Source organism: Paralichthys olivaceus, chromosome 21 (genome assembly GCF_024713975.1).
Source record: "Paralichthys olivaceus isolate ysfri-2021 chromosome 21, ASM2471397v2, whole genome shotgun sequence".
NCBI classification, from domain to species: Eukaryota; Metazoa; Chordata; class Actinopteri; order Pleuronectiformes; family Paralichthyidae; genus Paralichthys; species Paralichthys olivaceus.
The window spans coordinates 13958683-14102861 of NC_091113.1; the positions used below are offsets into that span (position 1 = coordinate 13958683).

Consider the following 144179-nt stretch of genomic DNA (forward strand, 5'->3'; position numbering starts at 1 on the left):
AGTTTTTAAGTTGAAGGTGAAGGATTTATTTGATTTGCGGTAAATCCTATCAACCACTAGATGGTGACATATAACTATTGCTTATTCTGCAAACTGCAGCTGCAGGTTTTTAGTTTTGGGCTTACATGTGACAAAATGAGAACAAACAGAAAATGTGAACATTTTAAATGAAGCATGGTATCATCACAAAGTCTGAGTCCAATCAGTCCAATTGATTTCATTTCCATTCCAGGCTCACAATCCAGACAAATGCAAATATCAAGAAATAAATGAACAGCAACAGGGAGTTTAGACATCAAACTTCATATACATATTTTTACTGTGTTTATATTTCAGGCTTATATAACCACCATGTTTGATGTGTACTAACTACTATGGACCATGTTGTAATTCTATGATGTGCAAATTAACTATGAATTAATCAACAATTAGCTTAATCTTATATAGAGACTTACAAAAGAAAAAACACTCCTTGTTGTTTTCAGTTTCTGTTTATTTACAGATTTAACAAACAGGATATGCATTAACGAGGGAGCCTGAGGCATTGAAGTAAAACTATATCATGAACTCAAATAACTGCTCTTTGCACAAGATAATGACTCTGTTTAATGAGACTGAAAATGATGAAAGAAGTTGTTATGGGCTTTCAGAATCACCAGATTCCAACTCAAATATGTACCTTACTTTCTATTAACACTAAATGAGGTAAACATTTTTGGAGGCGCAGAGTTATGGAGTAAAATCTTACTTCGACACTTGGATGTGTTGTGCTGTATTTCTTAAATGACTCTATGCAGATGGTCATTACAGAGGAAGCATGTGCTCCGATATTTTCCTGTTCGTAAACGGTCGAAAGCTGTTCACTTGTTCCATATTCCAGAAGGTGGCGCTCATCAGTCACTGTAAGCAGAGACCAAAGACTGTAGAGTCTCACAGTAGGAGTGGACTGATGGCCTACTGGTGTAAATGTCACCTGATGATCTCGCCACTCTTACATAACTTCTGCATATGCTTGCTCCGGCACTTTATGGAATTATGGGTCCATCAATGTTTCTTCTGTCTGGCTGTTGTGTTGTCGTTGGCAACCAGGTTGTCATGGTAAACTTACAGGACAGCGAGCCACTGAGCTGCAGCAGCCAGGGTGAGCTGGCACAGGAAGCCTTAAAATAGTGGGTGGGACTGCAGCTCACCCGCCACCATATTTGTCCAGAAGGTAAAGGTCAGTGAAGCGTAAGCACATGCAGCAAACAAAAATAATGGTGAAACTGCTGCTTTACTACACAGTATTTGTCCTAAATCTTGTAATAATAACCCTGATTAAATTATCGCTTCTTTTTAAAATTCAAATCATTTGTTTTTATGAGTTATGCAGGGCTTGTTCTTTTTAACCCATTAGGCTTAAAGGCACATTAATAAAATAGGACATGATCAATAAGTTCAAGTGTTCACAGTGCCTCTGGAAAACCAGGTCCAGCTGCCCTGTCCATCAGGCTCCACAGGCAATAATCCAACCAGAGCCAGGACTGTGAAATTAGCTAACGTCCTCCCAGGAAACCCAGCAGGAGCAGCTGCTGGACTGGAAACAAACTGAAAATAAAGTAGCAGTTGGGGACAGGTCGGCAGTGAGAGCAAGAAGTCCTGCCAGGGGAAAAAAGTACCACAGTGATATCGGATTCTTGCGTCTTCCTGTTGCTGTGACTTTGGCCCTCACATTCTGTTATTTGGACCCTGCCCATAGTGTCACCTAAATGTGTGAGACTGACAAATTACACTGTAAAATCACTGTGGTAGTTTTACCATGCTAAATAAATGACATTTAAAGGCATTTTCCCACAGAGGTAAGAAAGCACTACATCACATAACTGCAAGACGATTAACTTCTTAAAGGGGTGTGCACAGTTTTTGATTTATCTTAGAGAGCAATCAAATTCATGCAAGTGAGTGCAGTTCAATTTAATATTTCGGCATTTTGGAACATTTCTTGTTGAGCTTCATAACAAAAACCAATATCACTCTCAAATTTGTTTGCTTCCAGCAGGGGTGGCTCCAGAGGCAGGGCCAGGGTGGCCACTTGCCCCAACATAAAACAGTTTAGCCCCTGTCCTGTCACTTGACTTTTTGTTTTAAATATAATAGTCACATTCTCAATATACTTCGAATAAATATGACAATTTGTTATAATTTTAATTTTCTTTTTTGAAGAACACAATGTGCTTGAACAGTTTTCAAAATATACTCAGTGATGTGTGGCTTTGCTCAAAGCTTCACATGGATCTTGGACATATGGTTGTTTCCTGTGTGTAAATAGTGGACCCTGTTTTATTAAAATCCTAGATCTGCCACTGGTTAACAGCCAGAAAGTGATGAAGTACAAAGACTGGAACCTGCTACCATGGCACTGTCCAAACAAAGCAACTGTCCAATAAATATATTGTACCATGAATCGTAAATATGGACAAAAGCATACTAGCTATTTGTTTGCCTCTGCTTTAAATATTTATGCTCATCTTAGCTAGCAGCTGCCTGCTTATTGTAGCCATATATTGAGCATGCAGGCAAGAGAATGGTGTTTATGATATCATATAACTCTCAGTAAGACTTGTTATTTCCCCCAAATCTCATACTATTTCTTCAAGTAACACAGTTTCTCTTATCAGGCTGATGGTAGACATTTTAGTGCCTGTTTCAGTTGGGGACAATTTTTCCTTTATAGTCTACATTAAGAAGACAGGAGACATAATCTGTCCCTGAAGTTCAATAGCTTTCTTGGTGACCAAAGAATCCATCCATAGCGAACACTGTGGAACGCTCACACACCATATAAAAAGAAAAACCTTTCAATCAAAATGTAAGTCACTCGTTTCTAAATCCCACCAATATGAAGCTGAAGGTGAGGAAACTGTTCCACTCAGCAAGATTAAGTGTGGAAAAAATGCTATTAAATCTCCGACACCCTGCCTCTATAATGAGCGGCTCACAAATGAAAAGTGAGTAAAATGAATAGTGTGGAGCTTTAATGGAACATTTCAGTCTACCGTGATGGTTTAATTTCACAGAACGTTTTACTTAACAATAACAATGAAAAACTGTTTTTCTTATGATTCTTTTTCCCGAGAAAATTAAAAAATCTAATTTAATGAGCCATTCAGCTAATAGAAAGCCCTCTGAGATATCTCTTCAGGAGGTCAAAATGTTAACTAATCTCTGAAAACACCTTCACAGTTAACACACTGTGTACTTTTTGTCTATACGACCTATTTTATTGTATCCTTGTCTTCAAGGCCTGGTAAGTGTTGTGTAGATCGGTTGTTCCCAGCCAGAGGGAGGACTGTGCGGAGATGGAGCCAAGGCCAGGCTGTTGATAAGCGGTGTGGCGTAGGGACTTCTGGAGGAGTGGAAGTAGGGGTACTGATACAGATTGGCAGGGTACCCAGAGAAGGCGCTGTAGAGACTGGAGCTCTGAAGGTCAGTGTAGTCAAACTGGCTGGCGGAAGACGTGGAGGTGGTGGAGGAAGGGCAGGCGCCTGAGCTGAGGGAGGTGCACTCCGGTTGTGGCGGCGGAGGAGTGGAGGAGGAGGAGCTGCTGTAGTGACCTGGGCTCATCTGCTCTGTTTTGATCTGAGGTTTGTGGTTAGCGTCCTCACGGGGCTCATGTGTGTCACTGCTAGAAGAAGATGGTGGTATTCCAGTGGAAGTTCCACGAGAAGTTTTGGGAGTCCAGATGGGGCTGCTGTGGGAGTGAGAGTGGATGCTGGGTAGGATGAACGCTCCCGGGGGGTTGTTATGTGAATGGCTGGCGTCCATGCCTGGTAGAACAATAGAGCCGTGGCTGTTAGGAGGCAAGTACTGGTCAAACTCATGGACGTCAAATCCTTCGATGGTGCTGATGACGTCAGTGCTGAGCTCTGAGATGTCCACATTGCTGAAGTCAATGTTCTGACGGCTGGATGGAGGAGCAGAGCTGCCGCTGCCCTCCACAAGTCGATGAGCGTCGTGTTTGCTCCCCATGTGAAGGTCTGTTTTAGGGGTAGTGGGAGGAGTTGGAGGTCCATGGGACTGACCTGGTAAAAGGATCAAAAAGATAAATTGCAATACATCGCCAAATGAAACATATAAACATATCTGGATCAGATCAGTCTCTCACCTGTCCTGTCTAGATGGTAATGATGATGTGTGTCCCCTGTCCCATCCAGTCTGGCCACCCCCGGCTCTGTCTTAAACACGTCCTGCTGCTCCTGATGCTGCAGGAGCAGACCTACTCTACAGTCCCCTAGACCCGGCTTGGTGCTTTTGCGTCTGCGAGGCTGGTACTTGTAGTCCGGGTAGTCCTTCTTGTGCTGCAGCCTGAGCCTCTCTGCCTCCAAGATAAAAGGACGCTTCTCCTTTTCGGAGAGAAGCCTGAAGAGGAGAGGGGTCAGTCACTGAATTAGTAAAGTTCATTCAAATATACCTGCAAGTAATTTTTATTACTTCACTGAATAATATCACTGTGAGGATATTGTTCTCCCTCCACTAAAGAGGTTATATGTTTACCCCTATCCATTTGTTTATTGGTTTATTTGTGAACAATATTGCACAAAAAGAACTGAAATCCTTTCCCCAAAACTTGGGGTAAGGATGGTGTATGAGTCAGGCAAGAACCCATTCAATTCTGGTTTGGATCCAGCTCAGGCGGACAGAACCAGGATTGGTTTTTAGTTTCTTTAAGATTGTGATGATTGCATTATAATTGTCCAAATGGATGTTGATGAAAACAATCAGGGATATTAACAGAACTGTTATAACAGAACTTAAAGGCTTGGAAACACTCTGGGTGTCTCTTTAAACCATGCACCAACTTGAACTCATCCTGGGCTTAAGCTGAGCCTCTGGTTGAGTTCCAGTAAACTCACCGCCACAGTTTACCCAGCGTCTTACTGAGCTCCGCGTTGTGCAGGTGAGGATACTGATCCGCCAGCTTCCTCCGCGCCGCCTGCGCCCAAACCATGAACGCGTTCATCGGCCGTTTTACGTGAGGTTTGCCCTTGAGCCCTCTCTCCGCTTGGCTGGGCACCGGCACCAGAGACCAGTCGTAACCTTTCAGCACCTGCGAGACCGCGTCGCGAATACATGCGGGGAAGCGCTCGTCCTCCGCGCGGCTGCCGCTGCAGCTCTCCGGCTTGTGCGTAATTCCTGACGGAGTCCCTCGCTTGTCCTGCCCCGCAGAAGAAGCCAAAGACTCAGAGTCCGAACCATGCGGGGTCGTGGAGCTGTCACTGTCCGCCGGGCTGAATGAATGCTCCAAAGACTTGTTCTCTTCTGTCATGTTTGCCCAGCAAAAAAGTTTATCTACAAGAATTCGTCAATTAAGTTCCCGCAGCCTTCTCCGTGCGTAAAGACGCGCTGTAGGAACACCTTCTCACGTAAAGTAAAATTGCTTTTTGTCTTGAACTTTCCATTCCATTGCACACGACAAGAGCAGAGTTTGACGAACACCTATTTTCAGCATTTTTGCTCTATAACACTGTTTGGTACTTGCAGCTCTCCACCCCTGCTGTCCTATTGGCTTTTGTGAAGTTGTAGAGTTCCTCCCAGTTTGGACAGAAGCAGGAGGAGGCCGAGAAATATAAGTTATCAATACTGTGTTTAGAAAAATTACTATAAGAGTCTTTTCAGAGTCTGTTTGATGGTGCAACACCTGCATTTGAATTGTTCAAGTTCAGAGGCACGAAGTTATTGAACTTACAGAAAGATTTCAAATACACAAAGACACATTTATTTTTCACTACATTTAACTGTATCTATGTACTCACGAAATCTCTCTCTCTATATATAACATATACACACACAATAACCTAAATATACTGTGTATATACATACAACTGCCCACATATATAAGTGCTGACACATTAATAATTCATAAATGTATGCTGGTATTTATTATTGATAACTACATTTGACTATAACTATGTGCCCACAAAGTATATACGCCTAAGTATAAATACAATACAATAACATATATATAAAAACATATACATACAAGTGTCCACTTATATAAATAAGTGCTTGTTGTAAAAGTAAAATATTTAACTACATGCTTGAATAATAGACCATGTATTATTATAATTGCACACCTTTGACCGGAATCCAATGCTTTTATATGCAATTTTTTTATTATTTTAAGCAATTTTTTAAACAAAAATGTTTAATGCAGCAACCTCCTTTGTATTTATTTCGCTGTTTATACTCCTAACCCATCATTTACTCGGTTTATGTAAAAAAAGCTATAAATTATAATACAAACACAAGAATATTTCTATTATTATAATTCAATACGACTACTATGATAATAGTGAATAATAAAAAACAACAACAACATTATTATTTTATGTATTTATTTTATTAATTATCATTTCATACTTTCATTAATAACAGATAATACCGGTATAATAATTCACTTCCGCATCTGTTTGGTCACATGACCGTGATCTCGGGGAACATGGCGGCCAGCAGTGAGGAGAGCAGTGTGAGGAGAAGACGGGTGGACAGCCGGAGACAGAAGGAGACACAGACCGGGGACAGCGGAGGAGAACATGCGGCAGACAGCGGCTCAGACTCGGACACGGACCACACACCGGGCTCGTTACAGACCGGAACTTACTGGCTCAGCCGCATCGTGCTGCTGCGCGCAGTCAGCTTTATTTACTGTGAGTGAAGAAGAACCTTGCACCACAGAGACACAACACACGTGGAGGGACTCATGTTGTTATATATTGTCCTTTAATCAAGTGATCAAGAGGTAGAACAATCCAGTGGAGGAGCTCTCTGATCTGACAACCAAAACACACACACACACACACACACACACACACACACACACACACACACACACACACACAGCAGGACTATTGAAGTTATTTCATACTTTGTTAAAATTCTCCTAACTTGTGAAACCCTGGAAATACTCTGTAATTACTCCTGTGTTTACCGACTATTTCATGTCCAAGTAGCTGCTGTGAAAAAGGTCAATTGTGATTGCATACAAAACATTTTACTGTCGTTTTGACTCTTTGTCCGTAGTGGTGGCGTTCAGCGTTGCTTTCAATCAGAACAAGCAGCTGATAGGTGAGCACGGTCTGATGCCCTGCAAGGACTACCTCAACAGCGTCAAGCGCTACGTGGGGGGCAAGATAGGCATGGCCGCCCTCGCCTACACGCCGTCCATCCTCTGGTTCTTGGACTGGAGCCATATGGATGCCAACCTGGATGGCATTGCCCTGGTGGGAATGGCTCTGTCGGCGTTCGTGCTGGTGACAGGAATGGCCAACATGGTGATCATGGTGACACTGTGGACGCTTTACCACTCGCTGGTCAACGTGGGACAGCTGTGGTGAGTCTCGGATAATAGACTCATATACAGCTTGGATCATATGTAAATGACTAACTGTTTTAGTTTTAAATACTATTCTTAAATTGCTGAAAATGACTTCATCATAGTCTCCATTTAACATGTGTTGGGAACAGTATCATACAGAATTATCACCTGACCATTAGCTCTGTGGAGCATTTAACAGCTAAAAAGCCATTTTTCTTAGAAATACATGGAGATCCAAAAACAGAGCAACAAAGAGAGTGAATACTAGAGTCACATCGAACAGAAACACAACTAGAAGTGAATGTTAGTGATCCAATCTGCTGGATGGCCAAAAAAGCCTGTTCCAGCTGAGAACAAGATTGTCTCTCAGTTCTTAAAAGTCTGGAGGCATGCACTCTCCTCAGTTTTGGTTTGACCTGGAGTCAGAGTCTTCTTCTCATGTATTTACACATTAAAGCCATAATTGTATGAAACGTTGCTTTTACTGCCATAAATGAATTAGGGACTTTTGTAAGAGGACTGATCCAACAACAACCTTTTGCAAACCAGGATGAATTTTTGGGGCCCGATGAATATTGGGAAGTAAAAAAATTCTGACACTGATATTTTGGCCAATATTAATAAAAGAACTGGCTAAGTTTCCTGTTATAAACCCTTATTACTAAGACATGTAATTGAAGCTTGATGTTTTACAGTGTAACACTTCATCTTCTTTTCTTCATTGTTTATTCTAATAAGCACACATTTTCACACTGTGAAATATCGGCTAATTTACATTTGCCAACTGCAAGGGTGCCCCCGGCTCAAGACATTATACGTTCCCTGGTTCTCAGAGGAGATGTTCCTTAACTCATCAAACAGTTTTTTCATCGTAAAGTATATTTTGGGGCATTGTCTTGAACGCTATTTTTCACTGCTTTTTGACATTCCATACTCAAAACTGTTTTGAGTTTGTCATTGCTTTGACACTTTGAATATAATAGGAATATTGCTAAAAAATATATATCTTCACTTTCATTTTTTTCTATTTATCTCATGATACTTAAGAATGCATCTTTTTCTCTTTCTAGGTACTCCTTCGGTAAGTCAACTTCATGATCCACACCAAGTGACTCACACAGTTTTCCTCCTAAAAAGAGAAGTGGACTTGGTAAGGCCCCTTAAACTAAGGTCTCGTTTACACTGAGCTCTTCTAACACGTCTGATACAAGCGCCTACAAACTTCACACTGAAGTTTTTAGATTAGAAGTTTTTAAAGGCGACATGTCTTATAAAGTCCTATCATTTAATCCAAGAAGGGTTGAAATGCGCAGTCACGAAGATACTATTGGGAACTGATCCTAAACATAGGCTGTATGTAAAGATGGACGACATTACAGCTCCCCAGAAGTTAACCCAAACCCTTTTAATCGCTCCGCTGGTGGCTGGTTGCAGTATAGGACGTAAACCCTGCCTACTCCATGTTAGTGGAGCAGACTAAAAAAATCTAAATACATGTACATTTTTCTCAAAGGAAGTACATGACTCATATGCAAGTGGGATCATATGTAAAATGACTAAATTTACATTTATTTTAAATGATATAAATCACTAAATCATAGTCAGTGAGGGTTTTTAAGTTGCTCTTTTTTTTTTATTAATATTTTATACATTAACATGTGTTGTCTCCATTAGCCCTGTGGAGCATTAGCTGCTGAACCAGAGCTAAAAAGAGGGTCGATACCACGACTCCGATCCACGATCACTGCACAGACCCTGGCTCCAGTTGATCATTGATTTGATTGTCAGTGGCAGAAGACAGCCGTGTTTGTGTCTGATATATTTTGGCTTCATTTCTGGATACTTGGAGGAAGTCGAGACGTTGTCCATCTTTATGCAGATGATCACAAACAAAATAAAAATCATGTATGGTTTTTTCCTCGGTGTGCAGGCAGTTGTAGAGTCATGGATATAAATGAACCTTAATGCTCCTGCTTCTAAATCGAAATCTCACCACCAGCTCTCTTATGATTGTTTACAGTCAGCTATTGAGTTAAAACCTTATATACAGTCTATGGTTAAAACCCACTGTCACTGACGGAATTAAGTTTCAGTGATGTACAGTACATTACCTCCCAACTTGTTGAACCCAGTAAACTGTCGTGAATATAACAGTCAGGAGGGGGGACAGAGAGAGAAGGAAATAAGAAAGTATAAATACGAGGTTAGGGCTCTGGCCCAGATGAGCGGCGAGGTCAGTGGCAGCTCTCTGACTGGTTAATGAGACTTTGTAGTCAGAGACGCCAGGCCGATGTCTGTGGTCAGGATCTGTGGCTCCAATTTCTCTTTCTTAAAAAAACATTTTTTTTTGTTTTCCTCCCTCACTCTACTTTACATATGGACCTATTATCACAATATGGCTGACAGCACAGCTTCACGTCTGCAGACTAAGCTTCTGCAATTGTTCCCGAGTCTAGACTACAAACCAGAGACTGATGGGGGGGGTTGTTTTTGGGGCATTAGTGGCAAATGCTGTTCACTTACTTGAACCACTTTTTTTTTTTAAATGTACATGCAATATTGCATTTATGAAGGTAACTTGAATATTATCAAATTAAGTTGGGTTTTGTGTTTAGTCATGCTGCAACATGTTTCTAGGAGTTATTGAAATGCTGGTCTGTGTGTCAATCAGTCCACCACGTTGGTCCACACTAAAACATCTCAACAGCTATTGGAAGGATTCAGTTGAAAGTTGAAAGGCTCACTTCTTGGTGATCCTCTGAAATTATCACAATGCAAATGCTGTTTTAGATATCACTGAGTAGAGCGTGTACATCTACCAAAGGCCCAACTGTCCTCTGCTGTGTGCATTCATGCACCATGTGATATCGTCTTTGTGTCGTAAGCGCCATAATCCTCGTGTACAGAGCTGTGATCTTAGCTATTGTTTTGCTGCACACAGAATACAGCAAAAAAGTCCAAGCCCCATAAATGCCATTACGCAACATAAATCAAGGATGCATCTGGAGGAGCCTCCATTGCCCAGGGCTGGAAGGACACATTTAGAGAAGCCTTCGCATTGGGACAGTCTAGTCTCACTGCTGTGATGCAATCGGTCTTGAATGCAGCCTTGGAAGGATGCGGCCCCTGAATTGAGACACAGCTACTGCATAACCAAAGAGCAGTGAGTTGACAGAAAGTTGTAGTCAGTCAAGCACCAAACGCTATATCGATATTCTGCTGATTTGTGTAGGTTGGGAGAGCCAGCTGTTGGAGACGGGCTTTCTGGCCATTTTCTTGTGTCCGGTCTGGACTCTGTCCCAGGTCCCTCGCCGCTGTCCCCCCTCGCTCATCTGCATCTGGACCTTCAGATGGCTCATTGTCCGCATCATGTTAGGAGCTGTGAGTACAACATCACATCATATAAAAAGTATCCTGCGATTCCAGAGAGCTTAAAAATTGCCTTGACATTATTTTGGTCTTGCCAAAAATGATCTCATCACTCATATTTTTTTTTTTCAAACAATACAGTATTTTCTTTTGACAATATAGAAATACGACTGAATGCATCATGGCTTCTGTTATCAAGTGTCATGAAATATTTTTCATATTCAATAATCTCTTTCTGCACGATTTTGCAAACAAATCACCTTCTGCTGCCTGCTTTGCTGCATTAAACTTCTTATTGCGGTTATTAAACTTGTCAAACATTATTAAAAACAAATGAAATGGAATTTGCTAAAACCCCTGTCCTGCCAGCAGCACCTTGACTAACATGTTCCCTGTGGAGAGACCCTGCACTGACATGGAGGAAGCAGATATTGTAAATTCAAGCAAACAAAGATGTGTTTGACACACACACACACACACAGAGACACACACACACACACAGTGAGTGTGAAGAAATGAAACAATTTCTCAACAGCATTATTCCCCAGGATATTCTAGTGTTTGTCCTCCTGATTTTAGACCATTACTCTTGGAGCTGAGCTGTGCTATAAAACCCTGCCAGTATTTGGAAATCCAACCCAAATATATGGTCGGCTAAACAACATGTCTGGTTGTTTGACAGTTTCCATGGTGAATGTCAGACCACCGACTGGGTTTTATCTGCCAATCACTGCAGCCACCCCAAACCCAGTGAGGTTTTTCCTATTAAGACCATGAAGAGAGCTGCAACACAGGGGTGGCACCTCAGCTGACATGATACAGTGAGACTTTTACTGGAAATGCATCTGCATTCCCTGTTATGAATATAGAAGTGCAGAAGTAAATAAAAGCCATTTGTTTATAAAAGTTTTAATTTAATTTGATTTGATGTGTTTTGACTTTATATAAAAACACTAAAATACACATCCAGATTCAGGTCACCTTTACTTACGGCACAAGGTAATCTCAATGAGCTGTTGCAAGGATGTTGTGATTTAATGATAAATCAGCTTTTTAATTTTTTGATTGTTAATAATTATTTTAGTATGCACATTAATGCACATTCCTTCTGTTTGTGTAGTTACGAATTCAACAAACATGAAAAACTAGTAGAAACACTTTGGTTATATCTGTACTTGCTCTACAACATTAATCCTTTAACTGATTCATCTGAAGTCAATTTTCATGCAAAGAATATATGATGGTCCCAGATTCAAATGTTCATGTCTTCGGTAGCAGTAAATAGAAAAATGTTTTTGCAGGGAAAAGCATATTTTCATGCGCGTGACTGTTCAGGGATCAGGGACATCAAGGGATCTGGTCATATTACTTAATAAAAAGAAGAAGTGCGTTCCACTACTTGGCTCAGGCGCTGAAACTACCACAGCTGCTTCAGGACATATTTCAGGATGACAGTAATAAGAAGTGCTTCAACAGCTGGCACCAAGATAAGGTCTCCGAGAACAGTCAGTGTTTTTAGCATAACATTCAACATAGGAGAAGAAATCCAAATATCCGTTGTATGTGTAAAGGTCTTCCACACTAGTTTGATGATAAGTTGCCAACCAACAGCGGATATCAGGGATCACCAGCAGATGTGAGAGAAAGATCATCAGTTATGTACCTTAGCCTCATCGGGTGTTTCGATCTTTCAATCACAAGACGCCCTCCAGGACGGACCCACCACATGCTGAATATCTTGGTGCCCAGTTGGGATCGTTTCTCCTGATCCAGAGCCATTGGCTGCAGAGTTGGATGTTTATTTTATGGTCTGGTCCAGGGCTTGTCCATGGATTCCCCGATCTTTCAACAATCTGATGTTGCAATAAACACCCACCATCCACTAGCATGTTATTGTTATTGGATGGTGATATTGTGTCTTTACATGTGCGTTGTCCTGTCCAACTGCGTTCAAACTGTTTCAACCAGACCTGACTAATATCAGTGCAGTGGGTTTAACTGATTTGACTTTGGCTATAATCCAGACTGAGGATTTTCTAAATGAGATTTACATTTTTTGGTTGTTTATAACAATGCTGCATTCAGGCACTGGCAAGAATGTCAGACATCCAGAACTTTAAAGTTAAAGATCCAAATACTATTCACATGCTTTTCTGTCAGGAAATCACATCCAGATGCAGAACAATAAACAAAAGGAAACTGTCATTTAGGCTTTGACTGCTTTCATTTAAGAGTTAATGAATTGCCTCAGTTTTTGGCTCTTTTTTAATTGGAAGGTTCATTGAACAGAGATTACATGAGATTATGATGGCGGAGCTCTTGTTGTTTGAAAGGGCAGTCAGTGTTTGAGCAGAGATAAGACTCCACCCTGCTGACTGTGCAGCATCTTTGTAGTGTTAAGCAAAGTAACACCCCTTGCACGGTCCCTCAGTGTTTAAGTTGCCCTGGTCACAGCCTTTGCAGTCTGTCTGACTGCCTGTGGTTCACCATGACTCTGTGGCTTTGACTGTGAACACAACACAGCTTGGCGCACAGTTCAAAGCACTCTTCAGTCAGTCAGTAAATGAGGTGATGAGGGGGAGCTGCAGATTCCAGCAATCATGTTTCTTGACTGTTTTGTTGCAGCGCTACGAAGGAATGTTCCCAGTTCTCACACTGGTTACTGTCTACATGGTGGAACCCATGATGTAGAGGTGGCATCTGTTATGAAACTAGGTTTTAGTAAGGAAAAGTAATCCACACATTGATATTGAAAGTTTATATTAATCACTTGGTATGATTTGATAACGACAGCTAAGAGATTAAACATGAAAGTTTTGTCACGATATTAAATTATCTAATTTATCAGTATTATTGAGGTAATATGAGGCTGAATATGTTCAAAAAATCCTGATACAAACATATCCAAGTTTTATATTTAGACAGTATTTATGATCACTAATGATAATAGAGCCCCACATAACATCATATGAAATGGACAGCATTCACATTGAAGAAAGAAAAAGGCTTCAGCTTGGAAACTTTTTGTTTTACAATGAAAACTTCTGGTAATTAAGTTTTAAATTAAACTATATATAGGTAAATGTAATGTTCATGGTCAAAGTATTGTGCAGACGGACCATCATATTTTATTTGTTTCATAATGAACCGGATGATTTGACATGCAATGCAATTGACTTTCGCACGTGAGAACTTAACTCTCACTCTCAATTCTGTGTAGATGTCACTCGACATCTGTTGCGCGAGAGTGACCTTTGTACCTGTGCAGCTAATTAAACAAATCTCATGTCAGATATGTAAAATAACACAAAAGGCGAGAGAATGGCAACTTGTAACATTGAGTGCAGTAGCAGCTCTTCTACTGTTACAGTATCAACCAAATTACCATGATAATACCTGTTTATGCTTCACTAGCTGTTTTTATAGTTGATTGTAAAGCTCCTTACTTTAGTGGCCATTGACGGCAGAACATCTGCTCAGACAGATAAAGCACCATATGGTATGTGAAGTTATGGGCTCTGTAAAACAATCTGCTACACACACACACACACACACACACACACACACACACACACACACACACACACACACACACACACACACACACACACACACACACACACACACGAGAGAGAAATGGCCCAGCAGGTTGTCCAACATATAGCCTCAAAAATAAAATAAATGTCAAATGACCATCTGTTTTGCTAATCAGGAGTGTTGACATATGGATATCTGCTAAGTAACAGTGTCGCCATTAGCATAGCTGGGTATGCTTAATATATCATGCACATTGTGCTGGGACATAGAGGCCCTTTTAATTTGTGCTGCAGCCGCCTGTTTTCATCAGCAGCTGACTGAAGGTAATCAGGTGATATACTACATCTAATTTGAAAAACATGAAATACTCTGAAATACAGTTGTTCATGTTCACGGATTGTTACTCTGACAAATCAATTGTAATGGTGTCACTGAAGATCCAGTTAGATCACAGCTCTGTAAGGGTTAATACTCTGGACTCTCCGTTTGATAATTTTGTTCGAGTGATACATTTTCAGATTATTTGTTCACATGTGTCTCAGCTTTTCGTCTTTCGTCGTTTTGTCTGTAAAACTGCTAGATTGGGAATATTTCAACATTCTTGATTTCTCTGGGAATTGGCTTTTAAGTGTGACGTTGTGGATGGAGTAAAGTCCATACCTGGATCTCTCCAAACCTTCGTGTCTTTTTTAATAAAGCATCCATAATAAATGTATGTGTTCACAACACCTCAACATCTCTTTCCAATATTTGCATAACAAAGAGCAAAAGAAGAGTCGATGTTACAGACATAAGCATATAGATCATTTCAAAAGTAGGCACCTTATCATAAAAACGGCTGTCTCGGTGAAAAAGTGGGGTGTCAGGTCCTTGTGAGAGATGGACATGCTGTTTGCATGGGACAAAGGTGTAACATCTGACAAGTTCGCATTAAAAGCTACTATTTGAAGCTGATTGTGAAATTTTTTTAAATTGCTTTGAAAGTGATGACCTCAGCAACTCGGCCCACTTGTGTACCAATATTTTTTTTGACTCTCCGAGATGTTTCCAACTTGATGTGGCGTTCCCTACCTTATTTGTTTAATTACTGAATTCAAAACTACGTATATAAATAATGCCCTGGTGCTGCTGCTACCATGGTTCCTGTTTTCAAAATTGTAAATACCTATTTTTATTGCTGGGATCCAGGGTAAACCTTTTGCTGGCCAATCCCTCACATTTAAAATGACGGAGTTTACCTCACGTCGCATGCATTTCTCGTCAAAGATTCAGTCTACCTGAGAGACGGGACTTGTGGTCTCTACCTCACTTGTTTATATAGAACTTTAAAAACCTTTTAGTAACACATGCCAAATTGTCTTGATTTTTTTTGGTGATGGAATCGATGGGGAAATCGCCGGTTTTCCAGTTTATTTTATTTCAACGAGTAGAAAACTGTCCACAAATTACAACTTACTTTTATTACATACAAGTTTTTCAAGTTTTTTTAAGTTTTGAGAGAATTATATTTGTTTAGAAACTGTATCTGTAGAAACTGTCAGTTTAATCTTGGTGGTTTTCCTTGAGGAAGCCTGTTGAATCATTTCCCCAGGGCCGACTGCTCTGTTTATGTCAGAGCTCTGAATATCAGGTTGGATTTGATGACATTTCAGGATCTCATGATTCAGTTGGATTATCAGCAACATCTTCTGACGCAGCAGCTGCAGCCGAGCTCGTAATCCAACTGAATGTCCTGGTTTTTCTAAATCTGGTTTGAGGGGTCAGCGGTTAATTTATTCCACATTCCATGACAACCACATGGTCTGAAGTGTCAGTATTGACAGTCTCGCGGCATGGATGTGTTGAAAAACAGGCGCAGGGATGAAGATATGTTTCTCTGGAATTCTTGTACTGCTTGTGTTTTATTTTCTGTTTTATGGAAGGAACATGCACACAGACATATTGTGACATATTTCGGTTTAATTTACTTTAACTTCTTGTGCATTAACTTTCAATAACCTGCCTCATACACTAGAATATGAAGAAAGTGGAATAAATACCATCACCAGCTGTCACTATCAACTTTCTGCCAACAGAAACTGTTCCATCTATAGCTCTTTTCTGTTTTTCTATTGAATCGTTTTATTTTTAGGGTGGTAGCTCCTGTCCAGTTAGAAATCCAGCTATACAATCTGTACCTAAGTGCTAATTTCCAGAGCCACACATCTGTGAGCGGTTAGAGCGCTGAAGGTCGTGAAAGCTAATGATGTGTTCAGACAGCAGGCAAATTAGATTTGTTCTTTCAGATTTGATCCTGAAGTGTGACTCTCCACGTTGTAATGTGCTGCGTAACATGCTAATCACAGCACAACTGGGCCTAAGTGCCATCTTACAGAGCTGCAAGCACGGCTGGAGGCTCTTAAGGGACCAGTGTACTACACACACACTCACACAACATTTATTAGATTCGTTTTTTTCCTTTTCTTTCTATAAGGAAAAAAAGCATCGGCACATTAACATATCTTTTTGAATTGTAAGCTTTCACTCAGGGACCTCATGGGCATTAGAGTGACGACATTTCGGTGTTTAAAGGTCAAGGTGACCATGTTCTCACAAGGCCTTGTGAACACGATATATCTGTAGTGCCTCAAAGGAATCCTTTCACATTTGGCACAAACATTGTACTTGGACTCAGTGATCAACTGATTTGATTTTGGTGGTCGAAAGTCACTGGGCAACGTGACGGTGGCCTCACAAAACATGTCTTTGGCCTCTTGAATGTAATATCTCCAGTCCATCTTCACATTTTATCGGTTGTCAAATAGACTCAAATATTAACTGAAGACATTTGAGTGACAGGTTAAGGTCATGGTAACCTTTAATGGTTTCTTATTTTACCTGATTCATAACACAAGTGGTTGCTGTTGTAACAGTTGTAAATATGTCAATCCATTTTTTTTCTGTCTTTTCCAGGGTCTCATTAAAATCAGAGGGGACAAATGCTGGAGAGACCTCACCTGCATGGACTACCACTACGAGGTGTGTGTGTTACGTTGGTGTATTTTAAGTACGTGTGTATCCGTGTCGTTCTTCTTGGGAAAAACCTTCAGGTGCACAAGAAAGCACGGTTTTGACATTTCCAGATGCAACAGCGAAGGAGGAGGCTGGCAATCATGAGCAGTCACAAAGAAAATTAGAGAAACTCAGATTGTTCTCATCACTATAACCTAAAGCTGTTTGCTGAACTCTGGGAAGTGCAGCAACGCCACATCAATAAACCCTGAGAACCAAACATTTCACCAAAACTATCAAATTGCAAGTTCAGATGACACTTGTTACAGAGCCGTATTATTTTAAATCAATCTTGTGGCTGATTCTCTAAACATCTTGTTTTTTGAGTTTGCCAAAGGTCTGCTTTCCTTGACATTCTGATCGTCTTAGCACTGATCCAGATCTACAAAACATTGCTTTGTCTGCTGACTGATGACAAGACGGCTGGAACCAAACCGTGACAGCGCATTACAGTAATCAGATCATTAGTCTCTTACACGGAGCATGAGGTTCTACAAATCCAGTGTTTGTTTTTCCCCTGTGGGATGCTCGACTGCTCGGACCTGCACTGCTCTGTGTGAGGAGGCTGCAGAGGGCCGCCTTCTCCAGTTAACATAGACTGGAATCCACTGGTTATTATGGACCTATGGCGTGTGTGTGATTGATGTATGATAGCGTAGTGCTACGTAGATACATTGAATGGTAAAACCTTTGAATTGTCAACAAGGGTAGAAAACCGCTGTGTACTGTAGATAAAGAGCATTTACCATGCCGGGAGCTGACAGTCCCACTGACACTGTCAAAGATGTAATGGGAATGCCTTACATGCTGAAATACTCTGGCTCCTGTGGGGCTGGATGGCGAATTCAGTTTATGAATATAATGGGTGTGACATATGGAAGTAAATTAGAAATAATATACCTCAAATATGAATTACAGTTCTCGGGTTTACTTCCTTTTTATTCAGACTGGGGAAAAAACTTTTCACATGTGCAACAGTTCAACATGTAGAGAGCTGCTGATGAGTGTTAAGAGCCTGGAAATAGATTAGATTAACCTTTAAACAAAATGACTGTGTGGTTTCACAATAAAAGGCATCATCATAGAGGCCAATACGTGCAGGCTAATGTTAGTACTTTATTTTTGTGTGACATTGCAGTTTAAAATTGTTCTCTACTTGTGCAACTGATACTTGATGATTCAACATGCGGCCACAGTGGCTAACAGGAGCTTTCTTTAAAGCTATATTATAAACCCCCTAGTGGCCAGAGGTGTAATGTTTTCAGTCTATTCCATTCCTGTAAACACAATATCAATATAACTTTCTTCAAATTTGGTAGACATATTCAGTTGGTCTCACAGATGAACTTGGTGGTCAAAGGTCAAGGTCACTGTGACCTTACAACACGTTTTTAATCTTGTGAACTCTCACGAACATCTTGAGAGGATTTCTTCAGATTTTAAACTTATTAGATCTTGGTGGTTAAAGGTCAGCGGTCAAGGTTTTTCACCTCTTGAACATGATAATCTGCCTTAAGGAAATCTCGTTTTTGTTAAAAAAAAAACCCATATCTCATATCCAACATATCTCAATAAGGAGAGGTGCAGTCAAAAGTGTCTTTGCCCCAGACTTGATCAGCCTATGAGCAGTGCAAAGATAATCCCTTGTAAAGTTATTAGAGTTGTCACTGGGCTGTGGGTATACTCCCCTCCCATAAGGCTTCAAGCCAGTGTTAGGATCTGGAAAATGTCTTTATGCTTAAAAGGCTCGCCACCTCCACGAGCCTCACAGAGCAGGGAGAGTGAGTGGTCAGAGGAGAGGAGTGGTTCGCTGTGGATTCTCAGGCTAGCAACAGCTTGGTCTTTAGAATTGGCATATTTGTGATTTTAAATGAGCTTTTATTTAAACTCTGAAATGGCAGAAATACACGGTGACAGGTATTTTGTGCTGTTAAAAATGTAATTAAATCGAGTGCAGTAGAAAATGTACTGTCACCTGACAAATCATACTTAATGGTTCATTTTATATGTGTATCCTGCTCCCATCTCAACTGTCATCGGCCATGCTGGCAATGGACACACACACACACACGCAGAAACCCACTGGCGCCAGGTGAAGCCTTATTAACCCCCTCTGACACACTGCTCCCTTTCAGCCCTGACAGAAACTGCAGGTCTCCTGACTCCCAGGGGGCTGCGGATGTGTGTTTCGGCCGTTGCCGTTTTGTTTGCTTTGGTTTGTTTGTTGTTACGCAGCTACTTTGCAGGTCTGGTGGGGTTGTTTGGTTGTCTGAGGTTGCAGGCTCTTTGCCCTTGGATTTCCAGAGGTGTTTTGGTTTGCTATAGGTTAAATAACAACCCCCTCGATTTTTTTCTCTTCCATTCCATAAAAACAATGAGGGTATAGACTAGCGTGCCAACAATCTTTTCCGTTTTCTTTATAACCCACCTATTTCTGTGCTATGTTTATTTTTCACCACCTCACCTGACACTGTTGTTCAGCCATTACACGGTTTGCGTGCAACCACCTAACGCACACACACACTTAATCATACGTACACAAACACTGCGCAGCTCTGTATGAAACCTCTGAGTGTTTTTTGTGTGTAGGTGGGGTTTCCTTTATTTAAATAAAGTTCCATCTTTATTTAGAACATGTGGCATCAGAAAATTGCTGCCTAACCTGGGCTGAGACAAGAGATTAGTGCCAAAGTAAATCAGAGGAAATGTTTGGTGGCAAATACTGAAACAGATCAGACACTAGTCTTCAATCACATTTCATAATGATTTTTTTTTTTTTTTTAAACCTACTAATTCCACAAACGTCTGTATGTCTGTCTGTGGAACATATATTGTGGGAGCCCTTCATTTTATCAGCTTAGCGATTGACAGGTTTTCTTCATGGCAGAAGGAAATGCATTGAATTAATTTTGTGGAATTTGCACACAACGTCCAGCACACAAACATTTAAATAGTGACAGTATATTGTAGAACAGTTTGAGGAGGACTCACTAATGACAAGAAATAATTCTGAAGTAGCTCCAGAGCACTAGGAAAGGCCAAGTGAACAGCCCACTCCAAACAGGCAGGTTGAGAACAGGCACTGCACTAGTTGATTCAAATTCTTGATTAAGTGGTCAAACACTCTCCTGAAAAATTTCTGCAACATCAAACTTCCCCTGTTCTCCTCCTTTCCTTTTCTTTCCAGACCCAGCCAGTTCCCAACCCTATGTCCTACTACATGCACCGCTCCCCGTGGTGGTTCCATCGCTTCGAGACGCTGTCCAACCACTTCGTCGAGCTTGTTGTGCCGCTCTTCACCTTCCTGGGCAGGCGGATGTGCATGGTCAATGGAGCGATCCAGATCCTTTTCCAGGTGATGCAGTTCACCAACAGGGTTTAATATTCTAAAGGTGAAGCCGAAGTGTCTTGATTGGCACCTGGTGGCTGGCGGAGGTTTAGGTCATTAAACCCACCTCCTTGTTTTCAATTGGTTGTATGATGCTGTGCTATTTATATTCACAAAGGTTTTATTATTATTGTAGGACGGCTTCATAGCTTAGCATCCTGCCATTTATTTAAGTACCTACGTTCATTCAAGGAAATACAGTGATCATATCGCAAACCTCACGTAGCAGCTCTGTAGCAGACACTCCTTGTGTGAACAGAGATACCACCGGGGGGCGATCAAGATTATTTGGGTTCACTTTAAAGGAGCTGTCATGTCATCCATCTTTATATACAGGCTAGGATCAATACTCGCTTGTCCTCTGGATTCTTTGTCATACAAAAGTGAAGCGCTACTTTTTTCAATGGCAATTCTCCCGACTCACTGTGCTAGCTTTGTGTCTTTTCTCTTTGCTTTGTCTTCTGCGCTGTAGGCGGTTCTGATCGTGAGCGGGAACCTTAGTTTCCTAAACTGGCTCACCATTGTTCCCAGTCTTGCTTGTTTCGATGACAAATCCCTTGGCTTCATGTTTCGCTCCGGAGGCGGAGCCAAAGAGGCGGTGCTGGCGATACAGAACGACGATGCAGCTGGACGCACCCACAAACCCACCAAAGGTATTTCTCTTTGGGATATAACGCTGGTATTACCAATGGTTTAAGTGGAGGATCTAGTCATGTTGGAGAGGGAATTATGGGAAGAAAAGGGATTAACACTTAGATAGCTGAGTAGCTGGGAAACGTATGACATATAGTTTACTGGAATTGAATGTGATGTCGCCTACATTTTTACAGCACACACTGTTTAAAATGTCGTAAAAGAGTGAGAGTGGCCTCTCAGTAATTGGTCTCATTGGACCCATTAGTGACTAATTTATTGGAGGATGCTGAATAAAAAATAGGTTCATACCTTTTAGTGTGAGCAAGTTTTAATCATTTGAACAGACGCAGAAAGTCTGTTTTAGCGTAAAAAGTTTGAGGTGGATTATGTTGATGTCTTTACCATGCACGGGATAAGCAGGCAGACACAGGTAGGACGGAACTGATGGAGACTCAGCCAACGTTCGTCAATACCAGCCGCCCTATGATCTAACTGGCCAAAGCTTTTCCACAAGTGTTATAGTGGTCACACACAGGGCTCTATTTTAACGATGTAAGAGCACGGTCTAAAGTGCATTTAGATCAAATCTACCTTTGTGAGTTGAACAGCGGAGAAAAAGGTCACCGTGGAAGGCGCATGGTTCAAAAGGGTTGTGATTAGTCTGGAAATGAATCATTCGGGCGTTTAGGGATCAGCATGTAGGAAAACCATCGGAACTGTCTACCATTCCCTTTAAAAGCGAGATGCACTTGCACCTTGATGGATTGCGATGTTAGAATGTCAGAATTGTCCGGTGGTAAAGAAAGGAGACTTCTCAACCGACGAGACGGATCTGCTCATGCTCAAAGTGAAATGTCACGAGCAGGGGTGGATCCAGGGGGGGGCCAGGGAGACACAGGTCAAGACTTGTATTTAAGTCGTTTAACCTTATTTTACTGTTTGTCGTTGTGTTGTTGGGTGTTTGTTTGATGTGTTTACATATCTCCCATATTTTAGCGAAATAGCACTTTGCTAAACTTTTGTTTTTTAAGTTTTGATGGAGCATATTTCCCTAGCTGTTTCTCATGTTGTTCCATTCTTTGTTATGTGTGTGTGCGTGTGCGTGTTTGTATGTGCGTGTTAGGCATGTTGATACGCCGGGTGGTGAACATTTCTCTGGGCATTCTGATTGGCTGCCTGAGTGTCCCTGTGGTGATGAACCTGTTGAGCTCCAGGCAGGTGATGAACACCTCCTTTGACCCGCTGCGCATCGTCAACACCTACGGGGCCTTTGGCAGGTACGGTTAGGGGTCGTTGGGCTCAGAGGTCACAGGGTGGGGCGTGGCTTTAAAACGCCTGAAAAAATACAGAACTAACACTGATTTTGAAAGACAATTTAAAAATGAATTAAGTTGTTGGGCACAAGTGCGTCATGTCACATTTTGTAAACATACTTACACACAGTGATGGGCTTTCTGTGCTGCAGGTCTATTTCTGTGGCGTTAGTAAGCCGCCTCCGTACTACGTCACTCAGCATGAGGAAGTCTCACCTTCTACCTTTTATTTCATGTTTGTTTCTGGTGCAGAGTAGTTTCCTCCACCTTGCTTTTAAAAGGGAAAGGGGGATTACACTCTGATTGGTCTCTTTTCTTATACATGTTTTGAGTCCTACATGTGTAGAAATCCACTCTGACCTTCTGTCTTGCAGCTTTAATTCTTATTTACTCCTGTTTTGTTTGCCCCCCCCCAGCATCACCAAGGAGCGTACGGAAGTGATTTTCCAGGGCACTCTGAGTCCTGATTCTAAGGACCCAGAGGCAGTTTGGGAGGAGTACCAGTTCCTGTGTAAACCAGGGGACATCTACCGGAGACCGTGCCTCATATCACCATACCATTACCGGCTGGACTGGCTCATGTGGTTTGCTGCCTTCCAGGTTTGCACGCCTTGATTTTTATGTTTCTTTTAAGACCAAATCTGCTTTGTGTAGACACTAGGGGGCAATACTTCCTTGTGCTTACTCCAACTTATTCTTAGTACAGGGTATAATTTGAGCCTTCATCTGTTCATCAGCTATCCCTCTTTCTTTCCCACCTAATCTCACTCTGTGCAGACGTATGAGCAGAGTGAGTGGGTGATCCACATCGCCGGACGTCTGCTCTCCAACGACAGCACCGTCCTCTCCCTGCTGGACCACAACCCCTTCCATGGCAGAGACCCCCCCAGGTAAGAGCGAGCGCAGCACAGTTCAGAGCACTGCATCTTTCCACTGTGCGATCTTTATCCTCCGCTGTGATTCAGGGCATTTTTTGTCACTGCTTCGCTTCCTGCTCTCATCCTAAAGAAAATCCTCAACTTTTTTATTCAGCTGTTTTTTCCTGTCATATTTTTCGATCACTGCTCTGTCTGTTCGCCACGGATCAATCGAACGACAGCTTCTCTCGTATAGCTCCCTCAGGTGAAGCAGAGAAACATAACATCTTTTACTTGAAAACATTAGCAGACATGACTTTTTCCAAATATTGTCCAGCATTGTGATTTACCTTTACAGATACAGTTTTTTTGCAAACCTATCGTCTCGGTGTGCCAAAAAATGATGGTTTACTGGTTTTCATTCATCCCCCCGAAAAAATCAAAATTAGTTACATAGAGCAAGAACAGACGTTCAGGGTGGGGAGTGGTGATTTAAGAGGAAACATTCTCCCTATTCCTGTTACATACTCTGACCCCTGCTGGTTGAGATGCCACATAAACTTTTAACTCAAGGTGTTAATTTTTGCATCTGTGGTGTGATGTCATGTCATTGACATGGGATCTCCTGCTGTGCTCTCACATAGGCTCCTTCAGACATTCTGCACACTTTATACTCGGGGCTGGTGGGGGAAAGTCTCTTTGTGTTCACACATCCAGCCCAAAGGCTCCTCACAAAGAGGTAGAGAAGCTAGAGAGGAGCAGCAAAAATCTAAATTTATTACAAAAGAGAAATCAGCAACCAACTTTTACAAAGATAAAGAAAGGGCTGATGGGCCGGCCAAAATGAACAAAAGAAGGAGAAGCCCACAGACCAACCCACAAAGGGTTGTAGGATCTGGGGATCTTCCTCTAACCTAAACCAACATCAGAACTGAACCTGACAGAAAGAATGCTGCAAAAACTGGACTACTAGACCCATCAGAGAAAGAAAACAAAAGAAACAACACAACATGCTGAACAGGCTGCAGCAGACAGAGACTCACTTCCTGCTCCTCCTCTTATAGTTTCCTCTTTATCAGCTAAACACAGTTCACCTGAGGAGGTGAGAAAAAACAGGACACCATGAGTACAAATGTAATGTGGCATCTCAACCAACAGGGGGCATAGGATGCAAAGGTACCATCAAACTAATTTTCAAGCTGAAAAAGTTGTGGAGTTGCTTTATGTCTCATCGGACCTCACTCTCTCCTGTGCCCTCGTCCCTCTCAGGTGGGTGCGAGGGGAACATTTCAGATATAAGTTCAGCCGGCCGGGCAGTGCCAGCGCAGCGGAGGGGAAGTGGTGGCTGAGGAAACGTATCGGAGCTTACTTCCCTCCACTGGACCTGCAGGGACTCAGGGGCTACTTCCAGTCCAGGAAGTGGCCCCACCCACATATAACATCAAGGAAGACGTAAAGATAATCAGCACATTAAGGGAAACAGAGGACGACACAAGCTGATGTGTGACTGAGGTCAGTTTCAGGACTACGCTGCTGGAGCCAAATAAATGTTACAAGGAGGGAATCAAAGAACTCGTCAGGTTTTTCAGTTTTGTCATGGAGACCTGCTTAATAAAACAATTTCTCAAATCAAACATCCTGACATTTATTCCCTAATAATGTGATGACTCTTCAAGATTTTATCTGGGGATGTTATAATGTACTGAAACATATCTACCCGTCAGTGTCTCCACACACTGATCAGTGTTTGAGTATTCTGCAGAGGCTGAACATTTTAGGGCAAACATCTGGTTAGCACAAATAAAAACAAAAATAAGATTTCTCACAGAATGATTGCATACAATCCTTTTTTCCTGTTATTTACTCTTGTATTCATTTACTGACCTCTCTTAAATAAATGCCACTAGTAAAGATATCTACATGTATCTACAACATGTTGAGTCTGCAAATTAACAAGTCAACATGAGAGTAGTAGTTTGACAAATCTAGATTTTTTTATTCACACGCTGCACAGTATCAACAATATATTCAGAGTAAACAAAGTCTAAACAGTTACATAATATATATTGAATGAAAAGGTTAAGGCAGAAGCAAATGCTTATGTAAACAAGTGTACTCATAATATTACACCAAAAATTGAGGCTACCCTTGAGAAGTTCATGTAAATAAAATCATTCACTGTCAAAACATAGTTCTGCAAATCTTTCTTTTAAAAAGCGAGTTCATATTGGTCTTGTTCCACAATTTCACCCCAACAGTGAAACACATGTTTTGGCTTTTTGTACAAGAAACACCTCTCAGATCACATTTTATTGTATTGTATTGAAAACATAAAACTTTTGTACATAGCCGGGAGTGATTTAGATATTTGCTCTGAACATTATTTGAATTTACAGACACTTAGAATATGAAATAAAAATAGTAATTTTCCAAATCAAAAGATCACATATCCAAAATGTCGGATGTTACTCTTGGAGCAGCTCTGCAGGTTTTGGGTTGTCTCTTTGGAACTGACATCTCCACATTGATACTGGCTTGTGTTCCTTGAGTTTAGCACGAGTTGTAATAACACAGATATGTCACTAGATGGAGCTGCCATCTGGAATTTTACTTACTTTTTTCTTTACTCTCCCAAATTCCTTCCTCTAACTGAACCCTGTTTTTTGACTGACTGTTTTTTGACAGACTGACTGACATGCCTTGTGTGTATTCAGCCAATAATGTCGTCTCATTCTTTCTTGTTATAGTGACTTCAATGTTTTCTTTTTCCTCAGTCCTGTGGCTGCTAAATGAATTATTTTTGACTCCTGTTTTGCTGCATAATTAATCAAAATCGTCTCTGACTTCTGTGCGTCTTTGAATTTGATTGACTGAGCCTTTTCTACGCGTTTGCATACATCTGAAGACATTTGTCAAAGAGCTGCCTGAGACGCTCACTGGTTCAGTACGTGCAGCGCGTCTCAAATGTAAATGATTCCAGTTGGTTCCCTGTTCTGTGAATGGCTCTGGTGCCACACATCATGGTCTGCAAAGAGAGTGAGAGGCATTTATGAAGCCGTTTGAGTGAGATTGTGATATACTGAAGATCCAGGAGCGGCCACGTGAGCGTTCACCACAACAAAGCATCTGTCTGTGTTGATAAAAAAGAACAGTACAGTGATTTGTTTCTGTTAGTGTAACACAGTGGGTCTGTATTTGTTAAGACACACTGTAGCTGACTCAGTTGCTTCTTAGATAAATATTGTCTCCCTGTGGTTAAAGATGCTCCGATATCATTGATCCCTTCTCAATGCAGTTTCCGATACCAGGACTCAGCCGATGCCGAGAACCGATCGGATATCATTAATTCTTAAATTGTTTAAAACTACTTATATAATGTACTTTGACAGCTTCGTGTTTCTTGTTGTGTGACCTGGCTCATGTTAAACCTCTTAAAAATCAAATACATCCAGAGAGACCCACAAGTTGGCAGAATTGGTTTCTTAGGTTTCACAAACCCTGACCATTTTTTTCAGATTGGCATTTGTTTGTCACACATGAATGCAGGCCAGTGTTGCAGGTACACAGATGTTGAACTCCACGCAAAGCCACCATTGTTTTATTCGCTCCCTCGCTCACACAGATTGGAAGTGAACGGGCGGCAAAGTTTAGCCACTGCAACATTTGGGTATGTGTGACCGTGGAAATACTCAGCCATGGCATTGACATCATGGATCTAAATGAAAAAATCAGGCATATTCAGGGGACTGGGGACCCTGAGTGTGTGCATTGTTGATTGTGAGCTTGATTGAATTTGAGGGAACTATTGGGCTTTGGCAGATGTATGTGCTCTCCTGAATGATATTTTATTTTACTATCCATTCCTTTACCATAAATCGAATGTGCTGCAGCACAAAGCCTGCAGAGCAAAAGCTTTCCCAATATTTACGGCCTGGACTGTATGTAGAAGATAATGCGCCTGTCCCATCGGTGTGTCTGTAGATGTGTAGGAACTCTATTATTACAGTGCTGATGGATGGTGTCTGTGCTCCTACTGTTGTTCAGCTCATTGGTTTTGACAGTGCACCACTTGCACAGCATGGCTGTTTTTAATAGTCTCACCATCAAACGCATCTGCATCCTGTTTGCTGTGTTCACCGCTTTTGGACAGACGGATAAATCTCAGAGCAGAGTCGGTTCTCGCAGCCGTGTTATGCGACTTTAATTGTGAACCTGCAGATTACACCACAGGTCTATTTTGTGCTCTGATTGTATAACAAGACAGCAGAGACATGTGTCTGTCTCCAGTTTGGCTCCTGGCATCCTCCCAGTCGCTCCGTGATATAATATTGAAGTGGGGGCGGCGGTGAGGCTCAAAGACTTGTGACCAAAAAGATGTGGGTTGTTGGTACAAATCCCTGCTGAGAAAGTCTGGGCAGAAAAAAGTGAGTGAATCACGTCAGAGATGCATGGATGGAAATGTGACTTTTAAGTAGAGATGCCGGGCACCTACTGGTTGAACTGTTCAGGTTTGAAAATCTCTATTTAAAGGACGTTATAGATTAAAATAGACGGAAAAAGCTTCTGTGGGACATAAGGTGTACATCACAGCAAGTGAGTAACCAGTGCAGAGGACAGATCATCCTTTCTTCGTCATGACATCAGATTATTTAGAGTCTGTATCATCATAGTGGAGGAAGTGAAATAACCGTCATTACCTCCGCCAACTGCTGGACTTTCATGTTTCTTGGTATAAACATGGCACATGGATGATAGAGAACCCATTCCATTTTGGTGTGGATCCAGGAATTTCATTGTTTTTTGTTTTTTTTTGTGCATTTTCCAAGGAGTAATGATTATATGTATGAGTGTGTGCAATTTGGTTCAGATCCAAATAAAAATCTGGATCTAAGGGATTTGAAAGTGGCTCCATGAGGGTTCCCACTCTTCCCAAATCATTTCCAGGAGTTTTCCCTGATGATTGTGGACAGTAATGGATCAAAAATGCTCAGATAATAATAATAAACGTCCTTCTTTTTAAAGACGCAGGGTTCATGATTAGTGGCTACATCCACTAAACTCTGTTTGTTACTCGTGAACATGTTTTTGTGACTTGAATTACTTGAAAACTTACCTGAAATGCTTGAAACTCTGGCGTATATGAACTTGAACCTTGGACAAAACTACGATGCGATAACAATTTCAAAACAAAGGAGATCCCACTATGAGGTACACAGTGAGCTGTGAGTTATTATCAAATCTTTGTTTTAATGGGTTTTCACAGTTACAGGGGGGGTGCATGCCTGTCATTCTGCACAGCTTCTTCCAAACACACACTGTAGGCGATCGATGAATGGAGCTGAAATACAATTTCAAAAAGTCCCAGGACAATGAAGTTTAGTCCGAGAATATTATCATTTTTATCATCTCCAGGTTGTTTTCATGCCTGGAAGTATACTTTCTAAATCCCCAGGTTGTCCAGGGTGTATTGGAAGCCTCGGGGGCTGGTGGGTGTTTGTGGTGGTAATGTGCACTGACACATTGTCGTTAAAATAATGATTTATAATGATTTATGCATAAAATATATATTGAGGCCGTGTTCTTTTGCTGACAGCTCCCCTTTTCCCCTCTTTGCTTCCATCCTGGTTTCAAAACTTGACGCCCTCTGTTCCACCTTAAGTTATCTCTCCCACAAAATTCCTGTAGCAATTTCTCGAACACCGACGTTTCCCTCAGCCAACGAGAGTGTTTTTGCTTTCGAGCTGCTCTGAATAAAGAAAAAAAGCTGTATGTAAATCATGTCATGCTGAAGTCCCACATTTTACAGCCTGTCTGCTGCAGCTCTGTCCCATACCAGAGGAAGGTGTGTGATAATATTGTCTGACATAGTGAAGCCAGCCTTGAATGTGAAAGTGTCTGTGGAGAAAATGTAAAGCTTCCTGTCACACACATACATGCGAGAGATTGTATTGTGTGTGATTCCACTGGCCTTGTGTGTATTACTGACTCGAGGGCGCCCTCTCTTAGGCTCTGTACACACCTGGTACTAACATGTGTGGACAGCTCTGAGTGTGTGTGTATATATGCCAATAAACACGTACATAATTTCTGTTTGCAAAGATGCCATGCAGCAAGGAGAAGAAGAAGAAATTAAAGGCAGAGCAAATGCTTCTGTTGTTGCTGTTGCCTGCTTCTACACTTTAAACGACGTCTCTGGTGCCGATATGTGTCTACGTATATTTCGCTTAAGCCAGGACCACATTGACGATCATACTGCTAAAAGAACACGACACACCAGACCGCCTCCTACTGTGGTCTATAGCGTGATCGGAACGCTATCTGATCTGAGTGCGTTTACACCTGTACAGCTGTCCACTGACGTTTGAAGAAGTGATCACCATTTACTTTAATTGTATTGTATTTGGCTGCAATGCTGTTTACTCCTGAAGCTCCAAAAGTGTCTTGTGGACTCAAACACTTCACCCACCCCTCCACCAGCATAGTGGTGAGAAGATAATGAGTGCATTTTCATTTTTGGGTGAACTATCCATTTGAAATGGTTTATTCAGATTATTTAATCTGGTGGAATAAAAGTGTCCATGTAAAGGTATAGGCACTGACTCCTAGTATAATGTTATTTCTGCTTTAGGGTGGAGTTTCTTTATGGACGCACAGTAAAGACCATGGCTCTGTGCGCTCCCATCATTACAATACGAGGGAGGGAGGAGAGAAGCTGTTTACATAGTGAACCAGACCCCACATTCATCCAGCTGCTGCACCGGGACCACAGCTGGCTCAGTCCAACAGTCTCTTCACTGTGTCCGTGACAGATTTGCGCTTTACTCACAGTCATGCTTTTGACGCACAGGTGAACTTCTAATCGCCTCGACGCGCCTTCGATCACAGCAAGGAAAAGTAACAGCAGACTGAGCAGATCCACTGCCTCTTCCACTTCTCCTCCTCGCTTTTTCTTTCTCTTCTCACCGGGGGTTGAACAGGTCATCGGGGCCATGTCCAGGAAGAAGGCGGTGAAAGGCAAAGGGAGCTCCAAGAGCCCCAAGGCGTCGCCGAGCAGCAGCGGCAGAGACGGCGGGAGGACGGGGAAAGGTCTGGCCGCCGCAGCCGCTCCGTCCTCCGGACTGGTTTACCCCAGCAGACCGTCCATCAGCAACAGCGGAGAGTTTTACGACATCGCCTTCAAGGTGAGCCGAGAGATTGTGGGAACATGTTTGCAAAACATGTCACAGGTGCGATCCCTGCTGCTGCGAGGTCCGAACATTTCAACACATTTAAAACCACAGAAACACCTTCTGTCACCTGAGTTTGAATCCTCGTTTGCAGAGTTGCAAGTCCCCCCCCCAACCAGAAAACGAGGGTTCGATGCTAGAGGCTGAATATTAAGAGAAAGACTGAAGCCAGTATAGTTTTAACTATTGAGTTTACAAAGTTAAGAAGCATTGTGTCATGGTTGAACGTGCTACAGGACTGTATGGAAGCCCATTCCTGCCAAATAGAGGAAGAGATTTCATCAATATGACACAAGTTTGACTTTATTATCTCACAATTGATCATTTAACTAATTTTTTTATTTAGTAGCATTTGATTTATCAAGTAAAAAAACGTGATTTATATAATTCTCTTTGACTTATTTTATAAATTGGGTTTTAACTGGAATGCTGGATGTCAGTCAGAGTTGGGGGTGCCAACCTTTTCTGAGGATGTCTAGAGAATCTGGGCTCCCCTCCGGATTTTGCCTTTCACACATGCACAGCGCAGCAGATTCTCTACTCAGACGTGTTGTCTCCAGATTATTCAGGCGAGTGGCGGTGCAGCAGGCAGGATATAATGTATACATTCTGCTGCGGAGATCAGGTGTTTCTGTTTACAGCACATCGACACCGGATTTAGCTCTTATTACCTGAAGCTCTCAACACCTTGGTTGGTGTCTCATAAGGGTATGACACTGTTTTTGACGTGTAAGAAGCCCTCACGGTGAAATTGGGGGCTGGCTGCAGAAAGTCCAGAGGCTCTCACTCACACATTTGCTTTTTCATGTACGGCCCCTCTGTAGAATGTCTGGAGGATCTCTGGAGTTTAGTGCATGTCTGAAAACAGCTTGAGTAAGATTGTGTCCATCTAATATCACATTAAATATTAGAGGAAAAAAAGGTTGATATTAAAACCTGCGACTATGCTACATTCAAAATGTCACAGTAGAAAATCAAATGAAACTTTCTTTAATTGATTTAAGAAAACTTGTTCGCCTTGCAGTTGCTGTCCCTCACCAGTAAGGCATGCTGCAGCCCCCTCATTTCCAGCATCCTTGATAATTTTTATGTGTGTTTGTTGATAAAGAAAGTTAAAATGTATTAAATATACTAAATTACCTTGGATGTGTAAATTAAGATTTGATTGAATTTTCTAGTATTGTATGGCACGCAAAGTAAACATTTTATTTAGCATTTTATTTAACTTTCAAAATTCATTAAGTTAAATTTGAACTCCGGAGGTCAAGTTTGACTCACCCTAAGAACTTTTTTATTTCCATTATGCATAGCTTCTTTTCATGTCTTGGCAGAAATGGGCTGCCATAGAGGTGCCTGTGCAGAAGCTGTACACTGTCATATGGTGGATAAGTATTGGAAGTACTGCAGTTTGCTGGAAAACATTAATCCAACTATTATTTCCCTCAGGGGGGCATAGTCAATAACATTCTCAAACATTTGTTTGTCTGGTGTCTGTAATTTCATTATGTTAAATAAACTTGGCTGGCAGCTGGTAATAATTCTTGCCCCCCAACAGTGCCAGGGATTAAAGGTCGCTGTCGCTACTTTGGATATCCGACAATTATAATTCAGATTACAATTCAGATTATAATGTGACCTTAACTTCACAGAACAAAACCCAAATTTAATCATTGCACGTAATTATTATTCTCTGTTGCTTACATCGCCTCATATCAAGTCATGCCCTTGTTGAGTCAGTGGGTGGCGGTAATTAGCTGCAAATTCAATCGAGCCTGGAGTTAAATGGAAGCGAGGAGTTTTTGGTAAAAACATTACTGCTGGAAATATTACGACCTACGACGTTCACCCACTGATCTTTAGAACTTTTTCCAGGAGAGTAAGAATAAAACATTTCTTAAATTGAGCTAAACATAGAGAGAAACATCGTAGAAATTTAAGGTTGAATGATGAGCTTTTTAACGGGGCTGTCTATGTACTGGATTTTTCCCAAGATAGCCAGCAGGCCTTTGACAGATAGATTTGTACTTGCTGTTTGTCAGTGAATTCAATAATTCATTTGTACAGATAAAGTGTTTCAGTGTAAAGGGATTAAAGTGTCATATCAGCTTGTGGTCTGCTGATAAATCACATTCTGTTCTTTTAATTGTGCATAGATAAACTCCTCCATTCCTTCCAGTGATCCACTCTGGTGGGTGCTTCTACTAATTTATGTTTGTGCAGAATGTCTTTTCATACAAGCCAACACTTGAGTGTAGAACTGGGCATGAGTAATAGCAAGTGGACTTGTAAAAGAGGGATGAATAATGCAGTGCTAGAAAGTGTGTGTGCACTGCACATAGAGCCAGACTGTCCACAAGACCGCACAAGAGCGTGCACGAGGACCAAGGGGAATAATAAGTGGGGTAACGCATCTCGATGGGTAAACAGAATTCAACAGCGGGCCTGGGCTCACTGGCTAATCACAACCAAATTAGTAAATGTGCGTTAACTAATGCACTGCAGTCTTGACCCCCCCCATCCTTTCTGGTTTTATTATTCTACTCTATTCCCTGCAGCCCTGCCAAAAACACTGCTCTTGTTTAATGCACTAAGATCAGTGTCTCAAATATCACATCTGATACACACCCAACACAGTGACCTTTCATATTAGCATGTATTGCTGCCAGAATCTTTAAATATCAGATTAGAGGAGCATTAGTGCATACAGTGCTTGAGTCAGTAGTAGGGCACACAAACATTATCAGATGATACAATAGTGAACTGAGTGAATTTGAGTTTGTTGTCTGATGAGAAAGAAAGAGAAAGGAAGAAGCTCTGGGTTCAACTCTCCCGTCTGGAGTGAGTAGAAAGATGAAATTTATAATTGTAATCATTTCTCCTGGGGCAGCTGAGAAGTGTGTGTTCCTGTGTATTTGTGTACAAGATTTCACCCGAAGCCTTTCTTCCTCTACCTGTGTGTGTCTCAGGTGATGTTGGTGGGGGATTCCGGTGTGGGGAAGACCTGTCTGCTGGTTCGTTTCAAAGATGGAGCCTTTCTAGCCGGGAGCTTCATCTCTACTGTGGGCATCGACTTCAGAGTAAGTGTGTTATATTCACCATTTACGACATGAGCCACTTTAGGTTCACGTCCTGATTACACCTTGCAGAGAGCAAAACATGTTTGCCCGAAAATGTCCACATTTGTTTTAGGATAGTTGGGCCACATTTGATATTTTACAAGTGGGCTCACATCAATTTTGTTCAGGCCACAGGAAATCCAGAACTGCCTATCCACATACTATTTGAGTTCTCACAACTTAGGCTGAGCAATACTTCCTCTGATGAGTTATTGGACCTGTATGTGTAAACCCACTGAAAGTTTGAACACTGCCTCTGAGTGGAAAATGGACCATTAGGGAAACCTGAAATTCATTGAAGCAAAAAGGACATTTCAGTATTTTAGACTTTGATTAAAAAGAGAATTGTTTCAACAAAAACCATCCAACTTTAACAATCAAGCTTTAATAGTCAATATTCTGGTCCTGTTGTTTCCTTTCTATATGAGGATGTTACTTGAAATGTGTTTACACCCTTTCAATCCCTATGGGACACATTTAAACTCAATTAAGCTAAATTAAAAAAGTTAATTTAAAGTGAGGTTCTTTATTGATGGCTTAATGCTTATTTATACTGCTAATGGCAAACCCATTTTCTGCTCATGTGCCCGCGGGAGGAAATTGCAAACAAGGGTTGGAGTGCCAGTAAAGAGCAGCCACACTTTATGTGCTGCAGACCAGAAGCAATGACCTGTTTCAGTCTTTTACCCTCTTGCCGCTCCCCCAAGCAAGATCCCTAAAACTGCAGAATCTGACACAGCTCTTCGGCAAGAACCTTCCCCAAGGACGTATTCTCAGGCTCGATGCTGTCATCCAGAGAAACTTACAGAGCTCGTGTAACAGGAGAAAGAAGAGCGCTGAGCTGAAACACACATTGTTGATGCAGCATGCAGCAGGGTGTCGTAGGATGTGTTAATTGATACTCCTGGCACAAATGGAGCCGGTTACACACTGCGTATCATGCAGTCAACATAATTGTGTGTTTTGCAATTAGGTGACTGTTATCTATTCTTCACCTGGATTGCCATTCTCTTAACAGGCATGTCAATCAGCAGAAGGAGCAATAGTACAATAACCAAACAAGCAAACAGCTTTGGAACAAGTGCTGCTTTACTGGAGCAAAACCCCTGAAAAATAGGACAGTGGTGTGAAATACAGCATCACACAGCACAACGGTTTTTGGGGTGAAAGAAAACGGAGCAGTATTTTCACAGAGGTAAAAATAGATGATCTTCTTTTGTTAGTATTCATAAAAGAAAGCTTTTGCAGCTGGAAAAACGAACAGAGAAAACAGAGCAGAGAAGGTTCACATCCAAAAACTTCAACAGCTCCAGGATCTGAACTCGTCATTGTTTGATTGACATGTGAGCGACTGGAATCTGTGTCACTTCATTAAATCTACTGCATGTGACAGATGCTTTGTCTGCCCTCATTATCACTTGTGTACAATATGAGCGTTCCTGGTACTGGAGGGTGACAGAGTGAGCAGATAATTACCAATGATTTGGAGGTTATTTAAGGATGTCACCCTTGAAATGATAGATAGACTATTTTTGTAGACTATATCATTTTCTTTACCTTTTGAAGCCAGGCTAACTGTTCCCCTGTTTATCTATGCTTGCCCTAAACTGATGTTTGCCTCGACTAAATCTTAACATTTGTTTATCCTCATTTTTTTTTAAAGCGAGGGCTAGCTAACTGTCCGTGTGTTTTTTCATGGTCTGCAATGCAAAAACCAAATCATCTCTTAATTTACTGAGATCAGGTTAAGTTAAGTTCACCAGAGCTAATTGCTATTCATTTGTTGCTTAGAACCATTGGGGAGTTACTTTTTTGGTTTGCAAAGTTATGTTGCTAAGTTACTTGTCTGGCAAATTTTATTCACCGTTCCTGACTGCTGTGAGCACTGCAAGAAGCTAAATCATATCAGCAGTGAAGCAAAACAAGCTTGTTATCTGTTCACACATCGGCCAATTTACCCTGGAGTTCAGCTCTGTGGGAAATAATCACATATCTGTGTTGGTTTGATGTTTGTTGTATTGTGAATATGGGGCTGTATTGTGCTCCTGCCTTTTGTGTCGGGTCTTACGTAAACATAGCAGCACCGAGAACATTGGGATTGGAATGTTGTGAATAAAAAAACGCTGCTCTTCGGTTAAAGTTGAAAAGAATTTACAGCAATGTTGGGTTTGTGCAACAATGTGAAGGAAAAAGAGAAGTCAGAGTCCCCCCAAAAAATGTGTGTATCCTAATTTCTTCCTGACATTTTCATCTATTTGTATTTCTTTTAGGCCGGATGAAGTGATTACTGAGTCAGAAATCAAACTTCAAACACTGTCTCATCTCTTTTAGTCTTTGCCTGGGAGAAATGGAAAAGATGTGCCGGTGAGATGTATCTGTTTCTATTTTAGATGACGAGCAGGGTGTGTCTCATCCTGCTTCTTTCCTTAATGAGTGGATGTGTGTGTGTGTTATCAATCATATCCATTGTTTGGCTTCTTTCTCCCTTCACCACCTATTCACTCAGCTTGACACGATGCAGCAGAGCATCTGACCGGTTAATCATTGATCTGCTGCACCGCGTGGACTGACGTACATGGTTTCCTATGTGTGTGTGTTCCGGAAGGAGCAGCAGCCTGCCAGAGCTTGACAGGAGGACGATGTTGACCACACTCATGCCCTTTAGAGCTATGTCATGTGACATGGTTTGTTATTGTGTACATATGACTCCCAGCAACTGGCTCAGGGAGGAACAGATGCAGGAGGAAGCTGGTCTGTGCCACATTAAGCAACATCTTTACTGAGAATTTAAATTTTTGCACAGACTGACAAGATGGCAGCGTTCATATCCTGAATATTTCGGCTTCATTTCTGGATGTTAGGAGGAAGTAGAGATGCATCTATGGGCTGATGACAGTGGCAGGTGTAGCAATGCCCTCTTTCTTCCTTCTCCTAACTACGCACTTTCAGAGATTATTTTCTAAATAGTCAGAGCAGGTTTAATTCCAAGTACTCTTTCTTTGCCTCAGATAATTCATGGTGATAGATGCTGGATGGAGTGAAATAACACTGGAGAAATCAATTCCAATATCTTTGTTCTCCCCATTACAATGACATAAATGAAGAGAAAATCAACATGTGGCAGTTAATGGCGATCTTTTGGAGAGCTGCCACAAATTAATAAATGTATGGGAAACATTAGCTGTTCATTAAAGATGAAGAGAAAACAACATCAGGCTTGTTAAACTCTAGACAATAGAAAAATCTGCCCGTGAACTTCCTTTTACTTTGCGAGCCATGGTTTGAGTTGGAGAAAAGTCTAACTTGACCTTGGCACACACCTGAAAACCTGGTGGAAACAGTGAAAGGATAATAGAGACATCCCTCTCAGCATCATCATCCTCCTCGGGGGAAGACGAAGGATGTTTTTGACAGGCTGCTCTGGAAGTAATCAGGTTATACTTTTCCAAAAGTTTCACATTGAAGATTTTTTTTTATCTCTGCAAGGAGGTTTTGTTTTTTGTTATTATGGATTTTTTAGAAATTTTGTGGAGTGGTGTTTCATGATGCTTTTAATCTTAAAAATGCTCATTGACGCACACGAGACACAAGACTATCCGTCATCCTAGGCTAAAATCTCAAGGCACTGACAACGCCGCGCTTAATTTAAAGTTTAAAGAGTTTAGTTCATTAGTTTATCTAGAGATTGATGAGGTTTAAGAGGCAGGGAGTTCACTTTACATCTTTTTTTCTTATTCTTCTTGGATTAGTCTGGCTGCTGGCCTCAGCTTATTGGAATTCAAGACTGAAATGTAGCAATGAGTGTCAGGCTTGTAATTCACACTCACTTTATAAGAGTGGGAAGAAACTGTTCATGGGAATTGTGGTAATTTTAGAGTTGGCCGTACTATCGGTGTGAGATAGAATCTACTACTCACGTCCACTGTCTCAGTAATTAAATCAGTTCATTTCATTTTTACAATCCCGATCTTTATCATGTGAATTCTTGCTCTGTACCTGTAATTGTATGAATTTTAGGACAGGCACATGCATTAAGCCTTCTCTATCACGCTGTGCCACAATCCTGATGGACGGACTGTAATCAGTCAGCCGAAGACTGATGATGATTGCGGTCCCTCGGTGGCTCTTCAGGCTCCCAGACGTCGTCCATCGATCCTGAGATGTTTTTTTTTTTCTTCGTTGCAGTGAATCTTAATGAGACTGCAGCTATCTTCAGGCTGCAGGCAAATCTGATGATTTAAAAAAAAATCTCATCTTTATTCTTGACTGTCTGCTTTGAAATACTACCACTGGACGCTGGGCACACTGGACAGAAATGGTTGTCATAGTAACGGTGTACAGGTACACCAGGGGCGATTTTCTGGCCACAATATGGGAAAGGGTTAAAGGTGCATGCACAGTGGAAGAAACTGATCCCCACACATTCACACACCTCATCACTGCATTTTGTCTTGGATGAATGAATCAATAGGGCTTCGCTTTACATCCTTGTTTCTTTATGTGCATATATAACTTGTATACGTCTGTAACCAGCATCTACTCACATCAACCTTGACATAATGACTTTGTCAGTTTACGTGACACAGTGTAGCCTTGCATCAGTTCTGGTAGACGGCTGTGGGTGAGACACTCCACCTGAACATTATTTAAAGGGTGCGTAACATTTTAAATATCAACTTGAATGGCACCCAGTGGAGCGCTGAGGCCCAACAGCCCCCTTATGAAACCACATTTACTAGATCCAGATTTTTATATAGATCTCTCTGTCACTGGGGATGACACAGTGTGGACATTTTCCCACTATGTAGAAGATTAGTGACAAAACTGGGTGTACAGATTACACCGGACATTTATCAAAAAAAATGTCTCATGAAATCTTCAGTAGTAAACATAAGCACCTCGGTAATTGGTAAAACTTATAGGCGTAAAAGAAAGTTGACAAATAGTTGATAATAAAGTGCGAAAAACCTCGAACTATAATAAAGCACAAGATCAGATAAGTCCAGCTTCATTGATAGATAAGGGAACATGTTAATTAATAATAAGAGAACAAAATAGGTGATGAAATAGAAAATAGAAAGTAAGATTAAATACAAATACAGTGACGCAGGATGTGAAAGGTATATGTGCATTAGAATATGAAGATAAAATCTTATATGCATTTATATATGAATATATTTAGGTATGGTTTACAATATGAATACTAATTTAAAATTGTATGCATTATATATGAACAATTTAACCACCACCACCAAAAATAAAAAAAACACATGACAGAACGGATGATCTCTCCTGCAGTGTGGGCTGGAAATGATCCATGTGCAGATGCACGTCAGTGTTCATGAATAAGCAAAATGCTGAAACACACTCGTGCTAATAAGCTGCCACAGGATCAAAACAACATTCGGAACAGTTGAAAGTCAAAGCTGCTTTTTCTGCTCTCTTATATAACCCATCATTTCTTCTCATCTTCCTTTCATTCCTAATCCTGTCTGCTGTGGGTCTTCATTTGAATTAACTTCTCTGGTACATTACTGTTGTTACATAATGACCCCACATACAAGTGGTCCGCTGGAACCCGAGGACCTGGAGACAGATCCATATTTGACAAAGGCTTACCGGTCTGCTCAGTTTTACTTTTTTCCCTTCTGCGTCACATGACTCTTGGAGAGCTTGCTGGGTTCCCAGGAGACTGTTGTTATAGACCAGTAACCGTGACAACGAAGTGGAAAATGCTTCTGCTCGTTCGGCGGCTTTCAGCAGCTCTCGAGCCTCTGGGTTGACTGAGGTCATCAGCTGTTTTTTTATTTGTTGTTGTTGCAGCCACACATCAAACCATGACCAAAATCTGCATGTGGGGACACATTTTACAGATGGGTTTGAGGGCCGTATTCATTCGGGGATGGCATAAAAAATAACCTTTGCTTTGCACTCTCCCAGCTCAGTGCACTCAGATCTGGAAGCATTCCAGTTCAATCACAGTCTTGTACTGACGGCCGCAGAACAGCTCCACTGGAGCGAGCTGGTTTTTACATTTTGATGTGGACACAACACTTCACATGGAGGACTTATTTATTTCCACAAGAAGCTAAATCTCATGCACACATAAACTGATCTAACATGAGTTTTGGCACTTTTGTAGTTTTCTTCAAGGACACATTTCAGAATTGTTGCCCGAAGGAAAAATGTGAAACTTAAGTTTTTCTTTTTTTTTTTATGTGTAATGTTTTTTTTTCTTTATGTAAGATAAAAAATAAAAAGCCCAAAGTGAAAGTGAGCTCCTCTCCCGCCCTCTCTGATAATTCCCCATCATTGTGACATCACTATACCCCACATTCGAATAATGCACTTATAGCTGCCAGGTAAAACGAGAGGAGAGGCTGACATTTCCTAACATTTTCCTCAGAGGGGCAAGGAGCTAAAACCAATTATTTCAGACAGAAGCTGAAAAGAGGAGCTGCAGCAATAAGATATGCTGAAAATAGTAACTAAACAAGTCTGGAGGCTCTCACTCGGACATTTGCGTTCACGCATACAGCCCTTCTGGAGAATGCCTGGATATGTCAGTATTTTAACAACCTAGGGAGTTAGAGATCCATCCCCTTTCTTCTCCATAGACTAAAACAAATGCACATGTGATAGCTGTCCAACTCAATGACACATTCACCGTGTCAGCTGGAGCATTTGGCAGCATCACTTTCCCCTCTGCCAGTCCAGGGCTCCAAACCAGCGACGAGAGATCCTGTGCGCCTACACCCGCCCCCTCTGTGAGTTTATATTTATACTGGCTTCATACAATCTTTGATCAAGATGTTCAAATGTGTTTTTATAAATAAATCAGACGTCTGCTGCCTAACCCTCAGGTTTTCATCGTCCCTGGTGAAGATGAGATTTATAATTAGAAGTTTTATAGTAGAGATCGTGTCATAGAATAAATCAAATGGATTGTTTTTTAATTTGAAAACAGCAGTGTCGGTGTGGCATTATCTGGCTTCGCTCTGCTCGAAAATGACAGATGATGTGATTGGGGGAGGAATTTGGTGTGTGTGTGTGTGAATTGGTGCAAGATGGATGGACGGACAGAATCATGTTAACAAACTCCCTTCATTTCAAACTCTGTGAGGACAAAATTGGCCTCAGTCTGTCACAGTTATGAGACACAGGCCTTCACCTCTGTTCTCTCTCCATCTCACTTGATGTCATCTGAATTTGTCGCGTTCTCTCACCAGTGCACAGCTTCACACAATCTTCCTTTCCTTTCGGTTTTTAGCAAATTATACACACACAGCTTCAAACCAGATTTTGTTAGTGAAATCGGTTATAGAACATTAGCCTTTTACGAGCAGCAATATTTTTTTCATCATATTTTAATAATTTCCTTTCATCAAAACAAAGAAATCCCTAATGTCTGTCCTAACAGGAGTTCAATTATTGTGTGAATGGGATTGAAGGCAATTTCACACATTGTGTATAATTTGATGGGTTTTCATGGCATCACAGAGAAATTAGATGTTTTTATCTGTTATTATTATTGTTACACACACACACACAGCTCTAACATTAGTGCACAGGTTAAACAGACAGAACCACTTTACAAGCTTTTAAAAAATGCTTTTTAATTGACTCCTATTATGTACTCTTAAAATAAAATGTACCATTACTAATGCCATTAGCCAATCAGGGTCCCTCATACTTCTTACTAGTGTGTTCAATATGGTACAGTAAGTAATTCTAATGTGATCACAAGGTAATAACAAACCTATTAAGACCTAAGACGCTGAATAAAACCGGCCTCTAAAACCGAAGCATTGTTTAAAAACAACCACCTAAAACCTGAGAGTTTTCTGAAGAGCTGAAAGAATTGCCAACATTTGCATAAACTTTAATTTCCCTGCCTCTGAAGCAGATGGAAACATAAAATATAATATTCAGTTTATAGCTCAAACACTTAGCTTTCATTGTAAATCATTGGCTTCGACTTAGGTAACATTTCTTTTAAAAAGAACAAAGCAGGAAAACTGGCTGATATCCTTCTTCTTCCTCTTCCTCCTCAAACACGTCTCTTACTGAGCCCTGGTTAGCGGGTCAGCAGAAACATGAATCTGAATCTTCTTCATTATTATTTTCATCAATGACATGGCTGCAATATTGTGCTCCTCACTTAGACTTTTATTCAATGCACATGTCTCCCCTCATGCAGACTTGAAGTTGGAAATGTAGGATTTGCAATTTTCCAATTGCGTTCCAGACCTAGCCTTAAAGTTGGGGTAGATGAGCAAAGTCTGACTTTAAGTTGCATTCCATTATACTAGGAGTTTGAAAATCCAGACTTTTGTGAACATTTACATTCATATTTTACATTGAATACCATATGATATATCGATTGAACATTTAGTATTTGCTTTTAACATTGACAAATATAACATTTGTATTTAACATCTACATTTATCACTCATTTAGTCAATATACAATTTTTTAATTAGGTTTACAGCAGAACATTACTCTCTAAAATGCATTGAAAGATTTTTAAAACATTTAGACAGAAATGTATTGAAAATTGAAGTGCATTTTTTATTTATTTTTTTTTACATTTGGTTATACTAAATGTGTGAAGACTTGGCAGGCTCCAACCAATGTAACCAATCCGCTCAGCCTCTTTGTCTCACTGAATGAGCTCTGGAGTCACACCACATGGACAGAGAAGTCCCAGCTGAAGGATCGACCCTCTGTATTTTAGCATTTTGTGTTTAGCAAGGCCCAGCATGCAACATGGCAGGTGCATTGGATTTGGGAAACTTGACGTGGTCGCTGTTCTAACTGGGCTTTTTACACATAATTGATTTTTACTAAACATTGTAAAATAAAGTGAAATACTCAAATCAAAAAACTCAAGAAAAAAAGTATTGATTTTTGTCTATTAGGCATCGACCATGCTACTTGATTCAGTCAAGTCTGATGAATAGACTCTAATGAACAGACTAGACTGAATAGTGGGTACTTTCATTACACACCTACATTGTGTTGAGGGTTCTTGTGAAAAAGGCGAATCAAGGTAATATAGCCAGTGCTGCATTTAGGGGCACAACTTCAGATCAGCACTTTGCAGCACTTGCTAGACGAGGTTCTTCGTTACTCTGCACTGTTGTTGCTGCTCTAGGCAAGATTTTTGTTTGATGTAATCCTGTTGTCAGCCTTAGTTACAAATTAAAAGAAAATAACTAAACAAAACCTCTTATGTTTTCATTCATTTTTGTCTACGTATGTATAGAAAACCTGACTTCATCACAGTCCACAAACACTTGCCAGAGCCTGTCATTTGTTTAGCTTGACGGCCTAATGGAGTAAAATACCTTCGGGGAGCCTTTAGTGCCTTTTTCTCATTGCAAATTCAGAGGATCAACTAGACACTTCTTTAGAGACCTGACCACACTAAGTGTATACACCATTTTAGAACACGCCGGCAGTGATCGTAAGAGACAAGGCAATCATACATATTCATAAACAGGCTCAGGTAGATGGTTCAGACTTTAAAAGGCATGCTGTATCATCAGTCAACAAACTCCTGCTTTGACTTTTCTTTCTGCATTCCTGATCAGGTTCATGATTAAGTTAAGCAATAATACAATGGATTTATATATATATATATATATATTGGCTTTAGGGTTCCTGCCATTAGATACTAAGTAAAATGTATTAACACATTAATCTTGAAAGTGGTGGAAGGGCAGGGCGGTACCACGGTGATCAATTAATGTTCCAATGAGGTGTCTCCTGTGGAAAAATTGTAGCTCCCCTCTCTGCCTCTGCCTGTCCAAACTATATGAATCATTTGTAATTCTATAATAATGATATTTACAAATAATGGCTGTGGTAGCAGGGTTGTATTTCTTTTTATAATTTATTTTTTACTAGTTCAGGAAAGAGCGTATACCCTCAAACACAAACACACGTTAACACACTTCATTGTGGAACTCGAGTGGCATTTGAGTCATTCAATAATTGTTTAAGACAACAAAAAAATATTCATTTATTGTAACTTACATAAGTGAAATATAGTCTCAGGTTTTTCAATGTTTTTGTCTTTTAAGTATTCTGAAACTACATGCTAAGCTTGAATCTAGCATGATTATACATTAGTGACTGTCTAGGTTTATGTTGAAGCATAGACTGTATGTAGAAAATTGACAGACTCCAGGTCCAGGAGTGAAGCAAATGCAGAAGTGCCAAAAACCTGTATTCTGTCAAATAACCAGCATGCTGGTTACAAAAAAAATTGCTAGTTTCAAGTGTTCTTCAATACAGCATGATGTTCAATTTGTAAGTTCTGCTCCCATTTCAAATAAAATAGGGACATGGATACAGTGTGATTGGCAGCTATTACCATCCAATGGGTGCAGGTCACAGGTGTAGGTGGGGGGGCACTGTCCTCGAGCTCTCAGTTGAGAACTGAACATGAATTTAGTCCATGTGTTATGTTTTACTTCCGTAATGTAACATTACTGGCAGAGACAATACATTACTGAATAATGCATCTTGTAAAGCAGCTAATGAAGACTGGGAAGGTTGCACATGTCCATGGTCGTTTCGCTTGCACTGTTTGCTGCACTGCCCCCCCCACACACAATTTCCTGTGGTGCTACTCCGTTCCTCGCAAATCTGAAGGCTTTCAGGAGACGTGCATAAATACAGATGCCATCAACACCGACTACAGACAGGAAGCTCTGCCGAGCATAAATGAGCCTTCAGACATGTTTTATGGTGGAAACCCCAATTCTAAGTGTTTTAATGCCACTTGTTATGATCTGCTGTTTGTATTCATTTCCAGGAGTCTGTGTGCACCTTTATAAAGTGGAAAAGAAACATCCACCAAACACCAGGTGCAGTTTTTCTTCGTCTGTTTTCATAACAGAGTAAACAGCATGTTTAATTGCTGTTGTTATCACATTCTGTTGAGAACAACTTTGTTCATTCCACTTTCTGTTTTGATTGAATTTTAAGCCGTCAAGCCAAGTCGATGAATTTATTAGTACCTCTAAGACCTCCACGTCAAGATATGACGTCCTTTGAGACTGCGGTCCCAAAATAAACGGATCAGGTAGCAGTAAATGGCCTCTCACAGACTGTTCAAAGAAAAGTTTACATTTATTACAGAGGAGAACACCAAGACGGGAGGATGACGAGATAATTAAATATTTCAACATTATTGCCTCTTCCTCTCTCATATAATAACACATTATACAGACTGCAATACCAGGTTTGGTGTTCTGCAATAATATCCTCTTTCCATGTTATGATTGAACCAGACTACAACAGCATTAACTATGATTTTGATGGTGAAAATAAAGTGAGCATAGATTTTTTTTTAATCATATGGTGACATGGCTGCGTCAACAGTCTTTTTACAAACCTCACGCAGCAACAGCAAGTGATATTTCACGACACAAAAACAATAAATGAGGGCGTTTGATTTGAATAATGACGACTGGAGCTGAAAGCTTTGACAAGCACATCAGCACGGTGCTGGAAATAGTTTGCTTTGTGTTGTAGCTGTTTCAAGGCACGACCCTCACAGTGCTCTGCAAAATCACTGTTTCTGTGCTCTGTGCCTGTTGCAACACTTCGCCTTAAATACAATACACTGTCTCTGTTTAAGTCATGGCACTGGTGTCATGTGTTTTATTTCAGAACAATCAACAGTATTAACTATTGTAAGAAATATCCTTTGTATGTATATTCTTCATGACAATGTTACAGAAACATCTTGAATACCCTAATCTCAGATCTGTTGTAAAATCTTGTCTCACCTAAATTCTGAGTCACCCTCTGGCTCTCTCTTCTATCATCCAACACAAGTTTAATGAAACTATTATTACACCCAAATCATGATAAGTGACCAAGGACAAATGAGACACTTCAGCAAATTTAAGAGGTCCTCAGGACGTTCCTTGATGAACTCCCTCTCCATAAAGACTTGAAAAACGCTGAAGGCCTTTAAAGCATCTTTGGAAATGAATAATGCTGCTCTGAACTCTGGGTTTGTCAACTGTGTAATCCTCCTTTATCTCAGTGAACCACTACTGGCCCTGGAGAGAGCAGGATGAGCAGAGCAGAGCAGAGGGGTGGTGGGTGGGGGGTTAAGTGTCTGACACATACACCCACATAGACAAATGCTTTATATGCACACAAGTACACAAAGAAGCAAAACAAAATGCATGAGTGTACGCACAAAAAAAGATTCTTTGATGCTCAAGACTCTGTTTTCCATCTTCTGTCCTTTCATATCTCCCCCCCACACAAATGCCTTTCTTTCCCTCCCTCTCACTCTCCCTTGTTCCATCTGCTGAAAGTGCAATATTAAATGTCAGCCTTGCTCTGTAATCACAATAATCAAACGCCAGTTCTGAAGAAAATAAAGGCAGAAATGATGAAGTGTAAGGCAACAAGTAACAGTAAAGACGTAAAACTAATTTACCCTCCAGCCCAGATTTTGGTTATGAGGTGCAAACATGTTGCCTTTTACACATTACAAGCCAAGAAGGACTGCATCTATGAAACAGCAAATTCCCCCATCTCGGTCAAAACAAAGATACACAGCATGTTTTCTTGAGGTGTCCAGCCCAGACTTTCTCCGCTTGACAACACTAAAGCCTCAAGAAAATGCTGCAGTATCACACAGTGCTCCTAGACTACTTAAACTAGAAGATGTTGCTAACTGTTTCCTTTTTCAACGCAGAGAGATAACACTTGGGTTTGAGCAGAAGTTTTAAATCCCAGTTTGACTTGTAGGGAGAAAGCAACATGCCCTAATAGGATTTCCAGCTTATTGTTCTATCTTGTCTGGGCAAGGATTGAATGGTTTATCCGGGCATTAAGTGCTGCACACTTAAATCCAGGGAGCCTGCAGAGTCTATTCTAACTCCCTGACACAGGCTCTATAAGCTCTTATGGAAACTTTTAGAGAAAAAAAAAAGCTTGATAATTCATTGACTTCAGCACACTTTTCAACAACAGGTTCATTCAATGATGTTTGTCCAAGTACACTGAATATTTAATGCTGGGCTAATCGAAATTTTTATGCCTCCGTGCTAGCGACAGCCAGTGACATAATGTTTTCTGGTCGTCCGGCCCATTCTCGTGAACTCGATATCTCATGAATGCCTTGAGGGAATTTCTTCAAATCTGGCACATACATTCATTTGGACTCAAGGATGAACTGATAAGATTATGATGGTCAAAGGTCAAGGTGACAGTGACGGTGGCCTCTCAAAACAAATGTTTTGCATTGTGAATGTACCTCAGGATCACATCAAGGGAATGTCTTCAAATTTGGCACGTGTTTTTGGCCTTTTAAATGTGATATCTCAAGACTGCTTTTAGGGAAAGTGTTTTGACCTATTGGTCAAGGTAAAGGTCACAGGGACTTTATATGAATCTGGGAAAAAATATGTAGAAATATGTAGATGGAAACTACTGGGTAGATTCATGCAACTGCAGTGCAGTGATTCGAAATATTCTGACAATGAAAAATGATCACCCATACAGCTTTATTGTTTTGTTTTAGTCTCTCTGCTATTGTTTCCAGTCACAGCAGCTAGTTAATATATATTTATAGAGTATCTTCCATTTATTTATATCAATAACTTTTGTACAACCAAAGCTATGTGAGTCAATAAACCATAAACATAATAATGAAATTGAAATTGAAATAAAATGAAATACGTGTTATTCCAACGAATTTTGCTAATGAGAAAATAACCTCCTTGGCCAGGGTAGTATTATGAAGAAGTGTGTAATCATATGGATGATGATGATGTTCTGTGATTAAGTATCTGTAATGGAAAACAAAATGTCCCTTTGTGATTACATGCTCAGTACCCACAGCATGTATGAGGACTGGTGCAAAGGAGAAGAAAAGGAAGACAAAGAAAGAACCCTTCCTCTCCATAATAAAGGCAGTGGAGGACCATTAAACTCAACTGCAACTCATTAGGGAGGGAATATAATGATACAAATCTCCATTCAGATTCGTTCAGTAGCAGCAGTGAATGATATCCCCCTGGAACCTTTGAAAAAATACAGGTTCAGGAAGTGTTAGAGCCTTCGCTTGAGATGAAAAGAGAAGACAAGTGGAACAGACAAGTTTTAAAGTGGACAAGTCAAACTCTCTGTGGCTGGCTGCCCACAAATCGAAATCTTTACTAAAAGTTGTGACAGGGCATAGAAAGGAAGAGTTGGCGAGAACTCTCACAGGTCCCTGGCTGTACAAACCATTAGCGAGACTTCTCCAATAGATGGGGAATCGTCACGAGCAGTAAGACACTGATTGTTATATAGGAAGAGAGGGATGACAAAAAGGGAAATGGGAGGGTGAAAAGGAGCACACGGTTAAATATTTTAAGACTTGATCGACAGAGCGAGCTGCGCAAAAATCGTAAAGGTCAAGACAGAGCAGAACACGAGGGAACGAGACTCAGAAGAGGGAGGGTGAGGGAGGAAGGGAGATGAAGTTTTGAAAGGGAAGCTGGGCGTGGGGTGCTTTTATAATAAGACAAGTTAAAAAAAAAAGAGTGAAAGAGAAAGAGTTGTAGAGGGTGACAAATCCAGGATTAGTTTATCTAATTGCCAAGTACAGGGTGTGAGCCATGTCTGTGCCAAACCACCGAGTGGAGAGGATGAATTGATGAGAGAAGAGAAGAGGAAATGTCTTGCAAGCCAACAAATTCAGCAAGACTTGCTGCGATGTAACAAGATGAAGTGCACCCACCTGGGATAGGTGGGTCAAAATAGTTTTTCAGCCTTTAGCCATTTCTCACACATACGTTGAGCCAAAACACAAACCTCATGTGGGAGTCCTTAGTTTTCATTTAGATTTATTCTCTGAGCTGAAAATCTTTCATGTTTCAGCCTGTTCAGTGGGTTTAACCTTGGAGCAGGAAGACGAGTCTCCAGAGAGGCCAGCTGCTCTGTTACATTTCATTCAAATGGCAGACGTGTCTTTTCCCAAGCGGACTTAAGTACATGTAAGTGCATTCAAACTTAATAAGAACAAGAGCTTGGTGTCTTGAATCAGAACATTGATGCTTCAAGGTAAATCTAACCTCGCAATGGCCACATGCTTTTAATGATGCTGCTGATAGGATAATAGGCTCAAGACGTAAAAAGGAAAATGTTATTTACTTCTATGGAAGCAGACCAGCAACCACTGAAAATGCCCTCTGCTGGTCATTTAAGAGTCATGGGGGATTGAAATTTTGGGGATCCATCCAACACCTGATATTTAGGTCCGGACAGAACGACCAGCCAACCAACATTTCCCATCAAACAATCTCATCTCTTGCATGGCTTAAAATGGAAAAAAGTGAGTGATTAGAAAGAAAGATTAAATCTCAAACAAGAGAGTTTTCCAATTCCAATATTACCAGGGGACCTCTGGGATAACATCACAAGTTAATTCCTTTAACTCCAGACAGTTTTTAAGTTAATGATAAACCAGGAAACCAAGACAGAAATATGCATGCGTCTCATATTAAATGCCTCCAACACTGTGTCTTTCACATGGTGCCTTTGGTCTGAATGTTCTCTGTTATTTAATGTGAATCATTGGCTGTGTAGGCTTCTTATCTAGAACAAATTCAGCTCCATTTCCTCCAGACTGCTGAGCTAACATGGCAGGGTGCTCCTTCTGTTTGACGAGCTCAAATAAGACGCATGTGTGTGTGTGTGTGTGTATACAAGGTGAGAAAGTATTGCCAGATAGATGTCAGAGCAACAGGAAGGTTTGGGGGATTTTGAGGACTATAGAGTCTGATTACTTATAAGAGCAAAATAACATATTTTATATTGATAGATTACACATTGGATGAATTTGTTATTTCTTCCACTAAACATATTAGAAATGAGGCCTTTTACACAGCACGTGTGTTACTGATAACATGCATGATTGTTTTGTTACATTCAAATAACCTAGCAAGCCATGATGAAACGATAAAAATGGGGAGAGAGGTTGACACCTTGTATCTTGTGCAAACGTTGACACCAAATTAGGACCCACACAGTCCACCATGTTCCACCACTGAAGGTCCTCCTACCCACTTGGGCAAAGAGGGGTAAGGAGAGGGGTATTTACAGCAGTTGCAGGCTGCATCTTCATCACTAGGTTAATCAGTTAACACTACATTTTTGCTTTTTACAGAGAACTGATGGATTAGAAAGATACAGCAATGATAACCTTGCGAGTCAGCTGGATTTCCAGAGAGTGAGAATCTACCTCACAAGGCTCCACGTGATGCTCTGCAGCCACAGTGGTTCTGACCACTCAGTGTTCTATGAGGGAGGAATTTGTGGCTGCTGTGGGCATCTAGGACAGTTTGTTGATTGTCTCAAATAAAAAAAAGGGTTCAGGGCCAGACAGAAGGTGATTGGATGACATCACTAAGTCTTTTTTTGGAAGTGCCTGCCCTTTTCCAAACATTTTTCCACAAAGCTTTCCCAGATGGTTACAACACATGGTGCGTAAACAGCCATCTGCCACGTCAGGTTACAGTAAAATTATATTTTTATGAGCACTGATGCAACAAGGAAGCCATTAATAGATCAAAAGTACTAATTATAGTAGACATTATTATCATTACAGTGTGAGAAACCAGGTATTCATTGATATTGTTTCTCTCGTGTTTCTGTGCAGTCTGTCAGGACCAGGGATGCGTAATGGATGTTCATGTTACTGTGCTCTATCTGAACCCAAGGCCAGCAGGAGGAAATGACTCTTTTATTTCTAAACTTTTGATTTCAGTAACCCGCAATAGATCATAACTGTCATCATCAAACGAGCGCCCCACAGTAGTCTCTGTATTCATCTCTTGCAGCGTCACTCTGGGTTTTCTCTTCATTCATCTTTGCCTAAACCCTCATTTTCTCCGAAAAACTTGAAGAGCAAGCAAACTGATAATTAACTCTCGTTAAATCTGCACAAATTAGACAGATAGAAAGGGATGAATGGGTAATTCACGTGCGTGTGTGTTGTAAAAACTTTTTGATAAAGTTCCCAGAATGATTTATTTTTCAATCTAAATGCTGACAGTTTTGTTTGTGTCTGTAAAGTTTGTCTTATTTCTTGTTTTTTCTGGTTTCCCACTCTAAATATCATTTTGGCTGAAGCATCCATGCATATCTTGTGCGCTCTCAAACATACACACAAACACATTGACCCTTCTGTCACAGTCAAATGAATCCATCGTTACCACCAACCCTTAATGTCCGGGGTATGCTGGCCTTAATGGGATGTAATGTTGTATTCAGCCTTTATAAACTGAGGTCATTTGTTAATGTCATATTTTGCTGTTATTGCCTTTGAAATGCAGAGTATTTCAAAGTGTTGCAAAGTAAAAGTGTAAAACAGTTTTTGTAATTCCTTTTTGCGGTAGAAGATGGTCCACTCACATTTTTACAAACTCCCATCCAAAATAAAATGTGAGGACCTAAATGAGACGCACACGAGGACTGATCAAACTAAATCTTTCAACAGGTTGACAGTTGAATCAGTGGCCTGTTTCTGAGAGAAAGGTTAAGGAACTCTGTGATTAAACCTGATCAAGTTATTGACTGATTGTAATCCTGTGATCTGAAACTCTTTGTTCAGTGTTAGTTATCTCACCTCACGTGGAGCATGTTTACGTGGAGCATGTCCACGAGGAGATAAAAATCTCTCATCAGCAGATAAGATACAATAGTAACTGACAGAGTTGAGCAGAAGTGGCTTTATTAAAAACCAAGAGTTTCCATCAACCCTTGAGTTTTCATTCAAGCTGCTTCCAGAAACAGGAAAACACTTGAAATATCACATGAACAAAAGCAACTGTGGAACACGAGAGAACACAGGGTTTATATAGAGGAGTAAATCATGCGTTCTCAGTGAAGGAGACTCAGGTGTGACTCGTGAGGCTGCAGGTGCAGGTCATCATGGAAGCAAAAGTCCAAATAATCTCCTTTCCTAACCACTAGTCCTTGACTCTGATGGAAAGCATCACAAGGTGAAGGGGGAGCTGTAAGGAGTTAGGATCCAGAATCTCAAATTTGAAGCAACCATGAGGTTTTGTTTTGTATGATAGTAACAAATAGAATATCTTTGGGCTTTGTGCATTTCATGATTTTGTAATGAGCGTTTTCTGTCACATCAATGAATCAATTGAGAAAATTATCTGCGGGTGATACGGAAATGAAAATGAAATAGTTACAGTTCATGTTAGTTTACATTGGACTGCTTTAGTTTACAAGCCATGATGCATGTCGACAGATCTGTTAGAAAGTGCAGGGTTTTAATGACATTGGAGTCATTTACATATTGTCTCCATCCTCCATCTCAGTTTGTGTTTTGTCTTTCTTTGGCAGCGTAATTAAAGACACGCATGGTTGTCTGATTGAATTTTTTGAAGTTAATGGGCAAAACCAATCAGTAGTCCTTTGTCTGCATTCGGTGTGGGCAGCTGTGTCGTGAATGGTCAATTCATCTGTAAAGTTAAGCAGCTTTTTTAACAATAATCTTTTAAAACAAGGAATAACTGTTGTAAATGCTCTAGTGTGATTTAACCATCGACTGTAAAAGATGGACGACATGACTGCTGCCCAAAACTAAAGCCGAAACAACAAGATTGCCCCCTGGTGGCTGGCTGCAGTATAGGTCATAAACCCTGCCTCTTCCATGTTAGTGGATGGGACATGGACCAAACTAAAAAGTACACATTAAAAACTTTGCTCAAATATTTACACTCAAGACATTAGCGACAGCATGTCAAACTCTGACAGTCATGCTGAATATGTGTAGAACCGTCTCAGCAGCTGGGCCAATTCTCCTGTTCTATGAGATTAGTACAGTAATAGAAGTGTGGTTTATTTTTTATATGTAACATGTTCTTAACCATCACTCTGTCCGTGACTTTCAGTGTTTCTCTGAAGTTTGAGAAAGAGTTGTGAGTCTGGATGACTCGTATATATTCAAAGTCAGGTCAGACTGGCAGGTTGATTGAGAGATAGCTCAGAGCTGTATGAATATTAATGGTGGTTTGTCAACAGCTCAGCACTTTCTGCAGGTATTTGTATATTTATTATTTGCTTGTGTGCACGTGTGTATAATCCTAATGGGATTTAATAACTGTCAAGTATTTTGGTGTTGTAATGATTAATATGTCCATGCTGTTGTTTGTCATTTGTGTTTTAGTAGTCCTCCTTAACTGTCATTTGCATATTATAATAATAATAATAAAATGATAAACTTTATTTATATGACAAATTTCATAGCATAAAAAGCAATTCAAAGTGTTTTACATAAAACAGAACAACAGAAGTTTGAAACTGAAAAAGATATTACATTTACAAAAAAGAGATAAAGGCAAGTTTAAGATTACAGTAAATGAAAGGAAATGGTTGAATTTATTAGAAGCAAGATCATAAATCATTATATCTTCTCTAAAAAATAGGTTTGTGTGTGTGTGTTTGTGTGCATGCTCATGTGCAGCAGTGTGTGGGTGTCTACAGTGCACAGCGCACTTAAAAATTGTCTGCGTGCCAAAGCCCATTTCAAAATATTCCACTTTGGCGCTGCCAGTCTTATCAGTTAACACACACACCCATACACCCACCCACCCACCCACCCACACACCCACACACACACACACACACACACACACACACGAACCAGCTTCACTCATCTTTAGAAAAGAGATAAACAATGTTTAACTTGGCTCTAGAAGTGTCTCATCATGTCACAAATTTTTTTTGCAATTATTCTCATTTAACACATTTGTTTTCGTGTCTGATTAGAAGACTCTAATGTAGATTATAACCCTCAGAGAAACTGAGGTCACAGAGACGATCATCTTTTACTATTCATTCTCCTTTTTGCACTTTGCCAGACTTCCCTCTCCTCCAGTCTCTGTTCCCATCACTTTGATTATTTAGGAGCTCTGATGAACCTAATCATAAAGAGGATTGAAACAAGAGAGTGTGGGAAGGGGAGAGTGAGACACACACAGGAAGAGAGGGAGGAAGTGAAGAGGTCAGGGGGGACAATGAGAGAAAGAGTGAGGAGAGGAGAGAAGATGAGTGAAGATGAGATGGGATCAGAGCCTCAGGTTATTGAAAAATCATTAGCAGGGCGGCCATGCAGATTATTATTTATGTTTGAAGAAGGGAGTGTGTGTGTGTCAGTTTGGGCACTTCTTCGCCTCTGCACCGGAGGCGGAATGTTCTGGGGTTGTGCATCCATCCCTCCAGCTCTTGTGAACATGATATCTCTTTATGGCCTTGAGGGAAAATCTTTGGATTTTACTCAAAATACTCACAACTTGTTAGATTCTGTTGGTCAAACGTCAAGGTCACCATGACCATGATTCTGTGGGATGGCATTAAGGCGCAGGCATTCACTCGAAAGCTGCACTGCTCCTTGAACAACCGACACAAAGAGACAAAGAATGTTTTAATTGTCCACCGGCCCAACAAATTAAGTGTCCCACTAAGATTTGTCTCAGTAATTGTGTGGAGAGAGCTCCAGGACTCTAAATTCCTTATCTCCATTTGATAAGTTAGTAACACAACCTGCATGAGCATTAATGCAACCAGAGTCCATATCACAGCCCAGTCTGCAATCTGGCTGTTGCCGCAGCAACCCCATCAGTTATACCACTGTTGTATCTTAGGACTCGTACAAAACCACATTAGGAGAGTAGTGGGTTTTAGTTTCTTTCATTTCTCCATGGAAACTGCCTCACATATTTCCATCTGCTCACCTCTGACAGATTTCACATCAACGCTGAAACACTCTGCAGGATGTCGTGGACTCACAGTTATGTAAACACCCAGCCTACACACAGTGCTGCTAACATCTCCACTCTAGTGTAAAGTCAAATATTAGTAACACCCGGTGTCACTGTAACACTCGGGCTCCAATCCCTGTCAGTGCTGCACCTATCAGACATTTACAAAGTCATTCAGCTGTGGTTGTTGCATTAACAGATCACATGAGCGGAATTTTCACATTGGAAACATCTGCTCTGGTGAAGCTAAAGTGGAATAGCAATGCTTGGGATGGCTGCACCAGAAAATCTCATTCAATGTGTAATTTCATTCAAGTAAGTGTCCTAATAACAATAACATATTGCTGTTTGCTTGTTTATGTCTTAGTTTATTAAAAAACGAACACAGACACAGTCAGATCCCCTTAATTTCCCCAGTGAAGCGTTAGGACAGCTGATCCAATGTAGGAGAAATACAATGGGCTTCATTCCCTACACAGTCACATGGGGTTTTACATAAGCCTGTTTGTGGTCTGAGTTCAGTCATTTGTAGCCATGTCTTGACTCTCCACAAAATTAACATGTGAAATAATCTTATATAAAAGATACAACATGGTGGAAACGTCAATCCTGGTACACACTAGAGGATTTTGAACTCTTAACCGATTTAAGACGATTTAACTAATGTTTAATCTTATAACAGTCATGAACGCATGAACTAGATAATTTGGCCAGAATGTAAGAAATTATTTCCAGAGACTTGGATTCTCACAGAAACCTGCGTCATTCTTCTTTTTTTTTATAGTGCGGGTGGCAACAACTTTTAGATGCTGAACTGAAGTGGAAAAACTTGCGTGATTAAACTTGACTGAAGAAAATCAAACATGGAGGTTGACTGACATTGTTTGGTCTGTCTATCAAATATATTGGATATTTAAAATTCAAGATCAGGGAGGCTCTGACCAATTAGTAGCATTATGATTATTTTGTAAACCCCTCACACTTCAGAAATATTTGGGCAGATGATTGGCATTGACTTGCCTTTACCTAGTTTGTTGTGAAGGCTAAATCCTCTAGTGTGCAGCAGTCCCTAAGAACATAACAACTATTTAAGATGTTACTGATTCTGCAAGTCTCTGAACCTCGCGCAAGGAGTTTTATAGAGAAAATATGAATATTATTTCATTTAGCTACAGGTTTTGTATGTTGTGCACTTGATGTCTAAAAGCAGTGATGTTAGTGGAAGAAGTTTAGCTTTTTCACTGTTTTTAAATGAGTTTTGTCTGCATAAAAAATATTTCCTTGCAGGTTAAAGAGAATGATTTGGGTTAAAATACTGTCCTTTGGAAAAAGTAAAGGACCAGAAGCTGGGGCTGGTTTAGGGTTGAACCAGCTTTTCTACAGCTGGAACCAGGAGGGACTGGTCCTTTATTTTTGACCCAAAAAATATGCACATTTCAGTGTGCTGCTCTTCAGCAATAAAGCTTGAGATCTCTGAAACTCTGTTCTATAAGCAAACATTCTTTTGCACTGCAAAGCCTCTCTTTATCTAGAGAAAACTGAGCCGGCCCTTGAGCAGGCTTTCTGCACATTAACACAGTATTTTGCAGTCAGAATAAGGCTTAGGAGCTGTAAGATGTCCCATTTGAAAGGTAAATTAACTACAACTCACAATATCCCCCATGCAATATGGATGAAATGCATTAAGAATGAGGCAAAGTATATGTTTGTGAATGGGCAGATTGCTCAAGCTATCAAAGCTGCCAACAGCAAAGCAGAGATCGGTATGGAAAAACAAGTTTATGTGCAGATGAGGCAGCGTTAAGTAGAGTGACAAAATAAATTATCCACACAATATGGTGAGCAAATTGTGGTACTGGTTTTCTCCAGCCTATGATTTATGTCTCAGTTTTATACTGTAATCAACTTCAACCTGCATGGCCAGTAATATAGAGTAATTGTGTGTGTATCAACATGCTTGTATCAGTGCTCGCTCCTCCATGTGGAACAGCTTTCTTTCATTATTCGGCAGGTCTCCTTGTGGGTAGATGCCAGTTCTTTTGCTGCACCTGTTACATTTTCCTCTTTCTCAATACAAACCTGTCGTAATAATGGTGGCAGATTTGCAACTCACATTTCAGTGGGTCCTTCAGATTTTGATTTGTTTGGAAAAGTCCACAGCTCGACAGGGGTTATACGATTACTATGCTGAGCTATGGTTGAGGAGTTTGGCCAACGCTTAATTTCAAAATTAATTGTGAGATTTCCTCTCCCTGTTCTTAAGGCTGCCGTTGAATCTGCTTATTCAGTCAGAGAGATCCCCCAAAGTCTTCATCTATTGCCCCATAGAGACCTCAAACACAAGACTGAATACCAAATTTCATATTCTCCTCAAAGAAGAAACATTGGCACTTGTGCTCCTTATCGACATTTGCATGCAGAAATGCTACCACTATGTTCCCTCAGGGGCGCAAATATAAAACGAGCCATGGGGTCGTCATCACCGAGACACAGACACAGCAGTAACATCCCAGCAGGCATGTGGTGGGCAGGAGATGTGTGTTGGATTTTAAACATTACACAATGTAATAGAGAATTTTAAAATGCATGTAAAAAAATACTTTTCTTCACAGCAGTTGGAAACCAGCCTCCTGGACGCATTTTTGCCTGTAAACCCGCAAAACACGTTAGATTGAGGTGCAGATATTCCCACTGGGTGCTGACCGAGGCAGTGCACTCATCCGTCGGGTTTGCTAGCATAATCACATCCCCTGTAATGATAGATGACAGAGTTAGATCTGCTCTCTGTGGAGTGGAATAGTTGAAAATCAGGTGGGGGCTGCAGCAACTGGTGACCATCAACTTGAAAAATAGGCCTGTATGTTACCTTGTGCATACAAATCATGGTGTGTACACGTATGTGTGTGTTTGCGTGCGTGTGCATGTGTTGCACTATGCAAATCTGCCTGGAAGCCACATGATGTAAATGATGCAACTCTCTGAAACAAAAGTATTCATCAGGTGTGTGTTTGTTTGTGTGTGTTAGTGTGTGTGTTGGTACATTGCCATAGTACCATAGATAGTATGGGGTGCTGACATCACAGAGATAAAAGAGAGGCTCACGGCAGAGGCCAAGCACTTATTACACCAACTGTGGTCACAAAAAGCCAACAGTAGTACATCACACAAACACACACACACCAAACTCTATTTGCTGATTTAACTCACTTGTGTAAAGTGTCAGTTTTTTTGTTTCTTCTCGGCCCCTGTTCCTTCGCTTTCCATATCTGCAGATTTTCAATTATACTTACAATTTGTTTTCCTTTCCTCATGTCTTTCAGAATAAAGTTATGAGCATTGACGCTGTGAAGGTCAAACTGCAGGTAAGAACAAAATGTACTTCTATGAATGTGTTTTTTTTTTAATAATAAATCACCAGCGACTGTTTTCCCATCATCCATCAGTCTCCATTTCAGGTGATATATTAGGTACATTTTTTATGAAACTTGCAGGAGTGTAGAGTTTTTTTTTTTAAAGGTAGCACAGAATGGTTGGTAATCCGTTCCATTCAAATTTCTTTAAATTTGCTACAGATGTTCAGCTGGACTCAAGAAAGAACTGATTTGATCTTGTGAAAGCAGCATCTCATTGACACCTTGAGGGAATTTCCTCAAAGTTGGTACAAAAGGTCCAGTTGGATTTAAAGATGAGCTGATTCGATTTTGGTGGTCCGATGGCAATGTCATGTTCTTGTTAGCGTGATATATCAGAAAAAAGATATAGACCTAATTAGACTTTGGAGGTAAAAGGTCAAGGGCATGTGACCTCACAAAACTATATTGTTGCTTTGTGAACATCGAAGAACCCCTCAAGAGAATCCTTTCAAATATGGCACAAAGGTTCACTAAGACTCACAGATTAACTGATCAGAATTGGGTGTTCAACATTCAAGGCCACAGTGGCCTCACTAAACATGTTTTTGGCTTCTTGACCATGATATCTCAATTCTAACCTTTGGGAATTTCTTCAAATTTTGACGAGCTGTGGACTCAAATATTACTGATCAGTGTTCAAAGGTCAAAGGTCATGGTGACCAAACCAGCCTTGAGAAAAATGTACTTATACTGCAACTGCTATCGGTGGTGAAGGTGTACAACCATGAGGCTGTAATTCTGGTTTATCCTCTGTTCATATCAACAGAAGAGCATAAACTGGTCTCATGTGAGCATTGAAATTGAAGTGAGATTATTTTATACAGGGTAGGTTGTGCATTTTGGGTTTCATCAGAGCCTTTTTCAGCAGCCTGATGCTTCTTGAGAAATTTCTACTGTTAATGCACCTACAAAAGCAAATGCTCCCTGATAAACTTTCAGATTGAGGATCATCATATTTGTGTCATAAATTTGCTGACAGTTATATTCACCTTTAGTCTTCACTTTTTTATGTTAGAATGCGTTATTCTCCAGATGTCCACTGCTTTGACAGATTGTATTTCTACTGCATGTCTCTGATTTCTTACTGAACAGAGGCACGTCAAACATATGCAAGTGTAGTAAAGGGAGCAGAATCAGTGAAACACATGCTGGCGAGAGTAAAACCTGAGAATTAGTTTAGAGGGATACCAAAGGGTGAGATATGTAAATGCCCTTTATAGCATCCAGACTCACCATTGTCTCTGTCATTATCTTTGTAATGACTCAGCCACTGTAATATCCTGCAATTCTAAGCACAGATGAATAAGTCTGTTGCAGGTAGAATTGACTCGACCAAAATGTGGCTTATCAGCAGCCCGTTCTTTTGTTCTACTTGGTAGAGACCGTTCGCCCTTTTTGTTCTCACATGACATGCACGCAGTTCACAGCTGATTTACCGTTGCATTTTCTAAATCAGTTTTGAGATCAGCAGCTTTTCATTTCTAGCCATTGATTGGCTGGTTTTATCAGCAGCAACCAGGTAGCAAGCAAATTAATCGATTCGGTTTAAAGGATCAGTGTGTAGGAGGTTATGCTGTATATTGAATAGTGTGTACGGTGGCCTTCAGGTAGAAATAAAAATGAAAGGACCTCTTTAGTAACAGTGTTTAGTTGAGTTTGTTTGAAATGGTAACAGGCAGCATTATATGTTAGTAAATGTTAAACTAGTTAGTACTAGCATACTGCTAATGGAGTCAGTGATGTGCTTACTTTGGCCCTGGAGTTATCACTTGGTTACTCCTGGTGGGAGCTTGGCAGACATGTCGATGATTGATTTGTTCTTCTTTTTAGATATGGGACACCGCTGGTCAGGAGCGTTTCCGGAGTGTCACACATGCCTACTACCGCGACGCTCACGGTAGGATTCCTCAGTGTTTGTTAATGTGAGTGACTGTTTGACTGTGACTGACGTTCTTCCCTTGACTTTTTTATTTTCCACCTTTTGCAAAATGTATTTTTTTCTTCAAATGGACAATTGACAGTGCCCCTCTTTCCTTTTCCTGTCCCCTGGATAGAAAAAAAAAAACATTTGCAGACAGATATGTGTGTTTCCGATGTGTGTAGTGTGTGCGCATGTGTGTGTGTGTGTACACAGGAATTTGCAAGAGGCTCTGTGATGTGCAAGTTGCCTTTGGTGCAAGGCTAACCACTGGGTGGAAAAATGAGCCTGCCTCTCACACAGTGGGAGATTGGACAGGTATTGCACTGTGCTGTGTGTGTGTGTCTAGCAACCCCACTGAGTACAAATGGCAGTGTCCCTTAGGACAACCTGAATGTGCAGGTGTTGGGTAACACACAAATTTGTTCTGCAGCAAACAAAATAAGATCTTAGTTGGTGGTTGCTGTGAATTTCTATATCTTTCAAATGTATATGTATGAGTGTGTGAGTGCCATGTTGTGGGAAGTGTGGAGATGTATTTGTAATGGTTGTTGGTATGTATGAAATTGCATGTGTTCTTGCTATCTATGTATTTTTCTGAATCATTTAATGCGAGTGTGTGTGGGTGTGTGTACGTTTGGCCAGCTGCCCGTCTGTATTCTGCTCTGTCAGTGCAACAGTTAACCCTCGCTGATCTTTAACAAGGCATCCAGGGAGCCTCAAAGCTGCTCCTCTCACTTGTTCGTCTGCTACTGACTCTTAAATAAAGCTCATTCAGCCCGACAGCCAGGACCAGGGGAGAAGGTTCAGCCTGAACGCAGCTGTCATGAAAGCTGTCGATTCCTATGAACTAGTGGACAGTTTTTCATGACTCATGCTTTGAAATGTAAACATCGGGCAGTCTGAGAGATCTGCCTCGTTACTGAGCAGTGCAAGGTAGGAATGGGCACATTCAAAGTCTAAAAAAAGAGTCAACAATTACAGCGCCTCCACTTTTGATCTGTATCACGGCACATCCATTTATGTACAAAGAAATTCACCAGGAAAGTGCGCTTGCATGTCAGTCAGCCAACGCAGAGTACAGGCAGATGACGTTGCTGAGCAGAGAGTCAGACTCTTTTTTTCTGCTGTGACGTCAGTACACACACAAATTCAATTGAGTGGGAGCGTGTGAAGTTCTCTCTGAACCATAGAACATATATAAAGATGAACATGTATTATATAATTTGGTCCATGTCCTATCCACTAACATGGAGAGTTCAAGGTTTGTGACCTATACTACTGCTAGTCATTATGTGGCGATCAAGGCACTTTGGCTTAACTTTTCGGAAGCAGTCATGTCGTCTATTTTTAAAAACAGTCTATGGTGAAAACAGGCCCTCGGCTGCTCATGAGCCAAGCAGTGCTCTGACTTAAACACTAACACAAGCATATGCCAAGAATGACAAGCTAATATGCTGATATTTGGCAGGTATAATGTTAATCATGTTTTCAGCTTCATAGTTCAACATATTTGCTTGCTACTATTTTGTTAAGGTTGTTGTTTCATAAACCATATAGATTAATTATTGAAGATATGAATAAATTGCAATTCATCACAATGGGACGATGGATATGACCGAGGAGAGTCTTAGTGAACACCAAAGTCACTGGAGTTCATCAGCTGAGACTCATCAATGAACAACATTGGGCAAATCTGTCACTTAGATTTTGAGATATTTATACTGGATAGGGGGCAGTTATGCCAATCAGATGGCGCTGGTGGAAAAATCAGGGTTTAAAGCAAAGATTCATTTTCTGGAGAGCAGGAAGAATAGCGGAATACTAGTAACAAGGGGCCACGTTGGAGCTGACACTGCGTTTGCTGCAGGAGGACTCAAGCGTCTTTGTGCAGGGCGTCAGTGCAACCGAGTCACAGAGTTGAACATTTCAAAGTGAAACTTTGCTCCCTGGACAACTATTGATGTTTTATTCATCGTTGGCCTGGATTTCGACCATTATTAAGCCATTAACGAGAGAAACCAAGAAGATCCAGACACTGGGTTGTTGGTTGCAGTGAGCTCAGTGCAATCTGCCTGCCCCATCTGGTGTAGAGGGTGCCGCAAAAGTCCAGGTGGGTCCAGAAACCAGCTGGATTTTTCTCCATCTCTCCCTCCCAGGTGAGCTGACAGTTTGTCATTTCCACAGCATGGAGCGAACCCACAGGGTGTTAAGAGAGACAAGCAGGATCAGAGGGGGGTGACGAGTACCCAGAGGGGGGTAGACAGGAGAGGGAGAGATAAAAATGCAACAGAACACTGGTGAAACTGAGAGAGATAGAAAGCTGATGCAAGGGGGAGAAGGTTATGAGCAAAAAAGAGAAACTAGTTCATCAAATCAGAAAAAGGAAAACAAGAGGCCCAGAGGAGCAGAGGAGTCCGACCTATTCAAACAAACAACTAACCTTCATCGCCCTCTGGGTTGGCTGAGGCCAGAAACCACGCTGGAGACAAAAAGGCAACTGATGTGGAGACTAGAGGGTGAATTTAGGGTTAGAGTGGAGTCAGTGTAGGCTTTCAATAGTCTCTGTAATGAAGTGGTGGCACAGGAAAGCAAACACAGAGGAATTGAAGAGGAGCAGAAGGTTGTCTGAAGTTCCCAGATTACAGAGGCCAGAGAGGTTTCACTACTAGACAACAAGATTCAAGAACTGAGGCCGGTGTCAATGTGCTGTGAACAGATTTATACGTTATGTCCCTCCTTCATCATGCAAGCTCTACCAGGAGCATTTGCAAGTTCAACTACTCGCAAATGCATTTTACCTGGAAAATCTCCCTCTGTAATCTTCATATGTGAAAGGCAACCTCTGGAAAAAGTCAGGTCCACATTTTCTGGACTTTTTCTTGAGTTTTTCTAACATTAACAAATGATGGACATTCAAAATCCGAAAGTCCTTACCTCTCACCTTATCTCGCAGAAAAATAAGCCGAAATCCTAAATATAAAGAAACAGAATGATGGAGTTAATACATTTCATGCAACAATGGCTGCATTACGGATGACGACTCCAAATGGTGGTGTATGTTTGAAGGAGTTGTTGGGGCTGTGCTGTCCATAATGAGGTGCTTGAGCAGCTTAATTTCCATGTAATGACCATCGCTTTCTTTGTTATCCATTGGTAGTGCAGGGGGCGAAGTCGAGTGCCAAACCAACGTACCCACACAGCTTTCTATAAGCGATGGCTGCTCGCCAAGCAGCCGACTACATCATTACTGTTTTTCCTCAAACAGCGAGCATCTTGTTCTTATTGCAATGCCTCGATGAATTAGTGTATTTCAGAGGTTTTCAAACTATGAGGCAAACCTCTTCAGTATTCTAGAAAAACACAACTGCAGCAGAGGCTATAACATGCAGCTCAATTAAAGTACTTTAGAGCAAGACTATGTAATGACTATGTAAAGAAGAAGTAACGTGGTCGTACAAATAGGAAACTAGAAGGGTGCTCTGAGAGCTAATGCCCTATCACATCATGTGAAAGCAGTGTTTTCCATGAATTGCATGTGTGTAATACAAATCTTTTTTTATACTTATGTTAACATGAGTGTGTTCAGGTGTTTTGCTCCATTGCCTCATTGTATGGCTTTGTGCAGCGTTATTTGTCACTTGCTTGCTGGCACCATCATCCTTAAAGTTGTTACAATCCACACAGACAGTCAAGCCTCCTAGTTTCACATGGCATGCAATGCAGTTCTTACTCTCACATGAGAACTTGTCTTTAACGCTTTAGTATGTGTACCTGACTCTCAGAATCTGTAGGTCTTTGTGCATTACTGATACTTCCATAGGGTGAATTAATTTGATTGAAAATGCTGCAGAGAAGGTGCAACAAAATCCCTTGATCTGCCCATTTATTCAGATTTGCACCACTGTCATATATAAAAATGGACGACATGACAGCTCCCCAAAAGTGAAGCCAAAGCATCTGGATGTATACTCAAGGGCTAAACTTTAAACTTTAAATTTGCTTTTAATAAGTTATTAATTAATTATTATTTAATTTAATTCTATAAAAATGTAGTGAAATGTCATGATTGAGACTGACCTGTCAATTGCTGAGTGTGTGTATCGTCAGAACCTCACCACCTGCAAGACTCTGGCTCCACATGTGTAGGATGGCAGTGTTCATATCAGGGACATTTTAGGTCTGAAAACATTGTGCCGACTCAGGTGTTTCCACATCTAATGGTCTGTACTCTCCCAAAACCTGCTGCAAAGCGTCTTTAACTTTCTGCCATGGCTGGAAAAAAGCCACAACAGTGAAGATGCAGGAACACAGACATAGTGACAAACGAGAACTGTAGGACGGATAGAGACAAAAATCAATTTCTTACTAAATCAGTGTCATTGCCTCATTATGTCTTTGCTCTGCTCTGCCTCATTCCGTCCAGCCCGCTTCATCTTTTATTCCCTCTGTTCCAACTCCTTGAGTTACTGCTTTCATCACTAATGAGAAAGAGTGTGGGCCTCAATCAGCGGCAACCTGTGGGGGCGACACAAATCCTGACTAAGACGGGAGGATGGACTGCAGGAGGGGAACAGCGATCGAGAGTTGAGCGGAGAAAGTACGAGAGGAAAATTAATAATCAATGGAAAAAGAGAGGAGTGAGAGGGAAGGAGAGAAGGAAGTAGGTGATGAAGAAGAGGGAAACGACAATGGGAAACAAAACATTAAAGGGAAAAGCCATGAGCTGTGCGATCCGTCATCAAGCTTTCTCTTTGACACACAGGCAGACACACACACACACACAGTTTCTTGTATTTTCAGACAGATGTCCGAGGTCGCATTCAAAGAAATTTTTGAGGCTTTATTCCTGAAGATGTGTGTGAGGTGAGTTCAGAGGAGGAAGCTCAAAAGGAATGCTGTGTGTGTGCGTGCTTATACTCTTCCACTGAACGTATTGTCTACAGACTAGAATACACTGACCTCCAGCTCTCATATTCCAAACACTTCATCTGTTCATTCCTATTCAACATTTGTTTGAAAAGGCCATGTCCAAATGTGAATGGTTTTAGCTGTCAGCACGCCAGGAGGATTTAGAAATTACACGTCATGGTGCTGGATCCACCCCTGTCTAAAATGGATACCGTGGAGAGAGGAATGTTAGACAGAAGATAGGAGATAGAAATGACAACTGCTGCTGGAACTGTCAGAGGAATAATGAAGGCGATGGAAGGTGCTCGGAGGAATTGCGTACACGGTCTCTCATTCGTTTGAAACGGTAACATCAGTGCTGGGGCAGCAACTTTCCAGATGGGATGAAGCAATGCTCGTCTCCCACACACACACACACACACACTGTAGTTTTTATTTGCAGGTGTCCTCAGTGTGCAGTAATCATCTGCATGCTTTTAATTTTCAAGGCAGTAATGGACCAGAAGAGCGACCATTGGCACTGAGTTGCTGCAATTTGCAAACTGATGGAAAGTGCTCAGTGTGCATGTAAATCAGTTCAGTCAGTAAAAGTCACTTCTGAAGCCATGGGTCTAAACTAGATGCCTGTCATACCTCGGAAATATACATTAAGACCTTATGCAAGAAGATAGGAAGCTTTTAGATGCTTTATTCACTGAAATGGAAGCACATAAGCGTATATGTGACTCTCTTATTACTTATACTAAGTAACTAACACTTACAACGTTTTACTTCTACTACTTACATTTATTACATATATTGATGAATGTCACGCTAAATAGATGTTACACAGCATAAAAGAAGAATCCAGATAAAACAGACAAGAGAGGGAGAAGAGGTTCGGTGAATATGTTCGTAACAAGGAGTAACAACTTAAAGGAAAGTAAGAGTCAGCCAACATCGCCGATAACATTGACAATGAAACGAGGAATACTTCAAATACAATGTACACATTTCCTCACAAATCTGTTCTTGCTTTAACCATGTATGTGTTTATTTTATTTGACTTAAGAGTAGATTAAGTTACATCTCTTTGAACGATAGTTATGTGACATGAGTTTCAGTTTGCTTTGCACAGATACGGCCCAAAGAAATGGCCTTCAGTGGCGTACCTTTAACTTTTATACCTTTCAGAGCCCGTACTTTTACTTTTTTCATACTTTTTCTTGAGTTGTTGTTAACACAAATATCTGTACTTCTACTTGAGTAAGGAATGTGTGTACTTTTGCCACCTGTGTCCTTATCTAATATACAGACATGAGAGTGGTTTTACTCCTCTCGCTGAATTTATCACTTCCCCAAAATGTAAAGCTATTCTTCTCCTATTCCTAAATGAGAAAATATTAAAAGTGGCCTGGCCTCTTTTAGGTTGTAGTATATTTATTATAATATTGAATGAACATCATAATTGATTAACTTAATGTCAGTAGCATTTTAGTATTGTTGGTGGTCGATGTGTTGCTAATTATAAAATATACTGTACTACTGGGTGATAAGACAGAATTTGTTTTGGATATAAAAGGTTAATGAGCAAATCATCTACTGTAATAACTATATCTGTCATATAAACAGATAGGAGTGAAATGTAGTGGTAGTAGAAGTAAAAGACCCAATAAAAAGGTAATAATCATATTGCTAATAACATTCAACTGCCAAACTTTAAAACAATTTATTATTGTCTTTTCTTTCACATCTTTTTTCCTACAGTGTTTCTTTTTGAAAGAATCCTGGGCATTAAGAATGCATATGTTAGAACCACAACCTTCCCAGAATCCCAGAACATAACAGTGACTGCCCAGTGACCCTTTTAGAATGGCACCACACTGTTGTGCTCTATATCCCTTCCTTATTATATACATACATATTTTTGTGCTGTCACTCAAATCAAGATCAAAAATATCATATAACCACTAAAATGATGCTTTACATAGGCCTACTGTATGTAACTAGTAAAACTGCTATGACCTCTGCAACCACACATTAATGCTGAGGGCTTTAGTCAAGTACTAAGGAAGAATATGATTTATTTCATCATTCAACATGTAAGGCATTTGTATGCGAATGTCAGTATGCAATGCATGTTTGTGTCACTTATTTTGAAGAGGAGGAAAGCAGCCAAGGTCAGTCAGTGATTACTGACGCAAGATTATCATCCGAGAAGTGATGGATGTCTGTGCTCTTTATGGATCACTTGACTCCATCAAACTCCATCTCTTCCTGCTCAGGCGTTCCTGCAGGAACTGTATGATAGTGAAGCCTGGTTGTGTTTTACAAAGTCAATTTAGTTAGAAGGTCATATGGTTTGGAATACTGTTGCGCCGGCAGTTTGCACAAGCGTACATGAGTGAAGGTGGAATTTGCATTGTTTTGTTTTATTTCTGAAAATAAAGTTAAAAAGAGAATACATTTATATGAGCATTACAAATACTAATCATACGTGCATTTTCTGATCTGTACTGTGACAGAGAGAACTGCACTGCATGCTATAACTGTAGTTGAACTATGAGGTTGACTGTCTGTGGAGGATACAAACATTACAGACATAGCCTGAGCAACCGGTAGCTCACAGTAGAGGGACAGGGCGAGTGAGCATTTGGCAAATAGTGCTGTACACACCAAGTTAGAAATCTCAATCACAATTTTTAGCTGATGAGTCACTGTGGAGTGACAAATAGAACATGTGCCGCAGCCACAATAAGTAATGGGAAACTATGTTTGACTTCCAGCAGTTAAAAAGCAACATTGTTATACTTTCGGAGTTGTTTCTGTGGCCACCATTTGAATGTTAGTCCAATATTCATTATTACTTTACCTCCAGTTTTGGTCTCCACCGCTTTTACCTCTGGGAACAAGCTGCTGTAGCTGAAAACCATGCTGTTTGAGCAGTGAGAGTGAACCAGTGGGAAAAGCAGTGGAGCAGATGGTTTTATGAGACAAAGTAAGATGACATTTGGAGCCAAACAATCTTGGAACACGTTCGCCTTTGGGAGCAACTGGCAATATTTTGGAGCTTCTGGTATAGAGAGTGGATATTCAGGCCAAGTCTCAATCTTTCATTTACCGTTCACTGTTCACAGTCTAAATAGTTTCTTTGATTACATGAGTCAAATACAACACAGACTGCGGGCAATCAAAGCCTGCTCAAACTTGACTGGTCAAACTGGGAACCGAAAGCTACAGGCCCCAAAGTCTTGTCCCTCACCTAAGGACTCTGCATATTCACACAAAGAAAATTATGTGTGAATAAATATTATTTTTACTGTTTTCTACCCAGCGTGATGCTTGATTAAATTTTTGAACTTGTCAATTCAGGCATCAGAAAAGGGTGCAATAGCACTAATAGTCTTTGTCAGCCTCTCTCCTGTAAACATGCCTGCCGTCATCCTCTGTTGGAAGTTTCCAGGTGCGTCAGCATATGTCTGTATTTTAGTCTTGTCTCGTCTTCTTCTCCTTGCCTGTCTGTAACTCTTCTCTTTTTATCCCTCACTACGCACTTCCTCTACCCTGTGGCATTGCCTCCTCCGTCTTTCGAAGTTGGTTATTTCCGTCTAATGCCAACTATGTTGCAGCCCCTATGCATATGATGAAAAGCTTTTGTTTGTCTTGCGGTCAAGGCAATTTATAATTGGATTATGGAAGGTGAAGGGAAGCAACCATGGTGACGTTGGTGAACGGGCAGGTTGCCTCTTTCTCTTTTCTGTTCCTTTTGCTTTCCACCGTCCTCTTTTCTCTCCCTCTCCCTGTGTTTTCTGAGTGTGACAGAGACAGACCACAGTGATTAAAAGTCATTAAAACACCCTTCATGGACTTGTCTGGCTGGAGTTAACAAATGCAGTACCTAATCTCAAGTGGATTGGTGAAAATGCTGCCGTGCAACAGTGTAGGAATGAGGATGGTGTGAGATGTAAGTGAAGGAGGAGATGGCTGGAGGGACCAGATGCATTAGTTGGAGGAGGAGAGGTGCTCTGGAGGTAATTAGCTTTGGCTAATTCTCTAAAGTGAAGGTTGATCCAGCTGAGAAAATGAGCTGCAAATGCCCTCATAGGTGTAATGGCTTTTTCTGTCTGACAAGAGCTTTATTATGCACACCCTCCGGTTCGTGCTGCAAAATACCTGAGGTGATGTTCATGTGTGAGCTTGGTGGTAATTAGTATTCACATGTGTGGTTATGTTGTCAGGTGCAACGCTAACGCTGTGCTGAATAGAAGAGCTCAGCAGTTTGCTGAAGTTCTGGCGGAAACAATTTTTTCTCTTTGTGCATTTCTCCTGTGTAAGGTCCAAAAGCTCTTGCTGAACATCAAAACTATAAATATTTAATGCGTATCTGCAAAGCATATTAGAATGAGCATATAACTCTGCTACTCAAACAAGTGTTTGTTTTTATAATTTTTAAACTATATTTTGCAAATAATGGATGATGCTTGGTGCTGCTGAGTTCTGAAAATAATCAGAGGATTGTAAACCCTTACATGGCTGCACAACTCTCTAAATGCATTTTACTATCATTGTTATTATTACTATTACTATGACATACCTTTTTATATTATACGATTCTTGACGTGTGGGTGTATGTCTACAGTGATTTTTTTCAGCAATTGTAAAGATCCACATTCACTCGGTTATTGTCTTTTTGTGAAACAACTCATGCGTTTTATTCTTAAGTTACGATATCTTCACTTTTCTTGATTCAGGAAGTTTGTAGCAGGACTTGGATTCAAAAAGATAAAAGCCTGAAAGTGTTTTCTGCATGGCATTACGTTTCTCTTGAAACATGTGATTTAAGATTATGGAGGTTTGTGGTTATACTATATAATAACAACTATATTGCCCATGGGTAGAAGGTGGAATGTTAACAGCACCGAATGTCCCTGACCATGTCTGTAAGCATAAAACACTAATCTCAAATTATGGTTTTGTTTGTTTCCTTCATTTCAGTGTGGATGTATTGGGTTACTTTTTAATTTTGTAACAGCCTCTTCAGATCAGGGTGTTTTGACTAATTTTGATTGGTCAACCAATCATACCACCACATTAAGATATATAAATTATGTATAATGCAGTATGACAATAATTGGTTTATTCATTGACTCTCAGTCAAATTTCAAATGTGTGTCTTTTCTTCTCTCCCTCTCCTCAGCTCTTCTCCTTCTGTATGACGTAACTAACAAATCATCCTTCGACAACATCCGGGTAAGAACACTTGCACTCGTCTAAAACAGTTCAAGTAACAAGGTCTCAGGTACAAATGGTGATTAGTTCTCTCTGTGTGGTGACCTGACACAGTGAGGAGCTCAGTCATCAGGGAGTTGCTGATCAGTATGTTCAGATATTTGATAAAAGATGTCTCCTAGGCATCTCTCCCTTTTCTGAAGTAGGAGACCCTGACACGTAAAACACTGGAGGGGTTATATTTCACCTTGCTTGGAAATGTCTCAGGGACAGAATACAAATCCAAAAGTAATAAACAACTCCATATTGAATACAGAATAAAAGTCTGCAAAGAAATCATACATTTAGAGGGATATATTTGGGTCTTGTGCATCCATTCTTTCACCTGGAGCACCAATTATGTTCAGACTTTGTAGGTTACACAGTTATTCAGACATTACAATGTAAATATTAAACAATATCTTTGTCACCTTGGGGCAGCACCCTTCAAAAGGGAGTTGTTATTACACTGATTCAGTCTCATTAAAATTACAAATGCTCATCAAAGCAAAAGCACAGTCATGGTTGAATTACTTTGAGTAGAGGAGACAGTATTCACACTTTAACATTCATTTTAAACAATTTCTAATCTAACAAAAGTAACTATATACAGGTATGAATGTGTGGGTGTGTGTGTGTGTGTGTGTGTATACATGGACAGAACATAATGGCAGGAAATGGTGCTGGGGTCAGAAATGAATTACTAAGTTACATTTTAACATCTAGACTGGAATTGGGGTTTTCCTGTTAAAGGATTGTGTTGATGTGTAAGTCACAGCCATGTGGTCGTGTGTAGGTTACAACAGAATCTTGGGATTTTGCACGAGTGCTTATGTTTGTGTTAGATTATGGCACAATCTGTGTAATGTCGAATCCTTTATTTGCTGAGCTTCCATGTTAACAAAGCAGCAATATAATATGGGTTTTAAAAGTTAGTGTGGTGCTTTATGGAAAGCTTTCTGTCTCCTGAAAGTGCACAGCTCCAAAAGTTCTTCAAGTAAAATGCAAAAGGTCCACACGCTCGCAGCAGGGATGGGATAGAGAACATTAGATAATGACTGTAAATGACGACAAGCACAGTGGCAGCAAATGAAAGGAGATAATGGAACTGAAAAACATCGGGGCGCCTTTTAGAGCTCACTTTCTCCCCAAAATGGAGCCGTTGCTTTGTAGTCGCGGCCCAACGCTCCTCTGTACTCACCTCCAGCTGTGATTTTCCAGCTGTTGCCCACCACTTTCCTTGCCATGCTCAACTGCTTTGATCAGAACAGGGTGGGGATAAGAGCATAGAATATGTATCATGAAAGTGTGTTATACACATTTAGGAGGAGGAAGGCTCCTCTGCCGTCTGGTAGGCCTGGTGCATTTAAATCTGCAGCCTGTGTGTTAATAGGTATGCATGGTAACAGTATGCTTGCGTGATGTGCATGCATGACGTGAATGTTTATGTGCACTCATACACACATACTCGTTTTTGCCGCTTAAGGAAGACCATCCGGTTTTTGATGGGTCCAGCCTTTACGGTGGTTCTACAGCTTCGTAAAAAATCTGAAAAAATTCTAATCACAATTATATCACTTTCATTTTCCAATTTCACACACACATACATATCTCTAGTTTTTATATCTTAGCAGGGAACTAAGTGTTAGTGGAGGATAAAGTCATATATACGCTAATACTATTCTTGGAAGATACTCAAGTGATACAGTGTTGGAAAGATAAGATTCTTGTGATTTGATTGATGCAAAACATTTTAGGATAAAATCCCAACAGCAGGTACAATCATCTGCATCAGTTATTTACTTTCCAGTGTACGATCTATACATTCTGCTTCTTGTTTCTTTTCCCTCTAAACCAACCAGTACACATCCCTGGTTAGCTCAGTAACGTGGTAGTCAAGTAATGACCTCCTGCTCAACAAATTCAAAACCATAAGACTTTTATTTAAGAAACATTATTCAAAACCACATGTGTAAAAAAAAGGAACAGCTGAAAGAAAAAACAAATGCTCTAGACAACAGCATTTGTAAAATAAACATAAAACTTAATTGTACCTGCCATTATGGGTTGGTCTGGGTCTATAATTTGATGAAAGGATCACAAAATTTTAAATAACCACACTACAAAATGAAATAACCAGTGTGTGGTAACTCTTAGCAGTGAGGTTATTACAATTTGCCTCAAACTCGCCTAATGGAATTTCACTCACAGTTTCCCTCCTCATGGCTGTAATCCTGTTTTTATGAAGTATTTGACTGCTTTCCAATCATAATTTGAGAGTGTTTCAGGTTCTGCATCAATGCAGAGCTGGCTTTCATTTTTTCCAGGAACTTGGTTAAGGGCAATATATTTCCGTAAATGCTTTTGAACAGCAGCACATTCCTCTGCTGTCCAGCTTCTTTTGGCCGTCTGTTTGTACCTCAGTTAGCACAAAAACAAAACATTAAAGGTTTAAGAACTTTAAATCTTAGGAACAGGAACACATTGATTGATCAAATAGATCATCAGTCCCAAATAAAGTTCACTTATTGTTCATTATCAATACTATTTTTCCTGGGTTGGCACTCAAAACTTGGGGTCTTTTATGGCAAGCAAAAGCTTAACTCGATTGTTGATTCCATTTGTAGGTTCCATCCTTTAACCTTCACTCCCCCAATTAGAACACCATCCTAAGTATCCTCAAGTATTATACTTAGCCCTTACTCCGTGAGTCAAGACATCTGCTAAATGTCACGTAGTCCAAATACACCTTTGAATCTTTGCTGAGACAGTTCAAAGCTCTGATTACAGTCACAGCATAACAAAGATATTAGCATTGTCATGGAGGTTAAAGTTAGAGGTGAGTTAACTGTTTTGTCATCTGTGGATTGACATTAATCCTGATTGACAGTGAGTACCTGACATATTTATATTGTTAAAACTTGATAAGGACAAACCTGTTAAGAGTTCCATTGACACTGTTCTAGTTGGCACTGAATGGCATTGTAGAGAATACAGTCATATGAGGGGCCTCAATGGATCACATTCAAAATATCCTTTTTAAAGTTTTAACAGCTCAGGAAGTGTAAAATTATTCTTGTAATGACTTGGTTTAGATACTGAGAGGTGTTGCCTACAAGATGTACAAATCACTTAAAGTGAGATACATACGAGATGGCCCCATTAGAGCAGAACAAATTCTGGGGAAAGTGTGGACATTTTGTCCGGTACTCACTTTCTGACCCACCATTTAATGGACTGTCTGGGGGTTAAGACTTGGTTTTAGGGTTCGAATAGGATAAGGGTTAGTATGGATGGTTAGGGTTAGGATAAGGGGCTAGGGAATGCATCATGCCAGTGAGTGTCCTCACTAAGACAGAAGTACAAACATGTGTGTGTGTGTGTGTGTGTGTGTGTGTTTGTGTGTACAAATGGCTTCACTAGCTGAGGATACATTCTCACTAGAGAAACAGACACGTGACACAGGGTTGAAGAGGAGAAAGGAAAGTAATTCCTCCACATTATCAGTAATAACCTCCACCCCATCCCCTCTTCTTTCACCAATTCTCCCATTTCTTACTTCTGCCTTTTCAGCAGTGCTGCCCTCTTTCTTCCTGCACCTTGTTATATAAAGGGTTGCAAGGTAATAGTTGGATCTTTTCGCCTATAAATGTATACAAGCGAGTGGCATACGCAACTCTGACCACATCCATGGACATTCAAGGCCACTGCTGCAGAATGTATCGGCACACACTGACATCTCCCAGTACTATAGGGCCTATAGTGTGAATCCATTAGGAGCAGAGCCTTAGGGTGAAGGTTGCAGAGCATCTGGATGATAAAGAGATGGAGTGTCGAGCACTTTCCATCTCACACTCTCTTTTTCTGATGCCCATGATTTTATTTCTTTCATTCCTCTGGTTAGTCTCCATATTCTGTAGCACTGGAAAAAAATCTAACAAAAATTTGTGCAACACTTTATATTCATGAACATATCCAAGCACTTGATTGTAATTCATGTACAATAACCTCCTTACTTTCCATCAATAAGCAGTAATTAGGAGGTTATTAAGGGAAAACTGTTAATCAATGGAATAGTTGCAGACAAGATCATTAAGAATAAGGCATTAATAAGTAATTTATAATGACTAATAAAGAGCCAATATGCCTCTAATATCCATGCTAATAAGCAACTAGTTAATGGTTGATATGAGCTCCCTAATGTAAAGTGTTACCAAAATTTGTGATCACGTTAAGTAAGCGTTGCAACAAGTCAAACACACCTATTGTTTTGTAATGTTTCTGTTGGGCTTGTAATGATTATTGACTTTGTGTGTTGAATCAAGTTTTAGATGAGTGACTTATTATAATAAGGGAAAGAAAAAGGAGTGAAGGAAAGCAGAGTAGCCGCATCAAAAACAACACTAAACACACCAGAACACTAGACATTTTAACAATGTTTTTCTTTACTGAGCAGGTTTGTGAGATTACCAAAGGACATCACATTTATTGACATCGGCATTCATGCAGAATTTGTGGAAATCTGTCTGCCATGATTCTCTAAATGAGCGACATGCAGCCTCTGTCCTTCATGTTTGGAGCGGGAGACAATGGGTGAGGATGGAGCAGCGGGAGGATGAGAACAGTTACATCCTGTGTAATTTGCACCTTTGCAAAGAGAGAAAAGAATTAACCTTCATGATGCTGAGTGCAGCTGACAGTGATCCCGCTATCTATGATACACAAAGGTTTGAATGGAACAAGGTCTTTTCATGTGACAGTTTGATGTTGTTCTCTCACAACAAAGGAGAATGAACACTGTATCTGTAGTGCACCACACATAAGACACACACAGATTTGAAAGCAGTGATACACTAGGGTACATACCACACATACTGTATATAATTTCTTCAGATTTGGTACAAACATTCACTTGGAATCAAGGATGAACTGATTTGATTTTTGTGGTCAAAGGTTCAAGGGCAAGGTCCCAGTGGACTCACATAACATGTTGCAAATTAAGGTGATGTATGCAAACTAGTTTAATATATCTGTAAACAATATACACTTATCTGATGGTTTGTTTGTAATTTCAAAGTATCAACCACGATTGTGGTTGGCTATATCGTGAATTTAAGTTGTTTTATATTTATTTATTTATTTAGATCACCATTAGCCACTAAATTGCAACAGTGGCTACTCTTCCTGGGGCCCTGGTTGGTTCATATAAATTATATGTTGTTCTGTTAAATTGTCTATTTTGACATGTCTGCCATTTGCATTTGTGAAAACTAAAGTGTTACTTGTCTGCCTTATGTTTATATTTATACGGACATAGATTATCTCTTAGCTATACTCTGGCTCCCCCTACAGGTGGGATGTGTAATTCATTGTCATAAATACAAATTCCAAGCCTCCCTAACTTGCCGACTAAACCTCTTTCAAACTGGGTTTACCCGTCTTCTGATGAGAAATTGGCAACAGCAGTGTGAGGGAGAAAAGAGCAGCTTTCTCCACCTCTGTTAAAATGTCAGATTTAATGCATATACCTAAAAACCACAAAAAAAGTTGGAGTGGTCAAAGCATTTGTAACGTTACGTCTTGAAAAATTAAAAAAATAAAAAGTTTGTGGGGGAAAAAAGAAAATCACACCAGGGTTCGTTGGGAATACTCTCATTTACTAAGTTGCACATTCATGCTCTGACAGTTTTGGGTGTGCAACGTTTGCACATTCACTGGAAGGTAGCATGCATGTGTACACTGCACATTACTGCATGCATTAAATATACTTGTGATCTTTTAGTAGTCTTCAAACCACTGAATCTGTTACAACCTCATATCATGGCTTCACACCTGCTCCTGTTCACCATTTGCTAAAGACACTGCTCGAGTGCTGATTCCCAATTACTCACATACTACACGTACGAACACACACACACACACACACACACACACAATATTGATCAGCACGCATGGTCAAAGAGGCTGTGAAGAAAAATCATTGAATGATTAAATTCCTGAAAGGCTTCTCGCAGCAGACAGTCTTTGTTTTTCAAAAGATTCCCACGAGAGCAAAACAAAAATCAATGCGAAGTACAACTAGCGTCAGCTGGCACATGGCCAGCGACATGTTCACGCAATTACAGTCACTTTTATTTTTTTTCTGTACTCTGTTGCATTTACTACATGCTGTTCTGCTGTTGAAGTTACCACTAACCTTAATCAGGTGCTAAAAATAACTCCTCTTCTCTGCTTTCCATCTTTCTCTTTTTGTTCCTCAGAGGTGAAGTGTATCCATCCACCTCATTTAGACTTCTGAGACTTTTGTTACTCTAAGTTCTCACCCAGTGACTAATGACTGAAACTTGTGTTTCAGTGTTGCTCACTCCGAGCATAACTGGCACATTTCAAACCCTGGAGTGTTCGATCATCCAGCATGAGCCAACATTGGAACTCAGCTGGCACCAAAGGGGGTTTGATAAAGACATACATACATATATTTCCTTTGGAGTCATCATCATAAATTCTGCACTTGTTGAACGATGATCAAATATCCACCAGTGTTTAGCCAGGATATCGTTTTGAAACCATAATCACGTATGTTTGGTTCAGTCATGTTTCACACTTTTCTGATCATAAATGACCATTTTGATTTCATTCACAGTATACAATTATAACCTGCTCAACCATTGCATTCTTATCATTCTTCAAAACATAAACCAGACACAGACACATTGACTTGTCTGTGTGAACCTGTGTGTAGGTAATGAATGAGCGTGTGTATGTGTACAAAACATACAGTAGAAAACTTTAAAAATCAGCATCCAGCAAATTATGATAATTATTTCCTACATTATTTGTAGTTCAACAAATGAAGGAAATAAGTGAACCATGATGGAAATATGCAGCAGCTTCAGATTTGAATGCCCATGGTGTGATACACAGGTGTGTGTGTGTGTGTGTGTGAGATAGAGGTATCTGCATGTGTGTGTGTGTACTTCTGACGATGTGCAGTCCCACCGCTCACCAGCCTGCAGTAATGCTTCCAGCTTCCCATGCTGCAGATCTCCCTCTGCTCTGCTGGACGCCCAGCTCGTCTCAGAGGACCAGCGCCAGATTCACAGTAACTCCATCCAAATCTCTTTCTTCTTCCATTTACCTCCCACTCACATCAGTTTACCTGAAGCCTTTTTTCACAAAACTATTTCACTGTATCAGATAATATTCTCTACCGGGTTATTATACAGTAGATAGCATGTATGTTCCTAAACCTGCCTGTTAGGAATGGACTGGTTTCTCTGCCTGTGTTCAAGCACCATCACTTTTTATTGTTTGTGTGGCAGACGTTGTGTACAGTCGATGGTGCAGAGTGAAAGTTTGAAAACGTTGCGTTCATCATACCTGATTCATCTGCAATGAAGATTTTATTGTCAATGCCTTTCCTGAGATGAAACTGAATTTGCTTTATTGCTGTTCAATTGTTTGACATATCTATGTAATTATTGACTTCAGTGCTGTTGTTTCTTCATACATAACACGTTGGCTAATTTGGAGCAATCTTCAGACTCAAGTTCACAACCTTTAGAAATAAAAGCTCTGTAATTCAGCTTGGTGTAGACAAATTACCAAAGAAAAGGAAGTGATTGTGTTGAATGTAGCTGTCATTATGGAGATTTACACCCACTTCACTTGATACTGTTTATCTATTTTTATTGTTGAAATACTTTTACAGTTTTCAGGTACATAACAAAGTTTTGACAGGACATATAAAACCTTACAACAAGAAAAACAAAAAAAAACCCTGATCTTTCAGGAAATACGATTGTTTATTAACATTGAACACATCACGTGTTTTTTTCTAGCTTTCAGCCACATGTCAAGGTCTTCATCACAGCTTGGAGGGCAGAACAACACTGGCTCCACTTGCCTGTATTATAGGACCATATTACACTGTGCTTTCCAGGAGTCATCATATATTTGGTTACCGATTGGTTCATTTGGCGGCAACACTTAAATAATTTTTCATCCCACTCTAATAATAATAATAATGATAATAATAATAATTTATATTCAAACTTGAGCAGAGGTTGAACAGAGGCTTAACCACTCCTGGCCTTTTTCTGTGACTTCAGATTAAAGGCCTTTGCACACCAGATATGATTAGTTTGCACATTACCATTTTTCAAGCCTGTATTCTGTAAGCTTTCACAGCACAGATGGTACTTTGCTCAGCATTATGCCAGCTTTTATTCTTTCCAGACCCAGGTTAGTTTTACCTCCGACATGTACACATGTAACCAATCAGAATGCGTGCACCTCACCTGAGAATCTCCTGCTCCGTAGCTCATGTGTGCTCCTGCTCTAGAGAGAAGTCAGCAGATATTTGCAGCAGAGAAAAAAAACACAATACTGAACAAAACACTAAAATAAGACCTAAGATGAGGCCATGGTGTCCCATCCTCACAAATGTACATGCACCATCTGTGAATTATTTGCTTGATGGTAAACGGTGTTGGAGGTTTGGGGATGAAGGCTGGAGGTTCAGATTTCTCTGCCAGGGAAGCGTGGAGTGGAACTCGTGTCCAGATGCAGTCCTGCTGGAACAAAGTCAATGTTGTTACTATTGACTGACGGAGAGGAGGAGCTTCTCAGAGAGAATCAATCAGAAGCTGATCAGGGTGAGAGGCTCTTCTGCCTTCTGCAATTAGACCCTCTGCAAACTTTACAGACAATTTTGTACATCTTAATAAACAAAAACTTCATCTATTGTGTGTGTGTAAAGCGGAAGACATCTAAGAGAGGTAGCTTTTATACAGTTTATGAATACAGTTGTGATTGTTAATTCATTTGCATTTCAATTATTTAATCATATACAATTTTTAACCAGCTTTTAAGAGCACTTACCTGATTTCGGGGCATGCAGGTCAGTCTGCTGTGCTTGTTTAGGCTTTGGCCTCATCGCGCTCCTATAAATGTCTGCTTCTGTAGTCGTGGTAACAGATGCATAGTGCTGCGACGATTGAGCAATCAGCTTTGCTATTTGTCTGGCCATGAAGGTTTTTTCTGGAACCGGTGGCGGTATTTTTCGCTGAGGGGTCACCTTCGACTCCACTTCACTCCCGTCACTGAAGACGTCATCGGGCTCGTCTGAGAGGTCGATTGGGTGGAGATGCATGCCACAGAGTTCCTCAAGTGTCACCACAAGCTGAGGTGTCACCAGAGACCTGAGGAAGGCTGAAGACTCTGAGTGGTGCCGACATGATGGTGTTGCTCTGAGAGGGGGTTTGATTTTCAGGGAGGGGTCTTGATTAAGGGAGTTATCTGGTTTAGAGTTTGGGACAGGCCTGGGTTTGTTGTCTGGAAAGACGACAGGGAGGGAGATCTGCAGAGACAGCCTGTTGGTGCGAGCCTGGGTAGTGGTGGAGCTCGACTTTGGACACAACTTCCAACCTAGAGGGTCGGGGCCAGTGATGACGGAGGTCTGTACGGGAGGAGGAGAGGAGCAGGATGAGGTGGTGGAAGAAGAGGAGGAAGAGGATGGTGAGCTCAAAAGTCCCAAGGGGGGGCAGGAGTAGCGCTTGGATAACGAATCAGATGCTGCGTGAGGTTTGACAAGAGACCCTCTACGCGGAGGAGTCTGTGGCTTTTTCTTGTTCTTCTTCACAGTAATGACACGTGGGCTCCCACACTTACTGAAGTCAGCTGACCACCGCCTCTGATGAGCAGTGTGCATGACACTGGAGGTGGAGACTGGTGGCATTGGCAGCTCTCTGGGCTCCTGGCTGTGTGTTAAGGCTTGTCCCAGCCTTTGTTTGCCCATGCAGTCTCCATGGCTCAGAATTTTACCACTAGACTCTTTTTTACTCATCTGGCCACACTTAGCACAGGCTTTGCTAACTGTGCCATCAGAAGCAGTGGAGCCTTTATTCATCTTGTATGTAGAGAGTAGGTAGTACGAGTCAGGTCGTAAAAGAACTGAAAAAAAAAACCAAGTAGAGAGTGAGGGATATATCCATATATTTACAAGGCCATCTGGTTGTGTTACATTTTTTCCACATAGGTCTTTGTGTGACTATAGACCTCTTCGTCCAAAAGTTTTCAGCGCCTGTATTCTGGGTAGTGTGACCTCATTTTTGTTGTGACAGGAAAATGCGTCTTCCATCGTTTTATTGGGCAAAACGTCCTGATTATGGTTAATGGTTAGATTAATGGTTATGGATCAGGTTTTGGATAGAATGTCCACAAAGAATGGAAGTCAAGCCAAGGTCTTGATAAGGCTAGTTGCAAAAATCTGCATGTGTGTGTGTGAATTCGAAAAGGGGAAGAATACACACCCATCTCTCATTTCTCAAGTACAGTTTCACAACCAGTGTCTTTCACAACCAGTGCCTTTTCACAGCAAAGCCAGATGTTACACACATTTTGGTACTTTACTGCTCTCTAAAAAACACCATATTTTAATATGAAAAGGTAATTTTGACATACATACATACACATTATATACTGTGTATATATATATGAATGTTTAACTACCATCTAGCAGTCTTTTCACTCTATATATTATCTATTCACAGTGTAAATAGATAGTAGTTTTGCTAACATTATCTTGCATTAGACAATATAAGGAGAATATTGCTCCCCTCAAAAATAAAGCCACAGAATTAAATAGTTTGGATGAACAATATTGTGCAAGCTAATTAATAAGTCTATTAAACACAAAACACCTCTAAAAGGATTTCACACTTAAGTGTATTGTTTAAAAATTTGAAAATCTGCAACCATTAAATCCCACAATTTGAAAATAATCATTATAATATAATTGTATGCCTTTGTGACCAAGATGTAAAGAGTTAAAAAGTAGTTTACCTGTGGTGCTGTGATCTCAATTCTTTTCAAGTGTGGGGTAATTTCTTATCCTTTTTCTTGTTAACATATATTCTAACCCCTCCCAGCTACCAACCCAAAACCGACCACAACTTCCTCAAATTAATGCCCAGCCCTGTTAGTTACCAAACACACACACACACACACACACACACACACACACAGTTGAGAAAGTCATTGTTTGTTCATTGTATGGTCACATTTCTCAAACAGACCATGACACAACTACTATTTATACATGTTATGCAATATTCCACAGCTTCTTCAGTACAAATACATGTTTTTCTAATTTTGTGAAGTGATGAGCAGTTGTGACCCAGATCCTAAAAGAAATCTCCTTCTTCGCCAGAAGATATATTTACAAATGAAAACTGTCCACATGAGGTCAACTTAACTTGTTTCTTGAAAGAAGCTTTGTTGTTGGATTATTTTCTTTACATATTCGCCCTGGGTTGCCCTTCACGCATGAACAATACAGCGGGAGATTCTCAGATGTGTTCACAACAACAACACAGACGTCTCCAGAGTGAGATAAATACTGCTGATGATCACCTGTTTATACTTTACAGCACATCAACATCAACAGTGGCTCATCACCTAAAGCACTCTTGACATTCGTCTGTGTTTTTTATGTGTGTGGTTCCACTTTTTTGTGATTTCTCACATCGGCTTCTCTGTGGATTTCATTCTCACACTTTCCATAATTTAGACTTTCTTCTACAAAAACTCCAAGATTGTTATTCCTATTTTAGTTTACTTTGTGGTTGATACCATCATATTTAAATAACTTATCTTACTCTATATTTAGACGCTGGTCCATTTCTCTCAGGATTAATGAAGTTCTATCTTATCTTATTGAGAGTATGTTAGCATGCTAATGGTAGATGTGCAAGGCTACTCTTTTCCTCTGAAGTATATTGAACCTCAAAGCCCTGATGTGCAGAATATCATTCTGTGTTTACGATGATGTGAGAGATTCATAATAATTGTACATGTAGCCCCTGTCATAGTGACATGTTTGATGGTTTACACTTATATTATTGTGCATTTGTAAGAACCGCATATTAAAACAAATAGACCTGTCCATGAAAAACACAAATCCTTGGCCCCGTCTTATCTTATATCATAATCAACACAAAAGACATTTTCAGACTGTCATGGTTCTCCCTGTTAAATCAGCAAATACACTTGCATTGTTTTTTTCTTGTAGAAATCAATTGACCAAGAAAAACCTGGTCTGGAATCAGTGGACAAGTATTTCTCTGTTACTTTAAGGCACATTATCAAGATAGTAATACGCGCCTACTAAGGACGAGGTATGTACACACACAGATGGTCTGCTCATACATTCTCTTGACGTATGAGCAGATCGGTTGCCTCTTTAGAACAATGTGTGGGCCACTTCAGGCAATGATGCATCTTCTGGCCTGACCAAAATGGATATGAGCCTTCAGTTGCCCACTTGTAAAATAGCAAAGGTGATTTTATCACAAATTGGCATACTTTCCTGAGAACAGGATAAACTGCTGAATGACCCCTTATTTGATTCTGCAGTAGCCTCGGTGTAAAGCCTATAGCCGTGGCTTCACACAAGGCAAAGTGTCGACCTAAAAGCTGAGCCGAAGCTGTAAATCCAACAGCATGTCAAAAGCTATCACATGTCTACCCAACACGTACACGCGTCCTCCTCCCGAGCTCGGAACATATGACTATATGAACTCCAACGCTCGGCGCTGACAGTTTGGCCTTTGAAGTTTGATCAGCGCAGAAGCCGCAGTCCTTTTATCGCTTCCTCCTAATCCACCCAGAAACTGCTGAGATCTTTCAAGGCTGTGTGAGTAATTGGCACGTTTGTATGTCGCAGAGAGTCGAGGCTGTTAGGTGAGGAGCTTGGTACATTAATCTCTGTGTAATGAAATGATGTAAACCCCCAGAGGGTCGGTGCAGTATACTGTAAACCTGCACACGAGGGGGGGAGGGATTAGCTCTGATCTGTGTATTTTTTTCTGATGCAGATAGAAGGGTGTTGCAGGAGGTAATGTGCGTGTGTGTGTGTTTGTGCTGTACAGTTTGTGTGTGTGAGACCGGACCTATCTCTGGCTGTTTAATTTGATAGCAAGAAAATATATCTGCCTCTGCACCCTGCCAGTCAGAAGTATAGACTGTACCATTTGTACTGTTGCACAAAAATTAAAGGTCCAGTGTGTAAGATTTAGGTGAAAGGGAACAATTGGCAGAAATTTAATGTAGAATAATCCTCATGATGTTTTCACTAGTTCATTTCATGTAATTTGTATGAATTATAGTTTTCTTTACCTCAGAAAAGGCCCTTCATATTTAAATACTAAATATTTACATCGAGGGGGTCCTCTCTACGGAGGCAGCCATCTTTTTTACAGTAGTCCAGACTGGACAAACTAAACACCTTTTGAGTTTTTATGACAACTGAAGGCTGCATGTTTGGAGGGGAGGGTGAGGTGAGGGGTGTTCACAGTCTGCGGTCAGATGTCATCATCAGTATACGCTTCATATAGAGAAATTGGCGACGCCTTCTGAAATCTTTGGCGCATTTCCACGGTAAATCGTGGGGGGGGGGGGGGCAGTGTAGGTTGTAAACTATATGATTTTACTTGGTAAAAGGTACAAATGTCAGCTTTTGCTTCTTTCTGAAGAGGCACATCCTCACTACCTCTTCCACTGTTGCCATATTTGTCGTAGTGATAAAGTGTCAACTCTGCGCTGCCCTCTAGTGGATGCATTGCTTAACAACTTTGTCAACGTAAATGGAAGTATGTGGGCAGTGACAGTTACATTGTTTGAATTGCTTTTAAACTATCTGTTGGACGTCTCTACTTGTATTTTGTTGGGGCTTATGTTTCTTTTGTTTACCACAGTACAGTGGTTCAGTTTGTTCCATTTAAAAACATCCATAATGTTTGCTTGACTTGTTTTCTACAATGTTTGCAACCGTGTTTTGAAGCTGCAGGGGATGGAAGAAGCTCCAATAGTATGAAGTAGAACATTCAGAATTCAGGTGAGAATAAAGCGCAGGAGGAGAATGTCATAATGTCTCTTTTTTCTCAGAAAGTTGACAGATTGTTCTCACAATAGTTGAGCACTGAAAAGCTCAGTGGAGATGTACTGTAAAGCTCAGAGGAAAATACAGAGATTTGAAGGCTGAGCCCCTCAGGTTTTCCCATGGTGCACTGCACTTTTCTTTCCAGTCACTCAAAGAAAATCTCTGTTAGAATTTAGCACTGGCCTTCAGAATCCTCCACAATGGCAACAGCTGTGGTCGTGGTTAATGTGACCTCAATGTGAATGCGATGCCTCAGGAACACCTTGAGGGAATTTCTTTGAATTAAACTGAAAAGTTGAAGTTATTAAATTATGCTGGTAAAAGGTCAAGGTCACTCTGATGTCAAAATACTGATTTTTTTCCATTTAAAACACAAGAATTAATTGATTAATGGTGGCAAAATTTAAGGCATCTGTATAATTGGATAAAATGATCATGTAATGACATTCCAAAGGTCAACTTTACTGCGACTTAATAATGTTCGGCTAACTTTTCTTGCTATTTTTAACACCATAACTCAGGAGTGTGGCCTTATTGCCTGCAGCTTGACTCATGGCGGTGGGCTCACGACTGTGAGGTGGTGAAACTAGTGGTTCATTTAGGACTTATTAAACAGGACAATGTAGATAGTTGAGTTGTCTGTTAATAGTGGGACTGCCTCTCAGTGTTGCTGTAGAATACCAAGTTTGAGGATTACAACTGGTATCAGCTATATAGATCTTGTCTAATTTCACTTTCAGGGGAGGACCTGCACACGAAACCAAATGATTCAAAATGCAGTTTGGATTTCAAATGTCCAAACTTCACATATTGCAGGGCAGTGAACAAAGGTTTCAGTCCCAGCGGACTTCCTTCAGTGCAGAATGAGCTGGTTCAACATATATAAAGGCTTCTCTTACAGGTGCAGCTCAATTAAACACACATGAAGTCAATCATTGCTGATCACATCATTACAAGCACAGCAAATATTACAAAGCATAGTCTCAAACAAATGTTGCTTTACATTCATGCAATGATGGAATTCGCACTGGAAATTTGGTGGAGAGACACAAACAGTCAGAAACATGTCACGTCCAACTCTTGCACAATTAATGGTTTTAGTTTAGATTATGTTGAACATTTTAAATACATTTGTAGAAATAAACAATAAATCAGTAACATCAGTACCAGAAAAATGATGGACATAAGTCAAAACATGATGTTTGATAATAAGGTGTCCCTCATACATTAACAGTACAATAACAGTTCAGGACATCAACTTATATTACTGGAGGTAGAATTTCACACGCTATGAATTATTTATAACATAAGCGTGTTGGGTTTGTCCTTGTGTAAAGGAAGCTAAGGATGTTTCTTGGCATATCATGGTAAACACTGCAATATGTATGTACATATACATGTATGTTGACATTTCGGTGAAGGACATCACTTCTTTCACCTCTGCACTGATGAAACGTCCATTCTCCCGTTACGTCACAATCGCCCTGTTCTCCTTGAACTGCTCTTAACCCTGACTTTCTGTTGCATAAGCTCTCCATGTCATTACTCCATCTTCTCCTCACTCACATCACAATATCCAGCCGTCCTTCAAGGTATCCTGTGAACAGAACATTAAGCCGGCTGGAAAGTTAATACAAATCCCACCATCCTCTGTGGCTCATTAATTAGTATCATTACCATCCCAAAATTCATTTTAGTGCCAAAATATTGCAACTTCTCAGGGTGGCTGAGGGCAAGACTGGATTTAGATTTAATCACACACACGTACTGTTTAGTATCTGCTCAGCAAATGTTAAGGGGGTGGTAATTACCATAACTGAAATTATTTCCATAATTACAAACATGAAAGTAGGGCATCTGCCTGGCTATAATGTAAACTATTGTAGCCTTCATCAAAAATCCTACTTTATGATAACGCACATGCACACTGCTCAGCTACATGAACAAACAGGGTTTGGAGCTGAATAAATTTAAAAGAACGCCTCCGAAATGCACCATCTTTTATTTCAGATGAAAATGCTTTTTATTAGCCAATGGCCTGTGGACTCCCGCTGGTGGATCATGGTATTGCAAGGGATCTGTGAAATACTTGTTCCATCGTGAACTCTATTAAATCATCCATAAGGTAAGGGCAATAGAATTGTGTCTATTCACTTCTCCAGCAGCAGTTCAATGTGCAAACTTTATTTCCCTCCATTATTGCTGCTCATTTGACAGTCTATAACTAGAGGCTGCTTTCCTGTTCTATTCCTTTCCATGATGACACCAACACATGTGAGAAACATTGTTGTTGCATATCTGTACTGACAGCATAACCTGTCCCATGTGGTGTCTCAGTCCATTTGTAGAAGAAATGTTTCTCCAGGCATTGAACCTATATAGGGAGAATTGCGGACACAATGCAAAACTGTGGAAACGAGGAGTCTGCTCTGTTCTGACATCACTGATCAATGGAGTGATTTGTTTTTGTGTGTACTTCACATATTCTTTATGAAACTCACAATGAGATCTATGTTGGAGAAAGTGTGTGTGTGTATGTGTGTGGATTTGTGTGTGTGTGTGCAAGTGTGTGATCCTCCAGAGACACTAAGTGCTTTTTAACCAAGGCAGGTAACAGGGAGCCTTGAGAGCTCTGGCCTGTAATTGGATGAAGATGGAGGAGCAGAGAGGCAGGAGGATTTAGGAGGGTGAAGATCTGGTGGAGGAGTGCAGGGCAAGATGAACTGCAACCAATCAGCAATAAATTAATCCTTTGTCTTTCTCCCTCCCTCCCTCTGTGTGGATTCATCCATCTCCCCTGTTGCATCTCTTTATCTGCATCTAACCTCCCTCTATCATGCCCATCTCTGCTGTTCTCTCCCTTTTTCTCCTTATCATTCCTCTCCATCCCCCCCTTGGATCCCTCACTGTGTACAGGCGTGGTTGACAGAGATCCATGAGTACGCTCAGCAGGACGTGGTCGTCATGCTGCTGGGCAACAAGGTGAGACTTTGCAGCTCCAGGAGAAGGATGGACAGATGGACTCCTAGGAGGGAGGGTTTATGGAGGGAGGTATGCTGGGAAGTCAGGTTATAAGGACAGATGGACTGTTTAGCTGTAACCTTTTCTTTGAATGGTTGAAGAATCATATTTGTAAAATAACAGGTATTTTAAAAAAAGAAATATTATTGGACATTTTACAATGCATACGAATTGATCAAATCACTGTAAATGAAAACATTTAGTTAAAATCCATAGAAAATGAACACCCATCTCAACTGAAGTGTCAAACTTTAGATCAAACCTTTATTTATTGTATCCTTTCTTTTCCTCTCTCACCACTCTCTTCCTATATAATGTCTTTATAATGCTGTCATATTAAATGCATTTTTTTTTTATTTAGTTAAATGTCTGTTTTAAAAGACATCGAAATCAATTGTTTTGAGGTATATCAAACCCACTACCAGCACCACTAAAATCCTTGATACTTTCAATTTGAGCCATCTTTGTCCCATTTTGTGTATCAGACAGGCCACACAGAAAACACACTGAACGTTCTAATGAAATTATTTATATATATATATATATATATATATATATATATATATATAAAATTATTTGATCTAATGTAACTTGATGTAAGGCTTCCGTGTTATTTTTTTCCCTTGCAATTACAACCTCTCCAGTGAGGGGTGCTACTCTCTCTTTTTCCAGCGTTCTTGTTGTTTTTAGTGAAACAAAAAGCAGTGGTCTACTTGCCTGGCATCAAACAGCAGGCAGACAGAAGCAACAGCTGTTAGAACAAGTTTAAAACAAATATTATTTTCCCCTGGAGTTGGTGAAGACCAAAACAGAGCTAAAACGTTGCTCTTACACTCATTAAGTAGCCAAAACATGGCTCCAAATGAATGCTCATGGTTAACCCTGTCTAAGCTTGTATATTAGAAGTAGCAGCTTTGTAAGGTTAGAGCAGATATTTTATTTTTACCTTCATATAGAGCTCCTTTACCTCCAAGTGGACAAAGAAATCGGTTATTGCAGCTTTAGTGTTTTTTTTATGACAAGACATCTTGAAATCTATAATCTGTGAAATTGTATGTTCCAATCCAGGAAGATTTGATAGCAATGTACACGGATGCATCAAAAAAGGACGACTGAATGCTTTGAATTCTCCTTGTAGCATTGCCCATCTCCCCAGACGCTGTGTGACAGGACTTGTGTCTATTGTGTGTCTGTAGGCCGACTCCACACATGACAGGGTGGTGAAGCGGGAGGAGGGAGAGAAACTGGCAAAGGTGAGCTTCCTGACACACGAGTAGAAATAAGTGGTTATGAATCTGCCTGTACAGCCACGTGCACGTAAAACCCCCCCACTGTGCAGCAGCTGTGTCTTGATGAGTGTGTGTAATTATGTATTCATGAACACATAATGTTGTTATTGTTTGGAATAAATGATTTCTGGGTGGGAGGGGGTGGGTAACCTCATTTTCCAGGTTGTTTTGCTCAGATAAGCATGTGAGAGTGTGAATGCGATTATTATACTTTCATCAGTTACACACTGTGCTCGATCCTTCACATAAATTAGAACTAAGTGGGGAGAACTTAAGAATTAGAAATCTCATGCCACCAGAATTATTGGTATTGATTAGCAGTCCTCAAAACTCTTTGAACCAAAACTCTGAATCCTGAAGCCCTTCTAAACATCATCTCTCTATCTGCGCCACTGGTCATCACCCTTAAGGAACACAATAGAGCAAATAAACACGATAAAAGATGTTTCTCTCTTTCTCCATGCAGGAGTTTGGAGTGCCCTACATGGAGACGAGCGCTAAATCTGGACTGAATGTGGAGCTGGCCTTCACTGCTGTGGCCAAGTGAGTCACACACACACAAACACATACCAGCCCAGTGTAAAGAGCACAGCAAAGATCCCAGTGTCCTCAGATTGAATGAAAACTTTACTTTGAAGGAGCCAACAGTTGTTGAGTTTTGTTTGTGTACTGTGCCTGTCAAAAACTAGGATGTCAAGATTTTAATCTTGAAGGGCAGGTGAAGGACTGTTACTGTTGTAACAGCATATGTGAACACATTTAAGAGCAGAAGCAAAAATTAGCTCATGTCTTACAAACACTGTGTCAGTCTGGTAATATATGAGAGCAGGATGATATAAAATATACTTTTTGAGATGATGTAGATGCATTTGTTCCCTGCAGCCATTTTATAATAGAAAATGTCAAAGTCCATCATCGAGGTAATAGAAACACAAACTACAAGATTAAACTCAAATAATCTTGTTTTTCTCAAGAATAATATTAACAAGAAAAAAATTAAATGTGAGAATACCATCTTACTCAAACATGTAGTGTTGGACTGTTTGTGTGGGAGCTTCATCACATTTATATCCTTTTTATGGGAACAGGCTTGTTGGGTGTTGGCAAGAGCATTCAGTCAGACACATGACAATCTGCGGATACAAAATGTAGCGACTTAGAATGTTTTGCTTATTTTGTAAATTCGGCAAATAGTGACACTTTTGATTTCCTAACACACCAAAAGAAGACAAATAATTAATTAACAAAAGTGCAAATTTTGCATCGGCAAAAGCAGGAGAAAAAGTAAAAGCCTTAACAATAAAACAAGTATCTCTGGGTTTTCACACCTGCCAAAAAAAGTCGATTGACTCAGTTCCCATCGCCAGAAGCGAAGTTTGCCTGTTTTTTTGTTCCCCAGTGAGTCATATCCGAAGTTGCGAGAAGGTGCAGCTCTCTCACTTCTCTGTCTTACCAGTGAAGTATTAATTAAAACATTCAACCGTGTCATGTTCCCATCACTGCCGATCAGGGCCGGATCCGATTAAAAACCTGTGTCTACTGCAGAGTCATTGACCAATTGAATGTCGAATGGATCCATTCCCATTCAGACAAAAGTCAGATGTAAATGGGGTTCTAACTAGTGGACAAGGGGCTTTAAACTTCAGCCAGCCACCTGGGGGCAATCCAGGCGTCTTGGCTTCACTTTTGGGCTGCCGTTGTTGTCATCCATCTTTAAATAAGGCCTACTGTTCACATTCTTTAACAAATCCAAAACATTGGATTTGTGGCAGTTTAATGGAAGATGGCGTTCTTCTTCCTCCACAACAAACTGTGACTGACCTAAGCATGCCGCCAACTCGCCAATGACTTGGCTAAGAGACTTGGCCACTGTCAGGAGGAGCAGGAAGAGCTGAGGGGAGGAATCTATAGAAATAAAAAATGATTGGTCACATTTCTATATATAAGAATAGGCCTCTGCTAATAATCACATACACAGTAAATGAATTGGGTTTTTTCATTGGAAATGTGTTAAAAACCATGATGATTTCATTCTAAATTGTTTTGCATGTTGTCACCTCTCTTTGTTAGCAGAGCTAACCATAGCCTTACATTATCACCTTTCTGTCTCAGAGAACTGAAGCACAGGACCATGAAGGAGCCTGACCAGCCAAAGTTTCAGCTTCAGGAGTACGTCGACAAAGAAATGAGGACTGCTGGCTGCTGCCGCTCGTAGACCACATGCTATCTGTGTGTGTGTGTGTGTGTGTGTGTGTGTGAGGAAGGGAACATGTACGTTCTGTTAGAGTATGTAATTAATTTGAATTGGTGTGTCTGGGAATAATCATGGATTCTCAGTGTTTGTAATATTTATTTTTGACGTGATACTGCCAATATGCTCTCTCTCCCAACCCACCTTTCCTCTGCAACTGTGAATGTAATATAAATTCCTATCTACATGCTTACACATATACAGTACATGCATGTTTATACACACACACACAACCTTGTACTTCTATCTTAGTAAGGACACTCATTGACATAATGCATTCCCTAAACCTAACATAATGCCTGTGCCAATTCAGAGCACTACATTTTTATCTTAACCCAACCATAACCACTTCGACACAATGCCTACTCCTAATTACCTCATGAGAAACAAACAAATAAAATACTCTTGTCAATGGTTAAGGACAGAGGATGTCACACCTTGTTAAGCCCTATGAGACAAATTGTGATTTGTGAATATGGGCTATATAAGTAAACTTTGAGTGATTTAAATGACCATTAAGTCAGAAGTTTAGAAGCCTCATTTGGAGAACCTACAAAAATAGCTTCCTGAGGTCATAATGCATTGACTAACTGATTGTCCTAAAACTCCTAAGCCTAACCGCCTTTGTCTGGAAACCTAGTGGTCAGGAGATTGATCCGTAAGTTACACCTTTACAAGATGAAGCTGCAAGTCAGAACTCTATCATCTTAAAGCTGGGCAGTGGGACTGCACTTGAGATACAAATCAGAAATATGACGAAAATCCACAAACATGGACAATTCACTCTGGATGGAACTGACTCAGCCTAAAAGTCAGAAATATGATTTGGTAAAGGCGATACAGGGATGGAGAGCTATTGACTGATGTGGGTCTGCCAGGACATTGCCTTTGGCTCCCCACTTCAACTGCTCAGATAACTTAACACTCCCTGACCCTAATGACAAGTCTTTACCCTCAAACAGACCTTTGAGGAATGCAGGATCGACCCCTGTCCTAAAGTTTAACGCTCAAAATGGTCCTCACAAAGCTGGCTGTACAAGTAAACACACACACACACACACTTTTATCATAGTGAGCACACCCATTGGCATAATGCATTTCCTGGCCCCTTACACTAACCCTAACCATCACAACTGGATGTCTATGCCTAAACTAAACCCTCAAAACAAGGCTTAACTCTCAAACAGACAAGCACCCCCACTCAGGAGTCTACACTCAAAATGGTCTCAACAAAGATATAACTACAAGTACACACCCACACACCTGTTAGATCCGTTCTGTGCCGTTTTCCATAAGTGTGACCATGTACATATCTCAAATGTAATTTTACTTTTGTGTTCTGAAATCTTTGTAGTATGTAAACGTCCCCGTCATGTTGAAACTCAAGTATATGAACACAAACATGCTAAATATTGAATCAATCTTCTTAATGTAATAGAAATAGATCTGATGAACACGTTCGTATGGATACAGCTCTGCTCCTGATGTTAAACCGTCAAATGGCACTGTGTGCTGTTTATGTACAGGAGGAAATATGATGTTTTTAATACTATATCCTAGTGGTCATGACTGTCAACAGCTGTCTGTAAAATTTGATTTAAGCTCTTTGACATTTAGTCCAGTTTGGGTTTAAAGCTTTAATGTTTAATATGAATACATCTCTCTCTGTAATTATTAGACCATGTTCAATCAGTAAATGCATGTAGGCGTTCACTGACCACTACTGTACTTTGCATTTTACTTATTTAGGAGAAATCAGTGTTGCATTTTCATAACTCAAGGTCTTTTCCTGGATCATCATGGGCTTCATCATCTTTATTATTTTTGTGTCGAATCCATGAAGTTGATGAAAGGTGGTGGAAAGCATCAAAGAAAGAAATTTAATTAATTTGTAGTTTATATGTTAACATAATAATGTTGTTTGTATCACACTGAATTTTAAACCACACCAAGCATTGTGTATAAAAACAAAACCTTGATGAAGCATTGGAAATCGTCTGACATAGAGGTTGAACAGTTGCCTCTCCCTTAGAGCTGGGCAAAATTGCCAGAAGTGATCATCAAGATAAAAATGTTCATTTGATTTTAATAAATATCTCAACAAATGTCACATTTTTTGTTTAGTTTGAAGATTTTTGCTCCCGAGTTAAGATTGGGGTTTTAAAATCTTCCTTATTAGAGACAAACAGCAAAACATTTTGCAAATCTGAGGAAGAGCATTGAAACCGCTGATGTGTTAAACCTCCTCATCATGCTCTCACAATGAATAAGCTATATATTGAACTTTTATTATATTGCTATTGATGAAAATTATATTGAGATAATCATCTTTTTATCTTTAAGCACCCAGCTCTGGTTGCTTTCATTCCATAGACGTGTCACCATTATTACTGTGCTGAGCTAATGTTGTGCTATGGCTTCAGTCCCGAGAGGAAAATGGAGTGGGATGAAAGATGTTGCTGTTGTGGATTGTTTTCAAGGACAAAGAAAGATGGAGGATTCATGAGTAAAGGTTGCTTTGATTAAAAAAAACACAATTTTATTTATTTTCTATCATTGCTGCTTCTGCCGATGTTAAAAATAATACACGTTTATTTAAAAATCCTGTAAATAAAGAGATTAAAAAAGATCAAATTTAATTGAGAATACATGAGATGTCATTAATTTATTGTTAACTTGTAATCTGTATCTTAACTGAAATGATTTGTATTGTATCAATCTCAAGTATCTTATTAAAGAATTAATAATGGAGTTGGTCCTGAATGAACCATCATGAAGCTTGGATGTGGATCTGCAGCACCATCGTGTGGCAGTCACATGTTATCACAATACCTAATATTTAATATGAGCAAAGCTAGTGATCTTCAGTTCACCATTTTGCATCATAAGAGTGTTCCGTTGTATTTCCTTTAATAATGAACATTTAATATAATCAATTTTATATTCAATCAAGTTTCTGCTCACATCACCTGCCTAAATAAAAAGGTACTGATGATCTGTTTAGCTATGTGCAACAGTCTAGTCATTTTTGTGACTGTGGTCTTGTGGTGTGCCCTTTGTAAAAACCTGGTCACACCAAAATCACTTTTAATTTTCTCAGAAATTCTAAAGTGAAATCTTCTGAAACCTGACATACTGACAGTGGGGGGTCACCCTGAATAGGAATGATGTGAAATATCTGTGACAGCTCTCAGAGACTGTAAGAGTCACATAGAAGTGATGGAAATAAAAATGAGCACAGACATATTCTTAGGATAAACAGAACCAACAATACAAAACAACACAAACTCAGAGAACCAACTGAAGGTGTTGATCCTCTGACAGCAAACAACCAAATGAACCAGGAAACCAAACCTCCTTATAAACCCTCCCAGCCTCAGCCGATTGCCACCAGCTGAGGGACACCACAGGTGCATCCCATTGCTCCAGATGAGCTGGGGAACCTGTGACCTGGATTCTCAACTCCATGGCCATAACAAGTGCCATAATGAAAATGTAGCCACCTTTGCCTTTCATTGTCTCAATAATTCTAGAGTCCAATCTTTTGAAACTAGACATAGTGACAGTGGGGGGGCACTATGAACAACAGTGAGGTGAAATATCTGTGTTGCCTCTCAAGGAATAATTAAATAATATTTAATATGAGCAAATTATGAATGTCATAATGAAAAAGTGGCCAACTTTTGACTTGAATGTTTCATAAATAAAACGTCACAAGGCATCACAAAGTAAATCTGTGAACTATCAACCCCCATTCCAAATAAATATATAATTACATAGGATAAATCTACTTAAATGGAATGATACAATTATAAAACTATGTCTGGTTATGCCGCCGCTAAAACACCCACTACAGCAAAATCAGTGACTCCCATAAATAAAGAGATCAATGCAGACAGTCTGTGGAACTGTGAGCTCATCGCTCCGCTCTGTCAGGTTGGTTATGTTCGGTAGCTGACAAAGGTTTATCACTGCCTCACAATGAGGATCTATTTCTTTTCCTTAAGATACACATTTTGTCGGTCTCTGAAAACCCTTGTCCTCCTTTAACAATCCATGCACCAAGCTCCACGGGATCCTTTCATTACATTTTATTTTATTCTTTTCCTCCACAGGATCTGCTAAGAAGGGTAATGTCATGTTTCAATTGATTGGTCAGTGGGGGGAGCTTTTATAGTGGTCGATATCTCCAACTTAACCTACTCAGGGGCAGGTTAACTGTTCATCATAAGCTACCCTGCTGATTGACCCCGATACAAAGTGAGCAAGCTTCATTGGACCGGAAATCCTGAACTAAATCTAAAATTACCTTGATAACCACAAATCCTGCTTCGTTCACAGCAGGAGATTGGTGAGCGATGCAACAAAGATGATCCTCTGTTGCAGACAGTCTGCTCTGGCCCTTCTTAAACATTGCACTGGCATGATCATCCAGTTTATTGTTCAGGTGAGAGCTCACTAATTCTGTGTCCATTCTCTGGATGTTCACCGGTGTCCACCACCAGTTCTTTAGTTTCCCCCGCATTGATCTGGAGGCCTGCTCTGCTGTTCAAGTCCTATTTCATTATTATAATTATTGTTTTCATTGCTAAAATGCTTATGAAACTTGAATTCTCAAGGAGTGAGGGAGAGCTGGGACAGCTAGGAAGCATGACCAGGCCAGATTAACCTGGAAGAATGATGTGTAACAGTGTGGGGGTGAGGAACAATGCACAGGGACATTTTAACCCATGTGCCTCTTTTTTTATCCGTCAGTACTGAGCTCTGCTTTGATGGGTCAGCCAACATTTGATGCGATGATGTTTTGTCACAGGGAGGAACAGAAAGAGGAAGGGAATGGAATAATCAGTGGGAGGTGGAGACGAGACGATGTGACCAGAAGAAAGGAACAGGTCGGAATTACACGACGCAGAACAGTGAGTGAGAGCATCATGACCCACTGTAGGAAGGGAAGGCAGAAAAGCCCATTTTTCAACAAAAGGATCATCGTTTTCTATTTCTGACAGGAAAGACATAGCCAGGCATTTGCACCTTCCCAGCACCGGCCTTGTCACCAAGCCCCCATGGTTCATCTCTGCCCATAATTAGGAGGTGAGGAGTTTGGGGTGGGTGGATGAGTCAAACACAGGGGGTGCTGTTTGTTTCCTGTGTGAAACCAGCTGTCAGTTTCTTCCTGTATCCATGACTGTTCCATTACATGCATGTTCATTTTGTAACCATGTCAATTAAGGCCCTTTAACCTGAATTAAATAGTGCTACCCACTTTAACCTAAATCCTGATCTTTTACCAAACACAACCAAATAGCTTTTCTGCCTAATACCTGACGCAAGTGTAGCATGCTATTGCTATTTTAACCAGGATTACCAACCTAGCTTGAACATATTTTAATCCACTGCACGGCTGTAAATTTCTTTGTGCTCCTCTTAAAGTCCCTCTCAGGGAACAGTTTTTAAGATTCAAGTTTTAGTAGCTGGAAAAGGCTCCTAAACTGAGTGGGGCCATATATTCATAGATCCCTCTCAGGAAATAAGGAAGGAAGATGTCAAATTATATTTTGCCATTTTAAAGCCACGAGGGGGATTTTAACATGACAAACCTTTAAAATACATAACTTAAGGAACAGAGAAACATTTTAGGGGATGTAAAAAGGGACTGGAGTGGGACAGTAAGTTGAATTACTTTGAGTTTCCTAAGGCTTTCAGTTTAAAGCGGTTGGGCCCTTCTGGTGCTGAGCATGATTATGATAATGGAAAAGTACTGAATCTACATTGTCTTCCTGTCCAATTTTGTTTTCTGTTGCTGTGTGTGTGTGTGTGTGTGTGTGTGTGTGTGTGTGTGTGTGTGTTGTTGTGTCCTTCGGTGTGTGGAACATATGTTTCCACGTGATAAACACTGTGTGTTCAGACAGGCTGTGACTCAGACTAATGTCTGATGTCCCTAAAACACACCAGTCTGGAACAAATTGATAATGACACCCAAATTATTTTTTGCTCTCTATAGTTCACTAGATTCATTGGCACTTATCAGGAGATGGGCAGATATTTGTCTGCTAATGTGACCCATGAGTTTGGACAAATTACCTAAATCAAATATAATTAACAAGTATGATTACCTGATTTTCACTGCAGCTAATTTTTGCCTTTATTCAAACTGACCTTGTTTAGTTCTGTCAAGAGTGAATCATTGATCATCCCCTTTCATCTGTCTTACTTGTTTGTTTAAAGGGCTCAAGATTTTAACCCAGCACATAATTATGGATCATACATTTCGCCATAGTACGTTCTCAAACATTTGTACAATCATGTGTAGAGTCGTGATAAAGAAGCCATCACTTTAGTCCTTTACACAAAATAACATACATTTGTTAATTGATCAATTACAATAGAAAATGCACACCAGTTTCCCACAGTGTAAACAAGTTTTTGCAATAGCTTTAACTTGTAACACTTATCATGATTAGGTCTGGTGCAAGCTGTAATGTCTCATATTCTCAACAGGGGCCACTATTGTATCACAGAGCGATAAAGTTGTCACAGGCAGTCCAGCTCACTCATGCAGTTTCTTGCACTGTAGAATATCTTGGAGCGAGAACTTATGAGCAAAAAAACTTCATCAACAATACCTCGCGGAATATTTAGCTCTTCTGTCATTTCCTTTAAATCTATCAGTCTTAGTATTAAGGTCACTAAAAAGGATTAATACAAAACTGTGTGTTCCTCTACCTCCTCTGCTTTTTAATGTGTTGCCAGTGGTTTTTGGTGTAAACCTGGTACCTGATAAGAAAAAAAACTTTGTAATCTACTTCTTTGGCTTGAAGCAAATAAATGCATCTTTCACGAGTTAAAGTAGGGATGGGACGATCAATATAGACATTTCGAAGCTGTGTCGAGATTCTGTGTACATAAACAATCCTTTTCAAATATGTCACATGAGAGGAGATGCGTAAGTACAGACGTAGGGGTCCATTTTCACATTCATCATCACAGCATGCAATATTTGCTGGAAAGACATCACGTGAGAAATTGATGCGTAAACAGACGTGTTTTTTAGATTACATGTTCGTACATCGTACAGAGCTACATTATCGAACAAATACAATAATTATCATACATCTGGCGACACTGCTGGAGAAGACATAAATACACAATGCATACCTGGCTAGCAATATGTGTAAAGGCAGCATTAAGAACAAGAAACACTTAGTGTCTCAAAGTTCACCGGCCGGTGATATTTCCGGACACAAATTTCCTTTGTGGAAACAATTTGCTCCACAATTTTTATTTCCATCCACCGGAGCAGGGTACACAGACAGGCTCCAGGAGTGGCCATGCCGCATGAATGTGTGTAAATGTGTTCAATGGTGTGAATAAGTTAATAGTACACAGTCATACTCATGCCACTTGCTAACAGAGGCCCTCATATGACTTAGCGAGGGCCATCTGTTGCACCGGTTGCTCTCTGTGTCATTAGCCTGACCTGAGGGCACCATAACCCCAGTGGCTCTTCTGTAGTGGTCAATGTGTGTGTGTGTGTATGATTTGCTCAACCCATAGCGAGTTGCCAAGCAGTCCACTCTACTGGGCTAAAATGATCAGGAACCCCAAACAAAGCCATGTGATCTCTGTGTGTGTGTGTGTGTGTGTGTGTGTGTGCGTGTATAAATGACTTGTTGGGAAAGCATCATTCTGGAAATCTGGAAAAAGGTATTTCTACTAACATTTAAATGATCCTGTACCATAGTTAATGTAATAGTGTGGAACTGTAACATTAACACCAGATATTCAGATCTGGGTTATTTTTAAAGTGAGACAATGATGAGTAATGAGTGACGATGAGCCGTCTTTTTGTTGTAGTCAGGGTTTGGATGTCGGCTTCTCTTTCAGTCTGTCTGTCTTCTTTTGAGTCATTAGAACTTGTTGTGACAACACTTGGTGAACTCAGCAGCATGATTACTATCTTTTAGATGTTTCAGTAATAAGAAGGCTTTCCATACATTGACAATTAAAGGTACAAAGCCCAGGCCCAGGCTTGTCTTTTCCATTCTAGTTTTTGTTGACATCAGCATGTCAGGAGGTGTTTGAGCTGTTTCATCTACTTTCATGTGTTTTTCTATTTACATGTCATGTGACACTGTACATTATGTTCTAGACTCTGAACTGGACTAGACTTGACTAGATTGGCTTGGGATGGACCAGAATAGGACTGAGTGGACTATAAAGGATTACAATGTTAGATTTGATTGGATTGAGAAATAATGGAATGGATGAGATGAGACTGAACTGGAGTGTAATAGGTTTGACTAAACTGGACATGAATGTTCAGTACTGGATTTGAATGACTTGAATTGGATTTAGCTGAAATAGGCTGGACTAAAATGGACTGGGTGCAAAGTGATTAGATTAGATAAGAATGGACAGGAATCTCTGGATTGCATTAGACTGGCATGTTATGCAACAACAGTCACAGTGTGATCTGAGACCAAAACTGTCCAACAATAAGAAAGAATTGGCTTTGTGGTCCAGTGCTGCGTCATGTGTGTTGCTCTTACAGTGTATAACCTTCAGGAATCATTTTTCATCCTCTGTTATGACATGGCCCCCATCACTTCACGTAATTCTTACTGTTGGTGATGCAGGAAGTGTTTCTGCAGTTCTTGTAAATGAAGCCTAATGACCTTATTTAAACAGATTGATTATCAATACCCGAAATAAACACTTCCTTAATCGTAAATGGTGTTTGACTAGGCAGATATTAATATGGTTGAGTTAGTTGTCATCTGCACATGTGGAAAGATTGACATTAGTTTCTGTATTTGTGTTTGTGTGCATGCATGTGTGCGAGCCTGGGTTTCTGTTATGGTGACCACCGGCCATCCAGCTATGCAATCCCATTAAGATAAGCTTCCTCTCCAATCGGCTGAAGAACGTCAACAAACATTGGGCATAACCTCCTGCTGCGACACACACACAGACACACAGACACACACTCACACACACACACATATTTTGATCAGTTTGTGTACTCACTCTGTGGAGCAGTCAAGATGGACCATGTGTATCTACTGTTTTGTTTGTTTTCATCCATGGTTCCACCCTCTCTGACATTTACCTAATAAGATATGACTACAAACGAAGAGGAGGAAGGGAATATTGCACAATAAATACTCAGTGATTCAGTGAAATGATATGGAGGAGGTATGTCTTATTATTTGAAAAATTATTTATCACGGGTAAACTACAATTTTTTCATTTGTAGAGTACCGGCCGTGGGCAAGGTATGCACAAAGAGCCTGGTGAGAGGTTAAATTCAGGCTTTTGAAATGAAAACAGATTTCTGTCCAGATGAGAATTTTAGCTGCATATGAGAAATCATCTCTGTCCATTCAAATGCACCTGAAACTCTGTAACTCATGCACAGTGGCCATGTACCTACTGGTATGCTTCAATGGAGAAAAAAAGTAAGACCAGGGATTTCTTTCCTTTGACTTGTTGCCTAGTTGTTACTAGGCGTTATTCACTGCTGGTAGTTGAAGCTGATGGTGATTAGATTAAATCAAGTAGCAAACCTGGCTGGGGCGCCTGCCAGCTCACCTGGTACAGCAGGTGCATATGCGGTTCTGCCCTGGCCCTTTGCTACATGTCTTCCACATTTTATCCTGGAACTGTTCTGTCAATAAAGCCAAATTGTCCCCCCTATTTTGCTAACTTAGCTTGGTCCATTTGCCATCCAATAACATGGAGGAGGATTTATCACCTGCACTGCAGACATCCATCTTTACAGTCTACAGTATGGACAATAGCATTCAGCCATTGTTTTTACTTATGATGGGGACTGTGGGGTTGAACAGGTTGGCGTTCAGCTGCAAGAGAGAGAGAGAGAGAGAGAGGGAGAGAGACGGAGCGAGAGAGAGCGAGATGATTAAAGTTGATTAGCACAGCTGGTGCCTGTTAATAGACCAATCTCTCTCTTAAATGGTGTGGCGTGCTGCTCCTGATGAGAACAGCGGCGCACAGACCATGAAGAGACGACCACATTATGGACTGACTTATTCGCTTGAGATGCCGAACATAAAGCACACACCATAAAGAACAGTATCTTTGAGCACAAACTTACAGCGAGAGGTACTGCTGTTTGAAGTTAATCAGACATTGTGTTAAATGTGGTGGTTGGTCCTAGACTGAGGTGAATGTGAGGCAACAACAGAATCTATCACTAAAACGGTTCTGAAGATGCAAATGTAAATATTTGAATTTAAGTGTTTAAATACCTAAAACAGATAAATGTGCAAACGCAGATATGTAAATATTCAAAAGTGTAAAAGTTGTAAACACATTTCAAACATATAAATTGACAATTTCTGAACCTTAGAAAAGTCATGAGTAGTGGTGGATGTAGGATTTATCTAAATCAGGGGTCATAAAAGGGCCGTTTGTATGTGCAACATCCATGCATAGTTTTTGATTCAGTAAGGTGTATATTGAAGTCCTTCCTTATTTACTGTTAGCTGCTTCTCCATGTTTAGACCAATTCCCAGAGGTCTCAGAGGTCTTCCAGGGAAATATTGCAACATGTCTACAATTTATTTAGGGGCAGCTTCATTAAGAAATAAAAACTACAAATCTTACTGGCAGCCAGTGTAGAGATTTAAGAGCAGGGGTGATATGTCTTTACACTGCCTGTACACCAGTCACCCCAATGACAGGTATGGGTCAGGATAATAACTTCTAAAACAATATGTTCCACCTTTAAGATTGAGACTTGTGTGATGTAGCTGTAATCCCATTCAGTATGAATGATTTAAATGTAGCTTCTGTCCAAACAGCCAGTCTTGGGCCAATTGCTTTTTATTATTGACTGTATCCAATTTTTTTTGCTTTTGCTCCGAAGCCCTCTGCCTTACAATTGGGATATCTGGCTTTAGATAAAAAGTTTTATTGTGCTTCTCTGGGGCCTCAGACCTGCAGTGATTCCAGAGGGGAGAGTGTATTCTCTCTGTGCCCTGCCAGTGCGGTATGATTTCAAGGATGGTATTTTTAGCTAGGTATTTTTGAAGATGGATTTGGACCCTTTGGTGATGATGGAGTCACGATGCATCTTTGTCTGTGGCTGAGCAGGGAGCTGGTGGAGGAGAGATTCCTGCAGGGGATTCTACTGGACTAAAAATGAATCATAATATATATATAAATTAATGTTATTTCCTGAATAAACAAGATTCTGTCATTTAGTTACTGTAAGTTCCCTCAGTGCTACAGGAATAAAAATTTGACCTTTCAATATTAGATGTGATTATGCTCTCCCACGGTAATACTGTCAGGATATGTTGTCATATTTCTTGTCGCCTATTTTTCCTCCCACATTTCAGTTCCTGTTTAATTATCTTAGGCCTTTACTTTGTCTTCTTGGCTTAAGTTTAAAATAAATTTTAGCCATGGTTGCTTGTTTGTTCAGATCAGGGGTCACCAACACGGTGCCCACGGGCACCAGGTAGCCCCCAAGGACCACACGAGTAGCCTGCAGGCCTGTTCTAAAAATAACACAATTCACCAGTGAGCTGTGTCTAAAATTTGATATGCATTTCTAATTAAATGTAATTATTTACTTTTTATACTGTCAAATTTTTATTCTCATTGAAGTGGACTATTGACTATGATTTGTTAAAAGGGTTTGTCAGTGGCTAGTGAAAATGGAACATTTTTCTTATGAAATGTTGTAGAAGTGATCGTCTGAAAATTTAAACAATTGCTGAGATGAACAGAAACAGAGTGTTGAATATAGATATTATCTGTTTCCCACCTTGTTCAAGTCATTGCTGATAATTATTGTGAGAAATCATTAACGTGATCAGTGTCTTCACATAGATGAGTATCATTTATCATTATTAATACAGTGTAATATATAACTTAAGAGCAAATTTGTTATTCCAGAAGAGTGTATCAAACTGGTAGCCCTTCGTATGACTCAGTACCCATGAAGTAGCTCTCAGTTTCAAAAAGGTTGGTGACCCCTGGTTCAGATGATAACAATGAATCTATTGAATGTTTGGCCATGAATTCATTCATAAGATCAATCTTCATGACATTGGTGTTTCCCTGACACATCCATTTGTGCTACCATAGGTTTGTTGCAACTACTTGAAGGATAACAATGAAATTTTACACAGACATTCATGTTGTTCCTCAGAATGAAATTGAATCTCTTCGGTTAATAATAATTTGCCCGATACGATTTATGATTTATACTGAAATACCCACAAACACAGTGTTTCATGCTAATGCTTTGGGCAACGTTACCAGTGAAAATGTCACAGAAATAGAAACTTGACAAAATCAACATCGTGAGCATGTAAAAAGGCTGCTGTGCATGTCGCTTAACTTTATATACAGTCTATGGTTTGATGAGAAAACAAACCTGATAACATTGCTTTAAACAATTTACCTTATCTATAATCTACCTTTACGCCTCAGCAGCTTAAGTAAGACCTGAAGAAACACTCAGGGATCCAGTGTTGAGCCTTACAGTCATGCACAGGCAAGTCCATCTTATTCATCACTCACAATGTTAGACTCAGATTTAGACACATTCCTCGGGACTGTGTGAGCATATGAGTCACTGACCTGAATAAGTTGCAGTTTGGCTCAGTGGCTGTCCCCTGGGGCCTTTTTTACTTCAATAACAAACTCTGGATGAATTCCCATGGGAGCATGCAGGATGTTGTTCCATGTTAATACAAACAGCAAAAGTATTGAGAATTTCTAGTCTTTTTATTTTTGAGAGTTGTGAGTTATTGCCAATTTGCCAGTTACAAGGAATCTGAAGAAGTTCTAAAGGATTTGTCTTTGAACCAAGGAATTATCAACCTAACCATATTTTATTCCCACGGGTTGGAGCCAATCCCAGCAAACATTAGAAGTGAAGCAAGGGTCACACTGGACAGTGTTTATTTTAGTTTGTTTCACACAACATGTGCTGCAAATACAGTATGTATAACACAATCCTAACAGGCTTATTTTAAAGAGCAGAGCATTTTCAATTCTCGCCTGTCTAGTTTGATAATTACAGACTTGTGATTAGTTGCCAAATTAGTACAGAGTGGACCATGTATATAGAGAGACAGACATCTTTTCACACTCACGATCACACCTTCAGGCAATTTGGAGTCTTCAGTTAACCTATAGCTCTGGTTTTCATTCAGTTAATATGATTTCATATTGTGAAACCCTACACAGCTGATCAGAGCGTTTTGGTAGAGTGCAGTGTTTCATGGGTTAAATCCATCTTACTCTGAAATATTGGGTGGAAAATCCTAAAATTTCTGAACTCAGCCAATGCTCAATTCTAATATTGCCTCTGGACATGGTGGTCCACAACACCACAGTGTTGGCTAGAAACACATATTAACACAAACTAAACAGTGTGAATGGCTATTTACCCATGATTCCCCGGTACATAAACATACATAAAACATGTTTTTACTAAGTGCTGCATTTCAGAACAGATGGCATGTTCCATGTGTCCTTTTGTGATTACACAGCTGTCAAGGAGAGAGGAGGCAGTCGCTGAAATATCCCACTCAGGGTGCAGATCTGAACTTGTAGAGATCAAACCACCTGCGGTGAGAAGAGGTCTGGTTACGTGTTGTGAATCACCTGAGACACAGCGCTGCATCAGACACCTGGTTCTGATACAGAGCTTCATTTCATCTGAAAAAACTTCTGCATGAATCCAGTCACGGGTGTAAATATAGACAGTTACCATAGCAACACCTGCACAGGTGGCTGGCAATGTCCGTGCCTGTCAATCTGGCAATCAGATGAGTGTGAGATGGTGATTATAGAGGCCAGGTATGTGTGTGTGTATATCCGTCACCTCAATCATGTGATTTTTTTCTCGTCTATTTATTAACTTTTTCTTAACCTTAATTTCTCCCTCTTCTATCTTTTCTCTGCTGCTCCTCCTCCTGCTATTTCATGTCTTGCAGGAACCTCACTGGCTAGTAGAAAGCAGGCGAATGGTTGAATAACCAAAATAAGAAATGGTACTCAGTAAAGCACATATCTCAGCCAAGGCCCAACGGTCCCATTAAATTCTGCTGCACAAAATTTCACACACTCATAGATGTCAAGCCGCCTACATGTGCAAGATTATTTTTCCCGTGAATGTCAGTGAATTATTCCCTGGGGAAACAAAAACTGCCCTATCTGTTATAGAGATATCCTCCCCCTGATTCTGATCTGCACCAGATCTAATGAACACCCCATCAACAAGAGTTTTGCATTTTTTTTCCCTTTAGGGAGCTGCATGCAATTCTTTAGAAACTAATGCTACCCTCCACAAACATTCAAAAAGCTCATGAACAGTTAGTGGAGTGCACATTCGGAGCACAGCTTCTCATGGGGTTACATTTTTGTGAACTTTGACCAAGGAAGTCACAGTCTCACCCAAAAGCAACAATGTTTGTGTGGCTGCAGATTGCAAAGTGAGCCAGAGGAGACCCTGATATTAGCAGTGTCGAACCAACCGGTAGTTTATGATGTTGCTCATAAAATAATAAAACTGCTCCACAATAGAAAGGTAGTCAGAAAAAATCTGGTCCAGCAGCATACCACAATCACAACCAGACTACAGACACATCTTGCAGTGTGCACACATAAGCGACGATATGTAAACTGCTCCAGCACTCAGTTGTCATTTGCATCGACATGACAATTAACGATCAGGATTTTCATTCAAGATCTTCTATTAAACTTTTTTAATTGGTCAGGGGTCTGTGATTATTATTTATTTTATAAACACTGCACATATTTACTGAGGTCTTTTCTTTATTACACCTTATTTGCAAATAAGAGAAATACAGTATATTCACTCATGCACACATGTAGTGTCACATCAGTCCCTGGGTATACAGAAAGTAAAGGTTGCCTTTTTGGTCATAGCTCGGTTATGAGTTTTTGCTGCTTCATGGGGTTCTCCCTGTTTCCATTACCTGTCTCTATCTCTGCCACAGTTTGGGGTTCAGTCATTTTAAAACAAGACAAAGCAAATGTTTGCATGGCCACATTCATACACTAGTTTATTTTACCTGTTTCTTCTGAACCTGATGTTTCAGGACCTGTCTGTTTTAGGATATATGTTTTGAAAAGTGCTCTATAGATAAATGATTGTATTATTACTATTATTATTCCACATAACATAAAGATGCAACACCTGATGTTGAAGTCTAATTTAAATTAGAAAATGTTGGTGAAACAAGAGGAAGAAGAAATGGAAAGCAAGAATGAAAAGTGGAGTTGCGAATGGCTGTGAAACATAGAAATCAATCTCATCAAAGTCAGATTTGCTCAAATTCAAGAATGATGAAAATGCAAGAATTTATCCAACCGTCCAAAACCAGAATGTAGACTCCTCAGAATCACAGCTACATCCCCTCATACGTCCCTCAAAATTAAAGGACAAGGTTTAAAGGTGAGCTTAAAAGTGTCCACTGTCTGGCATGATCAAAACTACTATAATTTGGATATTTTATTTAAGTTTGTACAGTATTCAGAGATGTTTAACTTGTATCTGTGAGTTTGTCTCTGGCAAAATGCAAGAAATACTACCAAGGGGACAACAAAATCCTTCAAATGTCCCTCAGGACAATTTATAGGAGTAATACTAAAATAGAAGATTGACATAACACTTTTGCATGAAGTTGTACAGAACACAATCACACAAACATGCAAACACACAGAATTTGTACGTCACTGTGCTTCCCAGTAACTTGAGCCGCAAAGGGATTACCCTGTGGGAACACGGTAAACCTGTTAACCCACAGGACAAAACCGTAGTGGTTCATGTATTCATAATGCGGCTGAATATAAAGCACATGTTTGTTGTAGTAGTTTCCAGCGGTTAGCCATTGCATCATGGCAGCGTCTCATTTAGAAACATCAGCGGGTACAGAACACTCGAACAAGAAACAAATCCGTTCTCTCTGTTCTATCCTGGCGGTCTGCATCTACCGCACTTTTGAATATGCTCTCTGTACCCAACGGGAGAGACTGCGGGGCACATCTGAACAAAACTGAACCTTTTTAGTGACCTATAGTATACATTCTATGATAACTATTCTTAGTGTAATATCAAATATGCATTTTTTGTGTTTTGTAGTCATGTCATTCATAGACTGTGTAGAGATTGACAAGAAAGATGGAGAGATACGGGCAGAAAAGGTCTTCCTCTGATTCTTTGGGCCTCTCAACTACATGCAACTACTACTTTTCCAGAAACTCCAGAGTTGTGTATGCATCAGTAGTGTCACAGTGAACAATTAGCATAGTGAACTTGTAGTTCACAAAAGAATAACCAGACCTAAATACAAACACAAATATCATCATAAAAACTACAGAAATATAAATATAATAACCCACCTGAATACATATATTTCATATATACTTCTCTCTTCTCTCCCCTCTTTTCCACCCACCTCTTCTCTCTTCCTCATTTTTCTCCGCTAGCCTCAAGCTGACAAGGCAGATGGTACCCAAGGTCAGGTTGTAGATAAAGGGCTGACTAACGGTATATTGTGATATCTTTGCTCATTGACTTCCATATCTAATTCAGATGCCCGGACAGAGAGGCACCAACTCCTACAATTTTGCGTATTACATCAGTGGCAACACGTAAAGGTTAGGTGTGCATGCTATCATGGATGTGCTGTTGGGATGGGTGAGGCAAGGTGAGGGAGATAAGTTGGGATGCTGTGGGAGACATCTTCAGACTTGGGGTTGAAAATTGCTCATGTTACTCTGTTAACATTGCTATTGTTTCATCCCGGGTCTCTGATCTCTGACAAACCCTTCTGTGTAAGACATTAGCTGCTGCCTGCGTTCTCCTTTCACCAGCTTCCAGAAAACTTCTCTCACACCTACAAAAGTGCCTTGAGATAATATACAAATAAAATTTAATATAGAAATATCATCATTATAGAGAAAACATTTAAATAGCTGTGATTTAATGTCAAGTACATACAATTTTACATTTTAGACAGTCTAAAGATTCTTTATTTAGATTACATTACAATAAATATGTGACAGTAAACCCTAAATGTTTTGAATTTCATGACCACAAACTATCACTGGATTGTAGCGCTGAATTCTTTCTGTATAAGCTCGACCTGCCTGTAGCACTCTCTGACCACACAACATGACTTATTACCTAAAACCAGGCATCACATGTCCCCCAGTAGAGCCATTGCTATGGCCACTGTTTCTATGGCAACAGGTGTAAACTGTATATATCACTTTTATTACAACGGAATTAAAGATGAAGACTCAATGTGAGCATGAGCTAGTTACAATTCATGCGTTGACTAAATGTGTGCATCTGTTCTGACCTCTTTCTCTGTATACATCACTCTTTCCATTGATCACTCATAGCTTAAGGTGAGAAATGATGGGGGACACACACGCACACACACACAGGTACTTGAACCCTGTGCTTCTATGTTTTCCATTCCATGTACTATAGTTTCCGATTTCACGGCTCAGTCAGTCCAGATCGACTCTCTGTCTCTGAGCATGAACATGTAGTAATGGAAACACAAGCAGGTACCACTTATGAGCTGCAGCCTTACACCAGCGTGTGTTAGCCTGTGTGTGTACATGTGTGCAGTTCTCTTTGTCTCTGATGGTAATATATGTCCATGCCTGAACCAATGTATTGTTCCTTGGGTGAATTGATATTTTATATACAAAAAAAAAAAAAATATCCACACAACCATTCATTTCAAATAATATCTCGTGCCAACCTGCCCGGCCTTCATCGTGACCCTGCACGTGGCGGCACCCAGCTACTCAGCCTCCGGAGAGACCCTGCACGTGGCGACGCCAACCTGTCCAGCCTCCAGAGAGACCCTGCACGTGGCGGCGCCAACCTGCCCAGCCTCCAGAGAGCCTCAGCACTGCGGACTGGCTACCTCTCCCGGCCTGTGTGAGTAGATCAGCCCGGAGGACTACCTGGCCTGAATTTGGCGATGGCGCAGAGAGAACCTCCAGGTGAATTGAATAACAGTAATTAAGTGTAATGATGCTAAATTTCGCTGTAGAATAGTGATTACATTACATTACATATCACTTAGCTGATGCTTTTATCCAGAGCGACTTGATTAGACCTATAGTGCGAACCAAACATTGAAAGATGTTTCTGGCACATGCTCATTAAAACTGCAGCAGCAGGCAATCAGGTGAGCTGTGACATCATGTACACACGGCTACACAGAAAGAGACGTTTTTTCGATCTGTACTTTGGTGCTGGCACGTTTTGGTGTTAATGGCTGTGTTAGTTATTGGTAGGATAGCCTAAAGAATGAATGGACGGGCTGACTAACACAATCTTTGGATTTATTTGCAGGATTAAATTCAGCCTATCTGGCGAGATAAAGTAATCAGTAGAAGTCAAAGGAAAAACTATAGCGAGAGCGGCGCAAAAGATGTGTATTGATCTGGAACGTTAAATGTCAGAATGAAGATGTCAAACTGAGAGAGCACGTGCTGAAGACAAAGCTCCCACAGTCTCCCTGATGCAAAGTGATATAACTGCACGTGCAGGCAGAAGTACACAGGCAAAACATGCATACACACACACACAACTAGACACACCCACAGTTAACAAGTTAATTATTCTGCCCTGATTAATACAGTTAATGAAGGCAAACATCAAAGTAGAGAGCACTGTATATGAGCTGTAATTAAACTCCTGCAGCAATGTGAGCTCATTTGGTAAGGTGCTCATAATTCTTTTCTAAAGTATTTTGCTTGAGACTTTTACTGAACTTCTTGTTATATGCTACCGAGTAATAAGTCAATCATTTAATCACAAGCTTTTCAACAGTGAATTTAGACATTTCTTATGAGCACTGATTTATTGTTTCATTCCATTGCTACAAATTTAATCCAATGTGTATTAATTTGTTTTTTGCCAGTGGCAGATGGCAGATGTATGACTTTAGCCAGCTGTCTATTTGATCATTTCACTGCAAATAAATGTTTCCACTCATGTTTTTGTTGTTTCGTTGAGTTTTCAGTCACTTTCAAAGTGACAATATGCAGTTGTTGTACTAGTTACATAGTTGTAATTAGATTTGGAGCTTTTATTTGCACAGCAGGACAGATGCTGAGCTGACGCAACAGTAGATAATGGTAAGAGACAGTAATTGATGGCTCTGATCCAAAGCATGGCCTCAAGATAAGCATTAATCCTAAACCACCGGTAAACACCACACACACGACTGACCTAGTTCCTAGTTTGTAGAAACTACTAATTGTTTCCCTATTGTCTTTGAGCTGCAAAATAATTTCCAAGCCTGGTGGCTGCATGTGGGAAAATGAGATCACAACCGCAAAGGAAATGAGGATGAGTTCACAGGGTTTGGTTAGTGCCCCAGCAATGAAAATAATGAAAATGGAAAAGCTATTGGAGAAGCTGACACAGCATGCTTAATATGGCATGCACTGGGAGCACAGTGTAAATGATTATAGATATTACAAAAACAAATTTGTCCGCAGTAATATCCGTGAGTGTTTGTCTGGAAAAGGAAATGACCTGTTTATTGCTAAACATGTTAATTCAGATAATCTGAAATAATGTAGTGATGCCATTTCCTAGTCAGATGAACCATAAAATGGAGCTCTATTATTTAATTTTTTTGCTTTTTATCTTAAACTGGAACAAGTAATTTGAGAACTCTGATAATAACAATATAAACTTTGAGGATGTTCTACATTTCCTATGGTATACGTTATTCGTGGAAGCTACAAAGTCTTTTTTAATGGCAACAAATGACTGACAGATGAGGGACAGTCTTTTTAGCTGACATGATGTTCTTGTACTTCTGTGGCTTGTGTACAGCACCTTCATGCCAATAAACTACTGGTTTTGTCTTACATTTCTAACTGGGGCATAAAGCCTTCTACAACCCATGAACATTCACTCTTTCCCCTTCAACACATTTTTTCATCCTATCAGCAACTGAAGTAATTGACCAAGTCAACTGGCTTCACTTTGTGTCATGACTCTGAGCTCTGCGCTGAAGAGTTTTTGGATTTTGTTGGAGACCTTTTTTGATTTATGGACATTTTGCTTGTGTTTGGTTGTTTTTCCCTGAGTTTCCGGTTTTATTTTGAAATTTTGCCCCTTGTGTGTCTTTAGATTTAGTTCCTGTCTTTGTCCTGTTTCCCGCTCTTGTGATCGTCTGCATCTGTTCCTGATTCACCTGTGTTCACTCAACCCTGCCTCCCTTGTGTGTAGAAGTTTCTGTGCTTCCCTTCCCACACCAGCTCTGTGTTTCTACTCTTTTGATTCTCCTAGTGTTTCTCTAAGTTTAGATTTCTCTCCTCTTCCCTTTGAATTTCCTTTCCTTCTGTATTTTTCTATGACAGAAATCGCTGTTTCATTCCTCCAGTCGGACTTGATGAGCTTGTGGACGCTCTGCAGGAGCGTCACTTAAGATTCTTATTGGCTAATCTGAAAAAAATAGAAGATACTGAGAAATTAGATGAGATGAGGCGGCTCGTGCAGACTAGAGTTTGATCCTGGGAAGTTGGATTCTGAGGAATCCACTTTGAATCTATTTCCCATTTTCGAGAAATAAATCTCATCTGTGGGTTGGTGCTGTATCTGAGTTCCTGTCAGATATGAGATGTTTAGCATTAAGCCAACTCCACCCCAATGTCTGCCAACGGCTCTGCATTGAAATACTTCACAAGTGTTAACAATTAATATGTAAAGTGTGTTCTTCATGAGTGAGTGATAAAATATGCCAGGGTTTCCACCAACACTGGATTCACACCTTACCCAACACGTCCTTGTGCAAAACCGTTATTTTTTTATTTATAATCTTCATATTCCTCCTTGCAACTATATCAAAGTATCAAGTTGAACCGAGAATAACACATCAGTGTGTGTCTGTCATTTAACCAGTTAGAACATTTGTCAGTGGGATGCAGTTCCTATTATGTATGTACACATATGCTTTGTGCATAGTGTCCACATCACCATAATGCATGCATTGGCTTATTCTATGGCAAATATAGAAACATATTTGTTTGGTATTTTACACTGGTAAACATCATGTAGTGTATTTTGATGATGACACTGTGGCTACTCTCCACATGTGACTCCTGATTACTTTGTGAGAGCAGAGTGGCAGCTCCATATGGCTCCTTTGTCCACACACACACAGACACACACACAGACACACACACACAAACACACATCCTCACTGAACCACAGCTGACGTAGATAAGTACCACAAAATGTGTGCTTCTAGCAATCCTACGTTTAATTTCACATGAGGGATCATCATTGTTCTTTCATTTTGAACAGTTTGCTTAATGTTGTTGCATGATGGCAGCAAAGCGAATCTGACCTGTACAAGGGTTTTGTGTCTCCGGTAGACACATCAGTCTGCACCGACTGAACTGTGATGTGGGAAAACTGGAGTACACTGAAGTACGTGGAATACTAGTGTGTGTGTGAGAAAGTCAGAGAGGTTCAGTGAAAAATCAAAAAGTAAGCGAGTGAAGAAGTAAGTGAATGAGTGAGTAAGTATAAGTAAATGTAAAAGTCAGAGGGAGTGAGTGAAAAAGTCAGAGGAAACGAAAAGTGAGTGAGCGAGCAAGTGAAGGAGTGAGTGAAATGAAAACTAAATAAACATGTGATGAAACTGTACAGAAGGGAAATACATACAGTACATTGTGTGTCGTCACAGATAGACAGAGACACGGAGGAAGTACAGTCGCTGCTGCTCTGTGCTCGACGTGACTCATTATGTCTCTCAGACTGGCAGCCAAAATTAAAGGGCACGTTGCGAGCAGCCTCCGTCACTGCGACAGAGGTCTTTGCTTGACAGACTCATAAAATTACTATGATCGAATTAGAAAACAGTGTTAATCTGCTCTCCTGGGTGGGCTCAAGAGAGTCTCCCACGAGGAGGTGACGCACGTTTCTTGTTGACAGGATAAGAAAAGATTACGAAAACTCTTCTCCTCTCAATCAATCGAATTGTATTTGTACAGTCCGTATTCACAAATCACAATTATTCTCATAAGGCTCAACAAGGTGCGACATCCTCTGTCCTTAACCCTCAACAAGAGAAGGGAAAAAACTTTTTAACAGGGGAAAACAAAACAAAAAAACCTTAGAGAGAGCCACGTGTGAGGGATCCCTCTCCTGGAACGGATAGATGTGCAATAGATGCCACGTGTAGCTGAGAACATCAGATAATATAAAGTAAATGAATTATTGTGTATCAAGCAGTCTTAATAGGCCACGATCATCCACCAGAAACCACAAGAAAGAACGGGACGAGCTGGTGACACCGTTTCATTTCCGTTCAGTCTTTGAGGACTTCATGGGTAGACCTCATACTCCTAAGTCTCTGTCCCCAAAATTAGATTTTTTTCAACCAGATCAATGAATTATTCCCAGAAAAATTAATGAAAATGTTACAAAATGCCTTTTGTTGCAATGTTAAAGTGAAATAAAAATCCTGCTCTGCTCCCTGACGTGGTTGTTCCCTTATTCATACCACATCCTTCCATTAAGTTTCATGGTAAACCATTCAGTATCGTTTTTGCCTCATCCTGATACCAATTTCACAACAGCTCATAAAAACACATTTTTATAAACATGCTGACCAACAGCAGTATTGGGATACATGACCCAGGCCTGTAAAATAAATCAATCTTTTACGATTCTCTGCAGGCAGGATTCAGGATACGCACGTTGTCCCCAAAGCCCGATCAGCTTGAAACATCATTAATCCGGAAAATACCCTACAGAGCATAAACCAGATCAGGATCTCTCACACATCCTTTTATGTTTTTAGCTCTCGCTAATTAATGAAAGCCTTTCCAATATCCACACTTCCAGCACACCAGAGTAACACAGCGCAATACCAAGCGTTCACAGAGGGCTGAGGCAATCAACGTGACATCATTCTCCCTGTTTCATACGTTTATGCACCGTCAATAGTGTAAAGCAGTTATTTAAAAGAACCACATTGAGCTGCCTTAACACAGATAAAGTTAACTTTGACTGACTTGTAACTGAATCGGAGACCACTGTTGTACAATCACTGTGGTTACGTGCATCCAATCATACAGAGCAGCGGCACTTAGGCTGAAGGTTTGTAGTATAATTGCTTTGTTTGATTTTTCTTTATTGTTGTAAAAGAAAAGACACGTCAGCCAGTCTGCTACGCTTACGACACAACCTCAAAGATGTAACAGAGCTTTCTGATACAGCCGCTGGAAATGGTAATGATCAGATTCATTGTAAACAGTAAATACATTTATTTTGAAAAGAAGAGAAATGTGGTGTAGCATTTTACAATTTTCTATGTGACAAAGACAAATAATAATAATAATAATAATAAAATGACTTCAAATCTATGATGTACATTCCTGTGCCACTATGATGAATATGCATGTGGTTATATTGCGACATTGGATATAAACTAGAAAGATCAGTGAAAAACATAATTAATATGTTTGACCTTTAGTTACCTGCTGCTTATAAATGAACAGTGGCTGAGTAGGCCGATGTACACATGTGGGGAGCTGGACCATTGTGTTCTGTCCTTTTAATTACAGTTTTTAAATGTCTCATGTAGTTAACTGTTGCTCTATGATTGAGCTAACTATCCATTATGTTATTTGTATGCAAATTATTATCATTATTACGCATACATGCACTATTTACTTTTTCATAACACTGCTCAGATTTTTTTTTACATTTATAACAATTTCCATAATCATTTAAGTATACTTATGTATTCATATGTATACTTAAAAAATATAAATTATATTTACTACTGCAATATACTGTATGGCTGACTACCTAAATATTTATCTTACTATTTTGTAAAGTTGAGTTGTTAATGTAGTAATCGTTTTAATATTTTATTATGGTATTTGTATGCAAATGTTATTATTATTATTATTATTATTATCATACACATGTACTTTAGGCTATTTCAAGAATGTAAAATAACTGTTCACATAATTATTACTCATCACTATCTGCATTTCTTAGTACTGTTTTTCTATATTAAAATTATTGCTGCTGTAATGTATGACAGCCTACTTTAATATAATAATCATTCTTCTTGAGTTGGCTATGAGGCAAAAAAAATCAAATTCTGGTAATAATGTTTGCACTGTTATATGACAATACAATTAATCATGTTGTTTTTGTTGTTGTGCTTAGTGCTCTTTCCCTCCTTTCTCTCCCACGTGTATAAGAAAAGATTCACGTTTAAAACCGATTAAATGCTGTCGGGAATAAATAAAGAAGTACATTCAGCCTCCACTGCATCACTGCAGCAGGAGGTTGTAACTTAAATCTAATAAAACTTTCTCCATTTAGTTTGCCTGCCTTTATGGGAAAGAGGAAGAGTAGGCGGCATGTGCCATTACCTCCTGTACCAAAACAACAAACATCATGAGCCTGACATATTTAGCCCAATGACGCCCTTCCTCCCAGATCACAAGAAACTGTGGACACGTATCAGTGCATCTTACTGGCTGCTATTACGTCAGCAGATGTAACTGTAAGTGTCCGTATGTAGGGAGCAATGTCTTATTTGCCTTAGATAATTGGTGTAAATAAGCTCATGCGTAAGAAACAGTTAAAGTGATTACACGTGGTGGTAACAAATGAGTAAATGAGACGTGCAGTACCAGTGATGAGGATCATCTCCATTGTTTCCCTCGATACATTTGCTGTGTTTATCAGTTTCCTGTGCTGCATTATCACTATAGAGATCTATTACACTGCTCTGACACAGCAGTGGACTGGTTGGCAGGGAGCAGCTCAGCAGGCTGAAGCTCAAAATTAAGAAACGGGAAATAGGAAGGAATACCTCAGGAATAGCCAAAGAAACAGAGTTTTGATTTTGTATGTCTGACCACATGAAAACCAAAATGAAAAGAAACTCAAAATATTATATGGTGACCTATGATGAGTTTATGTCACATATTATGTATAATGAGCAAAGTCGTCTTATTTTGGCATAGTATTTGTAAAAACAAACATTACATACAATCAGCACACATGGGGTTCCATATAATCTGTTTTCTGTTGAAATGAAATAAGAAATAATGTAACTGGCTATGAAGTGTCCAGTGTTTGTGTGTCCCGTCCGTCTTTGTGAGAACAGAGTCCGTGTGTTTTGGAATAACATCAGGTATATTTATCGCTAGTCTTCGATGACTCAGTGCTCTCACTGGGGACAGAGGGATCGTGGGAAGGCAAACGTAGGGCCTTCCGCTGGTTGTTGTTCCTGATGCCTCTGCCTGGTCTAGTCCCCTCTGATAGCGTCTGACGGTAAACAAGAGAGGAAGCTGGAGGAAATGATGTCGACGAGCTGCTGTTTTGATGGACAGTGTTTACCTGCGCTGTGTGAGAGCGCACATGCATGCCTGTCTGACTGTGTTTATGCATAATATGGGTGTAATTTGTGTTTTACTATGCTCTTGAGGACCGGCTGGTCTAATAAGAACAAAACGCATTCGGCCTTTGTCACAAACAACAGCTATGCTCACTGTGGTCGGTTTAGAACACACAAAAAAGAAAATATGGAAGATATTGCAGAAGAATATGTGACATCACTCAGAAGATTTGTGTTTACTTCTCACTAACATGTTTGTTGGGCACTGGGGCCAGAGAAGTCACATTTGTGCAGCAAGGAGGAGCCTTGGTGGAGGAATTGTTATATAATTTGCTGCACTGAACTTTTATCAAACCACATAGTACCACAGTGAGGATCAAAAATAGCTGGTGCTGGAAGCCTGGTGATTAGTGAATACTTGCAGGGTTGTGTCTTTATAAAAAGTGAAGGGTGGAGAGAATGTTAACAGAGCAGCAGAAGCTCCAGGGCTTCATTTACAACAGTTGCATACGCACAAAACCGGTTCTGGAATTATAGTGCACTACTTGTTTTGCAAAAGTGGGAATCTATAAAAACGTGGGAATCTATATAAATGTGCACAAGTATACACATTCTCTCTTTGTCTATTTATAATTGTGAAAAATGATCCCCTTGTTAAAAATGTTGTATTGGTGTTTCTGTTTATGTCACAGACATTTGAGCACATTTCAATGTTGTTGATCTGCAGTTAGTTGTGAAAGGACAATGAACAAGCCTCGTCCTACTCATATGGATCAGACAGTTATTACGTTACATTCTCTGTTACTACACTGTCTGGGTAGATGGAAACAAAGTGTCGCTCTTCTCTTCCCGCTGCCAAGATGAATCAGTTTGATGATAAACCTCCTGGAGTGATGACAGAATTCGTCCCTCCTCATAGTTTGTAAACTGTCCACTGTAGTGCAGAGCCATCGATTAAACACAGTAACAGCCTCTGACAGAAGCTGCTCAGTTTCTATCCAGCTCCAACGATAAACTTATTTTACCCATGAGTGTAATCAATGAAAGTCTGGGTCACATGTCGAGCTAATGGAAAAGTGCAAAACAGATTTCTCAGTGGATACAGTCTTCCACTTCTCCCTGACATTTAGTTACCTCTTCTTGTTTCATCCATGTCTTTCAAAGAAAAAGCGTGCACATGTATGTTGTTTGATAGTAGTCTGTATATGTGTGTGTGTGTGTGTGCGTGCATGTGTGAATGAAAACACAATACACGTGGTCTTCCTGTCGAATCCACGGAAAAGCAAACACAGGAGCCGTGTGAATGTTTACCTGTACGTGGAGGAGGTTTGTGTGTGGAGCAGACTGAGCAGATAAATGACTGGTCCTGTGAGACTTTCTATTATGTGTGCCTGTGTCTTTATGCAAGCAACTGTCAAATGTGTTGTGCATCTTCATCGTCTAAAGGAGGGACTTCACCTGTGTAACAAACATGGGACAGAATTGGTGAACAGCACTGATTGTATATAAAAAAAGTTGGGATGAAGCGCTGCCACTTCCTCCCACGATCCAGAAATTAAGCCAAAATATCTTGGATACGATGGTGATCGGTGGACGGAGCCACAGTAGAAGGTTCCGCCAAAAGTTTGTGCTCGACTAATCGCTAATCAGTCTCTGCTGGGCTTTCACCCAGTTATTACATAATCAAATAACTGATTAAAAGCAATGTTACCAGAAAAATATACAGTTGAACAAACATCAATGTGATAAAAATAAAATGAAAAAAAGCATATCTGAGAAAAATGTATTAGACATGCACTTTGATTTATTAGTTCCATGTCCCATCAAATAACATGGAGGAGGCAGGATTTAGGAACTACACTGCAGCAGTTTCTAGGTGGCAATCCAGCAGCTATAAAGCATGAAGAATCTTGAAGGATGGAGTTCAAGATGAGCCGACCTCTCCACAGAAAAGTTTGTTGCAGGCGTTAACACAAAGGCTATATGTTGTACAACAGGGAGCTACTGATTCAGGGAGGAGATGATGTTAGTGGCACCAGAACAATTTGGCATGTAGAAAATAAACATTCACTCTTCAATTAGCCAAAGAGCCATATATTCCCCTGGGGAGATGGTGGAGACCAAAACTGAGCTGCTAGGCCACTGTGATGCAATCAGTCTTCAAATGCAGCCTCTGAATTGAGACACAGCTTTAGATGAAAGTATGAAAGGAGTCGAGAGAGCATTAGACAACAATCTAAAACAAACAAAAACACATGTCAGGTTTGCAATATTTTTTCTGTTTGGATGGGTACGTTGCAGCTTGGATAACACGTGTTTAGCTGCATCAGTGAGAAGCGAGGGAAGACAGAGGAGAGAGTCAGCCGTAAGCTTCTCATGCTGGCTGGATGTCATGTTCCTTTTTTGTATTTCACATGATGAAGTTCTCGGCTCTGACACCGTGTGGGCTAATGAATGGACAGTATGCTCAGTCAGGGATCTGCGAGGCTTTCAACGCTCCATCTATTTCTCCCTCCACATGGGGTGTGTGGTACTTAACTGATCGACTCTAAACAAACAGCGGGGGGGGCGGAGGAAAGGAGACGAAAAGAAGGAAGGAAAAAGTGAAAAAACAAGATCAGAAATTATAATACAATATAGAATACAGAATGTATTCTATATATATATAGGAGATCAGAGGGAATATATATATAAGAGATCAGAGGGAAGAGGACAGAGTATGAGGGACAATACAAGACAGGACAGCAGAGGAAAATTTGCATGACAGGTTATGAGTGACAGGAAATGATTAAGATGAAGAGGTAAACAGCAGACAGAAAGGGGTAGAACGGAGAAATGAAAAATAAAGGAATAATAACTATAGAGGTGAAGATAAATACAGAATTCAAAAAGACTTTAAAAGGAGAGAGAAGAGAGGAGAGAGAAAGGAGAAAAAAAGAGCAGAGGAAAGGAGGCCAGAGGAGGGAGGCAAGAAAGATAAGGAAAGAAACTTTGAGCTCAGAGGCGAGGTTCGATTTTCTCTCTTTATTTCTTTAATGATTATTAATTACAATATGAGGTTTTTTTTAATACAAGAAATAACAATACTTCCATACATCAATAATACATACCAACAATCAATGATTAAACTTGTATATCATATGTGATAATTATAATAGGCTATATTATATTGAGCCGTTTGGACTTCAATGTACAGTTGAATGCCATTCGTGAAAAAGGGGGTAATGCAGTTTCAGCCAGCAGGTGTCACTGCAGAGCGGGTGAGTGATAATTGACTTCAGATAATGAAACTAAACAAGGAAGAAAAACTAACTTGTATGAAAATGAAGATAAGCACAAAAATAAAGTTTAAAAGTTCCGAGTGAATTAATAAGAAGACATGTGAGATATCTAACAACAGGCTGCATCCAGTGCGAGTGAACTAACGACTACACTTCCCAGAATGCATTGAGCGGAGTTAAAGTGACGCTGGACACGTGTGGCTCTGCACGGACGCTGCTCCTACTGTAGGCTGGAAATTAAGAACTTTGCACTCGCTGTTGCGCAATAATCGAGTTTAGATCGATCGCTGTGGATCGATCGGTGTCTATGAGCGACCTGCGCAGCGAGAGGAGCCACGATCCCCCCGGAGCTCGTCGCACCGCGCCGCTGGACTGCTGCGGAGGACTGGATAACGTGGATTACTCCAAGGTAAACAAACACCGAGCGCCTCCAGCAGCTGACCCGAGTCCGACTGTCACACACGAGAATGTCCGAGTCCTCAGAGGCTGCAGATCCAGGTCTGACCGAGGGATCAGCTCCTCTCTTCCTCCTCCACCGAGCTCCTCTTCCGGATCGCAGCCGGTGGAGGCTCCATGTTCTCCACAATAAAAGCACTATATTGTTAATCCTGCTAATTCAAGGCACACACATGTATTTACTGGGATAGAATGCAGCTTCACTTAAATACAGTGTAGAAGTTACTTTTTAAAATCTAAATATGTCTTGATGTCCTAATCAGATAAAATATTTAAGGTTTTCCAAAATAAAAGCACAATTTGTTAACCCTGCTAATTCAAAGCACACACATGTATGTACTATGTGTGTGTGTGTGTGTGTGTGTGTGTGTGTGTGTGTTTGTGCCTTAGTAAAATAGATTAAAATGAATGAAAAAAATGGTGTTTGTGTTTTCCAAAATAAAACCACATTTGCTAATTCTCCCTCTTTCTCTCTCTCTCTCTCTCTCTCTCTCTCTCTCTCTCTATATATATATATATATATGTTTCCTTTTTACCCATTTGAATACCAAATGATACCATACCATACACAACAACATACAACATATGTGCCTAATGTACTACACATATTTAAAACCATTTTATTTATGAACGTGTTCTTTTGAATGCATATACAAGGCTGTAGCTATTTGTTGATTAATCATTTATGTCATTAGAACAGATCAGATGTGCAACCAATTGTCCAAAATCCAAATGTAGTCACTTAACTGTCATATATGACCAAGAAAAGAAAATATTTGGAACAGCATACAGTTATTTGGTTTACATCAATTAAATGACAAGTACTTGAGTTTCACTCATGTATTTAAAGGAAATTTAAAGCAAACCTGTTAATGTTGTCATTTGTTATTGACAAAAAAATAAAACTAATAAACTAACAAAAAACTAAATATCCCTTAGTATTTGTGGCTGATTGGTGTACATTGTGTCGTAAATGTTTAAAACAAAAGAGTATTCACATTATCCATCCGTCCCTTTCTCATGAACACAATATCTCAATTTGAGGGAATTTCATCACATCTGGGACAAACATCCACGAGATTCAAGGATGAACTGATTAGAGTTTAAAGGTCAATGTGATATCACAAAACATGTTTTTTGCCATAAGTTAATTATTTACAATTATAACACAACTAGCACCAAAGAATGAAAGGATAAAATGAACAAGTGATGACAATTTGTATCCAAAAAGGTAACAGGTCCGCTTCACTGTGACATCATCATTTTTATACACAAACACGTTCCTTACAATTATTTAACGCCATGACTCAGGAAAGGTCAAGCTACTTACTCAAGGTGAGAGCACTCAAAATCAAGTGGCCTGTATCACTTAAAAAAAAGACCTCACCCTTAAACCCTTAGATAATTTGCCTTTACAGTTGTTGTACATGTTGTGTAATACCTGCCACTTACTGTACTTATAAACACAGACCGGTTGATGTAGGATTTGAGCCATAAAGTTCACTGTGGTTAAGTCATCAATGGCCTCCCTATCTCCAGAGATACACTATCATCATCATTTTGTGCAGTTGAGCAGTAAAAACCTGCTCTAGAATAATAACAATTAATAATAGTAGCCCTCTAAGTTTGCTAAACCACTACCCACAAATGTCAACATGTATGTTTGATCCAACATGTCTAATGAAGAGTATTAGCTTCTAAATGAACAACCATCCCTTTTTGCAAAACACCATATTCTGTTGTTTCTACTTGTTTATCAGAGTCAATGGAAAAAGATACAAATCACTCCGAAGCCGTATATCCCCTCTGGGCTCAACAGTTTCATATATAACACCCAATGCAAACAGAGGCCCCCTGTGTAAGAGACACTTAGTTCCTCCTCATCTCTGGCATCAGTGGGTAGAAGCTGAAGTGTGCGCACTCAAGCTATCGTGTGCTTATATGTCTGTAACATAGTTACCCTCCATGCAGATAGTCAGACCGTATCATTTCAGCTGAAGTTGTGGCAATACAAAACGATACAATTATTTTTCTCATGAAAGAACTTGACTCTTCAGTCTGTGTATCTGTCGCTCTGAATCTGTTGCATGTGAGAGTGACCATCGTGCATGCGTGCCCCATTACCTCCATGTATTGAATTCATTCTGTGGGAAAATGCTGAACATACAAACATCTGTGTGTGGTATATGGGAATTGTTTTATTCTTGCTTCACAATTTCAAGTTGCTAATGTTGCCTATCTAAAAATGATGATTTTATTAGAATCAAACACAAATGATTTGTTGGCTTTTTGATTGACCACCTAAAACTTCACCCCAAGTCAAAAACACACTGATAAAATTGAAGCAAATATTATTTATGACTAAAACCATGTAAGCATCCTAAAAAACAAGAAAACACAGATTCTGTTACTGGATCTCTTGAATTACAGTGTGGGGATACAATTATTATTGAAGATGGTATTACAGCCCACACTTACAGTATGCAATCATCTGTCTTTTTAATGGAACAATGCTTTTATATGCATTTTTGTCACCTTCCACATGCTCTGTTCTCTCAGATGGACTTGACGCTGATGGAAGAACTCCTTAAGAACATTGCCTTTTGTGACTCCAGCTTTTGTATCGCCGTAATTGCCATCATTTTCAACCCTCTCTTCTGGAATGTGGTAAGAACCCCAGTGAATCATTTCGTAGATATTAAAGCTCCATAACCAATCATGCACTGCCTCTTATATACTTGATCTCACGATTGGCAGATTATTTGAGAATTATAGAAAAGGTACAGGTAATTGGACTTTAGTTGGTTACAAACAAAAAAGAATTGCAGCTTAAAGGCAGTTTTATTTCATCTATTGACTCTATTTCTCTTGACTTGTGTGAGCTTGTTGATAATGCTTACTGTGACTAAGCAGTATTTTTAAATCCAATCAAGAACTTTCTCAGAGGGGCGTAAACAAAAGCAGCTGCTATTGTTATGGTACGAGTAAACACCAGGAACCAATCATTAGGGATTGATCACTAAATATTTTGTTGAAGAAACAATGACTCATAGATCTTAAGCAGCTTTAACCCTGGCCTCCCAGCATAACACTTTGTGGGAGGCCAGTGAGGGATCATGATGTTTGGTGTGCTTGGACACTTGCATGTGAACCGGGAAGGTTCATGGAGAAATTGTGAACTTCCACTTGAATTATTTCATTACACTGAAGTCAGGACTTCGACTGAAGTTTGCCTTTCACACAACGCAGCAGGAGATTCTCTGCTCAAAGTCGTTAATGACACATCTACGAGTGTACAGGTGAGGGATGGCACAGCGTGCAGGAGGCAGGAAGTAACATATTAATTCCACTGCGGAAATCACGTGTTTTTGTTTACAGCATATTAACACTGGCTGAAGCACTTATCACCAAAAGCTCTCAAATTTAAGTCAACATGTTTGTCTTACACATGTATGGCTTCTCTTTTTGATCCTGTTTTGCATTCGTCATGTGTTAGAAATGTGATCATCCCGTCCACTCGTTTATAATAACCTCCGGATAATCTCCTGCTATATTATCACATGGTCTCACTCGGACATTCTCCACAGGTTTTTCTAACTCTGAAGGATGTCCAGAATTTCTCACATTCGGACATTTGTTTTAACCTCCTGAAGAAACTTGGTCTCAGGCCTCCTCAGTTAAGGAGCCCATGAAAACTTGATTGTTGGCTCTGTTCAAAGATAGGCTGACACTGATTGTTGGTCTGTCTTTATCAAATCAAGACGGTGACTCTGAGCTTGATAAAACAGCCCCTCTATATCACAGTGTTACGCTTCCCGGACAAGATGACATACGTACGTTTCATGATTTAATCTGCGATATTTTGAAATGTCTATCATCATCAGGGCATCAAGACTGATTGCAGTCAACTGATACCATGTTGGCCACACATCACATAATCTTGCATCTCTTAGATCATAATAGTGTTTAGTTCTAGTTGTGTTGACTTGTTTATATAAGATATAATATTCCATTCATATTCCTGTTTACATGCTCCAGAGTCTGATTATGACTTAATACATCCCGTGTCCCCTTCTGACCCTACTGCTATAAAAATAAAAATACTGCTATTGTGATGTTTGCGCCCATCCAAATACTTCATTATGGTGTCTGCATCACCCCAAAAGTATTACTTCTTTGTAGCACCATCTTGTTTACATTCATATTTACGGCATGTTTCATCAAACAGTTAGTAAGTGCCGGATGTTGATGTTGCAAAATTCTATGAAATCTCCAATAGGAAGTTATATGGTGACAAAAACATATCCATGTCTATTTAATGTGAACTAAGGTCGAAATACTAAATTATTATTCCAATACTACTTATTCTGAGTATGACCCTATTCAGGTTAAGGTATTCAGGAAATGCTGTTGACATTTTCTTCTTAATTTTTATTTATATAGCACTTTAAAATAAAAAACAGATTAAAAGAAAAATAGAAATAACTGAAACAAATAGAAACACAGTCATTAAAGAATAGAGATACTAAATGTGTGAGAAAAATGTATTACAATAATAAATACTAGAATTAGGTAAAGGGAATGTCAAAAAATAGAAGTTTATTAGCTACTGACTCAGTAATAGTGGTCATATAGAAAATACCCCTCTCAGCCTGTGTTCCTCACCCACATGTTATGTGTGTTTATATATAGATAAACATACTTTTAAAAAGATATAGTGAGTTGATAATCATGTCCTCCATCACTTATTTTGTTGTGAAGTGTAGTTGTTGATGGATCTCCTGTCAGTTCATGAACTACACTGGCCTCGATCTACTCGCTGCTTTCCACATTAGTTTCACTGCTCTCGACAGGTGACCCATGACTCCATTGCACCTCAGCTGGACACATGTTCATCAGACAGATGCTCTCTCGTCACAGAGGAGAAGCCAAACAGTTTGAAGTTAATGTTGCTGAGGTGTTCTTGTTCCTGCACGTGATCCCAAATGACCCTTTTTGTGCAATGTGCTGGAAGATAAGCTGTAAGTGGCTGTAATGTGGGTTATTTAGGTATACACTGTTAGGACTGATGGAACTTAGTGAGACATGCATTAAGAGATCTTTTCATTTTGTCTGTTCCAGTCACGGCCTTTATTCTTGCGAGCATTATCTGGGATGATGATTAATTTGATTTTATCTGACTTTTATCTCTTTAAGGGAGAGGGCTGAGAGAGACACGGGATGGATGTCTTAATGTTAAATCTGCCTCGTATCCCAAGGATCACTCAAGTTTCTGGTCGAATGTCTGTCACATGTGATGGCTAACAAATTTGAGAAAAATATATATCAAATTAGGGCGCCAACTTGTCCCTTCGTTCCCAGAAGTCTGGTCCGAAGAACATCTCTGATGACATTTTGATGAAAAGTACGTCATTCGACGCAGGTCACGCTGTTGCCTCGTTTCAGGGGCATCAGTGTGCTGCATGTGCTGTGCCAGTACTGTACCCCTGATAGCACTGAAGGTTTATCATACACACTAAGTAATATTCACTCTCCATCTCATCTTATTTTGGTCTTCATGAGAGGCTGAAATACATGTCTGCTATTCAGCACTAGATGGTTCATGTTAAACCAATAGTGTTCAGTGTTAAAGATCAGTTGTGGAACAATTCTTTCATTGAAATGTCTGAAAACATGATTTATGTTATGTCTTTTGTTGACTTATGTACTTATCCAAAATGTTTCCAACAGTGTTTAAACCCAGCGAAAGATCCAGGAGCGGATCTAGAAATCTTCTAAATCAGGGACCATAAAGGAGGGACCAATTATATGTGAAACATCCATGCACAATTCCTTAGTGGTTTCATATTGTAGGATACTAAAACTTGCATTAAATTCATTTTTGAGGTCATTTTGCAGCTGTAAAAACAACCTACAAACACAAAACGGATGTATTATCATCTTTTACAGTGAACGTTACTCCTTCAGTTGCTTTATGTCCATTTTTACACAACCATGATTTATTGTAGTTGTTCAAAAAAATTACATTTGTATATAAATAATTAAGCATAGGAAGTGTTGTGGGTATTTCTTCCCCTATTTTTCTTAGTTTAGCCCAAACTATTATATCAGTCAGTAAGAAAAATATGAAAGACAGTACATTCATTTAAACTTTTACACCAAGGCTGCCTGCCCATAGCTTTTTGGATAAGGCCTCATCTTGCATTTCTACATCATTGATTAGTATCGGGAGCTGCCAAATTGTTTTCCACCTACACTCTTCCCTGATCTAATCCAAGACCGGTGGGTGGAGCAGGAAGCTTTTTTTCCTCGATAAGTTGCAGTGTGAGGGGCACGCTGACCTGCTGCTCCAAAATGAACCAAATAGTTAATATTGACGCAAATTGTAGATGCATTAGGGTTCAAGATGGGGCCTGTGTTTGACTTTGTTACTGCTCACTTATCTAACTTTGTCTTACTTGTCCTTGAAATGTTCCCTGGTTAACTTTGCATCTAGTTTTATTCATGTCAAAGTCTTTTAATCTTATTCAACATGTAACAAGCCCTACACATATGAGAGATAGTTGTCTAAGGTCTCATTTATGCTCAACTTTGGATACATATGCGTTCTTTCTCATTCATTTTTAATATTTAATAAATGGGGTGATGCAGGATGAAAAATAATCTACCTCCGTTTTTAGTCATATTCCTGTGGCCTCATTTGCATATCAGGCAACCTCACATCATGTCCTGACCTCAAGGTTGGGAAGGACGACCTTGTGACATATGAGGAGTCAGCAAAAGGGCAGCAGTTACAAAGAGATTCTGTGAATGCTTGAACCTTTTTCTGGGGAGACTGGCTTTTGATAAAGATTGTGATTTTCAACCAAGGTAAAAGTGTGTGCCTGCACTTGGTTTAACCTGTCAAAGAAAAAACAAATCTCAGCTGGTAACATTGAGAAAGCTTTTATTTTATTAGCCAGCTTTACATAAAAAGGCTCAGACGTCAGTGACCTGGTCAAGATAAAGTCTCCCATTCAATACTCACCTCACTGTGTGTGCTTGAACACTATCAAGGATAAGAGGAAATACTCCTCACCTGCATTTGCACTAAACAGAGTCTTCACTGGAACAGAGACACATCAAGGCCTGTTCTTGAAATCTGGTGTGTGTGTGTGTGGGTGTGGGTGTGAACAGAGATCAGAATATACCAGCCTCCAGCTACCTCTGCATAGCAGAGCTACCATAGGCTGACTGTTTCCAATTTGTGAGCACCATCCCAGGGTCATTGTGTCACAGCCTCATTGGCACTCTGACCCGCTGGTGCTGCTCAGGCTGTATTTTTAGTCTGGAGATGTCTGTGGCAGTGCCCACTTCTATCACTTATTTCCTTTAAACAAATGATTACCAACTTTTATCATCTTAAAAGTATATCTTCTGATGCATCACATCATTTGATGTTTTCCTCAGGCATAGCTTAATCCAACATCTACTGTGTGTGTGTGTGTGTGTGTGTGTGTGTGTGTGCGTGCGCCCACACAGTGACTCATTTCTGAAAAGAGTTTCTGAAAACGTCTGGAAAGTGCAGATGCACTTTGTCAAATGAAGCACAGCGCTCTCTTAAGACTCAGATCCAGACACTTGCAGACACCAATTACACCTGCATACTGATTATACTGATTGTGGTGGCATCAGGTGCGGTTTATGTCATTTCCTCCCACTGACGAGGGCAGCTATTTAAGTTGTGATGATGCATATCATTCGTCAAACTGATTTTGTGTCTTTTGTATGTCTCTGAATGTTTGTGTACTTAAACATTGTATTCATGATCATACTATTAACAGTCAAACTACTGTGACAATGGCTATGCTGAAAGTCAAAGGTCACTGATTATTGAGTAGGAATGATTGAAGAATCACAATGGAATATTGATTTATAGAATGTGAAGGAGGAGTTCAATAGTGCTGATCGACTACAAGATATTTTTGTCTGTTTATGTGGTGAAAATGTGAAATGAGGTGATTATAGTCATGAAAATGTGCGGTGTCGTGGTTTGCAATGGACCACTGGGGACAATAATGTATTTCAAGTAAAAATGCTTCCTTAAATTATACTTTCTAGTATCTAGTTTTGTGTTCATCCCTTGACAAAAGATGATATGGGGTCCACAAACCCTTGCTTTCTTCCACAGTTCCATTTTGAGACACCAGCATCAACCTTCCTCTTTGGCTTCACCATGTTTAGATTTGCAGAGGGTTTCTTTTGGTCAACGTAACAGAGGTGATGAGAGTGTTTCTGTCACTGCACACGTACAAATCTTTAGTAGCACTGCAGCTAAATCGAATAAAATGCCTTTTTTCTGAATAACGTGCAACATTTTTCAGCTCTGAACAGTGTTTAAATTCATTTCAGGCCCCAACACGTGTTATCAACAGCGCAGACCGCTCACATACTGAGAGGTGAAGCATGTCTGCAAAGCACTCTGTGCACAAGTCACGTGCGCTGACCTATCTTGATTTTGGCGATTGAATGCTGAGCCACAGAGACTATAATTAATAATTACTCCCTCGACAAACCCCGATGCCCACGGGAATTGTGGCGAACACTGGCTTATTGCTGCATTGTTTGAAACCATAAGAAACAAAAACAATCAGTGGAATTGTTTTTGGGGCAAGCAAAATCTCTGCATAAATAGCATGCTGTTATTCCAAAAGCTTTGTCAGTGCGTGTGAAAAAGTCTGACAACTATTCATAGCACAGCTGCACACATTGTTTGGAAGCCAGATGAGATGTACTTGCTATTATGAACCGTTTTCTGCAATATTTTCAGATTTTTCGACCTCGAAATACTTTTTCTTTGTTTGTTGTGCTTATTAACTGTGGTGGCAGCTAAAGACAGAAGCAGTGAGTTCAAACTGTACTGAATTGGTTCTGCCCTTCTTTAAAGTATAAAGGTGAGCAATGCAACATAATACTCACCATTTGAATAATTTTTTATATGAAACATATAACTTTCTGTTTTGCTTTTCCTCTAGACGTTCAATGTTTCAATAAAGTACACTAAGATAATACTTACTTGTTAAAGTGAAGTGCAATATGAACAATAGTGAATGAAAAATAGCCGTTGTTGTTGTTGTGTCTTCAGTTGCAGGTGCACCCGTGCCACCGCCCAAAGACTGAATCAGTTCTGTGGGAAACGCTGCCCTATCATCCAAAGCAGTGCACACATGTTGTAACATCCTGTCTTATTTACTTAATAGTTACAACCCTTCACTTCCTGTGCACCGAAAAAGATTTCCCTCCACTAGTCGTGCCCAGAATAGGCAGACACATGCATCACCTTCACCTTGAACACATAACCCGGGTTGACATTATGTTAATATCTGCTCCTGCAAATGTTTAATATGTATTCTTCACAGTTCTCCTGTCTGAGTACGTCTTCTTCACTGCTTCGTCATTTCCTTTCTTTTTCTCACTTCTGCACTATTTCCCCTCTGTGCCTCCTGCTGTTTCCCCCTTTGAGACCATCCTGCTGCTCTCACAGTGAGGGTTAGTGAAGCACACAGAAGTAATTTTCTCTTTTTCTTTCCTATCACCAGCCCTTCATCTCCCCTCTTGCCACCATTTATAATCTTTTTTTTTTTGCAACATATTTGTCATCCTCACTCTCTTCCCATCTCCCCGTCCTCGGTGTGTGGCCTGTTCTACTAGCCTGGCGTCCCCTCAGACTCAGTTCCAGGGGCCACAGAGCCGGCGTGGAGCCAATCATAGCGATGAAACACATGATGTAGTGCAAAGCGACAGAAAAATGTAAAGACACAATTATGCAGCGGTTCGTTCGATCTTTTTGAGAAAATGTGCACAAATATGAACAAAATGAATGCAGAGGATGGACGGAAGGCGTTTTTTAATGTTGAGAATATGAAACCTCTGCACATTAGTGGTAGCCATAGTGGTTGCCAACAAAAATGCTTCAGTGGAGCTCCCTTTGGGTGCTCCTATGTCAGTCAAGTTATCAAACCCACCCCATCTTAGATAAATGCTTACAATCGGCCCTACAGATTCCAGGATGGATGGAAATTGAATGAGTGGGACAGTATGAATAGGAGAATATTATGTGGCTGAACTCTGATAAGGAACCTTTCACTGTGTTACCTCTTATTCGTCCAGACACTTAGGAGAAACCCTCACACCCTCGGCATGGAGCCCAGGATGTATGGGCTGTTTATTCACATCATGTGCTCAATCAGATAAAACCCAGTTTTCCACCAGCCACCCACCTTATTAGTGTCAGTGTGGTGGTGACTGTGAGGTTAGCTAGCACAATGGATAAAGAAGACATTTGAACTCTATATGCGCACTTTTACATTTGTCTATTCATTTGGTGTATTAAAGTCATGTCATCAACGTAATATTGAACAATGTTATCGCAGATTTTCCTCAACTCGTGCAGCCCTGAACTGGGCCTTTAATCTGGGTCTGTAATCTTTAGTTACATCAGTCCTGGGTCATGAATACAATTCTTTTTTTTTTTTTATTCTGACTCACTTTAATTACAGACTCCCAGTCTAAGTTTTTTTGCATGACAGCCTTGTGATACATTTATCAGGCTCCATATTTTAAAATTTGCTTTTAGTCGTCTCTGTCAACTTGAAATATCAGCCAGTTATATAAACCTCTGCTCGTGCGCAGGGGGGTGTATTGAGAAGCTGGGCTCCTCAGCTTGTACTTACTGAACTTCAGTGTTGGTCGCTGAGGTCATTGTCACTAAAATAGAGAAAAATTACCATGTCTATGCTTATTTGCTAAACATTTGTAAAAACAAAGTTGAAATAAAACTATTTGCTGAAAGTGAACTAGTGTAAAAAAAAAATACAAAACTGTTTCAAAAGATGTAGGCCTGTAATTTATTTACTTTTATAATTAAAATCCTTTTTGAAAAGACATGCTCAATTTGATGTGATGCTCAAAATTATTCAAAACTGTTTGCTTTTTTTCTATGCTCATTTCAATTTAAAATGATTTGCTGCGTTTACTCTTTTTATTAGTTTTATTTCTATAATTGATTATTTACACTATTCAATTAAAGCATTAAACAATGAATAATTCCAAACTCAACATGATAAGGATGACAACCGCAGCCTAGAGGCTAAGTTTAAACTCTGCTGTGAAACACAAACAGACCCAGTGATTTGATTTTGAGCCTTGGACATTTCTAAGCACATCATCCAATTTTCTGGACTTGATTTGCTGTTGTGTTTATGTGAATGGTTGTCTGTTTCTGTGCATTGACCCTGAAATACACTGGTGACCTGGCATCCACTTCTGCGTAACGTCAGCTATTAGATCCAGCCCAAAGTATAAGCAGTATGAATGGATGGGTGGATTGATCGATGTTCTGCCGTTTCTGCATCTCATTACCTGATGAAGTTTTTCTTTTCTGGAAAGAATTGTGAATAAACTTAGATATTATGGCGACATAATCATATTCAAGCAAAAGTGGAACCTCCTTTTCCATTGTCAGCTCACTCTGCTTACGTCCTCTCTTTCTGATTAAGAGTAAACTAAAAGCAGTCAGCGAAGAGGAATGGTTAATGCCACAGATATTTTAGAAGGTTTTTTTCATTTGCATCTTTCATCATGTAAACCCTTGTGAACCAGTTACCTGGGCAACTGGAGCAGTATTCCTGTGTTCTGTGATTGGTGGTAACACTAACAGATGTGGCACAGAAGATGAAAGCTGTACCTCATGCACAAGCAAATCTGATGCCTCATTCATTGTCAACCTTCACCTTTTGTGGATGGCAACAGGTTGCCTCTGCCTCAGCAGATATGTCAAAGTCAGATCTGGTCACGAATGAGATTTGTCTGTCTAATGCTTTAGATACATGTCACGCTGACATGAAGGCTCCCAAAAAAAGTGGTTAGCCTTCTTGTTTTATATCTCGTCTCAGGCTGATGTCTCAGCTGAAACCAAGGGAACATGGCTTTAGATAACAGTATGTGGGAACTAACTTTATAATTGCAGCTGGAAGACTGCAGCGCAAACCATATTCTGCTTTGGCTTGAATTAACTGTTGTAGAAGTGCATTTTAAAGTCTATTTTGAAACCAGTGAATAGGAGGCGATGTGCGAAATGCAGAGCATTTGACATAATGACCTTGTTTTCTTTGGGCCGTGATTCCCAACCAGGGGGCAACATGGGTCACTGGAAGAGTACTCCACTGATCGCACTCTGATAAAAATGCCAGATTCACAATGGACAGATTGGAAAAAAAGATCGAAAATGTATTAAGTGGAGCGTACCACCCGATTGCTCGCAGGGCGCTTCATCACTCTACCATCTCCTCCACAGAGAGGACCCCCCTCCATGTAAATATATAGTTTCTAAATATAAAGGGCTCATTCCATGGTAAAGAAAAACAACAATTCATACAATTTTGATGAAACACACCAGTGAAAACATCACTAGGATTATTTTATATTCAATTTCTGCCAAAATTTCCTTTCACCTAAATCTTGCACACTGGACCTTTAAGTCCCTTTTCCAACGGTCACAAAAGCACCTAGCATCTAGCTTCTGTCTGCAACAGGAATGGATATTCACTCTGCAGCAGACACAGGTTTTTACCGCCTCCTGCTCTGATCGCCGGTTATGGAAACATGACACCCTGGTGAATGTGCTAATTTCTTCTTCTTTATTTCGGCAGTCTAGAAGCCGCTGCTGGACTATTTCTTTTAATGCTATGACGTGCATTGAACTTCCATGCATTTTCACGTAAACAGCCTCAGACATTTGTGTACTGCCCCCAACTGCTGGCTGCTCCTTCCACCATGTTTTTGTTTTGCCTGCGTCTTGAAGACTTGCTGACTTTGGTTGATGCTGGACAGTATCAACCAAATCATCACAATAATTACTGTAATTAGAGATTAAACGGTAACCATTGGGAATTTTGCCACTACAGGTAATCGTTTCATAGCTACAGCTGGGTACTTCATTTTTTCAAATCATGTTTTAATAATGAAATAATTAAAACCATTATCCACAAACCTTTTTTGTTGTTTACACAGCAGCGTCTACCGGATCACAAGATGTTGTGCTGACACTGATCTTCTGTTTTCATTTATATAATAATAGCTATTTCCAGACTTTGTGGGCTAAAACCCACAAGAAGCCTGATTTGTCTTCACAATAATTTACTTAATTTTTACAATTAGGCAGGTTAACTTATTAAATTATGCATCAAACTAATTAAGACATGGATATATGATCGGATTAGAATGTGCCAAAGAGAGCAGAGTAGAACTTTTGGAGCTAAAATTTTCATATTTCTTTTTATTTTGTTATTATTTATTTACTTTTTAGTTTGAGTTGACGAACTTTATTCTACAGCAGAAGACACCTTCTCTTGTGTGGGGCATGATGACTCTTCACTTTACATGCAGTCATGATAGCCCCTGGCAGAGTTTATTTATATGGTCTGACGCACAAGTGTTGCACGCACGGGAACAAGGCTTTTTTTTTCACAACAAAAACTTAATGGCAGTTATATTTAGGATGATTATCAGCAAGGCGGCATTAGCTGAAGACTGTGCATTAAAGTGTCAGAGTTTGCTGCTTCTCTGCGTTTGCTTGTATTCTTTTCAAGAACCCGTTTTACTTTTAGATTTCCACAGTGACAACATTTTGTGAGCTGTCAGAGTCTTGAATTTAGTGTTCAGAAGTGACTTCTCTTCCTTCACTGTCCACGGGGGTATTATGTAGTATGAATAGTTTGAATATCTTCCTATAATCTTAATTATCCAATTTGCAGCAGTGGCATTGCATTGTCCCTGTTCCTCACTGGGTGTGAAACTTACTTATCCAGTGCTGCCTGCAGGCTCTTTACAGCGACAGCTGAAGGGTCACCACAGAGAAGCCCCAGTCATGTTTCTTCACAATGTGATTTCACACAGATGTAAATGAAAGCAGGCCTTTCATTTCCGGCCTAAGGCTCTTAAGTTTGGTGAGTGACTAAACGACTTTGTGAGCGTTAGCTGACTTAAAGTTCCAGTGTGTAAGATTTAAGTGAAAGGGAACTATTGGCAGAAATTTAATGTAGAATAATTCTCATTATGTTTTCTCAATCCCCCAAATATTACTAGTTTTTAAATGTGCAAGATGGCAACCTTCATATCTGAGATATTTTGGCTTCATGACTGGATAGTGTAGGGAGTTGAGATGTGTTGTCAATCTTTATTTACAGCTGATGGTTAAAATAGGACTAAGAAATGTACATGTAATTTTAGTCAGTCCTAGTATAGTGTTACAGCAGGAAAGAGGTGCTAACACCTCAGCTAGCCCTTCGCAGCAATATAGTCTAGCCTTTTTTTTCAGACTTGTGTAACATAACCTGTAGTATTTCTTTAGCATTGGCTTGTTCGCCAGGCTCGCTTACATATGAAGCTCACTTTTGTGCAGATGGACTATTCAGTTAATTCCTTATACGCACCACTTTAACATGTAGGGCTTTCCAAAGCTTGACAGTTTGCCTTACCCAGTGCATCTGCAAGCAAAAGGTCCTGATTCCTTTTTTTTTGTTGGAGCTGCACAAACTTATAACCTCCCCTCCCACTCTGAACTCGCAAGCAGAGGTCAGGCTAACCTGAACAAATAACTGCCACCCGGTACATGCATTATCAACTTGCATGCATGTGGCGATGAAGCCGATAGAGCAAACATCATCTAATCTTCTCCTGCATATGGAGTGACTGTCTGTCATCCGGTCTGTGCTGCCTAGTGACCTACATCTTTGAAATAAAAGTGCTATTCAGCTCTTGCTTTCTGCGTCACCTGCTGCAGTGGTCCTATGTCTCACACAGCTGAAATTGCCTCCTGGACTGCTGAGAGCATGAGAAATCTATATAGACGAATGAATCAAGGCAATATCGAGTATTTTGAGTGAATCTATATACAGGGAATTAAGCAAAGGTTTAAGGTTCAGGGCTTAGTTCTACATAATATAAACTTTATTACAATAACTTGGGTTTTTATTTGTGGCCCCATTTGATTTGTCAGCTATGGTAACAATAAACTGAAGTTATTGTTTATTTGCATGAAAACGTTAATGAAATCAGCTCTGATGAGGCAACAAATGCAGATAGACAGTAATACAGTTTGTGAAGAAGCCAATAGAATAGCTTCCAGTTTATATTCAGGCAAAGCCAAAAGGTACTGTGCCAATAATAGGTCTATTGAATCAGGACTTCAACAAAACCACTGTTGGAATTACATTGCGAAATAGTTTTCATTAACTGGGGTATATATATACACACTCCATGTCCATTCCACCAACATGGAGGAAGCAGTATTTATAACCAAAACTACAACTAGCCACTAGGAAGCATTGAGACTCTTTGACTTTTCTTTTGCAGAGCTGTCTGGTCGCCCATCTTTATATACAAAAAATGGCTTGTAGACCATTGGACCTACTTTTTGAGCTGCTCTGCGAGATCTTAGCATCGAGTTTGGGCAACATTTTAAGTGATATACAAATCCATGATACATACCCAAATCTATGAATCTGTACAAACCAAACAACAAATTATCTGTTGTCTCTGATGTCGCTAGAACGTTGTGTCTTACCAAAAAGATTAATAAGATAAAGGGGTAATTTTTGCTGAAGATCCAACTGACATTTTCCTCAGGAATTAAATAACTAAACAGGAGGTAAAACACCATGTGAATAATGTGTTTAATACTGTTTATGCTGCTGGATGGATATGTTGGCAGTTATTAAGGGGAACAGTTATTGGAAGTTGTAAAATACAAGGCTTATTTTCGTGTTTGTTTTGGATACGTTCAGCCTGATGGACAAAAATCACTTAATGCTGGTTGACCTCAAATGACTGTGATACTAAAGATAACAGAAAACAACAAAGCAGCTTTGAGTCATTAATCCAACTATTTATTGTTCATATGTATTTAGCTCAGCCAGGTAGGAGATATTCATGACTTCAGTGAATGACTAAGGTTTTAGTTCATTGTTTCTAATGCTTTTATTCACTGGACTCAATTACACTGATTGGTTGGATGATGTGACCTCAGATGTCCCCACATAGTGTAGGCTGAAATGTGTTAGTGTGTGTACAGTACATATGTATGTGTACTCACTTTTGTTAACTCTTTTGTCAGAACCAGTAGACCTCTTAGAGACCAAAGCTCAGTTCTAATGAGGCAGAACCTAATTTCTGAGGTCCTGGTTAAAGTTGGGGATAAGACATGAATTGTGGTTAGGTCAAGGTCAACGTTAGGCATGAATTGGTCATGGTTAAGGTTATGGATATTAATTCTGTTAGGCTGTCCACAACAAGCTGAATTCTGGATGAGCTGCAAGTGCCTGGTTGTCGTTTCAGTTTCAAGGCTTTCATAACTTAAGCAATAAATTAAGAAAATGCCTGTTCTTCCCTCCACCCTGTGATTCTGTATCACAGACTGATAAACAGTCTTTATCTTCTGACCTGTTCATAAAGGCAGATGATCAGTGTCATCATCACTGTGTGACTGAAATGTTTCTGTAACTTGAGGGCAACAAAAGTATTCCTGTAACTGTCCGTGACAAACAGGCCGCAGTCTGCAGCTACCCTGCGGCTGTATTCAGAACACTTTCATCCACCTTTGAATTAGTCAACACTGTTTTGCTTTTTAGGTGTTTTGATTTGAATCAGTTCATTTTGATGCCCCAAATTAAAGTGATATAAGAAGTTACATTTAGATCCATAGCCTCTCATTTTGAGTGTCTTCATTTTGCAGTTTTGCAGTCTGTAAACATTTCAGCCGAATCATTGTTGGTGACATAATCAAGGTGATATAATAGGTTTGACCTCTCACTTTGCCTGAAAGTGGAACGATGCAGCCTTAGGAGCCATGATCTCATTTGGTTTTACACTTACATGATAAGGACATTTTGGATATATATATGTGTGTGTGTACTAACAATATATATATAAATATGAATGTATATATATAAATGTATGCATGTATAGACTGCCGTATTGATAGGGTGTGTATGATAGAGGATTTTTGAGAATGAGGCGTGTCACATGATAGCGCAGCTCGAGTTGAACCTGAACTACTTGTAAGCATTATGAGAGACTGCTGTCCATTAAACTGACTGTCTTATTTTTGTTATGTCAGAATATGTTGCTGTGTGTGTGTGTGTGTCTCAATTTCTATCATAACAAAACCCCTGTCCCCAAATTTCAATTTATTTATCTCTAAATTTAGTTTGCTACATTGAAAGAGCGTGTACTCTCAGTGTTGTCCACAAATCCCCAGATATTTTAATAGTCAATCAGTGTTTTCTGAATTGAGTGAGGACTTAATCAGGATGTTCCTGGCGTGCATGTGATCCGTCTATGTTCTTGTTCTCTTTCTCGCTGTTACTCCGGGACACACATCCATGTATTAATACAGCTTGTGCGTGTGTGTGCATTTGTGTTTGGTTGTTCTTCTCGGTGGCACACAGCTGTACTAATATTAATACAATTTTATTGTTGGTATGTCATTGTGTATATTTCCTATATGTGGATGAGGACTAGTTGGATGGTGCTTTTAGCTGTATTCTACAGTTTCTGCTACTTAAAGGTCCAGTGTGCAAGATTTAGGTGAATTGCCAGAAATTTAATTTAGAATAATCCTCATGATGTTTTCAATAGTTCGTTTCATCAAAATTGTACAAATTGTAGTTTTCTTTACCCCAGAAAAGGCCCTTTATATTTAAATACTCTATATTTACATGGAGGGGGTCCTCTCTATTGAGACAACCATGTTTTTTGACATTAGTCCAGACTGGACAAACTAAACACCTTTTGAGTTTTTATGACAACTGAAGTTCACCACAGGTTCTCTTTCATGTTTGGAAGGAGAGTGTGATGTGATGGGTATTCAGCTGCAACATGCAACTTCAACACTCAATATCAATACATTCTACACACTGAACCTTTAAATCTTCTTCCATTAGGCAGCATCAGATGTCAGAAGTTCCTACCCCTCAGAAATCTTTCTGTCCTGATTTCAAACCCATTTGAGTGCCTCTCACATTTAAGTGGGCTGATGGGGATGCAGGAGGAGGCTGTTACCTAAACCTTGATTGAATTTGTCATGGAGAGCTGCTCGTTCTGCCAAGCCGGCGCCACTCCCAGCGCTCCTATCGCCCATGCCTGCTGTTATTTCTATGTCTTGATTGATGAAGTGATTAAAACATCAGTAGTCTGTGTGCAGTACACCTGATTATTTTTAGTGTACTCAATCACCTCATGGAGGGTCTGTAAAATGTGTTGAAGGATTTTGAGGGGAGCTTTCAGTCCCATCATTGGCTCAGAATAGACTGTAGCAGTGTACTGGTATAAATGGCTTGCCTGTGTGGATGCTGTATGTGTCTCTCATAACAAACCTCTGGAGGATGCATTCTACTCAGCCCACGAAAACAGAACTGAAATGAGACGGTCTGGTCTACGAAAGGTTTCTGTAATCAGTCTGTCCATTTCTTATTGCTGTTGGTTGCCTAGCAACAGAGCTGAAGTTGGAGAGGACAAGAAATGTTAAATGGTCCTGGGTTTAAACACGTGGATGTTAGATGTTCGGTTAAATTCTGTCTCCCCTCTTCTTTGAGACTTGATTTACTCTTCATTCAATTATTTTCTTATCAGGCTGTCCCGACCTTTACCTCAGCTTTGACACTCCACCAAGGCCCAACAGTCTTCAACTACTCATGAATATTAGTCTGTGAAATATGCACAATGTTTTTCTTTCAAGATCACTGCATTATTTCCTGGGAAATTGTTAAAAATGTCTAAACCCCCTGATCTCTTGTTAAAGAAAGTGTATTCCTGGATCCACATCTTTGATCTGCCCCAAAAGTGAATTGGTTCTTTCTTTGCCCTTGTTCCATCCTTCCACCTCCAAGTTTTGTGGAAATATGTTCAGGTTTTTTTGTGTAATTTTGCTGACAAATATAGAAACAGACAGGAGTGAAAACATAACCTCCTTGGCTTATAGGTTAGTATGTCAATGGCAGTGACAGCATGGCTGGCTTCAATTTCACCATGTGTGTTTGTGTGCGCCTGCATAACCTTCTAGCCCTCTCAGAGGAGAACAACCTCACTGGTTGTTGAGGATTTCTTTATGATGTAAAAATACCTCTTTATTTTTTCTTTATTGCACACAAACACAAAACTGTATCGTACGAGTGCTACAGCATTAAATTGGTTTGAATGGTTTCTTTGTAGCTTGTGCATTGTATACGTCGCACTGTACACCTCTGACCTGAGAGAATGCTGATATCTGTGCAGGACTGGCAACCTGTCCAGGCTCTACCCCTCTTCTTGCCCAATGTCAGCTGGGGATGGCTCCAGCCCCCTTAAATGATAAGTGGATTAGGGAATGGATGGATGGAATGCTGACGTACAGTATGTGTTATTATGTGTCACAAAGTGCTGCTTAGTGACATCAAAATGCAGAAACCTGTTACTTGCGAGGCTAATTCCTGTCATTAGTCCCCCCATTGTTATCGTTATTGCTGTGTCTCTCTCTCTGCTGCTCCGTCTGTCCCAGAAATCCACTGAGCGGACGGTAATGATACCAACGTTTGAATGTTTCAATATGTCACAAAGGATCTTCTATTGTGAGGCTTTTATTGCACAGCAGTCTTCTACTCTTAGTATGGAGAAAGAGAAAATTCACTCTATCTACTCACCACCATGCACTATGTAAGTTTATCCACTTTATACATACATTTTTATATAATATAAAACAACCCAATTTTGTCCACAGGCTGCTTTGTGACTAAATGTCCAACTCTGCAGTGAAAATATCTTTTTTCTATAGAGCTCACGAACCAGGAGCAGGTGTATTTAAACGCTGTCTTTCTTTTTTCCCATATGAAGTTTATTTACTCTCTTCTTTTATTTATCTTCCTGCTCCTTTTTCCACCTTTCCATACAACATATAAAGGCTGTTTCCACGGCAACATTTGTGTCCTTTATGTTTAGCTGCACTTCTCAGTCATCTACGCACTTTTGCAGCCCACATACAGTCAACCATTTGAAGTTTGTCTGTAACTCCATCAGTTTTTCAGTCTGTAATGCCACAGACAGGCTTGTAGTTTTTTTAAATCTTGCATAACTGTTAAAAAAGTGTGGATTGCATCTCAGAAAATGCATCTGTGACCTCTTAGATAAGGTATTTTACTGCCAGTCCCTGTGGAATATGCATGGTGCAATTTCGAGAGCTGAAAGCATGAATTAAAAGCTCCACCAAAAGAAAGACGCTTTTATGTAACAGCTTTCTGAGGGATGAAACCAAATTAAGAAGAACAAGAGCTGATAATTCTATCTGAGTGGAAAAGCAGCCAAATATTTGCATCCAATTTTCTTTTTCCTCTCCAGCCCAAACAGTTTGCTAGTCTATCTATTAATTCCAGAAATCTGTGTCTGTCTTTCTGCATGTGGAACGCACTTCTCGAGTCAAGAACCATTTTACCGCCTGCAAACTTGTATATTGTTAATGGCCCAAGGTAATGCATGGTAATAAACAGAGGCTCTGTAGCAGCAGAGACTGGGATTCATCCTTGTAAGTGACAGCACTTTTGCAACATTGGTTTGACAACAGCAACAACAACTGATTACTGATAAATGTCTATAACTTCAAATATAAATCATCAAAAAACTCCCTTTACATTCATATCTGGACATAATGTCTTCAGGACCTTTTTTCAGTATACAAAGTATTCCCGGTCATTGCACACTGTTTACCCCTGAGACTTTCTCATATCTTCTCATTTAAAACCAATTATTTCATGTGAGCCATCTCTCACTATACACCACCTCTTTCTTTAAAGTATGCAGTATGATCCATTGAGGGATTACTGACGCTCAATGGATCATACTGGCAATGGCTTTATTTTAAACATTAGATGCTATTTAAATAGTAAAAATCTTGTTGTATTGTTTGATTAAGAGTTACTTGCTTAGAATAGGACATTTTAGGAGCTAAAGAAAAACATAAATGGCAGTAAACAACAATTTGTTGCAACAGCATTTTCTGCAAATAAGCAGCCAACTGCAGAGTAGACACTTAGTATTTAGAGATTGCAGATACAACCGGCTGAAATAATTTCCCCACAGAATGTCTGGGCTTAGTCTTAGAGTAGTTTTGACATCCCGAGGGAGCTCGGAGCAAATCTGCTCCTCCTTCCTGTCAAAAGGAGCCATTTGAAGCAGTGTAGGCATCTGATTAGGATGCCTCCTGAGTACATTCTGTTGGAAGTATTCTTGGCATGCCTAACTGAGAGTAGCCCCTGGTAGAATCACAACTCACAAGAGGAATTATATATCCCATTTGTCCTGGGAAACGCCTCAGGATCCGAAAAGAGGAGCTGGAAAGTCTTGTTGGGGAGAGGGATTCCTGGGTAACAAGTTTCTCTCAGTAGTTGGTAGACAACCCAACCAGAACTAAAAGTAATTTGCATGCCCCCCTTGGCATATTACAGAGAATGATTTCCTGCATTTCTGTAACTACTTGATAGGATTCTAAGGAAAACACCATTGTCTCATGTCGTCCGCCCTCTGTTTCTGTCATTCGTCAGGTGGCAAGATGGGAACATCGTACACGGAGACTCTCCAGGCTCTTTGGCAGCCCTTACCTGGGCTGTTACTGCCTGGGCTTCATCATCATTTTGCTCAACGTCTACCGTAGCCACAGGTGAAGCACACATCTTTCTTCTAATTCTTATTCTTAATATTTCTTCAGCTTTATTGTATTAGATTTTTATTTAACCATACCCAGCTGAGTACCCTAGTTAAACCTTTAGTCATTTTGTTAACATCTTACATCATTGTACTTGATTATGATGACAATAAAGACCTTGAATCTGAAGGTTCTACTGTACACGACGCACTCTTTTGCCCTATTGCCCTGTTGCCCTTCTCCATCGTCCTGTTGCCCTTCTCCATCTTCCTATTGTCTTTCCTCCGCCTCAGCTTGGTGTCCTTGTTTCTTTTCTCTCACTGCTCCCCGCTCCCCGCTCCCTGCCATGGTTTTGTACAGACAGTTCTGTACGTGTCTGTGACACCCACATACCTACCATCAAACAGCAGCCAGTGGAAGTACAAACCTTCCACTGTGGATCATAATGGTGACAAAGCAGCCCACTATAAACACCATACACATACAGTATGCCAGTATGCGAAGACTTTTTTCTTCCTCCATCTCTCAAAGGATGTCCGTGATGCTTGTTGCTGGGCAACAATGCTTTTTGAGCAAGCTGTTTCCAAGCGATAAATTGTCCTGCCAGTTTTCTTCTTGTGCTTCTGAGGAGAATGTTTATCAATACACTCAGAGCAACACGAGGAACTAAAAATAGCAGTAATTCATTCACTCTGATGTGTGAGGAACAGAAGATGTGAATTAAGTGAATAATGGCTCAATTGTCAAACAAAAGTAAGAACATATAGAGCACTTTAAAGGCTTTTAGTTGAAGTATTGTGCTGTAATGAAATTCCAATAACTGCCTGGAAAATGTATTTATTTTGTGAACACATGCTTTCATACCTCACTTTCTTTATCAAAGCAGAGCTCCAGTGTTTTTACACTCAAGTGTGTGTGGGCTAAATCGCACATCCCATTGTGTTGTGTGGCTTTTCAAGAAACCCACTGACAAACAACATCAACAACATCAGCTCAGAAACAAACTGGGGGTCAGGACTTTGAAAGACATTAAGGAGGGCCTGACAGAAACTCCTATGGGCCTTTTTCACAGCGGATATTTTGAATATTCTTCAAGTGTCTCTGACAGTGGGAAAGAGAGCCAGTATGCACAATACCTGCACACAAAACTGACGCATCTAAATGGAACTCAGTAATCATCCATTAAAATTTTTTCAAACCTCTGCTGCTCTTACCTTCACATGAAAATTTGACTTTGAAATGTCGGCCATGAATAAGGGCTATTAATATAATTTGTGTAAATTTAGCATCCAGGACTACCTTTTTTATTTTAGCTACGTCACTGTACACAGGGTAATCCAGGATAACACCACGGCACGCTGTAAAGTTTCCCTTAAAAACCAACTGGGATGGTAGCGAAGGGCAGCACGACACAGAGCATCGCAGCTCGGGTCCTGAAGGTTACTGAAGTTAGTGAAATTACTTTTGAATATTTTACAGCATCTTCTGCTGCTGTCTCCGCAAACAGAGACGTCAGTGGCAGAGGTGCTCCGTGGCTGCTGCATTGATTTATAAAAATATATAAACCTTGGCAAGGATGCACACCTTTTAGTTTTCTCTTTGCTTTGAAAAAGTGAACAAATGATGATCTGAGGTATTTAAGTGTGGAGAAGATGCTCTGCACTGGATTTTAGTAGCCTTGAAGATGTTTTATGACAAGGGGAAAGCATTTACTTTTTTTTGGTTAAATCAGAGCACAACCAGTACATTTATGTGAGAAACAGTCAAATCCACGTTAACAACACTGGCTGAGGCTCATGGTTTTTGTACTGTGGGCAAGGTGAAATAATTAAAACAAATTGTTAGAAAATGAACCTTAAATTATCCAGACGACTCCTGCGTTTCAAACTTTTGTATTGAGTATATACACATTCAGTAAAAAAACATAAATGTAGCAGTGGTGCTTCCCAATTGGCAACTCTTTGGCATCATCAACAAAGCACCGCTCATCTGGAATATGTCTGGAACAAATATTTCCTGGAGCTGCTTCACTGTAAAATTTGGAAGAACGTTTTTAATGTTAAAGAGCAGCAGCAATTGAACATTTGGCAAATTAACAGTCTAAGAACACTTCCTTCAAACCTGCTACCCAGTAGGACCTGAATAACATTAATTACGAGGCCAGAGTAACAAGCAGGAACAAGTCATATCTTTCCTGCTCAAAAAAAGAAAAGAAACAGAAAAGCCAACTGATTGACCAGCAGACTGCTTTCGATACAGCTGTCTAATTGACTTGTACACTGACTAATTTACTGGTGTGCCAATTAACTGTCTTTCTATAGCTCCACCATATGTTTCTACGCTGTTTGAGAGACATGCAGAAGATACACAGTTGTTATTTTTATTCGCTCAGCTCACTGCAGTGATAATCTCTTCTGATTACGTTTAATAGTGAAGCCCCAAGTCTATTTCTAATTAATCGCACCCCTGCTTTAGCACCAAGTTTAATGAGTTGGGAGGATTGGGATTTACACATTTAGAAGTATTAGATACCGAAATGGTACGCATCCATTCTCTTTGTTTATCCTCAGAGAATGTTAAAAGCTAAAAATAAAGAATGTGTTGTACCAAAACCCATATTGAGAAACATGAGTAATGTTTGGAAACACACAGTTATT

General features: G+C 40.0%; 5 protein-coding genes across 7 annotated transcripts in view; 3 read left to right on the forward strand and 2 right to left on the reverse strand.

The window, feature by feature from the left end:
* Positions 1-3136: 3136 nt before the first annotated feature.
* On the reverse strand, positions 3137-5505 carry LOC109626784 (transcription factor Sox-8-like). The gene is made up of 3 exons (XM_020082945.2): positions 4893-5505; positions 4145-4398; positions 3137-4061 (listed from the first exon to the last, which is right to left on the reverse strand). Exons 1-3 carry the CDS (start codon positions 5303-5305, stop codon positions 3277-3279), a joined length of 1452 nt encoding a protein of 483 aa, XP_019938504.1. The 5' UTR covers positions 5306-5505; the 3' UTR covers positions 3137-3276.
* A 937-nt stretch (positions 5506-6442) lies between these two features.
* lmf1 (lipase maturation factor 1) lies at positions 6443-25335 on the forward strand. 2 transcript variants are annotated; one of them, XM_069517113.1, is made up of 11 exons: positions 6443-6686; positions 7060-7369; positions 8425-8435; positions 10587-10735; positions 17213-17278; positions 20499-20666; positions 21172-21352; positions 22459-22612; positions 23065-23248; positions 23426-23538; positions 24775-25335. In XM_069517113.1, exons 1-11 carry the CDS (start codon positions 6458-6460, stop codon positions 24959-24961), a joined length of 1752 nt encoding a protein of 583 aa, XP_069373214.1. In that variant the 5' UTR covers positions 6443-6457; the 3' UTR covers positions 24962-25335. The 2 variants fall into 2 exon arrangements, with proteins under 2 accessions (XP_069373214.1, XP_069373215.1); XM_069517114.1 differs by having other exon boundaries at positions 6466-6686; positions 8425-8504.
* Positions 25336-30355: 5020 nt separating this feature from the next.
* LOC109626619 (ras-related protein Rab-26) lies at positions 30356-90758 on the forward strand. Its single transcript, XM_069517117.1, has 9 exons — positions 30356-30686; positions 33698-33808; positions 57975-58016; positions 59898-59964; positions 70073-70125; positions 87002-87067; positions 88303-88359; positions 88862-88938; positions 90508-90758. The coding sequence occupies exons 1-9, from the start codon at positions 30495-30497 to the stop codon at positions 90608-90610; spliced, it is 768 nt and encodes a 255-aa protein (XP_069373218.1). The 5' UTR covers positions 30356-30494; the 3' UTR covers positions 90611-90758.
* Positions 77816-81092, reverse strand: LOC109626618 (uncharacterized). Of its 2 annotated transcripts, none has more exons than XM_020082711.2 (3): positions 80989-81092; positions 79027-80097; positions 77816-78716 (listed from the first exon to the last, which is right to left on the reverse strand). In XM_020082711.2, exons 2-3 carry the CDS (start codon positions 80051-80053, stop codon positions 78664-78666), a joined length of 1080 nt encoding a protein of 359 aa, XP_019938270.2. In that variant the 5' UTR covers positions 80054-80097; positions 80989-81092; the 3' UTR covers positions 77816-78663. The 2 variants fall into 2 exon arrangements, with proteins under 2 accessions (XP_019938270.2, XP_019938269.2); XM_020082710.2 differs by having other exon boundaries at positions 77816-78719.
* Positions 90759-119435: 28677 nt separating the features above from the next.
* pemt (phosphatidylethanolamine N-methyltransferase) overlaps positions 119436-144179 on the forward strand; it is a 51819-nt gene continuing 27075 nt past the window's right edge. The window contains exons 1-3 of the mRNA XM_020082733.2: positions 119436-119769; positions 122376-122483; positions 141422-141537. Of these exons, the coding sequence (XP_019938292.2) occupies positions 119668-119769; positions 122376-122483; positions 141422-141537 (326 nt within the window). The 5' untranslated portion in view covers positions 119436-119667. The remainder of the gene's footprint in view (positions 119770-122375; positions 122484-141421; positions 141538-144179) is intronic.

Bases quoted from the DNA above. Each gene is read 5' to 3' on its own strand.
- lmf1 (XM_069517113.1), top strand. From the start codon at position 6,458: ATGACCGTGATCTCGGGGAACATGGCGGCCAGCAGTGAGGAGAGCAGT. The intron at 10,736-17,212 runs GTGAGTACAACA...TGTCTTTTCCAG, and splicing joins TCCGCATCATGTTAGGAGCT to GGTCTCATTAAAATCAGAGG. The intron at 22,613-23,064 runs GTACGGTTAGGG...GCCCCCCCCCAG, and splicing joins ACCTACGGGGCCTTTGGCAG to CATCACCAAGGAGCGTACGG.
- LOC109626618 (XM_020082710.2), bottom strand. From the start codon at position 80,053: ATGAATAAAGGCTCCACTGCTTCTGATGGCACAGTTAGCAAAGCCTGT. The intron at 78,720-79,026 runs GTAAGTGCTCTT...ACTTTGTTCCAG, and splicing joins CCTGCATGCCCCGAAATCAG to CAGGACTGCATCTGGACACG.
- LOC109626619 (XM_069517117.1), top strand. From the start codon at position 30,495: ATGTCCAGGAAGAAGGCGGTGAAAGGCAAAGGGAGCTCCAAGAGCCCC. The intron at 87,068-88,302 runs GTGAGACTTTGC...GTGTGTCTGTAG, and splicing joins TCATGCTGCTGGGCAACAAG to GCCGACTCCACACATGACAG. The intron at 88,360-88,861 runs GTGAGCTTCCTG...TTCTCCATGCAG, and splicing joins AGGGAGAGAAACTGGCAAAG to GAGTTTGGAGTGCCCTACAT.
- LOC109626784 (XM_020082945.2), bottom strand. From the start codon at position 5,305: ATGACAGAAGAGAACAAGTCTTTGGAGCATTCATTCAGCCCGGCGGAC. The intron at 4,399-4,892 runs GTGAGTTTACTG...TCTCCTCTTCAG, and splicing joins ACGCTGGGTAAACTGTGGCG to GCTTCTCTCCGAAAAGGAGA. The intron at 4,062-4,144 runs GTGAGAGACTGA...TCCTTTTACCAG, and splicing joins TTACCATCTAGACAGGACAG to GTCAGTCCCATGGACCTCCA.